The 144179-nt window shown below is 36.2% G+C and overlaps 2 protein-coding genes and 1 non-coding gene across 4 annotated transcripts; 2 read left to right on the top strand and 1 right to left on the bottom strand.

The window, feature by feature from the left end:
• Positions 1 to 47110: 47110 nt before the first annotated feature.
• LOC148948212 (uncharacterized) lies at positions 47111 to 65006 on the top strand. Of its 2 annotated transcripts, none has more exons than XM_089094207.1 (8): positions 47111 to 47267; positions 53031 to 53370; positions 56185 to 56506; positions 57694 to 57877; positions 59108 to 59316; positions 60353 to 60520; positions 61933 to 62185; positions 63314 to 65006. In XM_089094207.1, the coding sequence occupies exons 2-8, from the start codon at positions 53075 to 53077 to the stop codon at positions 63415 to 63417; spliced, it is 1536 nt and encodes a 511-aa protein (XP_088950333.1). In that variant the 5' UTR covers positions 47111 to 47267; positions 53031 to 53074; the 3' UTR covers positions 63418 to 65006. The 2 variants fall into 2 exon arrangements, with proteins under 2 accessions (XP_088950333.1, XP_088950334.1); XM_089094208.1 differs by lacking the exon at positions 47111 to 47267 and adding an exon at positions 47376 to 47492.
• Positions 65007 to 80160: 15154 nt separating this feature from the next.
• mRpL9 (mitochondrial ribosomal protein L9) lies at positions 80161 to 142490 on the bottom strand. The gene is made up of 5 exons (XM_089093825.1): positions 142355 to 142490; positions 116158 to 116314; positions 102818 to 102990; positions 83371 to 83571; positions 80161 to 80380 (listed from the first exon to the last, which is right to left on the bottom strand). Exons 1-5 carry the CDS (start codon positions 142424 to 142426, stop codon positions 80189 to 80191), a joined length of 795 nt encoding a protein of 264 aa, XP_088949951.1. The 5' UTR covers positions 142427 to 142490; the 3' UTR covers positions 80161 to 80188.
• Positions 111888 to 111960, top strand: TRNAR-ACG (transfer RNA arginine (anticodon ACG)). The gene has a single exon. It is a non-coding gene; the product is annotated as a tRNA-Arg (tRNA).
• Positions 142491 to 144179: the final 1689 nt, after the last annotated feature.

Genomic DNA, 144179 nt, shown 5'->3' with positions numbered 1-144179 from the left:
CGAAGATTTTTATGGCACCCATATCATCGGGTACCAGATTTTTATGTCACCCTCAATCAGCTAATTGAACCAGTTAAGATAGGAGAAACCTGATAGGACCGATCAATAAAGCTTCCTCAGTTGCCTGTTAGTGCTTCTTGAATTAGCTTAGCTAAAGTGCCAATGTTCCGTTGATTCGTCAGAAACCGTCATTGAAACGGTGGCTTCACATTGCTACATAAGTGCGTATGCTACGAAGCTGCTTTAACTGGTATATTATGGGTCGCCAAAAAAATCTGCATCGATCATAAATCTGTTCAGGTACGTCAGTGACATCAGCCCTGCAATCTGTCCTCTAATTAGGTATTCCCAACAGAGATTGCGTTTATTATCAGTTGCCAAAAAATCGTGCATCAATCAAAAATCTGTTCAAACACATCAGTAACGTCAGCTGTGCAACCCATCCTTTAGTTAGGGACTCCCAACAGAGGGTGCGAAACACCTCTCAAAAGGTTGGAAGTTCTTGGCTTATATGAAACGTAAAACACCAATAAGAACCAAAATGCCTATTCTACATGCTTTACTATAATAGTTTCAATTCTGTTTGAAACGTGTAGAGAGCGAGGGGGAGATAAAGAGAGAGAGAGAGAAGGAGAAAGATAGAATAGAGCTAATGGCCTAAAACTTGGTCATGTTTCTAAGCGGCGTGTTGGAGTGTGCCAAAAGGTATAATGTTGCGGAAATCTGGAATGCGGTGCGAAGCAGGTGGCTCTCCAAGATCAATACCAGATGGAGGGAAGTGATCGACTCTTCTTATAAACCTTGTGTGCCCCAGAGAGAGCTTCTGAACAGTATTTACTAAGTTGTTTGATGTGCATCACAAAAGTCTTGCCCAAAATAGGGTTAACATGTATACGCCTTCAAGCTACTTTAGTTAATATCGAAAACTTCAAGTTAATATCGAAAACTTTAGAGGTTAGTACCTCATTCATTGTGCAGTTACTAACAAGTTACGGCTAAATTGGTATATAACTTAACAGTAGGAACATTAGTAGGAACCCATTAGTGACTCTGGGGGGGACAGCTCTGCTGCCATCTATAAGCAGTCTAACTGTACAAGATCACGTGTCTCTTTCTAGGACAATCAGGGATTTAGAATACTGACGGGAAAATCCACATGCGCACTGAATACGAGCATGACAATGTTATTGATCCAGGGACTTAGAAATGACATCACTTGATTTCTAGGAATTGTGCAGGACTCTAAAGAGATAGAAATTATATTTTAAAAGGCTTCATTTTCTTTAGGCTTAGTGATAAATTCAGGAATTATTATTTCAAAACCTTAATAGTGTAACTAGGACACCTTAAATAATTTTAAGAAATTCAAACGAGATACAAGATGATTAATAGAGATTGAATATATTTAACGCGGGAGTTGTTTCCTGGGAATTTTAAATGTGACAATGCTGGGATGTCAAAACAAAGGAACATTCAGAAATTACTTTTAGGGGATTATTTGGGCGAAACAGATTGAGACATTTTAGGAGATTATTTGGGCTGGAAAAAAGTTAGAATTTCTAGGCTGTGGTCGTTATAATACATAAGTACCAATTTTAATATAGAGGCTCCATTAAGAGCTATAAATGTGAAAGAAAAAAGTTATCAGAACGTGGTTCTCGATGGTGTTTTGTATAATCCACAAGTAATATTTGAAGTATTGTAAGGTCCCCTACCCCAACCTCAAAGGTCCCCCAACCTTTGGGCCCCCTCCCCCCATTTTTTTATACTTTTTTCAACTTTTTTCAACATTAACATGCTATTTTTTCAACTTTTTTTTTACATCTCTTAGAATGATATGGAACATACTTAAAACATAAAAAATTCACATTTAATTCGAATAAGCAAACACCCGCCAAGCTACACAGGCAAAAACAGTGAGAGTGTCATAAACACTAATAAATACGTAGATTCAGACACACAAACCGAAGAAAGACATAAATTGGAATAAGCAAACACCCGCCCAGACACACAGGTAAAAAGAGTGAGAGAGACAAAAACGCATACAAATACATAGAATCAGACACATAAACATAGAACGACATGCAGTGGAATAAGCAAACACCCGCCCAGACACACAGACAAAAAGAGTGAGAGAGATAAAAACAAACACAAATACGTAGATTCTGACACACAAATCGAAAAAGACATGCATTGGAATCAGCAAACACCCGCCCAGACACACAGGTAAAAAGAGCGAGAGAGACAAAAACACATACAAATACGTAGATTCAGACACACAAATCGAGAAAGACATGCATTGGAATAAGCAAACATCCACCCAAACACATTGGAAAAGAGCGAGAGAGACAAAAACACAAACAAATACGTAGATTCAGACACAAAAACCGAGAAAGACATGCATTGGAATAAGCAAACACCCACCCATACACACATGCAAAAAGAGTGAAAGAGACAAAAACACATACAAATACGTCGACTCAGACACACAAAATGAGAAAAACATGCATTGGAATAAGGAAACACCCGCCCAGACACACAGACGAAAAGAGTGAAAGAGACAAAAACGCATACAAATACGTAGATTCAGACACACAAACCGAGAAAGGCATGCTTTGGAATAAGCAAACACCCACCCAGACACACATTAAAAAAGAGTGAGAGCGACAGAAACACATACAAATACATAGATGCAGACACACAAACCGAGAAAGACATGGATTGGAATAAGTAAACACCCGCCCAGACACACAGAAAAAAAGAGTGAGAGAGACAAAAACACATTCAAATACGTAGATTCAGACACACAAACCGAGAAAGACATGCATTGGAATAAGCAAACACCCACCCAGACACACAGGCAAAAAGAGTGAGAGAGACAAAAACACATACAAATAAGTAGATTCGATCACACAAACCGAGAAAGACAGGCATTGGAATATGCAAACACCCGTCCAGACACACAGGCAAAAAGATTGAGAGAGACAAAAACACATACAAATACGTAAATTCAGACACACAAACCGAGAAAGACATGCAATGGAATAAGCAAACACCCGCCCAGACACACAGGCAAAAAGAGTGAGAGAGACAAAAACAAATGCAAATACGTAGATTCAGACACACAAACTGAGAAAGACATGCATCGGAATGAGCAAACACCCTCCCAGACACACAGGCAAAAAGAGTGAGAGAGACATAAACACATACAAACACCTCGATTCAGACACACAAACCGAGAAAGACATGCATTGGAATAAGCAAACACCCGCCCAGATACACAGGCAAAAAGAGTGAGAGAGACAAAAACACATACAAATATGTAGATTCAGACAGACAAACAGAGAGACATGCATAGGAATAAGCAAACACCCGCCCAGAAACACAGGCAAAAAGAGTAAGAGAGACAAAAGCACATACAAATACGTAGATTCAGACACACAAACGGAGAAAGACATGTATTGGAATACGCAAACACCCGCCCAGACACAAAGGCAAAAAGAGTGAGAGAGATAAAAACTCATACAAATACGTAGATTTAGACACACAAACCGAGAAGACTTGCATTGGAATAAGCAAACACCCTTCCAGATACACAGACAAAAAGAGTGAGAGAGACCAAAACTCGTACAAATACGTAGATTCAGACACACAAACCGAGAAAGACATGCATTGGAATAAGCAAACACCTGCCTAGACACACAGGAAAAAAGATTGAGAGAGAAAAAAACACATAAAAATACGTAGATTCAGTCACATAAACCAAGAAAAACATACATTGGAATTAGCGAACAACCGCCAAGACACACAGGCTGAAAGAGTGAGAGAGATAAAAACACATATATATACGTAGATTCAGACACGCAAACCGAGAAAGACATACATTGGAATAAACCAACCCCCGCCAAGACACACAGGCAAAAGTGTGAGAGAGACAAAAATAAAGCTATTTGGAATTTGTATGTCTCTCTCACTATGTATGCGCCACCGCAGGGTGGACCGTTGTGACGGGCACGGCCGCAGTGGCGAGCAGCGGCACGGGTCATGGACTGTGTGTCTGGGATCGGTGTTTCCATGATCCAGTGCCTATCCTTGTATGTTTGTGTATCGGAATTTATGTATTTGTATGTGTTATCGTCTCTCTCACTCTCTTTGCCTATGTTTCTAGGCGGGTGTTCGAAGTCAAAGTGCCTGTCCTTGTTGTTCAAATGTCTAAATCTATATATTTGTGTATGTTTTTTGTCTCTCTCACTCTCTTTGTCTATCTGTTTGGGCGCGTGTTTGCTTATTCCAACGCATGTCTTTCTCGGTTTGCGTGTCTGAATCTATGTATTTGTTTGTCTCTCTCACTCTTTTTGCCTGTGTGTTTGGGCGGGTGTTTGCATATTCCAATGCATGTCTTTTTCGGTTTGTTTGTCTAAATCTACGTATTTTTATGTGTTTTTGTCTCTCTCTGTCTTTTTGCCTCTGTCTCTGGGCGGGTGTTTGCTTATTCAAATGCATGTCTTTCTCGGTTTGTTTGACTGAATCTACGTATTTGTATGTGTTTTTGTCTCTCTCTTTCATTTTACCTGTGTGTCTGGGCGGGTGATTGCTTATTCCAATGCAAGTCTTTCTCGGTTTGTGTGACTGAATTTACGTATTTTTATGTGTTTTTGTCCCTCTCACTCTTTTTGCCTGTGTGTCTGGGTGGGTCTTTGCTTATTCCAATGCATGTCTTTCTCAGTGTGTGTGTCCGAATCTACGTATTTGTATGTGTTCTTATCTCTCTCACTCATTTTGCCTGTGTGTCTGGGTGGGTGTTTGCTTATTCCAATGCATGTCTTTCTCGGTTTGTCTGTCTCAATCTACGTATTTGTGTGAGTTATAGTCTCTTTCACTCTTTTTTCCTCTGTGTCTGGGCGGGTGTTTGCTTATTCCAATGCATGTCCTTCTCGGTTTGTTTGTCTGAATCTACGTATTTGTATATATTTTTGTGTCTCTCACTCTTTTTGTCTGTGTGTCTGGGTGGGTGTTTGCTTATTCCAATCCATCTCTTTCTCGGTTTGTGTGTCTGAATCTACTTATTTGTATGTGTTTTTTCTTTCTCACTCTTTTTACCTGTTTGTCTGGGTGGGTGTTTGCTTATTCAATGCATGTCTTTCTCGGTTTGTGTGTCTAAATCTACGTATTAGTATGTGTTTTTGTCTCTCTCACTCTTTTTACCCGTGTGTTTGTGCGGGTGTTTGCTTATTCAAATGCATTTCTTTCTCGGTTTGTGCGTCTGCATCTACGTATTTGTATATGTTTTTGTCTCTCTCACTCTTTTTTGCCTGTGTGTCTGGGCGGGAGTTTACTTATTCCAATGCATATCTTTCTTGGTTTGTGTGTCTGAATCTACGTATTGGTATGTGTTTTTGTCTCTCTCACTCTTTTTGCCTGTTTGTCTGTTTGGGTGTTTGCTTATTCCGATACATGTCTTTATCGGTTTGTATGACTGAATCTACGTATTTGTATGTGCTTTTGTCTCTCTCACTCTTTTTGCTTGTGTGTCTGGGCGGGTGTTTGCTTATTGCAATGCATGTCTTTCTCGGTTTGTGTGTCTACGTATTTGTGTGTGTTTTTGTTTCTCTCACTCTTTTTGTCTGTGTGTCTGGGTGGGTGTTTGCTTATTCCTATGCATGTCTTTCTCGGTTTGTGTGTCTGAATCTACGTATTTGTATGAGTTTTTGTCTCTCTCTGTCTTTTTGCCTGTGTGTCTGGGCGGGTGTTTGCTTATTCCAATGCATGTCTTTATCTGTTTGTGTGTCTGAATCTACGTATTTGTATTTGTTTTAGTCTCTCTCACTCTTTTTGCCTGTGTGTCTGGGCGGTTGTTTGCTTATTCCAATGCAAGTGTTTCTCGGTTTGTGTGTTTGAATCTACGTATTTGTATTTGTTTTTGTCTCTCTTACTCTTTTTGCCTGTGTGTCTGGGCGGTGTTTGCCTATTCCAATGCATGTCTTTCTCGGTTTGTGTCTCTGAATCTACGTATTTGTATGTGTTTTTGTCTCTCTCACTCTTTTTGTCTGTGTGACTGGGTGGGTGTTGGTTTATTCCAATGCATGTCTTTCTCGGTTTTTGTGTCTGAATCTACGTATTTCTATGTGTTTTTCTCTCTCTCACTCTTTTTGTCTGTGTGACCCGGCGGGTGTTTGCTTATTCCAATGCATATCTTTCTCTGTTTGTTTGTCTGAATCTATATATGTGTATGTCTTTTTGTCTCTCTCACTGTTTTTGCCTGTTTGTCTGGTCGGGTGTTTGCTTATTCCAATGCATTTCTTTCTCGGTTTGTGTGTCTGAATCGACGTATTTGTATTTGTTTTTGTCTCTCTGACTCTTTTTGTCTGTGTGTCTGGGCGGGTGTTTGCTTATTCCAATGCATGTCTTTCTCGGTTTTTGTTCCTGAATCTACGTATTTGTATGTGTTTTTGTCTCTCTCACTCTTTTTGCCTATGTGTCTGGGCGAGTGTTTGCTTATTCCAATCCATCTCTTTCTCGGTTTGTGTGTCTGAATCTACTTATTTGTATGTGTTTTTGTCTTTCTCACTGTTTTTACCTGTTTGTCTGGGTGGGTGTTTGCTTATTCCAATTAAATGTGAATTTTTTATATTTTAAGTATGTTTCATGTCATTTTAAGAGATGTAAAAAAAGTTGAAAAAAATAGCATGTTAAAAAATAAAAAAAAGTAAAAAAAATGGGAGGAGGGGCCCAAAAGTTGAAGGGGCCTTCAGGGCTGGGGTAGGGGACCTTACAACACTTCAAATGCTACTTGTGTATCATACAGAACACCATCGAGAACCACGTTCTGATAACTTTTTTCTTACACATTTATAACTCTTAATGGAGCCTCTAATATGAAAATTGGAACTTGTGCATTATAACGACCACAACCTAGAAATTCTAACTTTTTTCCTGCCCAAATAATCCCCTAAAATGTCTCAATCTGTTCCGCTCAAATAATCCCCTAAAAGTAATTTCTGAATGTTACTATGTTTTGGCATCCCTGCATTGACCCATTAAAAATTCCCAGGAAACAACTCCCGCGTTAAATATATTCAATCTCTATTAATCACCTTGTATCTCGTTTCAATTTCTGAAAATTATCTAAGGTGTCCTAGTTACACTATTAAGGTTTCGAAATAATAATTCCTGAATTTATCACTAAGCCTAAAGTAGAGAAGCCTTTTAAGATAGCATTTCTATCTCTTTAGAGTCCTGCACAATTCCTAGAAATCAAGTGATGTCATTTCTAAGTCCCTGGGTCAATAACATTGTCATGCTCGTATTCAGTGCGCATGTGGATTTTCCCGTCAGTATTCTATATCCCTGATTGGCCTAGAAAGAGACACGTGATCTTGTACAGTTAGACTCGTTATAGATGGCAGCAGAGGTGCCCCCCGGAGTCAATAATGGGTTCCTACTATCATTGGCCTAGATGTTCTAAAACCCCCACCCCCAATATTTCATGAGATTTTTTATTTGTCCAATACTAATGGTCACCTACAGAGCCTACTGTTGTTGTTCTTATAACGAGGCACTCCCCAACCCTCCAAGTTAAATTTGCGAACTTATTTGTCTGCGATTTCTCTTATTCATCTTAAGAGAATTAGTATTGGCTCCTTTAGGTGAAAACCTAATTAAGAATATTGAGCAAGTACTCATTCAAAAACCCAACCAACAGTCCTATAAACTATTGCAACCAAAAAGCTGACGGTGACAAGGGGTGAGGCCGCTGTGGCAACAGATATTCATGATTCCGACATAATAGTAGCAAAATTGGTATTGTTAGTTGGAGCACCTTATATTTCCGTTCAAAGTCCCTCCTCCTATTGTCACTTTCTGGATCATCACTACGTAATAACAAATCCGAGTCTGAGGGCTTCAGACGCATCAATCCGTTTCTGTTTCCAGCTCTTTCTATTTTGCAAATAACTGGTGCTTGTCAAAGGGGCAGTGCCAAGTGGCATGATGCCTTTAGAACTCAAGATTCACTTTCAAACGTTCTTTACATATATATCTAAGGTGTCCCCTTTCCTCCTTTGATATGATGTCCCATGGTGGAAAAAACCGAGACATTCAGAAGTTCTGGTCTTGGTAAGAACACATTTTCCGAAATTGTTTTACTTTGGGGTCGGAAACTTGCACCAATAAGTGCTTCAATACGAAATATCCACAGGTAACTTATTTTGTTCATATCTTGCTCCCCTTTTTGGAGGTTATCCATCCACTTCTCAAAAATTTACAAAATTTATTTGAACTGAAAATTTTAAGAGCACAGCCTGCTGTTAGAGCTGTTTATTTTTTCAATCAGAGCCTTGTAGACGATATTCTTTTCCCAGATCTCAATAATTAAATTTCACTCCCTGTGGGCCACATGGCCACCACTGCAACCATAGTGCATAGAAATGTTTTCTATTTAGTATATTTTTATTAAGGTCATAAGAAATTAGTTTGCGGGTAGGGGGACTATAAAAATTGGAACTGTTAAGTGTTTGAGAAACATTTTTAGTCTAAGCCTTCTTATAACTTAACAATTCATAGTTTGTATAAGTTAATCACAATGGTCCTTTTGAATTAACAGTAATCTAATTTGATATTTCCCCGTCCAAAAACCAAACGCAACAATATAAATGAAAAAAAAATTTATCACTTATTCAGCGACATTTTAATTCTGTTGCAATTTTTTCTATTAATCAACAACAGAGTTAACCTATATGAAAAGAAAGATACAAGTTTCAAGCTTAACCGAAAACATCCACATAGAGGCCCTACGATCCCTAAATAAAATAGAGATCACACAATTAGACCCCGGCGCCGCGCCGGCAGATCGACCGAACGCCGCCCACGAGAGGCTCGGTCGAACGCCGCCAAAGTTTCGTAACGCTGCCGATGTGCCGCAGGCGCACCACCGCCGACAGAGACGGCGGCGTTCGGTCGAATTTAAATTAATTTTGCGGCAATTCTTTATTGCGTCAACCGCAAAGTCGGAGCTTTTCCTTCTCATGTGGATTAGTATTTCGATTTTCCTGATTAGAAATCAAGCAGGGCTTATGATCTCCTCAAGTTGTTGTGCATTTGCCAGTAAATGTACCTGTCCTCCCGAAAGGGAACTCAACTCTCCGAATACCCAAAATTCCCGCATTCATGTTGCCACCCCTAGCGATTTATTGCCAGTGACTTTTCCTGCCAAATATTACTTTGTATACCATAATTCTTCACTACTCTCTTTTTCATTAATTTTTGTCTCTTTTTTTACTTTGCATAAAAACCAAACAGATGCAATATGCAGCTGCAAATATTGCAATATACTCAATTCTTCATATGTTGACAAAAACAGTATCGTCTTTATGAAATGAGTTTAAATCATTTCGAATGTAGTTTCCCAATCGCTATTTGTAACATCGTTTGTAGTCAAGAATTTTATTTTCAAGTTGAATAGTATTGTAGAACGAATTCACTACTATACCATTCAGTATACTATCCGATCAGTTGGATTTTGAAATTGACAGCCGACAGATTGTTTTTACAGCTGAATTGCAAGTTTGCAGATTTTTTTTTGCTGTTTTTAGATAAGATTTTCTTAATGTTTAATGCTCAATTGTTAACCCCCCCCCCCAAAAAAAATCTTCTATTGAGACAAAATTTAGCTATAGACTAAGCTTTGTACAAGGTTGGGGAAATAAAGATTGAACCGGAATTTAACCCAAAAATATTATTAAAAAATAAATTTTAAATTATTGCCTAGAGGAGGGGGGATAGGGGGCTATCATTTTAAATTATAATACCTCATTTTTGTTTATTGAAAGCAGAGGTGCCAAAAAGATAATTATTTTTTTCATTTAAAGTGCAGACAGAAGAAAATGATATCAAATTCCCTGGGAAACCATTGAAATATTTTAATAGACCCAGAGCCCCTTATTAAGACTTGTTCATTGCCTTGGGTATTTTGCGATTTCTCATAGGCTACTGGCCTAATTTGGCTTTTGTGTGTGCTCCCTTTTAATTAGATTCTTTGGATCTTATTGAATGCCACGGCGAATCTATGACTTAGTTTTCCAATAATTTTAGTTATATCTGAATAATTTTAACAGTTTTTTGTTCTCTTTGTACCCCTTTACTCATACCCTCAATTTTTTTCCAGGAACACTAAGCTGTTTAACGTTATTTTGCGTGTTTGTTTGAACCATATAGCGACCTAGTTAATTATTAAGTAACTTATTTTTCTAGTGAAAGCTGAGACAGTATCCTATCAAGGTGGTATCCAGAGGGGGGGGGTAGGGGAGTATTACATTTAAATGATAATGTCTCGAAATTTTTTTATTGAAAGCAGGGATCCCAAAAAGTTACTTTTTTTTTAATTTAAAGCAGAGACGGCATTTTATCAAGGGGGTATACAGAGGGGGGGGGGGTCGTGAGCTATCATATTTAAATAATAATACCTCGATTTTTTTTTATGCAGGGGTGCCAATAAGTTAATTTTTTTTTATTTAAAGCAGAGACGGTATCAAGATAGTTTCCAGAGGGAGGGTGGCATGGAGATGTCGGCACGCCGCCGACATCTTACCGGTGGCGTGGCGTGGCTTGCTGTTTTTGGCCCCACCGCCGCCGGTCTTCCCTCATCGGCGCGGCGCCGGAGTCTACACACAATGCTCTCAGTGACCTTGAATACTGGAATATTTGCCGTTTTCTGTATCAGGCGTTGTTTCGTGGGTTTTTTTTTTAACCGTAAGCTTCCCAGACTCACGGTAAGCTAGAACTTTTTTGTAGCTAGACTTAAACGTACTGTCTCCACCTTTGTCTGTACGAAAATATACAAAAAAATATGCCTGCAGCTTCAAAGGAATCCGGAATATACCAACCTCGTACGTGAGTAATGGTTTATTTGGCAAGTAAGGGGCCAAAATTCAGATGTAGGAGTAGAGAGGACCCTAGTACTCCCACGAGTACACCATATACGGGCATAGAGTCCCTACGGAGAACACCTGTCCTGTCAGTCCCACGAGTACACCATATATGGGCATAGAGTCCCTAGGGAGAGCACCTGTGCTGTCAGTCCGACGGGGGGGCACCATATATGGGCATAGAGTCCCTAGGGAGATGGTTTTTCTCACTGAGAATGAAAAAACAGGATTTTCCTAACTTGAAAAAACATGATTTTTCTCACTTTTATGGATGTTTCTTGGACAATTATGAGTGTTAGTCAATTTATTTGTTGTTTTTCATGGACGTCAACAGCAATTTATGTCTGTTTTACGGTTTTGTCACTGAGAATGAAAAAACAGCATTTTTCTCACTTTGATGGATGTTTCTTGGACGGTTATGAGTGTTAGTCAATTTATTTGTTGTTTTCTTGCATGTCAACAAGAGTTCACATCAACAATTGCTGGATTATTGAGTCTAACGGGGACAGGGTCAATAACACCTCTTTCAGGATCAATTGATTTGTTGTTGCTGTTGTTCGTCCAGGTGCACGCTAGGGAGAATGTTATGATCCAGGAATAGGAAACCGGAAGTAAATGTATCCTTCTAAACCAATCAGAGGGCTGGTTACAGCTCCATCTAAGCCAATCAGAGGCTCGCTTACATATATTTTTCCCTTTGCATAACAATTCGCCCTTGGGATTTCGTATATAACGGACATGCACTTTGATTAAATTATCATATAGTTCTGTGAGGCAATGGATATAACAATGAATATTATTGATAAGGAAACTTCGTCTACAATGATTAACAATGTGAGTACATTTTCATTTTTTTATTTTCAAAATAAAATTATTTTCCTTGCTCATCCTCCAGTATATTCAGATAACCCCCCCCCCACACAATACAAACTCCACTATGCTATCTTTATACTCGATAGAAAATGTAAAATATGTTCTTTTTACCACATAACCCCCCCCCCCCTTGCAATAGAAATAATTGTCTTTTTTCGATAAAATTCTTGCTTTCTCATATTTCTATCTAGTGACAACTGACTTCTGTCAGCTATTAATATGCTGATTCCATTTAAGCTGTCACCCTATCCTTTATCAGTCCCGTAGAAGATTTAAATAGGGTTAATTACCGCATCCTGTCAACAGTCATCCGGTTTCTACGAAACCAGAGTATTAAGCTTTTTGTAGGTTTCACAGAAAGACACTTTTTGTTCCAGTCAAATTAGCGACATAACTTTCTACAGTAAATCTTATGAAATGCAAGAGGGATCAGGTGTTGCTTATGATAAATAGTTTCATATAGTATTTGTTTTTCATTTTGAGTACTCAGTGTTTATATGGGGGAGAGGGGGGAAGGGGATTTATTTTCTAAATGTTAAAAATAGAATTTCTATGCTTTTCGGGTTCGATTTCTCACAAGTTGTGTATTTAATTTTTTCTCAACATAGTAAAAATAGGAACATTTCTCGTAAATTTTACTTTTTGCTTTGCTTTTGGCTGTAGAGGTGGGGGCTTCTTTTTGATACAAGCTTTCTCGACACCCTTAGGGGCCGGGGGGCGGGGATACTAATTTTCCTTCTGTAAAAAAGGGGGAAATTATTTCGATACTAACTTTTTCTCTTTTTTTAAGGCAAATTGTGAAGCCCCTCCACCTAAGAGAGCAAGGGGTAATAATGCAACCCCTGCGAAGGCGACAGTTATACAATATGGTCGCCGGCCGAGGCCCCCCAAACAAGTGTTGCCTACCCAAGCCGCAGCCCAATCTGCGCAGGAATGTGACATCGCTTGCCCATCCACTCTCCAAGGACCATTAAAAGCTGCCCCACCTACACTAGGTCAGGAGGTTGCCCTCCAGCATGCTATGCCAGGACCATCCGGTACCCAAATACAGCCGAAATTTGCAAAAGTGAGCATTTTCACCTCTAGTTTCTACATATTTCTTCCATCTTTTTAGGCCTTTTAGTTTCGCTTTTTTTTCATCGCGCTGTAAAAGTGTGTGTGTGTGTGTGTCTCAGAGATATTAAAATATTAACCCCCCACCCCAGCCATTGTTTTAAATTTCTCTGCTCCCCCCTCCCTGAGAGATATCTAGATATAATGTATTTTTTTTGTTTTCGCTTTTTCAAAGAAAGCCACTCTTTTTTTCTAATCTTTGATATTTTCTCTGGCCCCACTGTAGGCATTTTCGCTATGTCTTCAATCTCATAATAATATTTTTCGTTAATTTATAGTCAATTACTGATAAAACTAGATTCTTTTAAGTCAAAGCAGAATGCTATTTTTCACCATTGAATATTATAGTTTATCGTATACAGGGTGTAGGCTATAGGCTGTAAAAATCTGCACGGAAAAACAGATTTGAAAGATTGCGAATTTAAAATTTGATAAGCCTGGCTCCTACCTAGGAACGATGCATTGTAGGAGGAAGGGTATAACCCCCTTTCATCACCTCCTTTCATCAGGGCTTGGACTGAGCCTAAGGGGTGGGGATACTAATTTTCCTTCTGTAAAAAAAGAGGAAAATTATTTTGATACTAACTTTTTCTCTTCTTTTAAGGACAATTATGAAGAATATATGGCCCCTCCACCTGTAAAGGGAGCAAGGGAGGGTGAGGCAGCCCCACAGCACGCCAGCCACTGGTTGGAGAACCCTGATGCAACATCGGTGCAAGAATGTAACGCCGTCGGCCCGTTCACTCTCCATCATGCGTTGCCTTCAAGAGCTGCCCCACCTGCACAAGGTCAGGAGGTCCAGCATGCTTCGCCTGGGCCTTCAGGCACACAAATACAGCCGGGATATAAAAATGTGAGCATTTTTTAGCTAACTTATAGAAATATCTAAACAAACCCATTTTTCATCGCTGTAAAAGTGTCTCAGAGATATTAAAATATTAACCCCCCGCCCCAACCATTGTTTTAAATTTCCCTGCTCCCCCCTCCCTGCGAGATATCTATATATAATGTATTTTTTTTTTGCTTTGTCAAATAAAACAACTCTTTTTTTCTAATCTATCCAATTTTCTCTGGCCCAAATGTGAGAATTTTTACCTCTAGTTTCTACCTATTTGTTCCGTCTGTTTGGGCATTTTCTTTTCACTTTTTTTTCAAAACTGTAAAATTTTGTCAGAGATATTAAAAGATATTTTTTTTCGCTAAAGATGTTTTCTCCCCACTCAATTTGAAGGACAGAGATTATCCCATTCATCTCTTACACGTAGGGATTCTAATTTGCATAATATTGTTGACAACTTTCAATTATAACTTGCCAAAATTTTGGAGGACATTCAATAAGAGTTAACGGTTCCCACTTAATTACATTTTCCAGAATATCATGTATTAACGAATGTAATGTCAAAGGAGACCGGTTTATACACATTTAAAATAAGCTATTTTCAGGAAAGTGATCTGAATGAGTTAGACTATCCATTTCATAACCTTCTATGTCATCCATTAGATTTTCGTTAAGTTGCAACTTTCAGAATATATTGAGGAGTGTATATGCTACTGCTATTAAGCGTGTTTTAAATAATAATCCAATTTTTTTAAAAATAGTAGGGATGATTTAGACACTTTGAAAATAAGCTATTTTTCATTTATAGGTCGTTCTGGTTCCATATTCGCCATCTCTCTCCTGCTCATCAGTTGGAGAAGGAGAGGACGTGACTATGGGACCCTCAAACAATTCAACTTGGAATGGTAATTCTCTAGAATTTATTCCAGACAGCATTGACGACTTTTTAGCTGATTTTTTTAATGTTGATAATGATTATTTAAATGTAGATAATAGCACAGTTGGGCAGGAGGACTTGAGTCCAAACACCTTGCAGCTTTTAGATGATTTTACCCAGGAATTAACAGGGAACCCTCCTCCTCTAGCCCCCGATAACCTACTTCCACTTCAATCGAATGAAGTGGTTTCCCATAGCCCTAATATTGAACAATGTGGGGGAGGGGGTGTTGATAATATACAAGCGGAGGCGGTGGGGGTGGAGGAGGGGGTGTTGATAATATACAAGCGGGGGCGGGGGTAATAACCAATTTATGACATTCCCTGAATTTCAGCTATCAAACACAATTTTAAATTCAATAGTTGTCTACCCTGCTACTTTTGGTGACCCTTTTAATTCGCTTTTGTGTGGTAATTTTGTGTTTGACCCCGTAGAAATTGTGCATGACTATGTAGATAGAATTTTTTCAATGCTAGAGAACCAAATTCAGTTATGGGGAGGGATTCAATTAAGGTTTCTATTGTTTTAAAGGTGTTTTATTTAAATTAGGGGAAAAGGGAAGTTTACCACCATTATGTACATACCGAGATGCGTGTGATTTATCCAAATTTAGAAAATTTTGAGGGTGCTTTTTCCGAGTGGATAGGTCATATTATTGCGCATCTTGAGAATTATAACGAAAACGGAAGTGGGTCAGTAGTTCTTTATGTTGAAAATTTAAGTGTTAATATCTGTAAATTTAAGAAAGATTTTATTATAAGAGGGGGGCAGGTGGGGAAAGGGCAGTAGTTTTAAAATATAATCCAGATTTATTTGGTTGTCGTGGTGTACAACGAATTTGTTTTGAAACAGCTCAAAAATGTTTCAAGTACGCTTTACTCATATCAGCATTTCAGCCTCTAGCAGATGACGCTACCAAGACGAATTTAGATCACTGGGCTGTACATGGGAAGGAGGGGTCCAATTTCCCCATTGTAGATTTTTCTTGTTTAGAGGGAAAATACCCAGTAACCCTTAGGTCTATTGATATTTTTGAAAGGGCCACTGCCCATTTAAATATCGGCGTTACTGTGGTTCAGTATGAAACTGAATTTGAAGATGGGGTTCGTTCTAAGAAGAAGGGGGCGGTGTTCCCAGTAAGGGGTCCGTCAATGGATTTGGTCAAACACTGGGTTTGGTTGTTGTACACATCACCATCTAGGGACCGAGAAAATTCAATCGTACATTATCATCCACTCACCGCCCTGATGAGTTGTCTGGAGGAGGGTCAGACAAAGTGGGAGCTTTTATGATGTCCAACATGCATTTGTAGATTGTGGACAGACTTACAGCTGAAAAATCATGTGAGGCATTGTAGGAGGCGTGGCTACAGGAAAGTAGAAGAAGTTTCACGAGATAGGTCCATTTTACTCTTCAAAAATTTTCAAAAAACCCTCCTCAAGTGCAACAAAATATCTTTGGATTGCGAAGCTAAGCTGGTGGAAGTGAACGATCCTCGATTTCCAAACCAAATCAAAGAACATCAAGCTATTGCAGTGTCTTATGCCCACGCCCAAAGAGACAGTTCTAACACCATGCAGTTGTTAGAAATAGTAGAAACATTGGATGAGGGAGAGTTCATGATCAAGGCACTGACTAAATTAATTGTCACAGCTAATGGCGCTATTTGTTGTTTGAGAAACACGCATTATCCAATGGTGTTGTCTGCAGAGGATCGTCTGGCGATTAAAAATCAAAAAATATGTTGCGTTTGTAAGGGGGAGTTTGAAGAGAAGGATAAGGGGAAAGGGACTAGAGGGAAAAGAGGGGGGAAGGGGAAAGTCATAGACCATAATCACCTGTGGCAGCCCAGATCCTTTGGGGATAGTCCTTTTAGAGGGGTAGCGCATAAATCGTGTAACATGACCATAAGTCAGCAGTATTTTTTTCCAGTTTTATCTACAATTCGAATTAGGGTTTAAAATTTGTTTTACAGGCACCGGTACATGCGCACCGGGAGGGAGGGGAGTAGACCGTCCATGGGTAATTAATTCTTCTTTCTTTATTATCATTCCCAAAGTGGCCGTGAAGTTGTTGCTTCTCGAGCTGAAATGGCAGGTAGTAAATAATGGGCATACGTGTTGGAATAAAATCAGGTTTTTAGATTCCTTTAGTTTTTTTTCCAAGGTATTGAGTCAATTCATTCAAGTGCAGAAAAGCGACAATTTTGATAGTTTTCCTTTGCTTAAACAGCACTTTCCAGACAGTGAAATGTATGAACTATTGACCTTTAAAGGTGTATACGCATACAACTATTACTGTTCTGGCGCTCGCTTAAGCGAGGTGAAACTACCTCCAATTGAAACTTTCTACAATTCACTCACCAACAGTGAATGCACAGCCGAGGACTATGAGTTTGCCAAGAAGGTGTGGTCTAAGGGGAATTGTAAAAATGGGTGGGATTATTGTAGACTGTACTTGGCCAGTGAAGTTTTAACTCTGTTAGACATAGTCTGCAAGAACACAAACCAAATCTATTCGGAGTTCGGGCTAGATATAGGCTATTATTTTTCCACGCCACATTTGGTGATGGATTTGATTTTAAAAATTAGTAGTGAAGAAATAGGCCTAATAACTGATGTAGATCAACATCTTTTTGTAGAGCGTTCAATGAGGGGAGGGTATGTTTTTCATGGGGATCGCGTCTTGACAACCGATCCGAGGGGACAAAACAGGAACACCGGTGCAAAGTCAAATGCAGTGTTCTTGGACATGAACTCATTGTACCCCTCGGCAATGTCTCACTACTCTTTGCCGTGTGGGAACTATCAATGGCTTGAGAATCCTTGTGAATTCCCCGACATTACCACCGTCGAGGACAATGGGCCACAAGGATGGTTCTTTGAAATTGACGGGCATATTCCGCTGGTGCTTCACGATTCAGTCAGAGATTTTGTTTTTCCCTGTATCAATCGACCAGTGAGCAGGGACTCACTGAGTCCCTACAATCGATCATTGGTCGAGGATATGGGGATGCACTGGACCCCCTCTAAGCAAAAACTGATTGCTCATTTGGACCCTAAGGAGAATATTGTTGTTCACCATGTGTGATTGCACTGAATGGTGAACAATGGTTTCAAGATCACCAAAATACATAGGGTCCTGCAATTCAATCAGAAACCCTATTTGAAAACGTTTATCGACACTTTTGTTGATAAACGCTCTAGGGCAAACTCCAAAGTAGAGAAGGAAATGTACAAACTCATTCTAAATTCAGCGTTTGGCAAAATGTGTGAAAGCGTTCGCAACGGATATCACTGCGATGTCGTGACTGATCCTCAAGAGTGTGCACGAATTATTGCCGACCCCAATTTTACATCGTTCACGAGCATAGAGGCTGGCATGGTTCTTCTACACAGGAAAAAGCGAAATGTGGTACTGAACAAGAATATAGCAGGAGATAGTTCAGTACTTGAAATTTCCAAAAAGCTCATGTTGTCGTTTTTTGACAATGTTTGCAAGGTGCAATGGCCACGGGAGGGGGAGGTTCAAGTTTACTATGGGGATACAGATTCTCTGCTGCTAAAGGTAAAAACCGAGGAAATATTGGGTGATTTAGAAAATGGGGAACACATCAGCTCGCGGATGGATTTCACCAACTGGAATCCGTCCCTCTACCCCGAGTTGTTGAAACTCCAAACCTCCAACCTACAACTAATGTTGAAATCAGAGGAGGAGCGTGATTTAATATCCAGGGGGATGTTCCTGGTCCTCAAGGTTTATTGCGTTGAAATTCATCATGGGGAAGAAAAGCAGGCGTGTAAAGGGGTGCCTATACACTTTGTAAGGAGTGGTTTCAACATGAGCGTGTACAGAGACAGTGTAGAAAGTAGCCTAGTGCTGAGAGCACAAGTGCTTGCAATTCGCTTTCTACAGTATAGAAATTATACTGTAAGAGTGGAAAAAATGCAATGTCGTGTATATCCGACAAAGTCTATGTGCTCGAGAATGGTGTGAGTGTCCTGCCTCATGGCCACTATCGTATTTCAGACCGAGTTGAATGCATAGACTATCGCAATCAACTTGGTCTGTATAAATTAGCCTAACCCAACCTAACCAACTAACCTAACCCAACCACCAACCTTTCATAACTTAACTAACCCAACCTAACCACCTTAACCAAACCCAACCTAACCTGCAGCAGTGATGACAACTATTGTACTGTTTCTCCCCCGAGGCCCCGGGGGGGGGGTCACGCCCACAGCCGGCCCCGCGGCTCCCGGGGGGGCCCATTTTAAATTCATAATGTTCAACTGTGCTGCTATTTTAATGTTCATATTCCCAGTTTTTTTTCTGTTGTTTTTACGTGCTATTGTACAAAAAGTGTGCTACTGTGCTAATGTACATAAAGTGTTCTTGCTGAACAAAAAGTTTTTTTTTTAAGACATAAGAGCTGTTGTTGTTGTTCATGTTCATGTAAAAAAGTGTTTTTCTTATGTTTTACATATAGTACAACATTTTTATGTTGTTGTTCATGTTGAACAAATAGACTTTTCATGTTGAATAAATGACCATGAAATATTGTTTTCGTCAGGTTCTTGTTGAACAAGTGTTATTCTTATGTTTCTGTTGTTCTTGTTAAACAAATAGAGTTTTCATGTTGAATAAATGACCCTGAAAAAATTTTTTTTTTGTTGCTCTTTTACTGTATAGGTCTAGGGGAAAATTATTACTACTTATTCACTGGACACGTATGATTTACAGTTAGTTGTAGTCCGACTGTTGTCAACAACAGCAGCAGCAGCATTTATCAATTTAAGACACCCTTCAGATCGTATCTGTGCGGTCCCTCAATGTCAGGAAAAGCAACACTTTTAACTAAAATAATTCAAAATTGTCAGAAAATGTTTTTTGAAAAACCAAAGAAAATTTATTATTGCTATAGTATTTGGCAGGAGTCCTACGATCAAATAAAAGCTATTGCGACAACCATACCAATACAATTCATACGAGGACTTGATATTATCAATAGTATTGAACCGAACTCGTGGCTGATTATTTATGACTTGGGTGAATCCATTGAACAGTTCTCACAGTAAATGTTAAAGTTGTTCACCTTTTAATCTCATCACGAATACGTTTCCATAACCCTAGTTCTACACAATCTGTTTCATCAGAGCAATTGTATGCGAACCCTTGCATTGAATGGTACTATATATATTTTCTATAGAGTTGTTCGTGATTCTAGCTCGCTATTAACTCAATACACAGATATACCCCGGCACTCGTAAATTTCTGCTGTCAGCGTAAACTCAGGCAACTAACAAATCCTATGATTACATTTTGCTGGATCTTAATCAGAGCTCACCCGAGGATCTACGTGTAGTCACCGAGATTTTCGACAATGAAATTACAGTATATCTTTCGGTGAACAGTAGAAAAGGCTATTAGTTGACATTATGACACTGAAGAAACTACACGAACAACGTCATTTATTTTCCGTTTTAAGCACTTCAAAACCTCCGCTTAGGAAGGCTATACTCAAACATGGTGTTGATAGTTATTTAATTAATATAATATTTTAAATTATTTCAAATTTGACCGAGGGCATTGTTGAACTGCCAGAAGTTGTTATACAACAGACAAATCAACATCGCTCCACTGTATACACCTTGGCTTTTCAAAATAATGGACAGATTTTTTAAAGAAAACGTCTCCTTCAAACGGGTGGTAGCTTTTTCACACTTTTACTGCCAACAATTGCAGGACTTGTAAACAGTTTTCTCTAGAGAATGGCTAAACCCTATAAATTGAAACCATTTGAACGTATCCTCTCGCCCGTCGAACATTTTGAAGACAATCTAAGCAAATTCATTAATGATGAGAATATTGCCGATGACAAAAAACTGCTTTTACTTCAAGATGCATTATGACGTGTGGACAAACATAAACCTTATCGTGAGAGACCCGCCGCCGCCGCTGTTATCATCACAGATCCATCTAAACAGGAAACAACTCCTCAAGATTCTGCAGCAGTGCAATCAAAGGAGAAGGAATTGAATTCAATTGTATTGAAAATTGGAAACCTATTGCCACTGACCTATCGAGAACAGATTAAAAGAGTCTTCTCTTAACTCATATTGGAAACTGTTGATGATCATCAAATTAATGTCGAGGGCACAAGGAAACAAATCTTAACTTAAGGAAAAGTTTACAATCTTGCTAATTTAATTTGTGATATGGTGACGAATCGTAAAGAACTTTTATCATTTGACAATAATCTATACACCTTTCTAAATGCATCAAACTTTCCCAAAAGTCTTATTGGCAATAAGCAAATTCTAAAGAAACTAAGAGAATATAGTCCTCCAACAACACCAACATCATTTAAAAAAGAAGAAGATTCAATATTTGAAAATACTAGCAGCAGCAGCAGCAACAATGCTTTTATAATACCAGTGGCTACCAGTCAAAAGTAGAGACGGATTGATTCACCCTTCAGTGTGTAAAAGGGGAGTGGACATTACACTACGTGTTTGCGTTCAAAATGGTTGAAGTTCTGAAAGGTGTCTATGAAAATATTAGTGAAGCGGGAAGTTTAAGTTCTCCCAAAACGCTTTCTAAAGTTGTCTTTGGCAGCACATTAAAAAAAGCAAAAGAGTATCTAGAGAATGAACCGAATTACACACTGCACCGGAATCACAGGCTTCATGGCAAACAATATCGACAAACTAAAGCCTTTTTCCCTCTGCATATAATGCAAACGGATCTATTAACTTTAGACGCAATTCAACGGCGTCACAATGCACCCTACAAATATATTCTGGTGGCAATCAGTGTCTTTAGTCGCTATGCCTATGCCAATCCATTACGGTCAAAGAGAGGTATTGAAGTTGCTCAGGCCATTGAAAGTATTGTTGACCAGGATTCGTATAGAAAAATCTAAATGGATTGTAGCGGTGAATTTTTTAATCCCCAATTATAAAATGTTCTATGGAAACGTAATAAATGACTATATCATAGTAACGGTCCAATAAGGTCTGCATTGGCTGAAGGCTTAATAAGTATGAAGTGTCAATTAATTTCAAGATATTGTACTTTGAAAAACACATCTGCTTTTATTCATGATTTAGATAAAATCATGCGAGTATACAACCATCGACCTCATCGATCTCTGTCCAACTCAAGACCTCGGGAAGTTCACTACAGTGAAAATACATTTGATGCTTTTCTAAAGCAATACTCCAATGGTGAAAAAGAAAAAAAAATGTGAAGAAGAAATTCAATGTTGGTGATACTGTTCGAATTAATAGAACCACCAATATTTTTGAAAAGGGGAATTATTTATGGAGCACTGAACTTTTTAAAGTGTCCAAAATCATGGAAACCTTCCCCACGACATATCGACTGCGGGACACCAAAGATGATGAGATTCTTGGCAGTTTTTATAATATGAACTACAAAAAGTTAGAAACACTAGTGAAATTTATCAAATTGAAAAGATATTAAAGAGTCGTACTCGTAGGGGCAAAAAGCAGTTGATTGTTTTTTGGAAATAATACACTTCATATTTTGATTCTTGGGTCTGTGCTGAGGATATTAACAATGCCCTATGGTTTTCATGTGAATTTCATGTCCAATGTTTCCGAACCTCTATAATGAAATTAGTGAAACAAATGATTTTTGTACGAAACTCTCCCCCACCATCAAATTCGACGAGGGAAAGTATGAAGTGGCTCTTGTCGACTGCATTCTCAAAAATACCTACGACATCCTGAGAAAAGATCGTAAATATGAAATAAAAATTAGACCCTATGATTGGCCGCCACCACCCTCAGGTCATCAAGAAGAAATTCAAAAAAAATCAATTGGATGGATTATCCATACATTGAATTACCCTACGAGGAACTCACCTGTATGAATGATTTTTGTCGTTCTATTAATAAAAGAATTTCCACTCGTAAAAAAGGAGCTTTTCATTTCAACTACTCAAAGGAGGAGGGCAAGATCTACATTAGCTCACCTATTGCCAGTGAAAAGGTTTGTCTCAATGATAACCTAAAGGATGTTCTTGGCTTTAAGCTCAATATAATCAATGGTAAAAGTGCCGGAAACTCTAATTTCATTTTTGCTGACTACCCGCCTGCCTTCTCCACGGACACCTGTATATCTCTCTACGCTTCATTTGTGGAAACATCTCGGGTTGGTAATTCAAATGCTCCCCTCCTACGAGTTCTTGAACGAAAAACCAATCGAGAACATATTCACCACTACAATATAAAGCATCTTCAGTGTATTCCCGTAAACACTCCCTATTTGGAACTCTGTCAGTTAACGCTATGAAACTGATTTGGGTGATCCCACAGCAATTTTAAAAGGTTTGGATGAGGTTACTTGCTATTTCCAGCCCATCGTTCAACAACAACAAAAAGATGTCTAATAGAAAAGTGGTATTCATTTGTCCTGATATTGACTGCTATGTTAATACTCTTGGCCCAAGAAAACAAGGCAATGGAATGGACTTTTACAAAGGTCGCTCATCAATGTCTGGCGGTCTTGGCAGAAGATATTTCGCCCTTCACTACCACTGGCTAGAAAATATTTTGTACCGGCTGCGACAGATTTTGCATCCTCTACACTATACGATTGGGGCTCTGGTAAGGATTTTAAAAAAAGTGCTACGGAAAATCTTAGGTCCAGTGCGCGAACCCTTGGCGAGAGAATAAAACAAAATGGTAAAGGTTTAAAAAGGTCGAGAAACAATGCATCACTCATCAGTCTCTACTCAGGTCGGAAACGAAAGACATCACCACTGTCAAAGAACAGAAGGAAAAAGTCGACACGTACTGTAAACAGAAGAAGAAGCCCCAGGAAGAGAATTGTTCGATCGAAACTAGATTTCTTTTCCTAAGATGTCCTACCTACCGCATAAGGATTCTCAACCTTCAATCACTGCCTCATTGAATCTATTCAATGCTGCTAATGTTGATGTGAGTGTCAAGCATGGATACTATGAACAATTTTATCCACAACAACCCCTCTCTGATAATATCCACTTTCAAATTTATTCCAATGAAGACTACTTTATGGACATGTCTTCAACATTTATAGATTTACAAATGAAAGTCCGGAAATCCGATAATACAATGCCAATTCGGGCCGATGGAATATCCTATGAAAATTGTATATTACATAATCTATTTCGTCAAATCAGTGTCTACATCAATGGTGTAGCGATAAAAGGTTTATTATTTGTGGCGATAGAAATTTCTCCGATAGCGCCGCTTATAGCGCTGGAGATTGTGTCAACTAGGCTAGCGCCGCTCTCAATTAATGAGAGAAAATTGAATATGTAGACATATAAATGTGGCTTCTTCTTTCTTGAGCTATATGGAGATCAGACTACTTTGTGAGCATTTACCTTGGAGACATACGAATTAATTACGTATTGTTGGACTAGACGCAGACATATAAATGAAATAAAAACATATAAGAATGACAATAGATCTATTTAACTTACTTGCTTAGTTGTACAGCAACGGGTCACTTCAATGACAATAATGGTGACCAAAATATAATAATTTCGTACTGATCGTTTCAGATCTGACTTATGATTAAAATTAAAAGGCACATTTACCCCACTCCCAAACGCAGTTCTTTTGTCCTGCGCTGTAAGGACTGCCCGCCATTGGCCCATTAGGACCAAGGATGTAAATCTTTCGTCCAATGAATTCTTTAAGATTTTTCAGATGATTCAGCCGTTCACACGATTTTTTTGCCATTTAAACTTCCTTAGAAATATCATACGTAGAATTTTTCTTGCTACTAATTATGTTAGTTAAATTCGCACGACTACGTCGTTGTTTGACTGAAGATAGAACGCAGTTTCTCTTTTTGGTGATTAAAAATTTAGACCCTTGGAAGGGGTATTTGAACTCAATTAGGGGACGTTTATTTTCTGCCCGAATCATCTTTAGAAGGAAAGAATCTTATATTTTAAATATATGGTATTCTATTGCTGGTGCACATCACCCTACCCATCACATAATGACGTCCCGTCATTAGTAACTGCTCATTAAGAGTGCTTAAAATTTTTCAATAACCTTTCTTATTTTATTTTAGATCCCTATCTAAAATTTGTCTCCCAGACTAAGATATATTTTGGTTCTATGTTAGATAATATATTAAATATTTTTTTTTTTCTATATCTAAAACTGATTACTTTTAAATTTCCAACAAGGTATGGGCTATTCTACTTTTAAATTAGTTTTTTTTGATTTTGCTGTCTATATTACGTACTACATACTATCTACACAACGTTAAATGAATAACATGATAATATTACACCTAATTATACTTGTGGTACAACATGAATGATTTATAACATACAATAATTGGTTCATCATATTCACTGATGACATTAAAACAATTTCACTATTGGGATTTTTGAATTGTCAAAGTTATTAGGAAGTAACACGTGTAACTTCACATCTATTCATCACCTTTCATGTCCTTAGTGTACTGCACCCTTCTGTTGTAAATTACTTTCCTTCACTCCTTTTGTCCTGGCAAAAATTTTGAAGCACTTACGTTATGGTTTCTTCATGGAACAGTTCGAGTCTAGTTGTCTTTACACGGTAAGTTTTCCCTAATAGTCAACTGGGAAATGACCGTTAAATTTCGTTCAAATAGTCAACTGGGAAATGATTCTTCCCACTATAGGTGTTGGTGTTTTTCTTCTCAGCATGTCGTTTTTAGGATTTTTGAGGCACATAGAGAATGTATTTTCGCGTAAAATTGCTTATTTGTGCCTTTTGAAATGGTTTTTCGTCATACTATAGTGACTCTCTTAATATATTGTCTTTAACTTCAGCTTCAAGCATCTTCAACTATCATTTAACTTTAAATATCGTTTAATATCGTGTGCTGATCGATGGGGTCCTCAGAATTATACTTCAAATTGTCTTTAACTTCGTCTTCAAATATCTTGAAATGTCTTTAAGTGTCATTTAACTTTTAATATTTTTAAATATCGTTTATCTTTAAATATAATCAATATACTGTTAAATTATTATGGGGTCCATAGTGAGTATCAACAGCGATATCTACGTATTTATATCTTGTACTGACCGATGGGTTTCTCAGTGTTTATGCGATTATACAGTTCGTTAAAGCATTTGATATTTAGGTTCAAATATAGTGTTACCTGATACATAATATGGTTCATAGTCGAAGAAACGACGATCAAAGGTAACTGTTGTTTTCGTAGACGAAGCTGGGATGATAGTTGCCTGGAGTTATGGTGAGTACTCTTCGTTGGTTGAGATATGATGAAAATAGATGCTATTGGGTCGTATCTGTACTGGGCACCTCATTGTAATGCTCAATAACCAATTTGCCATTTACTTCCTGTAATAAAAATAGCGAGGCAGAATCACACGTTCTTTAAAGTAAACACTCATAGTACAAATAAGTCACGTATTAATTGGGTATATTAATTTCTAAGCTATGAGACAAAATTAAATAAATACACTAATATTAGTACTCACAATGAAAATCTAAAACAGAGATGTCTTCAAATTTGTTTTGAGAAAGAAAATATCGATATTAAATAAACATAATTTACCCTAAATTATTAAGTTTGAGGTCTACTTTTAAGATATTTTTCATGCCTGCATTGTTCACGCAAGTCTGTGCTGTTTAAGAGACGCTTGTGCAACGTCATAACTACATGGTTTTACGCGAACAGTACTACAATGAGGGAACAGGACATAACAAGGACGAGTGGAGACCTCTATACCCACTCGTTTTCTGATGTCTTCCCTATTTCTTGGCTTAGCTGTTCTCATGGGGCTCCGGGTTTAACGGCTGAAATGCAGAGGTTCTTAGTCTCAGGATTTTTCCGTAATTGCAAGTCAACATTGGTGCCTCATATTCGCTTTTCGAATAAGGTCATTAGATGCAGGACTTCCAAGCTTGCCTCCGTAGATTCCCGTTAATGCTTGGCAAAGAATATAAGCATAATGAAGAACTGACATCATATCTTTTTAGAAGGCTATTGTTTGAGCATATCCTTCAGCACTAAATAAATAAATATTATATTAAAGTCTTATTAGAATCCGTTAAGCGAGAAACACCTTCACATTAATAGGGAATTCCTTGTGGGTTTTACTTAGTCGCCATTGAACATACACAGGGTTTCAATCCATATATCTTACCTGATTAAATGGTTTTAAAATTTTACATATTATTATTGAGATATAATTTCACATCCGCCGTGAAATTCTACATATAAATCTGCACTAAGATAAAATATTTCATATAATTAGACGCTTCTGTACTGGTAGTTTTTTTTGATTTTATAAAGCTGCCAGATGTAAGGGTATAGCCAACTGAATTGCATAGTTTAAAAACTAAACTTCTTTTCAAAATACCCGACGCTCCGAATTAGTCGTGTTTACTTCAGCTAATAAAAACAAATTCGCTCTATCAAAATATACTGAAAACTGGCTGAAATTTGTACGGGTATAATGGGGGTGAAGAAATATAGGTTTCAAGAGGAAATCTCTTTAGTATTCACTATATCAGAATTGGATAATTTAATGTTCATGTTGCTCAGGTAAATTTCGCATGAACTAAAAAAAGGGGGAAACAGGAGAAAAATTTACAAAAATAAACGTTTTTCACTAAATGAAGCACAGTCTTTTCAAGTTACGCATAAACCTTAGTCTAACCTAAATTATCAGGTTCTAAATAGTTTTTGAGTTAATTGAATTTTTATTAATAACTTATTGAGAAATTGTGTTTTAATAAATAATTAAAGTAAAAAATTGAGTACGAATTGATTATTAGAATAATTAAATAAGAATTTGACTGATATTTTAAGCAAGAAAAATGAACAAAACGGCAAGTATAAAGGATGACTAAACACTAAAAACCTAAAAATAGAACAAAACACGATTCAGATCAAGCTCTAGCTATGAATAGTGTCAGATAATCGAATTTTTAAGTCAATTTAGGCATTTTTGATTTACTTTTGATTAATTTTCTTCATAGTTTAATTTTTTTTTTCAAATCTTAACGTGGAAGGCAATTTCAGTAGGGATTATAAATCTTATAAAAATCTTTTGCCCATTGTAGAGAGGAGATACACAACAGAAATCATGATAACATTCATAAATATGTACAGGATCCAAGGGAACGGAATTCATGATCCTTACGATCCAGTACATATCCACGAACATGATCAGCTCATAATTAGACGCTTCTGTATTGGTAGTTTTTTTTTTTTTTTGGACCTGGGTCGATTTCTCATAGAAAATCCGAGGGGACCGCCGAAACCCAACAAATTAGGCTACATGGGCTTTGAGTTTCTCCCCAGGCTTCCCACAAAACGTGGTCCAACACCATTTGTCGTTCTCAGTCGACCACGAGCTTCCTACTTTGGGCCTTTCTCTCTGATCACCAATGTTTTGGCATCACTCGTATTTTTTTTTTTCATTAAAATTGACTGGGTTAATTTTACTTGCACACTGTTAAATTTATTATGGTGGATCACAAGTTGATTTTCATAAGGGATCTGAAATTTTTTTCTTTACATTAATTAGGGATATTTCCATCTGTCGGGTCTTTCAACAGTTCTTCCTGACTGTTTCGTTATATTTTCCTATGGTTCTTGGGGTTTTTTCTTTTTCGAGGTTCCTAGCAAAATAATGTCAAAATTTTTTTTTTATTTTCTCAAAATTTCGTTCCCTTTTTATTTCGTTTTTTTCCCGTGTGCGGTAGCTGACAGTGGCCTTGACTTTCCTATTTCTTTAGCTAATATAAGGTTTGATTTACTGTCAGACTCTGTGGCACTAGTTTCAGACGAATCTGGATCAGAAATTTTAGAGGTGGCACTTTTTGTGGTATCACCTGTCCTTCTTTCGTAAATTTCTATTCCTCTGGAAGTAGAAGGTTTATTCTCAAAGTGCACGTTTTGAGTCCTCAACTCGGGAGATTTGAAAGATTCTTGAGAGCTTTGGGAGAAATTAGTAGTTTTTGTGGAGTTCATCCATTGTTTGAAGGTCATATCCTTGCGGGGGTGGGACATTCTTTGCATAAAGGCTTCCTTCCACGAAGTACACTTTTTAGGTTTGACCTTGGACACGGTTATATCATGATGTTGACCTTGCTGGTCATCCTTGGGAGTTTTATTCTCGGGCAATGTACTTTGGCTCTTTTTTTCGGGGAAATTAATTAAATCCACAGCTTCTCCCAGGTTTGTTTTAATTAAGTCTTTGAGAGGAGTTTTCTTTAGAGTAATACCGGGGGTTTCTACAGCTCTGTTTAATTCTTCCTGTAAAGACAGGGGCCTTTCTATTGGTGTTGCAGGGGAAACCATATCGTCTGGAAATCTTTTGGGGGGACATGGGGTCAAAATTCTATCGGGGAAAAATTGGGTTTTTGGAGATATTGTATAATCTAAATCTCCTGCACTCGCCGATGAATAACTTTTTGGGCTTTTTGGCGTTCTTATTCTTACTGGTGTTAGGGATTTTTTTCTGGAATAACTAGATTTTCCATAGCTAAAAATTCTTCAAAGTTTTCCTGGTCACTGTCATTCTCAAAATAGTCTTGCTTGAAATTAAAGGGTTTTAGCTCTGCCAATCTTGATTTAGGGGGTTCATTTTCCGAGTCTGACGAATCAGTAGAAGAGGGATGGGATACCCATCTCTCTGGAAATTTGGCTGTTTTTATTCGGCTAACATGCGCCTTGTAAGTTTTTCCACTATCGGGGTTTTCCATTTTAAAGGTATATTCATTATCGTACTCTTTGACTATTCTGTACGGTCCAGAATATTTGTTGGAAAGTTTTTTTCCTTCCGTTTTCGCCTCGTTCTTTAGGTAAACGAAGTCTCCTACTTTGAAATCTATATTCCCCTTAACTTTGGGTTGGTTTCTTAGCTCTTGGTTTATTTTGAATTTTTCCAACTTGTGACTAAATATCTCATAAGTTTTTTTGCTCCTATTAATGTATTCGTTTGTATAATCTTTTCAGTAGTGATAAAATATAACAGACTAAAAAAATAAATCGAACGGAATTCTAACATCACAACCAAACATTAAAAAAAAATGATTATAGCTGGTTTCTAAGGAATAAGACGTTGTTTTTTAGGTGTTTAAGTAGGGTAAGACTTTATCCCAGTCGCTAATGTTTTCTTTTGCATAAAAACTTAGAATATTAGAGAGAGCTTTATTCCTGTATTCTATTTTGCCGTTGGTTTGCGGATTGTACGGCGTAGTCACCAATTTCTCAGTGTTGAGGAAAGTCATTAAATCTTTCTTTAATTTTGAAGCAAAATTGCTCCGTTTGTCACTCAAAATTTTATTATGAATGCCAAATTGTAAAAACAATTTTTTTAATGACTTACTTGTGGTCTAAGCACATTCATTTTGGAATGTCTTTGCGAAGTTGAATCCTGAAAAATTATCTGCAGCCGGAGTAAAGCCAGTAGTGCTTTTTCTATAAACAATTAGACCTCCATGTGCCCCGACTGGGTCAAATCAACCAATATCGAAGGGGTACTTTGCAACTGGAACCCTTCCCATTGGGGGATGTAGGTACGCTGGGGAGATTTTTCTCAAGTTACATGCTTCACATGTACTTACAAATTCTTTAACTTTTGTCAGTGCCGATTGTACGTAATAGTATTGTTTTAACTTATGGAACGTTTTCATAATTCTTAAATTTCCACTCGTGTCCGAATGAAAATATTCGAATGCCGGCCCTATCAAGTTTTGTGGGAACACAGGTATTATCAAGGTTTGGTTTCTATTTGTCTCCGAATTCACGATTCTACACAGTATTTCTTCATCAAGGTCATGGTAAAAATTATCTATCACTTTTCTAGGAGTTTTGAATTTATCAGGTAAGGCCTCATCATTCACAACATAATCAATTAGTGCTACACACATTTAGTCCTTTTTTTGCTTTCTTTTTATATTTTCCAAAGATAAGGGACATTAGTTCATCTTATTTTCTTTCCTTGCGTTCCCAGCTTTTAAGTTGTTACAACTATGTTTTCTTATGCCATTGGGAGCATTGAGTTAATGTTCTTCGGTGTCAAGTAGACCATTTTCTTGGCATAGGCTCAAAAATACGCGCAACACGGAGGGTATTACTTTTAAATATTCAATTGAATAGGATTTGTCTTGTATCTTCTGCATCCACCTAGATAGATTGCCTGTTGGATTTTTAAATGTGCGCAGGTACTGCAAGCTTTTATGGTTTGATCGTAATATAAATGTTATACCAATTAAATAATGTCTAAAGTTGTCCAAGTGTTAAATAATAGATAATAATCCTAAGTTCGTGGTAGAATAACTACTTTCGCGTTATGATAGAGCTTTACTTGAATAGCATAGGACTTTTTCTATTTGTTTGGGTGTTCCCTGTAATGGGTTAGGGTCTTATACCGGGATTATTTGCAAAAGAATTGCGCCTATGCCTTTTGAACTGGCATCAGTGGTAACCACAAATTTTCCATTTTCGAAGTCAGGGAGTGACAAAATTGGTTCAGAAGTGAGTGCCTTTTTGAGACGGTCTAGGGAAGTTTGAGCTTCCTGTGACCAGTTAACATTATGGGAGTTTCCTTTGGTTTATTCCATGAGGGGTTTCGCAATTTGGGCATAATTTGCGTACGAATTTTCTAAAGTAGCCAGTAAGTCCTAAAATTCACCTTAAGTCTTTCATAGTTTTTGGGGGCTTGAGGTTTTCAACACATTTCATTTTATCAGGGCCTAGAGATATTTCTCCCTGGGTTACTACTACTCCTAAAAATTTAATTTTGGATTGAAATAAATTTACTTTCTTGGGCCGGCGTTTTAAATTGCCTTGCCTGAACTTCTCGAACACCTTAGCTAAAGTTGCTAAGTGTTGCTCAGTGTTTTCCCCCACGCATATAATATCATCAACAAAATGATTTATATTCTTTAAATCTCTTAACAGGTGCAATAGGGGTCTACATAACGCGCTTGAACTTGTTTTAAGCCCAAATAGTACCCTTAAGTATTCATAAGATCCATATTCGGATGCTGAAAATGCAGTTTTATGGACATCCTTTTCGGCTATTTTCACTTGGTGGTAGCCTTGGGTAAGGTCCAAAGAGGTAAAAATTTTGTTTTTGCTTGAAATTAAGTCTTGGTAGAGGAAATTTATCGCTAACTACTTGTTTGTTGAGAGCCCTATAATCTACTACGATTCTAAGATCTCCATTCCTTTTTGTTACTAAGATCACTGGTGCACTATACGGACTTATACTTGGGCGTATAATTTCGTTTTTTTCTAATTCATGGATTTTATTTTTTAACCATTCTTTGTGCTTATATGGCACACGGTATGGCTGTTTTGCTACGGGATTACCGGTCGTTAAAATTGAATGTTAGTAAAATGGAATTAACTCGATGTAAACATCAGATGCAAAAAATAAATCCTTGAAATTACATAATAATTCGCAAAGTGTTTTCTTATTTTCCAAGTCCGTAATATGATCAATTTTAAATTTGTTTAAAAATTGTGATTTAGTCAAAGGATATTCGTTATTTGAAGTTTTAATGCCGTTAACTAGGTTTCTTTTAGAATTTTCCCATTTATATCATTTTCCGTTAAAACCTCGATTTGGACTAAACAAGTCCCCTTTTTAATTGTAATTGTATCGTTTTCATGGTTATTGGTTACCCAAATAAAACCTTCCCCTTTGTCGTAAGATATAATCTGTTCCTCGCATAACAGATTTTCAGGTATTTCAGACGGTGTCGCAAATATATTTCTGATTTGCTAACCATTGGCTCGATCATTTGTGATATTTGAATTTTTTGCATCGTCTTGGGAGGGATTTTTGTTTTCCTTATCGCAAATCCGTAATATTTATCTTCATTTTAATTGTTTATTAGATTCATAGTGGCGCTATGCTGCGCCATTGCGGCATCTTGCGGCGTCACGTTGGGTTTCATTAAGTTCTTCCATAATTACACTATTTTCTTAATTTCATTTGATCAGTACTGTCGCATATTTACTATATTTATTTTCGCATCTTCATTACTGTTAGTATTTAATATAGAATTCATTTCTGCAATATATCTTTGGGTAATTGAATAAATTTTTAATTATGCCCTGTCTTTGTGAGACATGAGGTTCAAAATACTTCGACATTCTACCATTAGAAATTTTGTTTACTGTTATGTTATCTTCGTAACTTCTGTTACGATTTCTTAGGGTAGAAAGTTCTTCCCCCACTTTAGCTGGATATACAAGCTTCTCGTTGGCCACGTCTAATAGTATTCTATTAGAAGTTAAAAAATTTGCCCCTGTAATAGTTTCATATGGGAAATTGTCAAATACAATAAAATTTGTCATGAAGGTTCTATTGTCCCTTTTTACGTTTAGGCAAATTGACCCTTTTGCATTTAATTTATGACCTGTAACGCTTGTTAAATTGGGATTATTAGGGTTCTTTTGTCGCCTAATGTTCAGAGGCAACATATTAATTACGCAAGAGTTTATGATATTTACAGTAGCTCCACTGTCAACTAAGGCCATAAAGTAAACGTTTTCTACACAAAAATCATGAAATATAGGTAACTTGTTAATAATATCACTACAAGAAGGCACTAGTATTGTTTTGGACCTATTAAATATCCCTGGCACCCTCTGAGTCCAACTTATGTTTCTGAGGGGCCTGAAGCGTTTCCCTGAGAATTTATTTCATTTGTCGGTGCCTCTAATAGATATTCAGACGTAATAGGTTCCGTAGGCATGTTTAAATGATTTACGTCTGCCTGTCTTCGCCATGTATTATTATGGTAACTTGGATGTCTCGCGTCAGTGCCGTTTTCTGGCGCTGTTTGCCAGTGCTGTTGGCTTGTAAAATTTTCATTTCTCATCGGCAAATTTTCATTATTTTTATGCTGCACTCTCACATTATATTGGCCTTGGTGAGTATTTGGGTTTACTAACCGATAATTAATATGCCTGTTGAGGAGAGGGTTATACCAATTTGTTTGGTACGCATTATAAGGTACTGATTGGCACAATCCCCCCTGGCTATAGCCTATTGCATGACCGGTGCTAAAACTTGTTCTTCCGAACAAATAATTGCCGTAATTTTGCGTATTACCGACAACATTTCTTGGTATGGGATTGGGGACATAGTGGCACCCTCGTGCTATGTGGCCAATACGATTGCAGTTATGGCACCTTATTGTTGTAGGGTTAATGTGCTGAAAACGTACTGTTTTCAGCCTAGCGGGTTCTGGCGTTTTGTTTCTTTGTGCTACTAGGGAGTTATCCCTTGAAAAGAAATTGGGGGATGCCTGATCGCCCTTGAAGATTAGGTTCGCGTTTGAGTCGTTTAGGCTATTTATTTTTGCATTAAAATTATTAGCAAACATTTTATCAACTTCGATTAGTCGCTCTACCTCTTGGACTGCAAGATCCAACGTCTGAATATTCTTGGATATTAATACTCTATATAGTTTTGGGGGTAGCCCTTGCAAAAAGGTATTTAGTATGACTTTTTCATACAGTTGTCCGGAACCACTTCCGTATTTTGCTTCTACAGAAATGCGTATATTATCCAGGTATTCCCTTATATTCTGTGAAAAATCAAAGTTCACTACTCCATGTTTTAATTTATTTATTGAACTGGTTTCTATAAATCTCTCTTTGAATGCTTTTAACAAGTCATCAACCGTATTTATTGGCAAGTTGGCGTTATTGCCTATGGTATGTTTGACCTGTTTGAGAAAGGTTAAGGCCTGGTCTCTTAATCGTAGAAGCAGCATGTCTTTTAACGCTCCAACGTCTGTTTTTGTTAATTGTACAAACTGGTTCAATTGGATATTAAATTCGTCAATATCTGACTGACCATTGTATTCCGGGATAGATTTTGCAATCTCTATGTTTTTTTCGACTAACTTTTGCACTATTAGTAACTCGTTTAGGTCGTCCATATTTTTTTTTTTTGCGTTTATATCAACTTAAAATTTTACGTAACCTATTTTGGGGTAGGCTATTATCTCCTATGAGATATAGGGGGTTTCCTATCGTAGCTTAGTGGTTATAGGCCTAATAATTATTTTTATATGTCTGTGTATTGCCTACAAATAAATTCAAATTACAAAATTTAAACAGCTTAACTAGTTCGCAGTTTTCCTCAAATGTCCGACACGCGCCATTTGTAGCAGTAAAAGATAATTTTTATTTGGCAATAGTACTTTCTCCGATAGCGCCACTTATAGCGCTAGAGATTTTGTCAACTAGGCTAGCGCCGCTCTCAATTAATGAGAGAAAATTGGATATGCAGATATATAAATGTGGTCTATTCTTTCTTGAGCTATCTGGAGATCAGATTCCTTTGGGAGCATTTACCTTGGAGACTTACGAACTAATTACCTATTGTTGGACTAGACGCAGACATATAAATGAAATAAACACAGATAAGAAAGACAATAGATCTATTGAACTTACTTGCTTAGTTGTACAGCAACGGGTCACTTCAATGACAATAATGGTGACCAAAATATAATAATTTCGCACTGATCGTTTCAGATCTGACTTAGGATTAAAATTAAAAGGCATATTTACCCCACTCCCACACTCAGTTCTTTCATCTTACACTGTAAATACTGTAGGCCATTGGCCCAATAGGACCAAGGATGTATATCTTTCTCCCATTGACTTCTTTAAGATTTGTCATATGAATCTGCGGTTCACACAATTTTTTTGCCGATTCAACTTCCTTAGAAATATCATGCGTAGAATTTTTCTTGATACTAATTACGTTAGCGAAATTCGAACGACAATGTCGTTGTTTGACTGAAGATAAAAACACAGTTTCTCTTTTTGGTGATTAAAAATTTAGACTTTTGGAAGTGGTATTTGAACTCAATTAGGGGAAGTTTAATTTCTGCTCGAATCATCTTTAGAAGGAAAGAATCTTGTATTTTAAATATATGGTAGTCTACTGCTGGTGCAATGGCACGCTGGTGAGCACAAGCAATAATCTCTCAAATTATACAAGCTATATGCAATTCATGCTGATGACATCCAAGTCATACAAGGAATTGAGAGGCGCCTACAATGGATATGAATATATTAATAATACTAATAGTACAGACATACATAAAAATGCTAAAACTAGTGAATTAAATCTAGTTTTAAAAACATGTAATGAAATATTTAATATACCCCAATGGTCGTCAGCCAATGTTTAGCTGGATATAAAATTAATACTTGAGCAATTCAATTTCATATTAAGCAATGAACTTGTTGCCAATCCTGATGTGACTCTCTCCCTCACCTCGGCAATACTTCATGTACGCAAACAACAAGTCATGAGTTCTGTTGCATTGGAAGTGGAAGAACTGAGAGCCAGTAGAAATAATATTAAACTACTTGTTCGATATAATATCACCACCCAACGTCTTATTGCCACGGGCTCAAGTACCTTCACTGACTCATCTTTTATCAATGGCGAAATCCCGTCAAAACTCGCTTTAGCATTTGTAAAAAGCGCTAGTGCAATAGGATCATGGACTGGATGCCCACATAAATTCGAGATGTTTGGACTTTCATCTCTTGTGTGCAAAGTAAACGGCATCCCACTCTACAATCTATTTTTTGATAAATCCTATAGAACATTGTATGAGTTGACCATGCAAACCCTAGATCATGATTCGTAACTATTTGAAAATGGTATAACCGAACATATGTTTGCTAAAACACATGGTATCATTGTACTGGATTTGTCTGGCACACAGGATATGAGTATAGTACGTACGGGGAGTGTGCGTTTAGAGTGTACATTTGCCGACCCATTGGCTGAGAGTATTACACTAATCTCACTAAATCAATATGAAACCTATTGGGAAATTACTCCCGAAGGCAGTGTTCTACTAGACTTGGCGCCATGAACACCAGTCAAATAATTAATGTATTTAATATGGATCCCTACATGTCACAGTACAAATCCTATTGTCTGCCCTCGGACTTTCTTGGAAAAATTCAAAGTGTCAACAATAGCTTAATTATTGTTAATAGCAGTCCATCGACTGTGCTGACGGGTCATTGGCTGTGCATCTTTCAAACAATGAAGACGATTGAATTTTTTGATCATCTTGGTCTACCCTATACATTTTACACTCACCACATCAGCAACTATATTGAGAGCAGTGGGAAAACTATTATTCAAAATCGGAAGAGGGTGCAGGATCTAACGACTAAAAGCTGTGGATTTCATGTACTACTATATTTTGTATTCCGATGTTCCGGCTATACTTACAAGCAGTTTATCCACATTCATGGTGATAATCTACGTCTGAACGACTTTCTAGGGGAAAATATCCTCTCAGACCTATACAGTATTGATTTCAGTGCCCTAAGAGTAAAGTGCTTAAAAAATGTTTGTGAATTTGTTGATTAATAAAATGCATATATATATCCAACATTGTCTTTAAATCTTCACTTTAGATTTCTTCATCGATGCAAAGGCAACTGTCATGAACCACTAATGCTGATAAATCATTTGGATTCATTGTATATTGATCTTGATTGACTGCAAATTCAGGGTCACATTTTCTACAGTACAATGTAACTTCACTCTTGTCATATCTCTTTGTATAGTCAATGATACTATTTGCATTCATATTATGAAATTCACGAGTTTCAATCTGTCTATTTGAAGCAATATCACATACAGTGTTTTCAAATGGTGAATCACATTCAGTAACTGCCAAATAAAAATAACTTGGTTTATAGTCATAATAGGCAGTGTCGTCACAACGATGACGTAGAAACCAAATTGTCTTGTTACCCCAACAGTTGAATCGTAGAACAGATTCCTCTTCCCAGAATAATTTAAATCCACGACGATACCAATCTCGTAGAAACAAACTAAAATCACTTATGGGATTCTTTCCAATCATAGCGGGGTAAGTATTCTCCCACTGTTCACATTTGTCAATGTGACAATTGGAACACAGGTGTTCTCTAGGGTGAGAGTCACAAATATCTTCAAGATATGAATTAAATCCTTTAATTTGTACTGCATAGCCTCTATTTAATTTATAAGGATTACCTAATTTACAATTTTCACTATAGTCATCAATAATTGTGCAATTCTCACATTGAGTCCAACTGCCAAGAGTGTACATGCACAATGGACATATATAGAACATTTTTGGTTTCCGATGTCAACTCTCTCACAGCTAAAACGAAACTGATCGTTCCTCCCGACGGATAAATTCAAGGTGGAGGAATGGGGGAGGAGTAGCTCTGTGACGTCACCTCTTTCGAATGGTGGTGGGGAGCCATCTACATTGAATCCATTGGGAATGTTTTCAAAAGTATATCCACGGTATTATTCTGCTTTGTTCCAATTAATATATCAATAAATTGACTATAAGCATTTGAGTCACATCTTAAAAGTTTCATACAATAGTCCAATAGGGGAGAATCAGTTTTCATTATATTTTCAAGTGTTCCCCGAGAGAATATTCTGCGTTGAAGAGATAACTCGAGAAAATCATCATCCAAAATCAAATGTTTTTTCCATAAACACTAGATTTGATCTAATTCTCTCTTTCTCAAATTTATTCATTTTTCAATCCTTTCACTCTGACTGATGACTCTAGACTGACCCTGAATCGTTAGCCCTAGCATTCTAACCTGACCAGAAAAGAAAGGGAACATTTTCGATTACGAAACAATTTTATTGAATAATTACAACAACAACCATAATACTAAGGATGTACAATTAGCAATACAGTTTATTGTCTTCAATATGTTTCACTAATGCACTTAAAGCACATTGAAGTCTATTCACGTGTGCTATATCAAATTTAGCAGCGAAACATAATTGATCCTCCATTTTAAATTTGCTCAATGATATCACATATCTTGCTTATACTTGGTCCCATTCCAGACAAAGCCGTAATTCTCTCTTGATTTCCACCACAATCTTTGGTGCTCTTGTATTATTACCATCAACTCTACTATCAACTTGTAATGGAGTAAACATTCCACTCATCATCAACACACAAATATACATCCAAATGAGTAAAGTCTAACTGTTCTTCTTCTCACTCCTTTGAATTCTATTAACGGACTAATAAAAACTATAGCAAAAATCCTTTCCTTATATTCCCTGCAATCCTCTCCCGCTAATATGTAACCAGCCCTCTGATTGGCCTAGAAGGAGACACGTGATCCTGTTTCCTATTCCTGGATCATAACATTCTCCCTAGCGTGCACCTGGACGAACAACAACAACAAATCAATTGATCCTGAAAGAGGTGTTATTGGCCCTAACCCCGTTAGACTCAATAATCCAGCAATTGTTGATGTGAACTCTTGTTGACATCCAAGAAAACATCAAATGAATTAACCAAAACTCATAATCGTCCAATAAACATCCATAAATGTGTGATCTGAACTAAAATAATGCTGTTTTTTTCAAGTGAGAAAAATCCTGTTTTTTCATTCTCACTGACAAAAACCATAAAACAGACTTAAATTACTGTTGAAGTCCAAAAAAAACAACAAATAAATTGACTAACACTCATAACCATCCAAGAAACATCCATAAAAGTGAGAAAAATCGTGTTTTTTCATTCTCAGTGAGAAAAACCATCTCCTTAGGGACTCTATGCCCATATATGGTGCCCCCCGTCGGACTGACCGCACAGGTGTTCTCCCTAGGGACTTTATGCCCATATATGGTGTACTCGTGGGAGTACTAGGGTCTTTTCTACTTGTAGGGGGTAAAGTTCGTAAACTAGAATTTTTAAAATGTATAAAAAAGTATACGAAATGTAGGAAAAGTTGAAAACCTCGAGACTATTATAGAAAACTCGGATACCCCCCCCCATCTATTGTATAGGTACATGATATCCATTTAAAACGAATGCTTATTGAATTTACAATAAGATCAGATTTTTCGGGAAGCTTACTAGAATTTATTAGTATTTACACACGTAAAATTAACAAAAACAGAAGCAGGCTGGAAAACGGGGCCCGATCGTTTTCACTTCAAATGCAGCTGTCATTTAAAAAATATATATCAAGAACCTCCAGTGGACAGGTTCTAAAGTTACGTCATTGAATGAGGCGTAGCTTAGGACTTTCTGGAAAGGGGACGAATGATCAGCTAGAGGGGAGCAAGTTGTTCTGAGGAGGGGCTGAAGCCCTTTGCCCTCTAGTGTCTACAATATAATATCAAACGTGTTTCTCTCTTTCAGTGTGTACACAACAGTTAAGCTATTAAGGCTAGAGAAGTGATAAATTGCTTACGCCTTTACAGTTCAACTGAAAAATTGAATTTGAAAGGCAAAGTTGGGATTAACTCAGCATCCTCTAAGCAAGGCAGTCTCATGTCTCGGTGAATTTTAGGACGTTAAGACAGGTGAGAAAAAATAATTTGAATGCAGATGTTTATAAAGTTGATAAAATAAAATAGAACATGTTATTACCCAAATAAAATTGGATAATAATGGAAAGACTAATTTTTATTCTATGTTATTGCTCTTTTCGGATGTCATTCCCAGAAACTGGACCGGCTTCTGTAATTTTGACACGCGAGACAGGCACGGCATGTTATAGTACAGTGTACGTGATTCACATCATGTTCATTCTTGTCTATAATTTTAAAAAAAAAAAAGTTTTTTTCAACTGAAAGTAAGGAGCGACATTAAAACTTAAAACGAACAGAAATTGTTCCGTATATGAAAGGGGCTGTCCCCTACTCAACGCCTCGCTCTTTACGCTAAAGTTTTTTATTGTTTTAAAAAATAAAGCTTTGTGACAGAGTCAAACTTTAGCGTAAAGAGCGAGGCGTTGAGGAGGGTACAGCCCCTTTTATATACAAAATAATTTCTGTTCGTTTTAAGTTTTAATGTAACTCCTTACTTTCAGTTAAAAAAAAGTTGTTTTTCTTTTATTTAATTTCTGAACGTTTTCGAATTAGTGGAGCTTTCATTTTGGATCACCGAACATGAATAATTAGAATGGATTTTGAATATTAATTTTATTTCCTTTGGCTTAATGGCTTTCTCGAAATTTCGTTCTAACGTAACTTACAAATTAACTCACGTAACGAACTTTTATATTTGTATGTTTTTATTACGTATATTAGGGAGTTTACCCCTAGTCAATACCTCGCACTTTATCCTAAAGTTCGAATTTTGTTCGGATCACAAACCCCTGAATCACAAAAGCCGGTTAATTAGAATAGATAGTTCTTTTGAAAGTACTAAAAAAAACTTTAGCGTAAAGGGCGAGGTATTGACTAGGGGGCGAACCCCTCATATACGTAATCATTTCTGTTTGTTTTAAGTTTCAATGTTGCTCCTTAGTTTCAGTTGAAAACACATGCTTTTTTAATTTAATTTCTGATCGTTTTTTAAATAATGCTGGGAAATCCGGCGCCCCCTTCATAGAAATGTCCCATCCCCCAAAGAAATATCCTACATGGAAAGATCCTCCCCCGTAACCCCCTCCTCCGACCCCCCCCCTCCAACAGACAAATAAAATTCTCCTGAAACGTCTGTATACTTCCCATTAACCAATACTAATTGTAAATAATGGGCAAAGTTCATAACTTGCAGCCCTTCCCTCGGGAACTTTGGGGGATTAAGTCATCCTCAAAGACATATTTATGAGGTTTTCGGCTATGCTGAACAACATGGCTATCTCAAAATTTTGATTAGGTGACTTCGGGGAAAAAATGAGCGTAGGAGGGGGCCAGGTTACCCTCCAATTTTTTTGGTCACTTAAAAAGAGCACTAGAACTTTTAATTTCCGTTCAGATGAGCCCCCTCATGATATTCTAGGACTACTGGATCGATACAATCACCCCTGAGGAAATAAAAAAAAAACACGCATCCGTGATCTTTCTAATGTCAAAAAATTGATATTCTAGGACTACTGGATCGATACAATCACCCCTGAGGAAATAAAAAAAAAAACACGCATCCGTAATCTTTCTAATGTCAAAAAATATAAAATTCCACAGAATTTATTAGGTTTAATGCATGGTTTAATTTTTTAGTTTAATTTTAGTTTAATTTAGTTTAATTTAATTTTTTAAAAGAATCTTTTAGGTTTAATGCATGCAACAGGAAAACAAATTATGCTACAGCAAGGTGTCATTTTTGCCACTATTTCGCAAGACCCACACTTTGTTAATGACAAGCAAAAACACAATCAGCGAAAATTCAGAGATACTCAACCAGTTTAAAGCCATCAAAGAATAAAATTTGTATAGAACCTTTCAGTTACTGGGGGCATAAGACTGTGAGGTGGTGCATTCCGTCCCTAAGCCCATGCAGTGTCCAACATTTTACAACGTGTGCAAAATGAAGTGTTAATACAGACCCAAATTACCGCCTTGCATGTAAAGCCTAAAGAGTGCATTTTAAGGCTAAAGTTTTTGACGTTTTGTGAAAGGTCATACCAAATCAATTCAGAGATGGGAGGGCAGGAAACATCATCCAAAGTGCAAAATTTTGCAACAAAAACGACATCAACTTGAAAAACTCGAAAACAATAGCTTGAATTTCCAAATCATTTATGAACCAACCTTAGAATTTTGTGGCGTTTTTTTTTTCAGGGGTGATAATATAACAGGCGGATCCAGGTGGGGGGGGGGGGCCTGGGCGTCAAATATTTTTTTCTTGCACCCTTTTTTCCTGTTTTTTTTTCTTTTTTCACTCTTTTTTAGAAAAAGTTTGTCAATCTGGTCAATTATTGGCGCCTTTGTCACATTGCCCTCCCCCCCCCCATATTTTCCTCATTGGCGCCCTTGTCACATTCTCGCCCTCAAGATTTTGTTCTAGATCCGCCCCTTGATAATATGGAAGCATCGGTTATAGAAAACAGATAAATGGTATACTCAAACAAATAGGTAATCCTAATGCTCTTTTTTTTTTAGTGGTGAAAAAACCGCTCAGCAAACTGGTTGTTTCTTGTCAAAGGAACAATTTTGGCAAAGCTAGTCAAAACTGGCCACGTCCAAAATTCTTTCGATAGCCAGTTAGTTTTGGGCATCGAAAGGTCTTATAAGGATAAGTCTGATTCCACGTGTATATTTTTAACTTTGCCCTTTATTCTCACGTGAAGAAAACTTGATCGTTTTTAATTTAATTATTTGAAAAAAACTACGCTTTCTAAAGAGTTAAAGAGGCTGAGTTACAAGGTCGAACCTTAAAACGTACAGGGATTAGGAGGCATAGTTGGGGGGCTACCACCCCCCAAACCCCCCGCTTTCGCAGCCTTTAAATATAAAAAAAAATTCTTTAAACTGAAAGTAAGGAGCGACAATAAAACTTAAAAAGAACAGACATTATTCCGTATATGAAAGAGGCTGTGCCCTCCTCAACGCCTCGCTCTTTACGATAAAGTTTGACTTTCTCACATCTCTTTTTTTAATCAATAAAAACTTTAGCGTAAAGAGCGAGGCGTTGAGGAGGGCACAGCCTCTTTCATATACGGACTAATGTCTGGTCTTTTTATGTTTTAATGTCGCTCCTTACTTTCAGTTTAAAGAAATTTTTTTTATATTTAAAGGCTGCGAAAGCGGGGGGTTTGGGGAGCGGTAGCCCCCCAACTATGCCTCCTAATCCCTGTACGTTTTAAGGTTCGACCTTGTAACTCAGCCTCTTTAACTCTTTAGAAAACGTAGTTTTTTTCAAATAATTTCTGCACGTTTTTGTACAGTTTATTACTTATTATTGCTTGACTAACTGTTAGCTGATCGTGTCAGGAGTTAAAGTTGGGGCTGCCGCCCCCAAACCCGCCGCTCTTGAACATTCTTGTGTTAAGGCTTTTAATTCCTGAATACTCAAATCACGTCGTACAGGGTGCCTCCTAATCCCTGTACGTTTTAAGGTTCGAACTTGTGACTCAGCCTCTTTAACAGCCCCCCAACTGTGCCTCTTAATCCCTGTACGTTTTAAGGGTCGACCTTGTAACTCAGCCTCTTTAACCCTTTAGAAAACGTAATTTTTTTCAAATAATTTAAAAAAGAAACTGAGTTTATTTTTAATGTTTAAATTCAGTATATAAAAAAGTTGCTCTAATGGTGAAACGAACCCGGGTTTTCCGCCTGATAGTCTGGACTATCAATCGCTGGACTATACAAACACAATAGTCATTGTTGTTTAGCAAATCGAAGCTATTTTTGACGCAAGCAAATTCCCAAAAATCTTGATATGTGGTTTTTGGAAAACAGGGAAGGAGTGATCAGATTGAGCTGAAATTTCTAGGATAAGGTCCCAGGCCCCAGGAAAGCTTATCCTCTAAATTTCAGCCCGATCAGACAACGTTAAAGGGGGGTTGTGGTGGGAAAAATTAACATGGGCTAATATAGGAAAACGAGGTTTTTCGTAAATGTAAATTCGGGGGATAATTTTTTCGGTCTGAAAATATCAAAAGACCCTAACAGGTCGAATTCTGCTTCGAATGAGTCCTCATTCAACCGGATCCGTTGCCAACCATGGCCTGTAGGCGTGGCTAAGAAAAAAAAAGAAATGATGAATTTTAAGTGGCTATATTTGGTTTTTTGAAAACAGGGAAGGAGTGATCGGATTGAGCTGAAATTTCGAGGATAAGCTCCCGGGCCCTAGGAAACCTTAACAACTAAATTTCAGCCAAATCGGAAAACTTTAAAGGGGGGCTGTGGTGGGAGGGTCGAAACTTCCGGCCCAGTTTACCCCATGAACATAAAGTCGGAGGAGGATGAAATTTTGCAAGTTTCTTAGTTTGAGCTTGGGCTACAAAATGCAATTACCTCCGTCTCTCTGCGACCTCTAGGACTTGAAATCACTTAACATTGTGGTGGGTCGCCTCTTTATAGAGGCACAAGTGTGCCTCCTTGATACTAATAAAAAAAAAAACTGGAGCAGAACAAGAATCATTGTATTAATTGGGTATGAGCCAATAAAGAGAACACAACCTACCATTTATTTTTAAAAACCATACAAAAATATGAAAAAGGGACATGCTCCAGTAAACAATAAATTAGTTTTCTGAGACGGTCGCCCAGAACTTGAAGGTCAAATATAGCTAGAAATTTGAAAATAAGAACCCAAAAACTGGAATTACTTTATCCTATTGAAACGAGTTCAGCTGAAATCGTTAGGAGGACCTGTTGATTGTCTGCTATTCAAAGAACTTGCTAAACAATTATGTAACTTAAAATATCGCGAAAATGACCATGTTTTTTATTGGTGAGGGTTGGGGGTTCGATGTACCAGACATGGATGTTTCTCTCAAACCAAAGCTCAAATGGGCTTGGTGTTTTCGCTGGAAGGATAGTGCGTCAAAGGTAGAATTTATTTTCGATAAGCGCTTGATCAATTTTAAACAAAGTTGTGGAAAAGACACTGTAAATATGTAGGACATTATGCGCGTCGGCCGTAGACAAATCTTCAAAAATGCAACTATTTTATCTGGAAATATTTACTGCTAAAACAAATTGGTTTCTTCCGTTTAGAGACTTTTCTTAGAGTATCTGATACAGTAGAGCCCTCGAATCTAGATCGTCTTTTGTTTTTTTACAAGGACAAGGAACTAGCTCATCACTGAGTGATCATCAAAAATTAGCAGCTAAACTTAATTGCCGTCAGAGGGAGTTTAATGCCGCAATATCTCATCCCAACTCAGCAAGGTCACTTTACGTGCATTGGAGGCATGGATATGGAATCGACAAGTGCCATTGTGTATATGGAAGCAGATCTGGGCTTAGAATCAGTGGAGAAAAGACGATGGACCTTCAGACCCATATAACTTTGTACAGCAGGGGCGTCAATTCATGAGAACGTATAGAGGGACAAAAATATACTTTCCAAAATCTAGACAGTTCAATTTTTTCAAAAAAAAATACCACAAAAAATAGGTAAAGGTATTTTTTCAATGAAATACCAAGTACCTACGTATTATCCCGACTCTACCCAAGAAGTGTAGTTAGGTTAATCCTAATGAAATATACCAAAATATGATGAATATATAATACATTGTTAACAAAATTATGGAAACTACAGAAGGAATTTATGGAAAGCAGGCCACCCAGAACGGATTACGTTAAATAACGAAACTAACCTAATCACCTCTATTTATTAAATGTTTAAATAAAATATACCAGATAGTTTTTCTCAATGAGACTAAGCTTATGACCTAATGCATTGGGTTATAATACACGTAATAATCTAATGCAGTGGGGATCGGGATAACACGTAAGTACCAAGTACCAAAAAAGTGTTGTTGTTTTTTCAAATATACGGCATTAATATTTCAATGAAAGACGGGAATTTTCATTTCTTTCGCTATCTGAGATCTAGCTACGTCTATCTACCCAACTACTTAATTACATTTTAGAAATTCGCTTTGCAAACTTCTTAGATTAAAAAATGTGTTGAAAATAGGCGAAAAAGGTTAATCTTCTGTTTTCTAAGCAAGTTTAGCTCGTGCTCTAAGAAAAAGTCTAAGTAATGATTAAATAGGATAAGTTCTTATTTTCCTTTTTTTATGAAGAGGCTACGACAAGCGAGATTATTTTGATTTCAGTTTTTTAAATTATTGATAACCGGTTGAATGTCAAATGGTTGCCGCCATCTTTCATCAGGCACTTTGTAGATTATAGCCTTCCCTTGGCGGATGCATTTAAATGATGTTTATTTTATAGCAGTTTGTAAATAAATTAAACTATTTTTTTTTTCTATTACAGTTCTGGCTTGGTAAGTCAATAGTTCTGAAAATTGTTGAAGCAACATATGTATCTTCTTCAGTCGCTACAAATTACAGCTTTATGCTAGTCGCAAAATTGTATGTTTCACAAGGAGAATATATCTTAATGTTAAATTTTAAAAATAGTAAATTACGCAACTAGGGAGGTAGTCGTACTCGTTGCCACCCAAGCTGAAGGTTGGCACATATTTTTTTATACCCCTAGTGAAAGCTCGTAACCCGGCTGGCAAAAAATTTAGGAGGGGTATCTGCCCTCTGTTCCTCTCCAATTGATGTGCCTGTTGCAGAGACTATCGACGGTGTTCATCTTTTTTTGTTCTTTATTATTGCCATGTGTCTGGCCAACTTACAATATCAAACTGATTTTTTATAAAAAAAAAATTAGTTTTAACGCTTTTCCTTACCCATTTTAATCAAACAGTTATATAATTCTTGATTTTAATTGAAAGTTTAAATCTACTTTCCGCATATACATACGGTAATCTAAACTGGTTATCGTCACGTATACCACATTGTGGTTCAACTTGTTGCATAACTATTTCTAATTATTTCTAGCAATTTCTAATCCAAGAAATTGCTAAATATTTTCAGAAACATCGCTCTTAGGGTAAATATAGGGTAGTTAGCCAATTAGCAGTAGGTAAAACTGGAACATTTAGGACCCGAAGTATAGAGAGTCGGCGGCAACTCGCTTGATTAGATAATCACTGCCAGGATATTTAAGTTGGACAGCACTGAGAGAATTCGAGGCAGATCTCAAGTCTCAGGCGTGTAGGCAATACGTTGGTCTGTGAATATTCTGTGCTATTAAAGCGGAAAGATAAGGTAGGAATTTGGCTTTTGTTCCGTGGCTGTTAAATAAGCGGCTGATATACAAACGGATCATTGACATTGTATATTTGTGATCAAGATAAATGGGGGATTTTTTTTTAATTGTTGGTATGTCTAGCATTGAGTATTCACGTCAGTTGACTTTGCCTTAATGCCTGGGATTAGTAGAAATGCATATGAAGATTGTACTGCAAGCGACACTACATATAAGATTATTTGGTACTTATGCATTATAAATAACCCATCGCTATACACGGAAGAAGTCAAGTTTGGTTAATGCTAATGAAATAAAATATAGTTTAGAAACAAATTTGGGCTATATGTTTGCACATTATTGGGTAAAGCATAACATATATTAAATACGTAACCTAACCTAATTTAGGTACCCCCCCTCCCCTAAACCCCCAAAAACAACTGTTTAAATATTGTTAACGCAATAAGAAATCACGCTTTGCGATCCATTTATCTAGGATATACCCGTTTGTCTGGTTTCCTTTTACAGTCTATAGCGGTGGGTTATTTATAATGCATTAGTACCGACTATTTTAATGTATGAGCTTGCTTCCCAATTCACTGTTTTTATTATTATTATTGGACTGACATCTCGTCAGTATTATTATACTGACGATTATTATACTATATATTTTTTTCTTCGCTGATGTGGATAAGATAAAACAGGAATTGAATATGAAACTTTTTTGCTAAGACAAAAAAACGATTAACCTGTTAATTATTGATTCGACAACACAGTTAAAAAGTCAAGTTGATTAAGCAAGCATGTTACATTTCTGAGATTTTAAAAGTCAAAACAGGCGATCACTTAACTTTGTTTGTTCATAAGAGAAACAGAAGTTGATAATTGTTGACCTGACGTGACCACTGAGCCGTTCAGAAGACAGATCAACTAAGTCAATAAATTGCATTTTTTAAGAATTTAACGTCAAACCATTTGATTGACAACTTCGCTTGTTCATAAGGGTAATCTTAAAGTTCATGCATAATGCCAAGAAATTACAAAAAATATCTGGCCATAGAATGCTAAACAATCTTCTAGAAGCCAATAGAATCATACCACTTGCCTACTAAGATATGCTTCAAAAATACTTTCTTTCAACGATTGAACTAATAAGCGAAAACCCGTCAATTCTTAGAACTTACCATGCCATAGAATAAAATAGAAAGGCGTGCAAATTTAAAACTAAGTAATAATGAGAAACTCGTTGGTTTAGAATTCTGTTTTGGTTAAATATTCGCCTTATTTAACTCAAGGGCCTTTACAGCTTTTAGTTTTTGTTCAGCAGCTGATAGATATATGATTGGTACAAAATAGTTATTTTGTTAAGCTAAACTGGCGCTGACTTTTAAATTTTCCAAAAGGACAGATTGTTTATAGTATTTGATATTCCAGTTAGTCAAATTGACCTAAATTCCTAGAAAGTAAAAAAAAAAAAAAAATTGTATGAGTCGTAAGATGAATTGTCTCATTATTTCAAAACTAAATTTTAATCCAACTTTTGTCTTTGTCCGTAACTGCCAAGAGCAAACCTGACCTAAGGGGGGGGGGGGTCATTTCACTGTCATAATTATAGTTAAGCAATAAGGGGGAGGGTATACGAAGATACGGCTGCTTTCAGCGAGTCAAAAGCCATGTCATTAGTCTAAAATGTGTAAAATAGCAAAACGGGAATAAACAATTAAATTACGAATCAATTAATTAGTAAATCAATGAACAATTAAATTATAAATTATTGGACCAGTCAGAGTAGGGGTCTGGTCCAAAAATTTCAATCATAACTGACCTTATAAGGATTTAAGCAGGATAAGCGTAATTTTACAATCCTAGAAATCATGGCCGTATCGAGAGAGGAGGTCACCGGGGTTGAACCCCCTTCCCCCGAAATTTTGTCCAACTCGTAAAATTAACAAAAATAAATAAACAAATTTGATGTGTTTTGTTAAGTTTTTTGGTAAATTTGCAGTGGGACATATAATTCAGCTAAGATGAAAGTGAAAACAGCATTTGATGCCTTTTTTTATGCTCTTCCATAATCCAAAAATTGCTTCTGGGGCTAGTTGCATCTTGAGCCCTTAGAGGGGCCCCAAAGGTATTTCATTTTCGTAACAACACAAAGAAGTTATCAACACTAGTTAAGCTATTGAAAAGTGGTTGAAAACATACCACTAGACTATAAGCAAGTTGTTCAAGAATAATATATTCAAAAATACCTATTGCTAACAATTCAAACCTCATTTATTAGGTAATTCGAATATAATCTGTTTTCCTACCATTTAATTTCGTGCAAATGCCGTCGACAAAAATAGCGGTTGGTTTTGCAATTCAAAACTGTGCCGTTGATAATTCATGTTATATTCTAATTCAGGGTATATATTTTCACATTAGGGGGGGGGGTAAATTTCATGGTAAATTTGCAGTTGGTCATATAATTCAGCCTAGGATGAAAGTGAAAACATCATTTGATGTTTGTTCTTTGTTCTATTGTTCTTCGTACTTTTGTTGTTTCTTTCATTATTCATATAAAATACCTCCGGGGCTCCTTTAAGGGCTCAAGATGCAATTAGCCCCAGAAGCCCACTGCAAAAGGTTACCAGTTGTTTTTAACCTCCACCCCCTAACAAGAATCCTGGATACGGTCTTGCTTGGAGTATATTCTCATCAATCGTAGGCTATCCTCGTAGATGCCAAGACGGAAAAACGCAATCAAGGAAAATATATCTTGGACCAAAAGTTTGATTTATTCCTACCATGGTAGCAGCGATAACTATGACGTAGCAAAGAACCCCTAGCACATAGCAGCCGAAAAGTTAAAAACACAAACAACGAACAACAAGGAAAGCAAAAGAAAAAAAAATCCATAAGCGAAAGAAAAAACAAGAAAAGAAACCTAACACCGCTGAATCTGTTTAGAAAAAAACTTCTTCGATTTTTTTTATCTCGTTATTAGTTTTTTTTTTAATTCATCCAAATTGGGTTTTTATTCCTTTTTGCTTTCCGTGTTCTATGTTTTGCCTTTTTATTTCTATCCGTGTTGTTTCGTTCGCAATTGGCTTAGAAAATTAAAAAAACGTTTTTTTTTTAAACTTCCTCTTATAGCACTATCGAAGGGAGTTGGTTGTCTCCCAAATATTCGTTTTGTTCGTTCAGTGTTTTCGTTGACCTTATACCCCTTTCTCGTTTCTCTTTTTCTGTTTTTTATTCTTTTTTATGACCTGCCAATGCGGCTTACAAAATTATCTTATATCTGGTACCATAAGTGGGGGGGGGGGGGCATTATAGAAAAGTGGCCATGGTATTTGGAAAAGCATAAAAGAAAGAATCTAATGGTACTACTCTTTGCCTGATAATGTTTCATTCAGAAAAGCCGCAAAACTGCAATTTTACCGTAACTTAAGTTTGTTCATTACTTGAAACTGCCAAGAGTTCGAAATCAGACGCGTTTTTTCTACGTTTGTATCATCATATTAAATCAATGCGTCTGGTCATTTTTAACCTGGCACTGCTGACGGAGCCGATATGTAAATGCGGCATTTAATAGCATCTTACTAGAATCTCAACTAGCCTGTACTAGAATGCGCATGTCCTGTTTGGGGCCCGAGTGTCTAGTTAAGCTCCGGGCTAAGCCAAGATATTGAGGCCATTAAAATATGTGGTTTTAAAATTATGATGGGAGCAAGTTATACTTCCTACGTAAAAGCCCTTGAATTTCTGAGACTTGGGTTACTCCACAACCGCCGCCAAAATATTATAATCAAATTTGGACAATTCATTCTAAGAATCTCAAAACACAAGTTTATCCTCCCCCGAATGCACCCCCGAAGACACTCACCAGAAAACAGAACAAGTTGGATCCAGTTTATTACCGCACAATGCGTTATCAGCATTCTTTTCTTCCCTTTTTCACTGGTCTTTTTAACAGCATAAAGTCATTTAGTTATGAGTGAGCTAGTTGTAATTGCACCATGCGCGCACTTAGGGTTCACGTACCCAAATTCAGAGAGATAACGCGTTTAGATTTGGGAACATAGTATATTACGATAGATTGAGACTTCCTGTACTAGTCAATTTTATATCCAACACCGGAATACTAAAAATTAAACAAAAAACGATTGATGTTACGTTTAATAAGTGGGCTCACAAAACTTACTCTAAGCTCAGGTCGCAAGGGCTAATTGCTTTTGCCCTCCCCACCTCTCTCTAAAATGAAGATTCACCCTATCAAATGTGGCAACCATGTTCTTGACAGGCCGCTAAACATTTACAGATGGGTCTCTGATGAGCCGCAAATTATCACTTATCATGCTATATATTGAACTAATTAAATTATATATACCGTAAATAATCTATGAAAAATATATTCGCAATTCTTGCATTGACTTTGGTTTACACTATCATCTAGATACGTAAGCAGCGAAGAAGAGGGGGCTCGAACCCTTACTCCTTCATTAAATCTCAATACTTTTATAATTTTATTGTAATATATATATATATATATATATGCATTCAATTTTTTCAAGCTGTTACCCTCCCCCTGAAATAGATCTTACGTAAACGCCTTATCTTCAGTATACACTTTCATTACTGAGCCGTTGCGAAATAAATTTTTCATGACCGAAACACTGTTCTGACGCTTTAGAAAACTATTCATGGTAGTGAACAGTAGGTAAAGAGCAGACCTTAGCCATGATAAGAAAAAACTTTAAAGAAAGGCAGGAAACTTAAAACTAACTTTAAAGACATTAAAGAAATGCACGTTTTATACTAATGGAACAAATTCTAAATACACAGCTCTAAAGTTTAACTTGGATGTTTATTTTCAAAGTTAAGATGGAAGCATATTTTTAAATTCATTAGAACTTGGCCAGTAAATTTTGATTTTGATTTCCAGAGACCGAGAGACGAAAAAAAGTAGCCAAAGTTCTTTTTGTGCAAAATCTGATCTATCTGCCACATTAATGCATCTGATTCAACCGATCCATCTGCTCAAATATTTTCAAAATTTTATTTATTGTTGATTCCAACCGCACAAAATACTTCAAAATGTGATAATATCGAGTGTTGAATTTCAGTTGTCTTATGTTACCAAGGGGTCTCAGGACTTACAAATACTCTCGTGTGGCACTAAATGTTTTTTAACCTCGAGAATGCATAAGTGTCGAGAATGCATAAATTAAAATTTGAATGAGACATCACCCAACTTTTCGTGATACCAATTCAGTGTGATTACTCCTGAGAACAGTACCTTTGTTTTATTAGAAACAAAATGAAAAGTCTAAATTAAAATTTGAATGAGCCATCACCCAGCTTTTTGTGATACCGATTCGGTGCGATTATTCTTGAAAAGGGCTTAAAAGTGATGTAACTACCCTTAAAAACTGTAGCTTTGAAGTAAAAATCCAAGATGTCATTTTCTGTGGATTCTACCTCAGTTATAAGTTCATTGAAACTGCCTTATATAATTTATTCCTGATAGATAACCCTAATTTGATAAGACCAACAATTTTTGATGCAGCAAAAAAGTGAAATTTCCTCACCGTATATTTTGCACAACTAACCAATGTCTTAAATCTCGGCTATTATCGAAAATCGTAACCACGATAATCTGTTGCTATTAATTTAATTTCAATATGAAACTGAATAATAATCAGCTAAATCGATTGGCCAAGAATAGCTTTCACAAAAGGATACTTAAAAAATCGTACAAGTCTATAGAATGTATACAATGTCTCATTTTTTTTTAGGAATCTTATATCGAATAAGCTGCTAACTAATCACTGCCAAAAAGATGTCTCTATTTCACATTCCCCTTCACTCCACCGTAATTGCTTCTATGAACCACCAGGATACATGCTTGGAAAGCGGCAGCTCAACACCAGAGGCGGAGCTTTGCGTTGAGTTTCCTATTATGGAACCGCTGTACCCACAGAAGAAGAAAACTTACAACAGACCCCCGGTCTACGCCGAAACCACGGATCAGTACGAAACGTCTTACAAACTTGTCCGCGTTAAAGATACCTGGAACTGTGTCCATGCTGATGATGTCTCCGTTAATGAACAGAATCGTGTGTCAGAGTCTTTAATGTTAGTATTATGTTCACAAATCGACATGACCTTATATTCTTATTTTAAATGGCAGCTTTCGTTTCTTCAGTTAGGGCAAATATAGAAACTCAGTTGGCCATAATCAAATCAAGTTTTGCACAGATTTTCAGGGTTTTGATTTGGATGTAGCCTATGTACTTTTCGAACCTAGTAGATCCGTTGAAAAACTGTTAAAAATGTCACTTTTTCCCCTGCACCGTAAGTTTTAAATCTTTCAATCGAACATGGCAACTTCTACTGTTCAAAAATTGTTTTTACCAAAAAATGACATTGCTGGAAACTGGAAAACTTTTATTTTGCACCACTGTTCTTAGCGATATTGGTAGGAAAACTATGCTTCCTTATGAAAAAGGGGTTTAAAAAGCCAAATTTGGGGTTCTCAGGTACGTTGATGTCACTTGTTGGGTTTTTATTGGCATTTGACACTTTCCGTAGAGGCAGTATCATTTTGTCTTTCAAGTAGGCTTATATATATATATATATATATATATATATATATATATATATATATATATATATATATATATATATATATATATATATATATATATATATATACATTCAAATATTACTTATTCGGCTTATTATTCCCAATTATTTAGGTACGCAAAAATATGCAGTAATTACACAGATTTTAAAAATAGATGTAAAAAGCTGAGCGAAAAACTGATCTCAAGAGGTTTTTCTGCCAAAAAAATTAGTCAGCAATTCAAAAAATTTAGTCTTATGTATCATAAACTCTTAAGTAAATATACACAAAATTGCAAATAAATAATGAATGATATTTTAATATAATTTCTCTTGCGCTTTCCTTTTTTGGAATTTTGAGTTTGTAGATGTTTTCAAACAAGCTTAAGGATCTTTAAATTGGTTCCAGATACCAATAAAAGACACATTTGGAATAGTCTTCATTTGTTCCAGAATGGTCTCTGCTCAGTGACCTTTGGGATTTTATTAAGGAAACATTGAAACACTTTGTATGTATTTTTTAATCGCTTGACTAGTACGCATGTATTTTACAAGTTTTACCTGACATAGGGTTACCATATAGATCTTATGGTAGAGGCTCCACCGTGCCGGGTAAAGAAAGTAAAGCCTTGAAACCCGTTAAGGCAGGTGGTATTTCTTCTGATGAGCCCTAAATGTAAGGTTCTACTTGGAAATATTTTGCTAGATTTAAGGTGCTTTTGCTTGTAAATTTACAACGACTTACATTTATTGATGACGACTTTGCATGGATTTGGACAATTCTATTTGGTTGATGGTTCGGTTATACTGTTTCGTCCTAGGTAGTCGGATAGATGGGTAAGGTAAAAGCCATGTTCAAGTGCACATTTGTCTCAATTGCTGGATTAGGACGACAGTTTTTTTTTTTTTTTTTTTTTTTTTTTTTTTTTTTTGCCAAGTAATTACCTCTTAAACATAATATATATATATATATATATGTATATATATATATATATATATATATATATATATATATATATATATATATATATATATATATATATATATATATATATATATATATATATAATATTTCATTGGTGGCCACTACTGCGAGCAGAATGAGGGATTTTCTTTTTTTTTTTTTTGCATTGAACCATTGGAAAAAGAAAAGTACGGCCAAGTTTTTCGGAGACATTTAAGCTGGCATAGGACTGTCTGGCAATATTCTGGATGCTGGATAAATTTTCACCGGCAAACATAAATTTTCGAACAGATAACAATGCCCAAATTCTTTTCTAATATTTATAGAATGTTACTAGGGAGATTAACGGCCTATTATCGCTCAACATCCTGTAGGCTTGGTTTGAGAAATCAAATAATGTGTTTGACTTGTAAAATCATTATTTGACTTGACAAATCAGCTATAAATTGATTGAGTGAGCCACTAAAGAAAGGTTAGAGATAACAAAATCACAAAAAAAATCGTAAATTTTCTATTTATAAAGTCAATAAAATTTTAACTAAAAAATTTCAGAGAAAACATGAGTAGCCTAGTAGCTGAGGTGAAGAAGTTCACAGGTTAACATTATTTGCTTGTCTGGTAGTATTAAATTTGAACAGTGCATTTTTTCATTTCTAGGAAAAACATTTATGGGTGGTGTTTTCTCCCTATTCCAATCACTTGTTCAATTATATAGTCATATGAATATGTTTCATGCCATGAAAATGAGACCAGTGTTTTCCCTAGTTTTTGATGGTTTAAAAAAATGAAGTTTAAATTATAAGAAAGTTTAGTTATGTTTACTACACAATAAATAAAAAAAAATTCTGTAATTAACGAACTGAAAAAAAATCTTTTCATCTCATTTTGACTCAGATTAACAGTTTCCAGAAGTCAATTTTATAGAAAATCTAATACAGTATATAACATTACCGACTGAAAACACTTCGAACTTTTTTCAAAACTTGTTTCATTATATTTGAAGAAAACCGTTAAACACTACTCAAATATTGAATATAAGTGTTTTCAAAAATTTTAGCCAGTAAAATACTAAATTTGAATACATACGAACCATCGGAGGAAATACTGACGACAGTTCAACACAGACTAAAAAGTCAAGTTAAAATTAATGAGCTATGGGCCTTTCACATTGCTATGTAAGGACGAACATGACAAATCATAAATATGTAAACTGTTTTTTGATTGGAGGATTATTACCTGGCCTATCATAAACAACACTACATAGTTAAGTTAGTTTTAATAAGTTTTAAGAAGCAAATCACCGTTAAAACCAAAATAAACTTTAAAGGAACAAAGAGTAATTTTCGTTAACATTTTTTTAGCTCCCAACGTTTGGCTCCAGACAACAATGGACTCAGCTGGAGTATTGAGGCTCCTATTCGGTTTAGCTACAACATCACAGAATGCACTAATCTCCTTGATCCGTCAAATGACGTGCTCATCTACGGCCACCTGAATACACCAGAGGAAGTAGCTGCATCAAAGGCAAACCCCAAGAAAAGGAGATTGGTTGTAATGGACGAAACAGTGTCAGACATTTATGGAGATAAAGTTGAACAGTATTTTAGGCTCAATGGTTTTGAATGTACAATCTTCCCTTTGATGACAACGGAAGAAACCAAAAATACTGAATCAATGCTTAAGGTACTTATAAACATTGTGTTTAAGATGTTGAAACAACTGAATGGCGAGGTCCAAAGAATTGCGAGGAAGACCTCTGTAAGAGGCTAAGGTGTATCATAAAACATAGAGTTTTGAGCAAGATTTAAATGTAAAGTTATAAATATGTGCTTTAATGTATGCTGGTTAAGATCTACGTAAAATTTTTAACTTCACGACTGAAAAAATTTATATATCAAAACATAATGATGCTAGAAGGAAGGGAGATGGCACTATCTATAAAGTTGAAAGGAATAGATCATTGCGTTTATTGAAATTGACATTAAATGGGATTTGACCTTTACTTAGATGGTGTAAAACCGTTCTCTTATGGGTGGACCGGGGCGTCAAGCCTTTTCTAGCCCCTTTCTAGTAGAACCAATGAACATTTGTAATGCCAAAGACATTCCATATCTCAGAAAGGCTGGGGTGTAGGATATTATTGGGTATCGGCACATAAATACTGGCTAGTCTAATCAGGCACGTGCACAGAAGAGAGAGAGAGAGAGAGAGAGAGAGAGAGAGAGAGAGAGAGAGAGAGAGAGAGAGAGAGAGAGAGAGAGAGAGAGAGAGAGAGAGAGAGAGAGAGAGAGAGAATGAGAGCAACAGTATTTGGGATTGTTTTTCACGTGTGTTTTTACAGGAGAGGAGGGGAATATGCGTTTTAGGTCTGTTTACTCTCATTAAAGTCTATTTATTTGGTTCTGGGAAATTTATTCTGGGCATCCAAGATACTCAAAGGAACTTTTGAAACCGAAATCTCCATCTCCAAACTATTTATTTCAGTGGGCAAAGAGGATATGTCATTGAAAAAATCCAAATTTTGAAAAACAAGAAAACAAATAAGATAAGAGAAAATGGATTGGACCTCTCTACTGATATTGCTTAGTTTGGCGAGGTGGAATTTAAAAATTCACAAAACTCGTGTATCTCATTTTAAAGCACCACAGCTGAAGCAGTCAAGGGTTTGACTCTTAGGGGTAAAGAGGGACGGGTAAAACATGAGGAAAGTGCATTTTGTGCCACTGTTTTTTAATTATTCTTTGAAGTGGGTTCTCTGGACTAATCTTAATCGTGAGGGCAATGCCCCAACTATTTGTGCACGCATACCAATGATCATTATCCTGAGATTCATTTTTTCAACTGATGTTTTATCTGTTTATTTTTTACAGATAGCCGAAGCCATCAACAAATTCCATCCGGAGCGTAGATCCGAGCCAATTATCGCAATTGGTGGTGGGGTATGTCTTGACATGGTTGGTTTGGCAGCAACTCTTTTCAGACGTCGAACACCGTACATCCGCGTGCCAACAACCTTATTAAGTCTCGTTGATGCCAGTGTAGGTGCCAAAACAGGTAAAATTATTTTACTAATTAGTTAAGCTATGCTTCTTCTTGGCTAGACAATTAATGGTAGAGATAATGAAATGTTTTGGTTCCATGTTTGGGCTATGCAAATAACATGAAATCTCAAAAACATGTTGCTTTTCAATGTCACTAAAACAGTAGTTGGATTCCGTCCATAAATTTACATTCCTTCAAATTTCAGAAAATTGTACTTTAAAAAGACCTGTGAATTGTTTCGAATTTAGATAAGGATGCGTTTGAAATTTTGGTGACCGCATGCGCTTTCTGACTTTGTGATTGAACGTGACCATCTCAGGCAAGCCAGGAAAATACTAATCTTAGAGAAAATTGAAAGGAGACACAAAAAGTAATTTAGCCTATGGGAATGCTTGTTTGACCCCTTTCCCCCCTTTCGGCTGCTATAAATCCTACACCTCTTTATCGACCTCCTTTTAAGTCTTCAAACAGTTCATGTCATATGGAGCTTGTTTTTGGGTTGTTGCTGAGGGTGGGACATATTGACCCACCCTGTGTGCCTCAAAGAATAAAAGGGATAACATCCGCTTTCAAAGCTTTTTTTTATGACATAATACTTGACGAGCTTTTGATTGGTAACAAAAACCATACAATTTTTCTGGCCAAAAAACGTTATGTACTTGTGTGTTAAACGGAACACATTCAAGAATTACGCTGTGTAAAATCTGACAGAAACCACTTTGCCTCTGGAATCGGCTATGAATTGCTTATTTTGAGTGAGAAAACTACAATGTATGTATATTTCTATTAAATATTTAATATATAGAGGTGGTTAGGGGTTAGGTTAAATATTTAATATGATGCGTTCTGCGCGGCCTGCTTTCCATAATTCTTTGTCTTAGTTTCCATAATTTTATTTCTACAGTATTATATTATCACCTGTTTTGGTACATTTCATTAGGATTAACCAAACTTCACATTTTGGGTGTCCTCCTTTTAACAGGCAAGTACCAAACGTTTTTAAGACCGTATATGCCTCCCCCACCCTCCAAAATGTTTCAGTCGCCCCTACCCTTGAATTTCTTTTGCAGGTGCTTCACCAGACACAGGCAAAAAAAGTCGCGTGCCTGATGCCTTGAAGGTTAAAACTGAAGAACAATAAAATACCCGCTTCTTTCATAAATTTTACTCCATCAAACGCGTTGCTAACTGACAGAAAACTGGCTATTTCTCGTTCAGTGACTAACCAAAGTTTGTTTTTAGGAGTCAATTTTTGTGACTGCAAGAACAAACTTGGAGCGTATGTACCCCCAGTTGCAGTTTATTTGGATAGATCTTTTTTAATCACAATCTCCAGACGACATTTAAGCAATGGAATGGGAGAAATACTTAAGATGGCACTAATGAAGCACCGCGAACTTTTTGAACTTCTCGAAACACATGGACAGTACCTTCTTGATACACAGTTTCAGGTAATATATCTTTTATGGACATACATCAAATCTTCATGCAGAGGGAGGAGGGTGGGAATGGTTAGCTGCGGTAATTTAAAAGGCGCTATGTTCCAAAAATTACATCTTACAGGAGAGTGAAAAACCGAAAAACAGGTTTCAAGTTTTTGACTGTTACAAGCCATTGTTTGAAAAGTGGATAATTTTTACTAGGCATTCAAGATCCGGTGAAAAAACGATATAAAGTGTCAATTTTTAGATATTTCTGTAAGCGAGAAAAAAGAACGTATCGAATTTATGGTGAAACGTTGCGTGTTTCGTCCTAACCCATGTTTGAAGAAGAGAAAAATCTACATTATCTTAGATGAAAACGGATTAAATCAGCTGATGGAGCTTGCTTTGTTTGAGGAGATGATATCTAATTCCAAGTTTTCATTAGGCCAAACTTGACTCACGGAATTTCTGCGAAAAACGCTGAAGTTTGCAAAATAAGACAGTTATAGATGCCCACTATAAAAAAAACTTAATATTTTTTTTAAATATAAAAAACAGTTTGAAAAAAACATAACAAAAATAACATTATCCATACTAAAGCAAACATTATCTATGCTAAAGCAAACACATAAGCAAACATTTTACCAGGAAATATTCCCAGGAAATATTTTCACCAGATTGTAGTGGTAATCGAATTAAACCAGCAGTTAGTCTTATTTTTTATCTCATCCTGTGTTCGTTTTATGGACTTAGCCTCTAAACGGATCAGTTGTGTTGTGTTTGTGTTATGTAAAGCTACTAACTAGAATGTTTAAGTGATCAGTCAAATGCAGAATTCGACTTGGGAAGGTCGTTTTGTGATCGAGTCCTGTTAACTGTTCTAAATAAGGCCTTTGTGTACTTATCTTATTCAGAGGTGTTATCATGGTTGAATGGATGATAGAATCGGCCTTTCTGAGTTGAACTAACTCGTAATTTTGAAACTAAAATATCACAGTTTTTCATTGCACAATCTGATTTTGAAACATCAAGGACAAGCACTCAAAATATTCTTTTGTTTTAGGACGATAGTCCGAGCCTAAGTAACGATGGCTCACACAATAACGTGCCAGTCAAAGTGGTTCGTTTAGCCATTCAGACTATGATTGAAGAGCTTGCTCCAAACCTTTGGGAGGATGATTTAGACAGACTTGTAGACTTTGGACATCTACTTAGTCCAGCTCTCGAAATGGTTAGATCCTTTTTTTTTTCAATAAGTATAAATTTGTCTTTGCGTTGCGTGAGTATATATTTGTTGTTAAAATCCTGTGGACGATCAAAATAACAATGACCCGTTTCTACATCGTATGCATTCAGGGTAAGAGTATTTGATCCAGAGGACGTATTCTAAACACTTTTTAAGGACCTAAAATACGAATATCTTGAATTTTTGGTTCAATTAAAAAAAAAAAATTGGCTTAAAAGCCATGTCTAACCGATAATTTTTGGACAATTCTAAAAAATTTTAAGAATTTCTAGTGTTCTTCTTATTGTATGTACCAGTCCTGTTAACGTTAAATAACAAAAGATGAAACACAATTCTATAAATGTAGTTCTGTAACGCTTTCAAGGGCTATAATGAGAGAAAAGTTGAGATGGCTAGGAAACGTTTTGCGGATGAAGGATGACAGATTACCAAAAGTCGTCCTTTTCGGTGATTTATCTTGGGCCAAATGGAAAGAAGATCGGGTCCGATGGGGTGGGAAGAGGTCATAAGAAAGGATTTAAAGGAAATTGGGGTCTCTTGGGAGGGAGTAAAGAGGGAAACTTTGGATTGATCGCAATGGAGGAGGAGCATGCGCTCCTCCATTCCATAACTCAGAGCTGAACAGAATTTTTCCAAGGACAAAGAATTCATTATTTTGTCTGTCTAGTAGAAAGCTACCGAGAATTTTATGAATGCTCAAATGCCTGCTTTCCATTACAATTTCAATGTTTCATTTTAAAAAGCCAACTATAGTGAAAATGAAGTATTTTGTAATTGGTTAATTGGAAACTTACGCAACCATATAAATCTTAAAAAATTTGGAAAATCGGGGGTTCAATTTTTAATGAAAAATACCATTCGTGTGTAGTTCCTGGTAGCAGTAGGTCCAAAAAAAAAAAAAAAAAAACACGAAAAACCAGATGAAAATAAGTTAAAAACATGTCATCAAACAACTTAAGAAGGCGTAGCTTTCCTTTAAGTGTCTTTGGGAACAAAAAGATTGTTAAGACGAGGATGTTGTACTGCCCTGAAACTTTCATAATTTTTAAACAATCAAAATACAAGTTTTATAAAAATCATTTCTCAGGTGTAAATAGACCTAAAATAGGTCCAGGGTAAAATGTTTTTATTTTTCATGTCCTTGGTACTTGAAAGGTTTAAAACCCACATTTTATTTGAGTTGTATGCAGTTGGAAAAGAAAGGAATCTGAAGATTTTCCATATTCAGCTTTTTAAGTAGGCTAGAATAGAGAGCCCCATCAATTTTTCTAAGAAACTTGTCCACAAAATTAGTACCCATAATTTATTTTTATTATAATTTGAATTTTAGTATACTATTGCGTATTTGTAACCCCATTCAAATATTGAATGATTTAAAGAGAATTGTTTTATTTCAGAAAGTATTACCTGCACTTTACCATGGAGAAGCTGTAAACATAGACATGGCCTACATGTGTGTCGTTGCCTATGAACTGGGTCGTCTCAGTTTGAGTCAACTCAAACGAATATTATCCTGCATGCAAGCTCTAGAACTACCAATCTATCATCCCTATTGCGATTCTGAGTTGGTCAAAACGGCATTACAAACCAGATTCAAACACAGCGGTGGAAAGATGAGGGCTCCCATTCCAGTTGGTCTTGGTGTAGCTGGTAAGTGGCAGTCGTAAATTTAATTTTATTATAATTTTATAAAATATAAAATTTGATTTTATACTGTATTCCACAAGAATATGCCAGAACCAATGTGTGCATCTACCTTCTAAGAAGGGATGGGGTATTTATTAGACGGGTAGGTAGATTGATCTAAAATAGATTAATATTTTTTTAAAGCTACATAGATTTAGCAATTTCAGAGATGAACTGGGCTGGAGGAGAGGGTCATAGAAAATCAGAAATGTAGATATGTCAGAAACAATACAGTGCCTAGAAACTACAATACCTAGAAAAGGGAAAACAATGTGGGAATCACAAATATATAAATATATAATTATAAATATATTTATAAGTATATAATTATAAATACATAAATATAGATACATTTATATTTTATAATTATAAATATATTATTATAAATATTTATTGTGTTCTGTAGATTTAGCTATTATCTACCTCCGAGCCATTTCCGATGGAATTTAGGTGTAATATCGCTCACCCTTTTGCAACTTTTTCTATTTTTTCTTTTGTAACATTTTCTGAAGCAGTGTCGTAGCTCAATTTCCTAGCACTCATCTGCTTCTTGAAGTATTGTGATTTTCTTTCCTTAACACCTACTATTCTCTTGAGTTTCTAACAGATTTTCATTGTACCTGAACAGTAAAAGGAAAATCCAAAACAGTCTTCGAAAATACATATTTCAAGAAATTTGGTGTGGAAGAAACTTTTTTTTCAGAAATTTCTTTCCAAAAATTTTCACACCAAAAATATTTGGATATAACAGGATCCTTACTGTGCCATTTATTCTTGGCCTTCTGCATTTTTGCCTGTTTATATTCTTTGCATTTAAGAAATTTTATTTTCATTCTTTTTAGAAATATTTTTTTGTGAATTTTTCCAACAAAAATACTTGATGTGGTCTTTTCTGGGTTGTTTATTTATATCATATCGTTGGCAATCCTTTTTTTCCATTTCTATTTTTCTTTCCATATATTTCCTCAAAATTTTTCACTCCAAAATTGCTTGGACATGTTAGCATCCATTCTGTGATTAGTAATTTGGCCTCATATTTTTCGATTTTTTATCGTTTCCATTCTTAGTATTAAAAGAATTTTTTTTTTCTAGAAATATTCAATGACATCCCAACTGAAGTTTTAGAGAGAGCAGAAATAACTTGGCGACAGATATCTGCATCCTATGTACACGAAAAGAGACAACTCAGTCGCTAATAAGACAACTCCAAAGATCACAAATATCTAAACAGGGTATGACACCATGGAAAATTTTGTCAAATTTATTTTTAACCTAGTTGGATGGCTTTAACTTTGTCAAGCCCCGTTATAATAGTAAGATGATATATATGGCCAAACCGGCGGGGATTTGATTGCGTCATTTCTAATAATAATTCATTTCATAAGACCCATAGAGATAGAATAAAGATAAAAGGAGAGATTCTCACTATTTATTCACTTATATTTTCATGACTAAGTTGTGACCGCTTGTGATATTTTCAGAATCTTGCTTCTATGTTTTTTTCTATTTCTATGATAAAAAGCTGCTATTGCCGATCGCCAAAAAGCTTATGGCTTCAGAAATGACGAAATCGAGCCCCAAAGCCCGCTGATAAGAAAAGCCAAGAACTGACCGTTTATATAAATCTAATATGTCTGTGGACATACTATTAATTAACATTGTATTGCTGTTTATTAATAACAGGTTTTTTTACGCGGTTTTAACTTTTCGGTTACAATGGGCTAGAATTCGTTCTTTACTAGGTAGCCCCTAAAGGAGAAACCATGGTAAAACGATCATTCTAACGAGAATATTCGGCTGTGCTAATTCAAACACGATATGTTACACAACATGGATTTTTCAGGAAAGTAGTACTTCTTTCCAAAGTTTCCGACCGTTATTAAGAATCGTTGATTGTTAACGGACTTTCAAAATACGATAAAAGCACTTTGATCTCGAAAGCTTCAATTTCGACTATTTCTGTGGGTGCGGTTAAAACAGATTTGAAAAAAGAGAAACTTCTGAATATATAAGGAATCAAATACGATAAGAGGAAGCGGATTAGACTAATCGATAGAAATGACTTCATTTTAAGATATGAAATGTAAATCGAGCCTACCTTTTGGATTACGACAGCTGAATTACTTGCTAGAGCTTATCAATATTTTGGTTACCATGGTCTCCCCGAGTGGCTACCAATGATTGTCTATATTGGATGTCAGGTCTTTGTTAGTTATAGCGTAATCTTTGGACGAGTCATTTCTCTGTGCCCCAGTTTCACAGTCATAGATATTTTTACCGTGGTTGCTTTGCGACCGATAAGCCTTGCAGACTGTGTCTGTTCATTTAACGCGTTATTTTAACGCTCGTTTTGTTTTTTACGGGGAACGAGAAGTAATGTGATTCCTTTGTTTATGTACCGTTGCTCTATAGCTGTGCTATTTTATTCAGGTATATTGTATACATGTTCTATTTTTTGTGACATTGTAAGATCTGCGATTCTGTAACTTAGACAGATTTGGCGTTCTTTTAAAGTTTTTTTTTTATATTTGTTTCCTGCTCTACATACAAAATCTAATTTTGAGATTTTTTAATCTAAAAAGATCATGTAATATCAGAAATTCATAGAAATAAATATTCTTACTTTCTTAGAGAAAAACAGCTGAAATTCATGACTGTCTCGAAGCACGAGTCAGTCATCAGTAATGAGCACAATCTCTCATTTTTATACTGTCCATTTACGTCTCTGTTTCATTTAGTACTTTTTGTTAATCTGGTATTTAATTCAATAAATGATCGAATTTAATTTGTTTTGTTTAGTTTTAAATCGTTGCTCTATTATTTTGTTGCCATACTGCACAAGGAGAAACGGCCTACAGTTTTTTTCAGGGAGTGGGGGGGGGGAATATTCGTCAAAGCAACCAGATAAAAGGGCAAATAGTAGGAAAACCATTTGTTCAGGGTACCTAGTTCTATTCCAGCCCGCTCTGGGAAAAATGCAGGATTTAAGAATATTATATACCCTGTCAGATGATAAATGACATCCCTCTGCCACTTAAATGCCACTTTAAATCACACAAGGACACCAAATATAAAGATAACATCAGTTCGACAAGATATAGTTGGATTAACATTTCTCTAGTATGGCGATATATATGACTTAATCCAGAAATTAGTAAATGTCTTGTCTTAGAAGAATGCTTAGATAAATGTATAAAGAGGTAGGGGGGAGTAGGAATTAATTAAAATGTTTCTCTATTCAGCTAAAATATGTTACTCCCATATCTACCAGCACAGAAGTGGACAAGGCAAGGCAGGCCATCATCAGCCCTGCCAGTAAATTTCTTTGGGGTGGCAAATACTGCTAGGAACTTAGTTTTCAGCAATTTTAAATGGTAATATTTTTCTATTTATATGAAGTACTTCAATGTATTTAAACAAATGTATGTAATGTATTTATTGGTAAGAAAATCCTATTGTAGAGGTCGCAATGGCTTCAGTTATGTAGAAGATGAAAAGCCTCACAGAATTTCCATTCATACAAGCAATAATTCTTCTGTCCATCCAAGCAAAATTCTTCTGTAGCAATTTTAGCAAGGACTTTTTACTAAAATTGGTATTCATTACCAATTTTTTAAGCTTATTCAAATTTCGTCCAAAATTTACATAGCAAATTTTAACATATGACAGTACTATTCAACGTGCAATTGTTGATTTACACATTCTAAAAGCAACTGACCAGGGATTTAAGGGACCGGTACCTCAAATTATATCTTGGTTAGGCCTGGGTATGATTTGGAAAAGAATCAGAAATTGAATAAAAAAGAGGTTTTCAACAGAAAGCAAGGAACAGACTTGAAACCTATTTGAACAGATAATTCTTTATATGAAGGGGGCTGTCTCCTTCTTAGATCCTTACTCTTTACTGTGAAGTTTTGCTTTTGTCTAGATTTTTAAAGAAAATTTGTAATTGCAAAAAAAATGATTTTTTAAAGCACTAGAAAACTTTTGTTGATGAACAAAAGTTTAAACAAAAATTTTAATTCAATGTTTTTAATTTAATTTTAAATTCTAAAAACCAATATATTTAACTCCTTTATACTTCATAACCGTAAAAATTAAATCTTTTTCAAAGTGACAACTGGATAAATATAATTAATTCTAGAAAAAAATGATAATAAAACACAAAGAACGTATCCGTTCAGAGGGGAAAATACACAAATTCCCAGCATTCCATTCAGGGGAAACGTTTCTGATTATAGTGGCTTATATATCAGCTTAGTGGTTCATATATCAGCTCATGGGTACTCTTGCAATGCAAGCAAAAATTAGCGGCATATTTTTTTTTTTACCTAACTTGCCCCTTATTAAGTTTTTCTCCTTGTGTTTTCTATAATTACACGAACTTTCTTGTGTACTAATAACTGCACTAATTACTAATCAACAAATACAAATTTGAGATCATCATAAAAAGTTGATTCTTTTATTGAACGTTATCAATAGTTAGGCTCTTATACTTTCGTTATTGACAAGGATCGTTATTTACTTACCATTCATTACTATGAAGAATTTAATTTTTTTTTCGCTCCAACCAAATCATATAGAAAAAACGTTCGTGGAAAACTAGAAAAGGGGTCACTCAGTCACAAATTAGAGCTTATATTTTTCCCTAATTAGGGTCAAAATCTACTGGCAGGTAGCCAACAATGGGGCAACACACATTTTTCCATGGTTTTCCCCTATTCTTCTGTCTTTCCTTTTTTTCCTTATAACTTTATAGTCCCAAATTTCCAGAGGGGCCATGCCCTCCTACTGAAATAATGGTCCTAGAAGATAGGGAGAGGGTGTATTCGAACGAAATTAAAAGTTGTAGTGACATTTTTAAGCAACCAAAAAGATTCGAGGGCAACTGGGCCCCCTCCCACGCCCATTTTTCCCCAGAGTTATCCGATCAAAATTTTGAGATAGCGATTTTGTTCAGTATAGTTGGAAGACCAAATAACTATGTCTTATGGTATAAAATGACCCCACCCCCCCACAGTCCGTTGGGAGAGGCCTGTAAGTTATGAAATTTGCCCATTGTTTACGCATAGTATTTGTAATTGGGAAATATACAGAAATTTTTCGGGAGGGGGAGAGGGGTTATGCTTGGGGTGGATTTCTATAGAGAGAATCTTCCTTGGGGAGGAAAATTTCTAGGGTTTGAATTTTCCAGGGGAAATGTTACACTGGGGGGATTTGACAGAATTAGTATACGAATTTTTTTTTTATTGTTTTACATTCTCTCTGCTAAATTTTATATGTTGAGATGTTCCGCGGGCTATTTTCCGCTTGTTTTGATTTCCGAGAAAGAATTTCCACGGAAGGGGGCTTTTCTGGAGCGATCAAGAAACAGATTAGAGATTAAAGTCTTATTAAGATAAAACAAATTTCCTCCTCTGTCTGGAGAGAATTTGACAGGGGAGGTGCAATTTACGTTGGATGAAATTTCCACCGAGGATTTTTCCGTGAAGAGGAGGGGGGGGTTAATTTTTTATGGAGGGTGAGCCAGATTTACCAGCATTATGTCAAAAACGATCAGAAATTAAACAAAAAAAAAACAAGTTTTTTAACTGAAAGTAAGGAGCAACATTAAAACTTAAACCGAACAGAAATTATTCAATATATGAAGGGTTGGCCCCTCTTCAATACCTTACTCTTTTCGCAAAAGTTTGACTGTTTGTCCCAATTTTTAATGAGCGGCTACTAAAACACGGGGTCGTTTAATCAGAATAGGAAGCTTTTTTAAAAGTGCTAACATGCTTTAGCGTAAAGAGAAAGGTATTCAGGAGGGGGCAGTGAAAACGATAAAGGTACTGGGAATGAAGTAAATTTTGAGCGAATCATGAATCGTCTTTTTTCTGGGTTTCCTCCCCTGAGATAATCAAATGAAGAATATGCGTTGATGTTAATTGAAGATGAAGCTTAGATACATCTCCCACTGAATACAATTTGCCGGAAATAATTGTCGTTTCCCATGGAGAATAAAAATTATGAATAGGGTTACTGGACAAAGGTTTGGGTGAAATGTGAAGTAACTGGGAGAGAGTATCCCCCAAGGACTCCAGATCAGAGAGGCAAGACCTCTGTATAGGGATCACAACTTGTCCGCCAGTTGTGTATTGAGGATAAGGGCTATCTTTCGGGACTTCCCGCAGGGGATCTTCCCAAAGGAATTCCTCCCCCTCATAAAGGATCGATATATGTTTTGAGTTGATAATACTAATCTCAGATTCCTTTCCAAGTTTTTCCAATCCGACTCGACATTAATATCCCTCAACTTTCCCCCAACCCACTGTGGGTCATTCATCTCTATTTTGTAACCATCTTGTTTTATTCCCCATGGGTCTTGGACCTCTTTTTCTCCCCTATTATTTATGTTATCAAGGCACAGCCCATCCAAAATTTTATTTTTCTTCCTATTATTTATGTTATCAAGGCACAGCCCATCCAACTTTTTTTATTTTTCGCCATTTCAGGCTGAATCTTCAAATTTTTTCTCTTTTTTGCATTTATTTGTTCTTTTTCACTTTTCTCAACTTTGTCCTTCGCGCTAAATAATAAATCATCGTTAAATCTGATTTGGACTCCAGTGTCCACCATCTTTGACTGCATTACTCCATTGTAGCTCCGTTTAATATCTCTTTTCTCTCTTTTACTTCTCTTTACTTTTACCGCAGAAACAAATATTTCGTTATCAAATGGGAACTGAATTCCGACATTTGGTTTTTCATTTTATACTAAAATTTCTCGAACTTTACGAGGAAAAGCGCGTACAATAAATTTCGTCTCATTTTTCTTTGGTACAATCTCTGGCCTGTACCTGTTAGCGTCTCATATTCATTAAAAGTGTTCTCAAGTTTTCAATTTTCTGCAAATTTTTCTGAAAAACCATTTTTGTGTGTCTCATTTTAAATATTATATTATCTTTCTACTTCTGCATCCCATTTTTGTCGATTATCAATATTTCTAACACGGTTATCAAATATTTTTCTTTTCCGACAGGGTGCACAGCCTCCACATTTGCTTTTTGGGACAGTTCCCCTCTCTGCCTGTTCAACGAAGCAGTATGATTTTCCGTCTAAGCATTTAATTATTAATAGATTTCTGATAGTCTCTCATTCATTGACACTCCCTTATGGGCTTTAATTTTTTCCATACGAGCCTGATGATATATTCCATTGGCTTGTCTATCTTTTTCAATTTTGTCCATACGGGCCTGATGAAGTATTTCATTGGCTCGACTTCAGCAATAAGTATGAAGTATTTTCAGAAATAAGAACATCCATGTTTAAAATACATCTGATATTTTTTTAATAAAGTTGGGTTTTAGTTTTCAGAAATATGAACATCCCAGTTTAAAATACATCTGATTTTATTAATAACACTTTCTTAGCTAGGTTTCTTAGCCTTTCATAGATGTGTGTTGCATTAAACTCATGATTTGGGATGTCTAGTTTGCTATTTTGGACTTTTCTGAGCTAGATTTCCTAACCTTTCGTAGGAAATGTCTGGTTATATTAATAATTTTGATTTTTGCATTTTTTTTAAATAAAGTTGAGTTTTATTCATTTTTAAGGTTAATTTAGACTAGGTTACGTGCGCGCACGTTACCTGGGCTAAATTAACCTTAAAAATGAATAAAACCCAATGAATAAAACCCAACTTTATTAAAAAAATATGCATATTTTATTTTTTCCATATTTATTCCGTATTACGGAATAAATCTGCCAAAATTAATATGTAAATTTCGTTTTATTTTTCATGTACGGTGAGCCACATTCGAACCTGCATTAGTTGGAGAACGTTTAGAAATTAAATTAAAAAAACAGGTTTTTTTTAACTGAAAGTAAGGAGCGAGGTTAAACCTTAAAAGGAACAGAAGCTATCCCATATATGAAAAGGGCTGTTCCCTCCTGAACGCCACGCTCTTTACGCTAAAGTTTGACTCTTTGTCACAACTCTACTTTTTAAAACAATAAAAAACTTTAGCGTAAAGAGGGAGGCGTTGAGGAAGGTACAGCTCTTCATATACGGAACAATTTCTATTCGTTTTAAATTATAATATCGCTCTTTACTTTCAGTAAAAAAAGCTTGTTCTTTCATTTAATTCAATAATAAAAAGATTCTTAAATACTTCCAGGTTATCTTTATTATAGAAAATATTGAGCATAATTAAATTTTAATAACCTGATAAATCTTTTATTATTGCTTTATTATCAATTAAAGCAAACACAAAACTCCGTGATGAAAATGTCCTTTTTTGGTATGTTTGATCAGTCAGTATTTAAACCATATAACAAATTTCTCTTAACAACATGCCTTTTGAATGTTTGCCAGAGATAAATAAAACGATAGTTGCCCATGCTCAAGAGTAGGAAATTCATCTCGGTGAAAGATAGTCCCCAGCCAAGATTTAAAAAAGAAAATATACGGAAAACAGAAAATTTTGGTGGAAAATGACAAGGCACGTTATTTTCTTTAGCCCTCTTCGCGAAATTTTTTTTTTGGCTGTTATCCCCTTACTGGAGATAAAACTAGAAAAAAATTTAAATATAAAAAAATATTCCGATTTTTTTTTATTTTCTTCTGTCCCTCCGCCCGCTCCCCGGAAAAGGCATCAGATCTTTTCCCCTTCCCTTGAAAAGTAGAGACAGTGTTTGACTAAAAAAATACTTATCCAGATCAATCTGAGAGCAGGCTATCTGAATAACTGCTTTTATTATAGGCAGGGCAATCGCGCTGCCTAAGTAAAGAACAATGTTGGCACAATGTATTATTTATTTTTGGGGTTAGACCAGGGCACTTCGTATCGAAGGAGTTTTCGTAGAAACTTCAAAAAGAGCTAATTCAATTGGAAATTGGAGTAGCTAGTGCCCATTTTAATTGTCGAAAGTGATGGGAAGGAAAAACACCCCTTCCACGCCCACCCTTTTCCCAAACACATCCAGTCAAAATTTTGAGATAACCATTTTGTTCAGCGTAGTTGATTTCTAGATAGAAATTATGTTTTTGAGGACACCCCCCCAAAGCCCTAAGGGCAAGGGCTGTAAGTTATACCCTGGGGGCATATAAGATTTTATAGAAAGCGTTGCCGTGGAAACTTCAAAAAAGGCTAATTCGATTGGAAATTCAAAGGGCTAGTGCCCTTTTTAATAGTCGAAAGGGATTGGAGGGCAACTTGCCCCCCTCTCACGCCCAAATATTCCCCAAACATATCCAATCAAAATTTTGAGATAGCCATTTTGTTCAACGTAGTTGAAAGTTCTGAAAATTAGGTATTTGAGGATGACCACCCCCCCCACATCCCTTAGGACAAGGGTTATAAGTTATGCCCTGGGGGCATATAAGGTTTTCATAGAAAGCGTTGTCGTAGAAATTTCAAAAGGGGCTCATTCTATTGGAAACTGAAATGGTTAGTGCCCTTTTTAATAGTCGAAAGTGATTGGAAGGCAACTAACAACCCTTCCACGCCTGACATTTCTCCAATCACATCCAATCAAAATTTTTAGATATCCATTTTATTCAACGTATTTGAAAACTTTAGAAATTAGGTCTTTGAGGATGACAACCCCTTCCCCTCAGAGCCCTCAGGGCAAGGGTTACATGTTATGCCCTAAGGGAATATAAGGTTTTTATTGAAAGCTTTGTCGTAGAAACTTGAAAAAGGGTGCATTCCATTGAAAATTGAAATGGCTAGTGGCCTCTTTAATAGTTGAAAGTAATTGGAGGGCAACTAACTCCCCTCTCACGCCCACCATTTTGAGATAGATCAAAAATCAAAACTTTGAGATAGACATTTTTTCAACGTAGTTGAAAGTTCTGGAAATAATGTCTTTGAGGATGAAAACCCCCCACAGCCCTCAATGCAAGGGTTGTAAGTTATGCCCTAGGGGCATATGAGGTTTTTATAGTGTTGTCGTAAAACTTCAAAAAGGGCTTATCCGATTGAAAATTGAAAGTGCTAGTGCCCTTTTTAATAGTTGAAAATAATTGGAGGGCAACTAACCCTCCTCTCACGCCCACCATTTCCTCACACTTCCATTGAAAGTTCATATATGTTCACCTAATCAAACGGAGTTAAAATATCTAGAGATTAGGTCTTTTAGAATCATAACCCCCACAGAGTCCCTAGGATAAGGGTTGTCATCCTAACCCTTGAGGTATATAAATTTTTGATAGAAAGTGATGTCGTCGAAACTTCAAAAAGGGCTCATTTGATTGGAAATTTAAAGGGCTAGTGCCCTTTTTAATAGTTGAAAGTAAATGGCGGGCAACTAACCCCCCTCTCACGCCCACCATTTCCCCAAACACATTCAATTTATATTTTGAGATCGCAATTTTTTTCTACGTAGTTGAGAGTTCAAGAAATTCTGATTTTAAGGATGACAAACCCCCCACACCCCTTAGGGCAAGGGTTGTAAGTTATGCCCTGGGGCATATAAGGTTTTTATAGAAAGTATTTTTGTAGATACTTCAAAAAGGGCTAATTCGATTGGAAACCGAAAGGGCTAGTGCCCTTTTTAATAGTCGAAAGTGATTGGGGGGCAACAAGCCCCCCTCTCAAGCTCACCATTTCCCCAAACACATCCAATCAAAATTTTGAAATAGCCATTTTGTTCAACGTAGATGAAGTTCTGGAAATTAGGTCTTTGAGGAGGACACTCCCCCAAGATTCCTCAGGGCTAAGGTTATAAGCTATACCCTAGGGGCATATAAGTTTTTTTTTATAGAAAATGTCGCAGAAACTTCAAAAAAGGCTCATTCAATTGGAAATTTAAAGGACTAGTGCCATTTTTAATAGGCTAGTCGAAACTGATTGGAGGGCAATTAACCTCCCTCTCACGCCCACCACTTCCCAAACATATCTAATCAAAATTTTGAGATAGCCATTTTTTCAACGTAGTTGAAAGTTCTGGATATTATGGCTTTGAGGATGATCAACCCCCCCCCCCTCCCCACACATCCCTCAGGGCAAGGGTTGTAAGTTATGCCCTGGGGGCATATAAGGTTTTTATAGACCGTTGTAATAGAAACTTTGAAGGGCTAGTGTCATTTTTAATAGTCAAAAGTCATTGGAGGAAAACTAGCAGCCATCCGTCGCCCACCATTCCCCCAAAAACATCCAATAAATATTTTGAGATAGCCATTTTGCTCAACGTAGTTGAAAAGTCAGGAAATTATGTCTTTAAAAATGACACTCTCCCCACAGCCCTCAACGTAAGGGTTGTAAGTTATGCCCCGGTGGCATATAAGGTTTTACAGAAAGCGTTATCGTAGAAACTTAAAAAAGGGTTCATTCAATTAGAAATTGAAAGCGCAAGTGCCCTATTCAATAGTCGAAAGTGATTGGAGAGCAACTAACGCCCATTTGAAGCCTACCATTTCCCCAAAAACATCCAATCCAAATTTGGAGATAGACATTTTGTTGAATATAGATAAAAGTTCTAGAAATTGGGTTTTTACCAGTTTTGTCGTAGAAACTTCAAAAAGGACTCATTCAATTGAGAATTGAGAGGGGTAGTGCTCTTATTAATAGTCAAAAGCGATAACAGGGCGAATGCCCCCTCATTTCCCCAAACACTTCCGATCGACATTTTGATATAGGAATTTTATTCAACGTAGTTGAAGAGTCCGGAAATTATGTTTTTGAGTATGACAACCCCCAACAGCCCTCAGGGCTAAGGTTATAAGTTATGACCTGGGGGCATATAATGTCATATAGAAAGTGTTCTCGTAAAAACTTCAAAAAGGGCTCTTTCGATTGGAAATTGAGAGGGCTATTGCCCTTTTTAATATTCAAAAAGGGCTCATTCGATTGGAAATTGAGAGGACTAGTGCCTTTTTTATTAGTCGAAAGTGATCAGTGGGCAAATTTCTCCCTCCACGCCTATCATTTCGCCAAACACTTTCAATCAAAATTTTGATATAGCCATTTTGTTAACCCTATCAGAAAGGTCTGGAAATTATGTCTTTGAGGATAACGAATCTCCCCAGCCCTCAGGGCAAGGGTTGTAATTTGTGCCCTGAGGACACATAGGGTTTTATAGAAAGTCGGGCTATATAAACTTCAAAGGGGGCTCATTGGACTGGTAATCAGACGCTCTAGTGCTCTTTTTAAGAGTCAAAGTGATCAGAGGGCAGCTACCCTCACCCCTACACACACGTTATATTGTCCAAAAATTCATCTAACAGAAATTTTGAAAGAGCCATTTTATTCAAAATAGTCTAAATATCATATAGAAAGGCTTTTGGGATTAAAAAAAACCCCAGATATTACGGGCAAGGGTTGTAAGTTATGCCCAGGGGATATTTAGGATTTTTATGGAAGGGATGGTTGTCTAACTTCAGAAGAGGCTCAGTCTTTTTCCCTGAAAAAAACTATGTCAATATAAAACGAACATAAATTAGTCAAAAAAAACTTTTTGCACAAAATAAGTTAAAAAAAGAAGTAAAGAACTCCATTTAACCAAAAATTACCAAAAATAGAATCAAATAATCTACCAAGCATACGACTACCACAAATCAGTATTAATAAATAAATGAGTCAAACTCAAAACGAGCAAAAATTAATATGAGTAGGGTTCTAAACCCCATGCTTTCTAAAAGCCAGAATATAATTTGTACTTTCCTGAAAAAAATTCTTTTAACTGTTTTCACTTATAAATTTGAGAAAACAAAAATTAATTAAGATTTTAGGAAATAAATATCAGCATATATGTATATTAAACTGACAATGCATATTTTTCAGTAAATTTATTTGATTTTTTTAAGTAAAGTACAAATTATATTCTGGCTTGTAGAAAGCATAGGGTCTAGAACCCTACTCAGATTAATTTCTGCTCGTTTTGAGTTTGACTCATTTTAATTTCTGTTTGTTTTGGGTTTCATTTATTTATTGATACTGATTTGTGGTAGTTGTATGCTTGGTAGATCATTTGATTCTACTTTTGTTCATTTTGGTTTAATGGAGTTCTTTACTTTTTTAACTATTTTGTGCAAAAAGTTTTTTGATTAATCACAATAAAGATAGCACACACAGCGTATATACCCGAACTATGGAATTGGAAAATAAGATAAAAGTTTGATTGGGCAGGGCTTTCAAACCATGATTATTCTTTTCTGACACCAAAGGATTTCCGTTTTTGACACTGATCTAGTCTTATGAGTCGAGTCTTATGAGTCGACAAGATCGAGTTCGAATGCCCGCTAATGAGGAAAACCAAAAAGTCCCTCTATTTAATTTCTGAAACCTTCAAGAGAACTACGCAAATAAAAGAGAAACATACAATTATGTAGGATAAAAGATTAGTGATAAGTCAACATAGTTGTGGAAGTGCCAAGATTAAGCCTTGTCCCTAACAAAGAAGTTAGCGCTTCACTATTTTCACTTATCTAACTATTGACAAGGATGAATAAAATACGTAATCTTGAGCATAAGGATTGATCAGGATTAACCCTGGAAGCTGGAGTAGGAGGAGGGGGATGGATAGGTTTTGAGTTTATCCAATATCTAATTATCTTAGGACTGGAAAATCCTGTAAACTCCTAATACTGCGAAGTCCTTAATCTGGTCAATCACCAAAATATTTTCAACTTATCAGCAAGTGATGAATTTTCGAAAATTTGGGAGTAGTGACCACCCTTCGCCCTGAAAGCTGTTCCAGGCTAATTCTGATGGAAATCCACTGATTCTACCATATGCGAAAGATTTTCAACTCATCAGGAAGTAATGAGTTTTTGAAATTTTGGGAGTCCGCCCTGGAAGCTCTTCCAGGCTATCCCACTGGAAATAACTGATGAATTGGATAAATGAAAAATTTGTCAAAAAACAAACAATTTGGAAAACAGGAAAAAAAAGACAAACTGCAAAATAATTAAAAGAAACATAGGGAAATCTAAAACATTATGACATTGTTTTAGGGGAGAGCCGTGGACCCATAAGTCTCCTCATGTACAAGATTTTCCTCTCCAAAAGCAGAGAGCAAATTTCCCACGACTTAACTCCTCCTCCCCCCATCTTTTGCTCCTTAGAGCCACCTAAGGTACCGAAAATAAATTGTTCCAAATATCCCAAGTGAATTCAAACAGTTTTTGACTTTTTAAGTAAAATTCATGAAATGTAACTACAATCAGGTGTTATACGAAAAGGGACAAAACTTGTTCCAAATATTTCAAGTATTTGTGAAACAATATTCGGTTCAGTCCGAATCGGGTTAATGTCGACATTCACCGGTGAATGTCCGAAACTTCTTTTTCTCTGCTTGGATTCAATTAGCTTTGCGAGTCAGCTCCTTCAGTGTTATTCAAGCTATGATGGTAAAATTTAAAGTTAGGTAAGACTATACTGGTTTAGGTTAGGTTCAATTTGGTTATAAATACCAGAAATCGATTAACAACCTAACCTGTTATCATCAAACATTGCATTAAATTGAAAAAGTTGACTGGCAACGCTGACTAAATCCAAGGAGAAAAAAAAAAGGTAAAAAAGGTTACTCCTTTTCTCTGCTTGGATTCAATTAGCTTTGCGAGTCAGCTCTTTCAGTCTTATGCAAGCTATGATGTTAAAATTTAAAGTTAGGTTAGACTATGCTAGTTTAGGTTAGGTTAAATTTGGTTATAAGTATCCGAAATGGATTAACAACCTAACCTAATCTGTCATCATCAAACCTTACATTAAATTGAAAAAGTTGACTGGCAACGCTGACTAAATCCAAGGGGAAAAAAAAAGGTATTTCGGAAATTCACCGGTGAATATTGACATTTACCTATTTCGGGCATTTATGGTAACACACACACACACACTAATAAAACTTCTTTTAAAATTTTCAGGTATTTCTCTAGTTTCAATTAAAAAATTATAATTTTCGATGAAACACCGTAAATATTTTTGCAGCTTACATATATCTTGGCAATCATTTGTTTCTTGTGTAAGATTGTCTGCATCATAGACACTTAAAACGATACAACCACTACTGAGGAAAATATGACGTATGTATACTTTTCGAATTTATCCATAATTATGTAGTCATTTACATTAAATTTTCCCCCCCAAAATTAAGGCTTTTAACGAATTTTCTCAAACTTCTGACGTATCTAGATCGTTTTTTTAGGCGAGAATATCCCTGGATACTAATTTTCACGAAAAAACATCGAGCCATTTTTGAGAAAAAATACACAATTATTGCTCGTTTATAAAGATAGTGTATATATATATATATATATATATATATATATATATATATATATATATATATATATATATATATATATATATCGTACTGCAACAAGGTGTCCACCGTACTTAATAATTTGATTTTTCCACAAAACTGTGTAAATACATTGGATAAAGGAATTGTAATGGCAATGCAGCTGTTTATTACAAGTAATTGGGACCCTTCAACGTTCTATGTGTCCCCTGGGGAGGGAGCCCTCTATTTCCCCGAGGAAAGAGTAGCAACATGCCGAGTGCGGCCCGGCTTCGAAATCGGCTACGTAGGTGTTTTTTCTTAACAGGCACAATTCTGGCCAGTAAACCAATCTAAAACGATCACAACTTTAAGGAAGAATTTGTATTTTTTCCAATGGTGGCTGTATCGAACCTATGGTGACACCACGACATTAACAAGAGGCTCACATTATTTACGGTTACAAGATAAGTGAAGATGCGAATCAATATATACAAGCCTGTCGCATAGCCATCCCGAGGCCTCAAAACTGGCTACATAGTTTTTTTTTCTTCTTAAAATTGACAAACTGATATAAATAGGCCACAAAAACGATCTAAATAGGTCACAACTTTAAGAAATTCGTATTTTTACCAGGGTGGCTGTATCGAACCTGTGGTGACTTCATGGCTTGAAGAAAAGGCTCAAATTGTCTGCGGTTAGAAGACAAGCGACATTAAGAATCCATATATAGAAGTGTACCGAGTGCCGGGACCCAGTCGCGAAGCCACCGGGCTCCTATACATATATATATATATATATATATATATATATATATATATATATATATATATATATATATATATATATATATATATATATATATATATATATATATACCAGGGGACCAAGCTTCACTTAGTGAACCAAATTTTAGACATAAGACGGTGTACAGCGTAGTTACCACGAAAAATTTCCAATCACCCGCGGAAATACGAACCCCCATACCATGATTCACACAAGGGGAAGCCTTTTTGTGTAATATTTCTTGATTTAGTTCTTTTTAGACAAATATACAAAGGGGAGTGTATTTTTGAAAACATTCGCTTACTCTCTTCTTTGCCTGGTTTGTTAATAAAAGAAGAATGACTTAGTAGTCGTTAATCAGAGACCGTTTTAAACTTAAATCATTATAGGACTTTATTTCTGCCCGTCTTAAGTTTTAAAACCAGGAGACCGAGTTTGCCTCGGTGAAGCGAATTTTAGACAAAAAAAAAACGTCTAGTGCATTCCCCTTACCATTGAATCCCCCTCCGCGGAAATGCAATCCCCCATATTCTCAGGCCAGAAAAATACAAATCACGTAAAGTAAATATTACTTAGTGAGTAGTGACCGGTAGTTCATATTGAGGCGTTAGCTTTTTTATAAAAAGAAACTAAGAAAAATACATATCTTAATCAAGGGTTACCCCTGGCTAATCAAGGGCTAAGCTTCATGTTAAAAAAACAAAGAAATTGTATATCCAATCAAAAAATTGTTTTGTGGGGTAAGGTTAGGTGTGAGTAAGGTAAAGTGATGGAAAAAATAAGGTCATGAGAGAAAGTAAAACGATGCGCTTTTAGGAATGATATAAGTAGGTATTTTAGAATTTTTAAAAGTAATTTTCAGAATTTTACAGTGTTTCCTTCTGGAACGGCAAACTACTGAAAATAGCTGAATGTAGCTGAATTACAGCTGAAAATACCTGAATATCGCTGAATATAGCGTATTACTAAAAATGAAAGCGTGTGCTAGTCACGACATAAAAACTCGTCCTTGAATAGTAACAGAATTTGTCCCGACCGCACCGTTACAGCGACGTTAGCTATTGCGCTCTTTCAAATCGGTATACCAAAATTATTACAGTGGGGAAGCAAATAAACGGCATAGCTTTGGGCTTAACAGCTTCATGTTTGATGACAACTTCATAGAAAAAAATAGCGAAAAAATTACAAGTGCTTCGCTACAAGCTAAAATTTATAAGCAGGGGTCTGATATGTCACATCCACCTTTTCCTCTTGAGTAGGAACCCCATAGATAATAAATATCACAAAGTATGCATTATTAAAATGTATGTTGACATATTTTCCATGAACTTGAATTATGCCTTACGGGAGGGGTGCCGCCAAGATAATCTAGCAGGGCAGACGTATAGCCTGACTAGAAATTCCCCAATCTCTTGTCAAAACAGCCATTCGCAATTGTGCCATCTCTTGTCAACGCAACCTTTTCCAAGAATATTCCTGTAATAGCTCGAAAAATAGAGGAGAGCAACGACATCTACATCAATCAAATGTCATCCTTGCCTTGAACCAGCTATCAAACATTTTTTTAGAATAATAGATGTACAAACAGCAGACGTCGTGGGGGAGGACCAGAATATTTTCCCAAAGGGTGGGGTAAGGGGAAGGGCAATGAGATGCAGGAAAAGGTGTTTAGTCCGAATTCGGGGAAAGCAGGACTTAAGTCGACCCTTAATCCCTAGGGCTTTAGTCACCCAAGTGCACGAGAAGTAATAAGTACCCGCAGTCTGAACCTCCCAGGAAAGGATCTGGACCTCTGAAGCCTACTAGATTGTATTTTCAGGCTCAAATATACCAACTTCTATATAGGGGATTTTTAGCACAGAATTTACAGGGTTGCACCCATTACCAACCCCCTAGTATACAGGTAATATCACATCCTAAAATAAATCCTTTTAGCTGAACTTGTAAATAAAAAGTATATTTAAATCCACACAGCCTAGACTAGAGAGGTTTCTTTAACTTTGAGAGGCAGAGGCTTCGGTAATGTGTCAAGAATTTCTTGATCTTCTGGAAAAACAGGGTCATTTGATTTCAGATAGAAACCAACTTCGTGTGGCAATCTATCCTTTGCATCAGTTGACCAATGGTGAATCCGACATCGCAACAAAATCTTGTCCGTCTTGTTGAGCTAAAACAGAGTGAGAAAGGATACCTTAAAAACTGGGAAAAAGAGAAATAAAGCAAATGGTAAAAATAGAAAAAAAGTGGCAAGGTAAACAACACTGTCAAAAAGAATAGAAACGGGTAACGATATGTACGCGGACTAAACAATGCGGTCCATAACGACAACTCAATTTACTATTTTTCATATTAACGTATCTTCTAGAAAAGAACAAATAAATTAGCACCAGAACGGTCTTTTTCTTGTTCAGAAACTGAATCAAACATTTAAAGAGCAGATATGTATGTGTAATGTCGTTTTAAAGGCACAATTTCTAAAAAGTGTCGAAAATAATTGAACTATATGGAAAATGTAGGAGGTTATAAGAAAAATCGTCAAACCTGGAGATTAGAAGGGGGTGGCGGAGACCCCATAATACGTACGTGAAAGTAAAACACTTTTTAATGAAGAAAAAGCGATGATAATTTCGAAAAAGAAACGAAAAATAGTATGCGAATATTTCGGTCGAGATCTTCGCTCAACCGTCAGTGCAAAGACCTCAGAGCAAAAAAGAAAGTAATGAGATGAAAGTAAACTTAAAGTCCACAGAATAAAACAAAAACAAGACAAACCTTAAAACCAAAGATTAAAATAAGAGACCCTTTCCAAGTAATGGCAAAGCGACAACTGAATTAGAAAATCAGATAATCAACTAGCTACTCAAGAATGAGAAATCCTGTCACAGAGGCAGGGAAATCGATTCACAGAGACAGCTAGCAGGAAAAAATGGGTATTGGCCGTGTATGTACCTTTAATACCTCAATGGCTGCATCTGATTTAAACTCTAAACACTGAAAACTCTAAGGAAATTCCGGGTTCCCCAGGATAAACTAAAATTAATTTCCGGCATGTTTATCTGCCCAATATTAGAATATGCATGTCCTGTTTGATATTTCACTCTGACAAAAGAAGAAAGTGATGAAATTGAACGGGTTCAGAAGAGATCACTGCAAATCACCGACTGAAGTTCACCGTTGCCTTATTCTTTTTATCTAAAAGTATTTGAACCCAACCCCTTTTTGTCCCTCGTGAGAAACTGTGCCTGAAATTTGGCTCCACCCAAAACCTCCATCCCATCTACAAGAAATTTCTCCCGCCCCCATTGTCTCTATTAGATCCCGACCTCCCAGAGAAGTGGCTTTGAAATCTCCGAAACTGAAATCGGTTTACTCGAGGTAACAGCGTTATTCGTGAAGTTTTGTGCCGAATTTTGTTTGTACTTTCAATAATTCGTAGCATGCGTCTTTTGATAACCTTTGTGCTCGTTGACGAACTTCTCTTGTGTTGACCATATCTTTACTTTATAGTATTTATGTTTGTTTGTTTTGACTGATTGATACCATGTTTGACCCATTGTTTGTGCTTTTAATAATTCGTAGCTTGTGCGTTTCGGTAACTTTTGTGCTTGTTGACAAATTTATCTTGTGTTGACCATATTTAATTATCATAGTATTTTTTTTTTTTTTTTTTTTACTAATTAATATCAGGTTCAACCCATTATTCGTGCTTTTAATAATTCGTTGGTTGTAGGTTTCGATAAATTTTCATCGCCAAATTTTTATTGGGTTAACCATATTTTAATTATTACGGTACTTTTGATTTTTGACAAAAAGATACCAAGTTTGGGCATGCCTATGAGAGTGTATCTTTTTTATAACAAATAACTTGATTTGACCTAAGACCTTTACAATCTCGCTTTCTAGGAATATAATGAGAGAAAGGTTGAGATGGCTAGGGCACGTTCTGCGGATTAAGAACGAAAGATTGCCAAAGATTGTCCTTTTCGGCCAACCGTCCTGGGTTAAAGGGAAAGCATGTGATCCTCAGTTGGAGTGGGAAGATGTCACAAGGAAAGATTTAAGGGAAATAGGAACTTCCTGGGAGGGTGTAAAGAGGGAGGCTTTGAATATACTGATATGGAGGAATAGCAAGTTTGGCTGTGTTGATTTCAGGCGGCTTGGTGCTGCGGTGAGTTGTTAGTAGTAGTGGTAAGACTTTTACTTACACGAAAATTTTTACCCTTTTATCACTAACGACCCAGAAATATTGGCCTTTAATCTAAGCCCTACACAAAGAAAAATTCAGTCCGTGACGGTTGATATCAACATGCTACCTTAATTATGTCCCTAAACACTATTTAAATCAGTTACAGTGCAAAAGCCAACCCCTTGCCACTCTTATCAATACTGCGCATGTCAAACTCATCAATGAATAATGACAATAAGTGCAGCTTTTCAATTTATTTTGACTCTATACTTTTTATTTTTATGCTTTAAGGATTAGGCTTTAAGCAAACAGACAATAAGAATAAAACGTTAAAATTAACCTTGGTGCAGACGGTTTATCCGCACCACCGTACAAAAACTAAGACACCATATTTTGTGTAGATTTAAAAAAGATTTACACATATACTCGATCTAGCATTTCACATCGTGTAAAACAACCAAGATAGCGATGCCATTATTTTACAGTTAAACTCACAAAAAAAAGTCAAGCCGTTAATGCTGTTTCTTTTGTAGGCTGTTAAGTGTTTCGACTTATTGTGCTCTTGAAATAGGAGTAGACATGGAAGGGACAACTTTTCAAATTCTTGGACACAGCAAAAGGAAGAATCGAAAAACACGTTGCTCTAATGCCAGACCTCAATTCTATGGTCCCCGAAGGCTGGAATGTTTGTTTATCATTATTTCAGTATATTTTCCCCAGGAGCTATTTTAAATCTTTTTACGAAACTAAAGGAATTTCAATAGAAGAATAAAATCAAGTTATAATCAATAAAAATAATTAGAGTTAGAACTAAAACAATTGAAGTACAGATACTAATTTCTTTTAAAATAGAATAATTAAATAATATTTAATAAATTAATTTTAAATTTTGACAGCCCCTGTTCGTGTGCCCCCCTAAGTTAATTTTTGCTCAACATCGAAAGACCAAGAAATTTGAAGAAAAAACTTACAGTTATAGTTGCAATAAATAATTTCCCCTCCAGTTCCATATCAGGTCCAGATATTTCCTTTTCAGGCATTTCTATGCACTCTTCGGGTACCCAAAATCCAAATTTTCTCAGACAGGCTTTCACATGATATTTCTCTATTGTCCAAGGATTATCTCTATTCATTGTCAAGGCTAAAATCTCCTGAGAAAGTTGCTTCCTTGTCTGTAATGAAGCAAAATACACTGTAAAAAAGAGATCAGTTCCCAAATGATCTAAGGTATGAACGCAAGCAAACTTCAAGTACCAAGGACAGTGAAAACGTAACCTAATTGTTCGAAATGATTAAAGGAACTTACGCAACCATTTATACCTTTAAAAATTAAGAAAAATCGGTAATACAATTTTAGCGAAAAATACCTCCATACGTAGTTTCGGTAGAAGATGACCTTCACTACTACTACTAACAGCTCACCGCAGCAGCAAGCCGCCTGATGCCAACAAAGCTACGCACGCTTCTCCTCCATTCCAATCTATTCAAAGCCTCCCTTTTTACATCCTCCCACGAAGTTACCATTTCCTTTAAATCTTTCTTTATGACGTCCTCCCACCCCAGACGAGGACGACCTGCTTTCCGTTTATCTCTAGACGGTTGGTTCAAAACAACAATCTTCGGCAATCTGTCATCCTTCATCCGCACAACGTGCCCTAGCCACCTTAACCTTTCTTTTAGGGCTTTCCATTATAGCCCTAGAGAGCGGTATTGAACCACATTACGTACAGCCTATTGTTTGAAATACGGTCAGTCCGCCGGGTACCCAGAACAATCCTTAAGCAATTTCTCTGGAAAACACCTAGCAAATCGTCATCCGCTTTTCGGAGTGCCCATGCTTCAGAGGCATATTTGACTACTGTCATCACAGTAGCTTCTAATATTCTAATCTTGGTTTGCAGACTTATCTTCCAAATTGACAAGTCAAAATCGGGGCTTATTTGTCATTTGAATACACCACAGCGATTTTACAAAAGACTGCAAACTTATGTCAACAAATCTAACAGTATCCATAAGGAAGCAAATTACCATATTTTTGTTTATTTATTTTAGGGGTTAAGCAGCCACCTGACAGATGTCAGGTCAGATATTGTCAGGTGGAATTTCCAGACAAACAATATGTCTATTTTGTATATGCATGACCCAAAGCTCGACAACAGCAACTGATAGCAAGTTCTTGGTACGACAACGGCTATGTTTCAATCTTACAAGGTAGCTTTGCTTAACTTCAAAGTAACTCTGCCTAACTCTCACGGAAGTGACCATTTTTACTACATGTTGTCTACGACGTTTAAGTCCTCATGTTCAAATTATTGGTGTTGGCGTCAGCAAAGAATAAATGGCAGCATTGAGAGTATTGACCAAATTAGATATAAAATACAATAAACTCGCTATTTGTAGGTTTTTTTTACAATTTTTTTCTAAGCATTATCAATCAATAGATTTAATAACGATAAAAAAAAACAAAAAAACAAAACGTAAAATAATTACTAAACCTAAGAAGCTTAGCTTGCAATGAGCCAACAAAACAAAAATAAAACATTTTTATGAAGCTCATACAATAAAAAAAAATTCACATACAATGAAAAATTACATTTCAGGAGTTTGTTTTCCATTGTTTGCCCTTATCATAGGCAGCCCGCTACCGCTGCCTAAGTAAAGAACGATGAGGACACAATGTGTTTTTTTTTTCTCCATACCCGGGCACTTCGTATCGAAGGAGTCGTCGTAGAAACTTCGAAAAGGGCTATTTCGTTTGGAAATTGGAGTCGCTAATACCCTTTCTAATAGTTAAAGGTGATTGAATGGCAAATAGCCCCCCCCCCCCCCACGCCCATAATTCCCCCAAACAAATCCAATACAAAATTTTGAGATAGCCATTTTGTTCAGCGTAGTTGATTTCCAGATAGAAAATATGTTTTTGAGGAGGACACTCCCTTTATTTTGCTATACATATAAAGAGTGAATTACGCAACAAAAGGTAAATTTCGTCCTAGAAGCAAGCTTGTGCAAAATAAACAAACAAAACGAGGTTTTTAAAAAAGTGGGAGAGAAAAGTAGGAATAGAGACAAAGGGAATGGACGAGATACGGAATTCCAACATCGGATACGTAGAGAGAGTAGTGATTAGACAAAAAGAATAAGTAAGCAGATTGGAATAAAAAGAATAGTAATAAACTAAAAAAAAGATGGAAGAAAAATAGCATAGTACGATTCAAATTAATATTAGGAGGGACAGAATTCAGGAGAAAAATAGAACACATTGTGCTCAGTTTTAAAGTCCAAGTAGTTGACCTGGTAGGAGCATGAAAATGGCGTGACTTAAAAAGGAAAATGATGCCTGTCATAATGGAATTAAAGAGTAAAATTGAAACGAGAGGAAGAATAGGCTTACCCATAAGAGTTGAAAATGCTAGTTTCAAACTAAACTTTTTAATTCTTTTTCTCAATGGTTTAGTTCAGACAATATAAGGTTTTAGTTAAGAAAAGGTCACATATAAATTCCCTGAGTATAAATTCAGGGAAAATCACATGACTGAAACAAAAATTTGACATTTTTAAAGCTCTTAAGAAGACATCAAGCTGAAAATTGACAGACGGGTGATTTTCCTGTCCAGTTTCCGTAGTTGCTGTCTAATTCCATGTTCTCCCCGTGTTGAATTTGTATGCTTCTCAAAGTCCCCAGTGAATCAACCGTTTGGCCTAGAAATCGTGCGCAGGAGTTGTTAGTTTATGCAAACCAAAGTATAAACACATACTGACCAAGTACTGACAAAACTCTCCAAAAGTGACCCCGCGTACCTCAGCGCCTCTAGAGGGTAAATGTTGTACTACTTCACCGCTCCGAGCCAATAAATTAAATTTAATACAGCTTTTACGGAACAAGTATAATCACCAACGGAACTTGTGATTTATTCGCCAGGTTCGCATAGGTATGGAATCGTCTCCGGAGACGCGGACAAAGGGTCACTTTTTTTGTGTGGAGAGGATAGGTTGTATCAGTACTTGTTCAGGATGTGTTTATACTATGATGCAAACGCACGTGGGATGTGAAACAAAAGCTTATTAATACTGCATGGAGCATAATTAGCAAAATTACAAAATAATAAGGATCGCCGTGTACCTTTTTAGAAGATGCATTTTCAGATACTTCCATTGAAATTTGCCGATTCTATGGCTTACAAAGTTGAATTTCTTATTCTTCCTTTGAAGTTATGGTTAATGTTGTCGCAAAAAAAAAAAAAAAAGTATTTTTAACTTGTCTCTAAAGATTAATTTATTTTGTAACTTAGCCGAGTAGAACTAACTGTTCTGTAATAGAATATTGTTCGTACATGTTCTGGACTGCTTAGGTTAACTTCCAAAAGATAACCTTGGAGTTATGATTTTCCCAATAGTACAGCACACACTTAGACTTATTCAGTCTTATAACTTAGTTCGTCCTACGCCTAGAGGCGTATAGGGGAGCAATAATGATTCGCCATAACGACCTGTCCTCAACTTGCAACAAGAGATCCCCTATTGGAGTCCTCACCATATTTGCCTCTGTCTCTCTCTAGAAGCCTATCGAGGGTTATTTGGGGTCTTCCTGACTTTCAACGACAATGAGGTATCCAACACAATGCGTCTTCAAGATTGCACATTAATGCCCCTAGTTCCGTGGCTATGCATAAGGACGGAAATGAGACAGGAAAACCCAGCAAAATTGATAAAAGTGCAAAAGGTCATATATGTACACATAGGTGCTTACATCTTCTCCCCTCCAGATAGGGCTTTGCCAATTTGAATAGTTGCCCAGAAAAAAAAATTAATTTAAAAAAGCTGATAAAGGTTAGCTTGTTAGTGTGAAGCATTGGCTCAACGCTTCGCTCTTTACGCTAAAGTGTTTTATTGTTTTAAAAAATAAAGTTGTGAGACAGAGTCAAACTTTAGCGTAAAGAGCGAGGCGTTGAGGAGGGGTCAGCCACTTTCATACACAGAATAATTTACGTTCGTTCTAAATTTTAATGTCACTTCTTGCTTTCAACTTTAATAACTTGTTTTTTTTTTCTCATCGTTTTACAGTTGATGCAGCTTTTATTTTTGCTCGACTTATTAAATAATTAAAAAGAAATTTTATGGAAATTTTACTCTTCTTTTGCTAAATGGCTGTCTCTAAATTTGGTTATGACGTAATTTACAAATCAACTTACGTAACGAACTTCTATATTCGTATATTTTTCTTCTAGCAAAAAATACAAAGTTGCAGATTTTTGCAGATATGCGCTTGAGACCTATGTAATAGGGTTTTCTGATACGCTGAATCTGACGGTGTGATTTTCATTAAAATTCTTTCACTTTTAGGGATGTTTCCCCCTCTTTAAAAAATCGGGTAAATTTTCTCAGGCTCGTAGCCTTTGATGAGTAATACTAAACTTAATAAAATTTATATATTTAGAATCAGCATTATAAACACATTCTTTTGATACATTTATTGACATCAAAATTTCATTTTTAAAAGTTTTGATTACTATTGAGCCGTATCGCTTGTTTTTTTTATTGTTTTTTTTTATTACGTATATGTTATTACGTATATGAGGGAATTCTCCCCTTAGTCAATACCACGCTCTTTACGTTAAAAGTTAAAAAAAATGTTATTCACAAACCCCTGAATCACAAAGGCCGTTTAATTAGAATAGATACCTCTTTTGAAAGCACTAAAAAAAACTGTAGCGTAGAGAGCGAGGTATTGACTTGGGGGAGAATCCCCTCAAATATGTAATAATCTCTGTTCGTTTTAAGTTCTAATATTGCTTCTTACTTTCAGTTGAAAAAACTTTTTTTTTTATATTTAATTTCTGATCATATTTTAAATATAATGGTTTGAAATTCAGAGTCCCCTTCATAAAAATGTCCTTTATCCCAAAGAAAACTCTGCGACGGAAAAATTTTCCAGAGTACCCCCCTCCTCTAGCCACCCCCCCTTCAGAAAAAAATTCTTCCTGAAAATGTCTGTATACTTCCCAATAACCAATAAATAATGCTGGCAAGTCCGGCGCCCCCTTCCTGGCAATGTCCCTTCCCCCATGAACACTTCCTTCATGGACAGATCCTCCAACATAACCGCCGACCCCCCCCACTACCAGACAAAAACCCTGCTGAAAACCTCTGTATACTTCCCAATAACCAATACTACGTGTTACCATTGGGTAAAGTTAAAAACTGTTAACCCTCCCCCTGAAGACTTCGGGGTATTAAGTCATCCCTAAAGACAAATTCACCATATTTTCGATCATGCTGAACAAAATGCCTATCTCAAAATTTTGATCGGGTGACTTTGGGAAAAAAATAAGCGTGGGGGGGGCCTAGTTGCCCTCCATTTTTTTTGGTCACTTAAAATGGGCACTAGAACTTTTAATTTCCGTTCCAATGAGCCCTCCTACGATATTTTAGGACCACTGGGTCGATACGATCACCCCTGGGAAAAAAAAACAAAAAAGAAAAACAAATAAACACGCATCCGTTATCTTTCTTCTGGCGAAAAATGGAAAATTTCACATTTTTGTAGATAGGAGCTTGAAACCTCTACATTTGGGTTCTATGATACACTGAATATGATGGTGTGATTGTCATTAAGGTTCTATAACTTTTAGGGAGTCTTTCCCACTTTTTTTGAAAATCAGTCAAATTCTCTCAGGCGCGTAACTTTTGATACATAGGACAAAACTTGATGAAAGTTGTACCTTAGAATTCAATATTAAAATATGGTTCTTTTGATGTATATATTGGTATCAAAAACTCAGTGCCTAGAGTTTAGGTTACCATTGAGCAGGGACGCTCCTTGCTTACATTTCGTTCCAACAAATTGTTTGAAAATCCTGGTTTGGATCGTTTCCTCCAGTAAGATCAAAATATATTAAAAGAAGTCATTTTTATTTACTTGATGAGAAATTTCACTTTTTATTTGCCCCTCCCTCCCGAAAAATGGCCATCATCGGAAAATACACGTGAGAACAACATTTGCAAAAAACATACGGAAATTTATGCCTGAAATGACAAAAGATATCTTTTGCCATGAGCAATACAAATAAAACAAGTAAAAATAAAGAAAAACGGGTATAATATTTCAAATAAGATAGTGGAAAAATAAAAAAATTAAACTTTTAATTATGATAAAGCTCCGAATATTTTGGCTCTACGTCCGGAAGCCTTTATCAACGGAAAAAAAACTGAACGAAATTGAACAGAACATACAAAGAAAAGCAAAAACAAAACAAAAAACACAAACAAAAAACAGAAAAAACTCACGTCTTAATTAACATAGCAGAAATTAGCATAAGTTGGGCGCAAAACACCTATACCTTCACAAGGCCAGAACAAAATTTGCACTTGACTGAAAAAATATAAATGTTTTTACTTTTATAACTTTAATAAATTAAATATTATTAACATTTTGATTACTAAATATCAGTATATGTACATTAAACTGACAATACACATTCATTGGTATTTTTTTCAGTAAAGTACGAATTTTGTTCTGGCCTTGGGAAGCCCTGGGGATTTTGTGCCCAACTTATGTTAATTTCTGCTCGTTTTGAGTTTGACTTGGGTATTTGTTGTAATTTATGCTAGTTTTGGGTTTAATGTATTTATAGATGCTGGTTTGCGGTATTTTCACGCTTGGTAGATTATTTGATTTTAGTTTTGCTCATTTTTTGTTTAATGGAGTTCTTTACTTTTCTTTGAAAAACTTATTTCGTGGAAAAAGTTTTTTTTAATTAATTTCTGTTCGTTTTATATTGACATAGTCTTTTCAGGGAAAAAGAAGATAATACTTTAAATCTTTTCGTTTTTTAAGACTTTATAGTTTGGCCTGCTATTTCTATGCTGGAGAAAAATTTTCAGCAATTTTTAACAACAAACACCCTTTTCAAAATCTGGACACAAATAGTGCTGTTTAATTTAGTTTCATGCCTCCTCTAGTTGACCTGAAATGGAAAACTTGATACCATTCGAAAAAATCTGTTTACTTTCTTTGATAGCTTAGATACACTAACGCTATTTTGATTTTGTTAAATTTTAAGAGCAGAAGTAGCCCCGAAAGTTTGAACATAGTACCCGCAGTCGTTCTTGGGATACTGCTGAGATGCCTTATTGATGTTCCCACAACAACTCCTTTGATACGAAGTGCCCTGGTCTAAACAACAACAACAAATAATACATTATACCTACATCGATCTTTACTATAAAAAATGTCAAGCCTTCCAATCACTTTCGACTATTAAAAAGGGCACTAGGCCTTTCGATTTCCAATCGAATGAGCCCTTTTGGAAACAACAACGCTTTATATAGACACCGCATATGCCCCCAGGGCATAAATTACAACCCTTACCCTAAGGTCTGTTAGGGTGGTTTTCATCCTCTAAGACCGAATTTCCAGAGGGCAATTTCCAGAGGGCAAAAGCTCATTCGACTGGCAATTCAAAGGGCTAGTGCCCTTTTTAATAGTCGAAATTGATTGGAAGGCAACTAGCCCCCCCCCACACCCATCCAATAAAAATTTCGAGATAGCCATTTTGTTCAGGGTAGTCAATTTCCAGATAGAAAATATGTTTTTGAGGAGGACACTCCCCCACAACCCTCAGGGCAAGGATTATAAGTTATGCCCTGGGGGCATATAAGCTTTTTTTATTGAAATCTTTGTCGTAGAAACTTGAAAAAGGGCTCATTCGATTTGAAATTCAAAGGACTAGTACCCTTTTTAATACTCGAAAGTGATTTGAGGGCAAATAATCCCCCTCTCACGCCCACCTTTTCCCCAAACACATCCAATCAAAATTATTAGATAGCGATTTTATTCAACTTAGTTGAAAGTTTTGGAAATTAGTTCTTTAAGGATGACAACCCCCTCCCCCAGCCCTCAGTACACGAGTTGTAAATTAAGCCTTGGGGGTATACGAGATATTCATAGAAAGCATTGGCGTAGAAACTTAAAAAGGGTCAATTCAATTGGAAATTGAAAGGGCTAGTGCCTTTTTTAATAGTTGAAAGTGATTGGATAGTGACTAACGCCCCTCTAACGGCCGACTAACTGTCCTTTTTAATAGTCGAAAGTGAGTGGAGAGTAATTGACCCCCCGTGGAGAGAGTGGAGAGAGTAATAAGGTTTTTATAGATAGAGTTGTCTTAAAACTTCAAAAGGGGCTCGTTCAATTGTAAATTGAGAGGGCTAGTGCCCTTTGTAATAGTCGGAAGTTATTGGAGGGTAACTAACCCCCTCTCACGCCCACCATTCCTCCAAACACATCCAATCAAAATTTTCAGATAGTTTTTTTGTTCAACGTAGTAGAAAGTTCTGGAAATTAGGTCTTTGAGAATGACAGCCCCCCCCTCCCAGCACTCAGTGCAAGAGTTGTAAGTTATGCCCTGGGGGCATATAAACTTTTATTGAAAGTTTTGTCGTAGAAACTTCAAAAGGGCTCATTTGATTGGAAATTGAAAGGGCTAGTGCCTTTTTTAATAGTTGAACGTGATTGGAGAGCAACTTCCACCCCTCTAACGCGCACCATTTCCCCAAACACATCCAATCAAAATTTTTAGATAGCCATTTTGTTTAACGTAGTTGAAAGTTCTGGAAATTCGGTCTTTGAGGATGAAAACCCCCCTAACAGACCTTAGGGTACGGGTTGTAATTTATGCCCTGGGGGCATATGCGGTGTTTATATAAAGTGTTGTTGTTTCCAAAAGGGCCCATTCGATTGGAAATCGAAAGGCCTAGTGCCCTTTTTAATAGTCGAAAGTGATTGGAAGGCTTGACATTTTTTATAGTAAAGATCGATGTGGGTATAATGTATTATATTTTGTTGTTGCTTAGACCAGGGCACTTCGTATCAAAGGAGTTGTTGTGGGAACATCAATAAGGCATCTCAGCAGTATCCCAAGAACGACTGCGGGTATTATGTTCAAACTTTCTGGGCTACTTCTGCTCTTAAAATTTAACCAAATCGAAATAGCGCAAGTGTATCTAAGCTACCAAAGAAAGTAAACAGATTTTTTCGAATGGTATCAAGTTTTCCATTTCAGGTCAACTAGAGGAGGCATGAAACTAAATTAAACAGCACTATGTGTTTCCAGATTTTTAAAAGGGTGTTTGTTATTAAAAATTGCAGAAAAGTTTTCTCCAGCATACAAATAGCAGGCTAAACTATAAAGTCTTAAATAACGAAAAGATTTAAAGTATTATCTTCTTTTTCCCTGAAAAGACAATGTAAATATATAACGAACAAAAATTTAATAAAAAAAACTTTTTCCAAAAAATAAGTTTTTCAAAGAAAAGTAAAGAACTCCATTAAACAAAAAATGAGCAAAAATAAAATCAAATAATCTACCAAGCGTGAAACTACCGCTAATCAGTATCTATAAATAAATGAAACCAAAAACCAGCTGAAATTACAACAAATAACCGAGTCAAACTAAAAACAACCAGAAATTAACATAAGTTGGGCACAAAATCCCTATGACTTCCCAAGGCCAGAACATAATTTGTACTTTACTGAAAGAAATACAAATGAATGTGGATTGTCAGTTTAATATACATATATTGTTACTTAATAATCAAAATGTTAAAATTGTTCGTTTTATTAAAGTTTCAAAAATAAAAATGTTTATATTTTTTCAGTAAAGTGTAAATTATGTTCTGGCCTTGGGAAGGCATAGGTGTTTTGCGCCCAACTTATGCTAATTTCTGCTATGTTAATTAAGACGTGAGTTTTTTCTGTTTTTCGTTTGTGTTTTTGCTTTTCTTTGTATGTTCTGTTCAATTTCGTTCAGTTTTTTTTTCCGTTGATAAAGGCTTCCGGACGTAGAGCCAAAATATTCGGAGCTTTATCATAATTAAAAGTCTTATTTTTTTTTTTTACACTATCTTATTTGAAATATTATACCCGTTTTTCTTTATTTTTACTTGTTTTATTTGTATCGCTCATGGCAAAAGATAAATTTCCGTATATTTTTTGTAAATGTTGTTCTCACGTGTATTTTCCGATGATGGCCATTTTTCGGGAGGGAGGGGCAAATAAAAAGTGAAATTTCTCATCAAGTAAATAAAAATGACTTCTTTTAATATATTTTGATCTTACTGGAGGAAACGATCCAAACCAGGATTTTCAAACAGTTCGTGTAACGAACTTTAACTAAGGAGCTACCCAGCTGAATGGTAACCAAAACTCTAAACCACGAGTTTTTGATACCAATATATATATAAATGGAATATATTATTCATACTAAATCAAAATATATAACTTTTATCAAGTTCAGTCCTACTCAGCAAAAATTATGTGCCTGAGAAAATTCGGCTGATTTTCGAAAAAAGGGGGAAAGACTCCCTAAAAACTATAAAACCTGAATGAAAATCACACCATTATATTCAGCGTATCAGAGAACCCTACTTTAGAGGTTTCAAGCTCCTATCTACAAAAATGTGGAATTGTGCATTTTTAGCCAGAAGAAAGATCACGGATACGTGTTTATTTGTTTTTTTGTTGTTTTTTTTCCCCAGGGGTGATCGTATCGACCCAGTGGTCCTAAAATATCGTAGGAGGGCTCATTGGAACGGAAATTAAAAGTTCTAGTGCCCTTTTTAAGTGACCAAAAAATGGATGCCAACTAGGCCCCCCCACGCTTATTTTTTTCCCAAAGTCACCCGATCAAAATTTTGAGATAGACATTTTGTTCAGCATGGTCGAAAATATGACAAATATGTCTTTTAGAATGACTTAATCCCCCGAAGTCCCCAGGGGGAGGGCTAAAAGTTATTAACTTTACCCAATGTTAACATATAGTATTGGTTATTGGGAAGTATACAGAAGTTTTCAGGAGGGTTTTTGTCTGGTAGTGGGGGGGGGGGTCGGTGGTTATGTTGGAGGCGCGGTTCATGAAGGACGTGGCCCGGGGGGAAGGGAAATGGCCAGGAAGGGGGCGCCGGACTTGCCAGCATTATTTATTGGTTATTGGGAAGTATACAGACATTTTCGGGAAGGATTTTTTTCTGGAGGGGGGGAGGCTAGAGGAAGGGGTTACTCTGGAGAATCTGTCCGGTGAGGATGTTTCCTTGGGGTAATGGATATTTCTATGAAGGGGGCGCCGAATTTTCCAGCATTATTTAAAAAACGATCAGAAATTAAATAAAAAGAAAAACAAGTTTTTTCAACTCAAAGCAAGGAGCAATATTAAAACTTAAAACGAACAGAAATTATAACGTATGTGAGTGGATTCTCCCCCAAGTCAATACCTCGCTCTTTACGCTACAGTTTTATTTCGTGCTTTCAAAAGAGCTATCTATTCTAATTAAACGGCCTTTGTGATTCAGGGGTTTGTGAATCAAATTTTTTTTTAACTTTTAACGTAAAGAGCGTGGCATTGACTAAGGGGAGAATTCCCTCATATACGTAATGACATATAAGTAATAAAAAAAAACAATAAAAAAAACAAGCGATACGGCTCTATAGTAATCGAAACTTTTAAAAACTGAATTTTGATGTCAATAAATGTATCAAAAGAATGTGTTTATAATGCTGATTCTAAATATATTAAATAAAAAAAACAAGTTTTTTTTAACTGAAAGTAAGGAACGACGTCAAAACTTAAAACGAACAGAAATTATTCCGTATATGAAGGGGGCTGTCCCCTCCTCAACGCCTCGCTCTTTACACTAAAGTTTTTTTATTGTTTAAAAAAATAGAGTTGTGAGAAAGTCAAACTTTAGCGTAAAGAGCGAGGCGTTGAGGAGGGACAGCCCCCTTCATATACGGAATAATTTCTGTTCGTTTTAAGTTTTAACGTCGTTCCTTACTTTCAGTTAAAAAACTTGTTTTTTTTTATTTAATTTTTGAACGTTTTTGTATTAATGCAGGTATTGATATTGGCTCACCGTACATGAATAATTAAAACAAAATTTGCATATTATATTTGGTGAAATGGCTTTCTCGAAACTTGATTAATTTTATTTACGAACGTTTTTATTAGTAATAAATATACGTAACTTAGAATTAACTTACGTAACGAACTTCTATATTCATAAATTTTTAACACGTATATTAGGGGGTTCGCCCCCTAGTCAATACCCTGCTCTTTAAACTATAGTTCGAATTTTTTTTTCCAGTTCTTTAAAAACGACCTCTTAATCACAATCAGTTGATCAGTTGAAAAACTTGTTTTTTTTATTTAATTCCTGATCTTTTTCTTTAATAATGCTGGGAAATCCGGCGCCCCCTTCATAGCAATGTCCCTTCCCCCATGAAAACGTCCTTCATGGTAAGATCCTGCCATATAGCCCCCGTACCTCACCTACCCCCACCGCCCCCCCCCCCACTCATCTGAAAAAGTAGGGCTAATTAACCAAAAACCAAACTAGAAGTTAAAATTTAGTAAAGTTCATAACTTTCAGCCCTCCCCCGGGGACTTTGGGGAATCAAGTCATCCTAAAAGACATTTTTATCATATTTTCGACCATGCTGTACAAAATGGCTATCTCAAAATTTTGATCGGGTGACTTTTGGAAAAAAATGAGCGTGGGAGGGGGCCTAGTTGCCCTCCATTTTTTTCGGTCACTTAAAAAGGGCACTAGAACTTTTAATTTCCATTCCAATGAGCCCTTCCACGATATTCTAGGACCACTGGGTCGATACGATCACCCCGGGAGAAAAAAAAACAAAAAACAAACAAACAAATAAACACGCATCCGTGATCTTTCTTCTGGCAAAAAATGGAAAATTCCACATTTTTGTAGATAGGAGCTTGAAACCTCTACAGTAGGGTTCTCTGATACGCTGCATATGATGGTGTTATTTTCATTAAGGTTCTATAACTTTTAGGGGGTCTTTCCCCCTTTTTTCGAAAATCAACCAAATTTTCTCAGGCACGTAACTTCTGATGGGTAAGATTAAACTTAATGAAACTTATATATTTGAAATCAGAATTAAAATCTGATTCTTTTGATGTATCTATTGGTATCGAAAACCCGTTTTCTAGAGTTTCGGTTACCATTGAGCCGGGTCGCTCCTTACTTACAGTTCGTTACCACGAACTGTTTGATAAATTTTATTAAGTTTAGTATTGCTCATCAAAGGCTACGAGCCTGAGGAAATTTACCTGATTTTTTAAAGAGGGGGGAAACATCCCCTAAAAGTGAAAGAATTTTAATGAAAATCACACCGTCAGATTCAGCGTATCAGAAAACCCTATTACATAGGTCTCAAGCTCATATCTGCAAAAATCTGCAACTTTGTATTTTTTGCCAGAAGAAAAATATACGAATATAGAAGTTCGTTACGTAAGTTAATTTGTAAATTACGTCATAACCAAATTTAGATACAGCCATTAAACAAAAGAGAAGTACAATTTTTATGCAATGTTTGTTTACTTATTCAATGACGGTGAGCCAAAATAAAAGGTTCGTTAGCTAAAAAATGATCAGAAATTAAATTAAAAAAAAAACTTTTTTTTTACTGAAATTAAAGAATGACATTAAAACTTAAAATGAATAGAAATTATTCCGTATATGAAAGGGGCTGTGCCTTCCTCAACGTCTCGCTCTTTACGCTAAAGTTTCACTCTTTCTCACAACTCTATTTTTGAAAACAATAAAAAACTTTAGCGTAAAGAGCGAAGCGTTGAGGAGGGGACATCCCCTTTCATATACGGAATAATTTCTGTTCGTTTTAATGTCGCTCCTTACTTTCAGTTTAAAAAACTTGTTTTTTTTATTTAATCCCACATGAAGGCACCGATAGGAGGGGGCACAGATGGGATATGGGTGGCCATAATAGCTTATGTTTAGTTGTATTTTCTGTATTTTATTCATAATTCCCTTTTTTAATCTGCATCATTGCGTATATTCCTTGCTTAAACATAAAAGAGTTAGCCTTTTCTTGGGGCCTTCAAAAGCCAATGCTTCACACTAACAAGCTAACCTTTATCGGCTTTTTTAAATTAATTTTTTTTCTGGGCAACTATTCAAATTGGCAAAGCCCTATCTGGAGGGGAGAAGATTTAAGCACCTATGTGTACATATATAACCTTTTGCACTTTTATCAATTTTGCTGGGTTTTCCTGTCTCCTTTCCGTCCTTATGCATAGCCACGGAACTAGGGGCATTAATGTGCAATCTTGAAGACGCATTGTGTTGGATACCTCATTGTCGTTGAAAGTCAGGAAGACCCCAAATAACCCTCGATAGGCTTCTAGAGAGAGACAGAGGCAAATATGGTGAGGACTCCTATAGGGGATCTCTTGTTGCAAGTTGAGGACAGGTCGTTATGGCGAATCATTATTGCTCCCCTATACGCCTCTAGGCGTAGGACGAACTAAGTTATAAGACTGAATAAGTCTAAGTGTGTGCTGTACTATTGGGAAAATCATAACTCCAAGGTTATCTTTTGGAAGTTAACCTAAGCAGTCCAGAACATGTAGGAACAATATTCTATTACAGAACAGTCAGTTCTACTCGGCTAAGTTACAAAATAAATTAATCTTTAGAGACAAGTTACAGATCCTTTTTTTTTTTTTAGTGACAACATTAACCATAACTTCAAAGGAAGAATAAGAAATTCAACTTTGTAAGCCATAGAATCGGCAAATTTCAATGGAAGTATCTGAAAATGCATCTTCTAAAAAGGTACACGGCGATCCTTATTATTTTGTAATTTTGCTAATTATGCTCCATGCAGTATTAATAAGCTTTTGTTTCACATCCCACGTGCGTTTGCATCAAAGTATAAACACATACTGAACAAGTACTGACAAAACCTATCCTCTCTACACAAAAAAAGTGACCCTTTGTCCGCGTCTCCGGAGACGATTCCATACCTATGCGAACCTGGCGAATAAATCACAAGTTCCGTAGGTGATTATACTTGTTCCGTAAAAGTTGTATTAAATTTAATTTAGTGGCTCGGAGCAATTAAGTAGTACAACATTTACCCTCTAGAGTCGCTGAGGTACGCGGGGTCACTTTTGTAGAGTTTTGTCAGTACTTGTTCAGTATGTGTTTATACTTTGGTTTGCATAAACTAACAACTCCTGCGCACGATTTCTAGGCCAAACGGTTGATTCACTGGGGACTTTGAGAATCATACAAATTCAACACGGGTAGAACATGGAATTAGACAGCAACTACGGAAACTGAGCAGGAAAATCACGCGTCTGTCAATTTTCAGCTTGATGTCTTCTTAAGAGCTTTAAAAATGTCAAATTTTTGTTTCAGTCATGTGATTTTCCCTGAATTTATACTCAGGGAATTTATATGTGACCTTTTCTTAACTAAAACCTTATATTGTCTGAACTAAACCATTGAGAAAAAGAATTAAAAAGTTCAGTTTGAAACTAGCATTTTCAACTCTTATGGGTAAGCCTATTCTTCCTCTCGTTTCAATTTTACTCTTTAATTCCATTATGACAGGCATCATTTTCCTTTTTAAGTCACGCCATTTTCATGCTCCTTCCAGGTCAACTACTTGGACTTTAAAACTGAGCACAATGTGTTCTATTTTTCTCCTGAGTTCTGTCCCTACTAATATTAATTTGAATCGTACTATGCTATTTTTCTTCCATCTTTTTTTTAGTTCATTACTATTCTTTTTATTCCAATCTGCTTACTTATTCTTTTTATTCCAATCTGCTTACTTATTCTTTTTGTCTAATCACTACTCTCTCTACGTATCCGATGTTGGAATTCCGTATCTCGTCCATTCCCTTTGTATCTATTCCTACTTTTCTCTCCCACTTTTTTTAAAACCTCGTTTTGTTTGTTTATTTTGCACAAGCTTGCTTCTAGGACGAAATTTACCTTTTGTTGCGTAATTCACTCTTTATATGTTTAGCAAAATAAAATGGTTGATAAATTGACTCACAGGGGTCGGAAGAGGACATGAGGGCAATATCCCCTCACCCCAGAAACAAGAAATGATGTCATTTCCTAAGGAATATCCTAAGAGGCTAATAAAGCCAAGGCTGTATCCAGGATTTTTGTTCAGGGGTGGAGGGAGCTTTAAAAAATGTATTAAGAATGTGTTTGTATGCATTTTTGTTAATTTTTTATGATTCAGATAAAATTTTTTTGCGGGGGGGGGGGGCGTCAAACCCAGTAACCCCTCTCCAGATATAGCCTTGATAAGGGCATTTCCTTCACTATTATTTTTAATAGTTTACCCATTTTATCTTTGATTGTCACACTTCGGGCACCCAATTTGGTCCACTGAACTTGACGACCGACGAAAATTTCATTTTTAAGTGATTTCACCTCCTTTGGTACCATTTTAAGAAGTTTTTAGGCTCAAGAAGTCAACTCCTATGAATATTATTTGGAAAGAACAAGAAAAGGTAACTTACTCGAAACACCGAAATTAAATGGACGAGATTTTTTTGGTATTCCTTAAGCCTAAACTATAATGGGCTAGTTTAACTTTCTATAAAAAAACTTTGTTCTTTTAGATTTCCTAGTCTGGGATGTCTCAATTCGGCGTTGATCAGTCTGTCCGTACAGGCAAGCATGCAATAGTTTAATAGAATTTGTTGACTGAATTTGAATATTACTCGATGCGTGAGCACCGCCAGGATATTTCCCAGGGGGGATGGTAACTGCTACGAAGAACTTGTTCTTAGTAAGATTTGAACGGGAACGTTCTATATGGGAAATTTAATCTTGTTTCCGCGGTCAGGGGACAATGTCCTCCTGCCCTCTTCCAGTGCATATGATTCAATCAATCAGTTATTCAATTGTACTAAAAATGTAAAGTGTGTGCCCTCTAGATATCATGCTTCCCCTTATTAGTGCCTTCAGTGATTTCCTTTCAACGACCTTATCTGTGGTTTTCAATGAGACTGTCAACTCTGGGCAATTTCCACAAATATGGAAGCAGGATTTCACAACCCCCTTAAAAAGGAAAGATGAAAAGCCTGGTTTTGAAGATATTCGTCCTATTTCTCGAAACTTTGCGAAGGATTCGTTACAGGCTGGGTTAAGGAACAAATCCAACCTCATACAAACCTGAGGCGATTCGGGAACCTCAAGTTCACTTCAACTTCTCATACCCTTCTTCATCTTGTGAACACTATTGGGAAAACACGTGAAAATCCTAATACTTGACTCAACCTAATTTTCATTGATCTCCAAAAAGCATTTGATCTTGTTCGGCACCTTAACTTCCTTTAGTGCATTCCATCACTATATTAGTTGAAAAAGTTGTCACTGAATTTAATATTAATTCTTCTCTGGTGAATTTGGTTGTCTCGTTTTTATCAAATAGACAGCAAGCAGTTAAATATCTGAATCATTATTCCAATCCTCTTAATCCAATCCTTTAATATTAATTCTTCCCCGGTGAAATTGGTCGCCTTCTTCTGGTTAAATAGATCACAAGTAGTTAAATTTCTGAATTATAATTCCAGTCCTCTCTCTCTGTCCACAACGGAGTACCCCAAGGTACTCTCCTTGGCCCCCTCCTTTTCTCAATCATGATTAACTGCTTAGCTAAGGAAATTTGATGGAAATTTGTTTTTGAAACTTGCTATAACAATTTAATGAGCGACCCTGCGAGCATCCTCAATGACATTCCGCAAGATACCTTGATTTTTGACATGAGAGTAAACTCCTCTATAATCCGTGACTAAGCTAATTTGTTTCCTTAAAACCCCGCCCTCTTTCCTTAACCATATCCTTATGAAAATTCCGTGTCCTACTTTAAATTACTTGGCGTCACAATTTCGTCTAATTGAAAGTGGGAGATCCATTTTAAAAATATTATCCATGAAGCTAATGCACCTATCTCCCTTCTTAAGCTTCTAAATGAATTTAGCCTCCCCCTCCCATTCTTTAAGGATTTATACTTCCTTTGTCTGTCCCCATCTCGAATATGCTTGTCCAGTCTGGCACCCCGGCGTCTCCAGGAAGAGTCAGATGAAATTAAATATATACAAAAAAAAACCTGTGAATAATGTACAAAAAAGTAAAGGCCCATACCCCGTCCTTCTAAACTTAGCTAGGTTAGAAAAACTTGCGTACACGAGAGGTATGGTGTACCCCCCCCCCCCATCCCCTCTATAAAAATGCAACGAAAAACCCTTGCTCGGAACAAATTTTTCTGAAGACACTCCCCACCCAGATTCCGTCCAACTCGGGTCGTTTCCCAGCCTATTCCTTCCTTGCATCCCATTCGATGCTGTACCTCCAGATATGAAAAAAAATGTCCTCTTCATTGCAGAAAAACAAACAAAACAGGGATAATATTTTTAAAATGGATCTCCCAATTTAAATTAGACGAAATTGTGACGCCAAGTAATTTAAAGTAGGACACGGAATTTTCAGAAGGATATGGTTAAGGAAAGAGGGCGGGGATTTAAGGAAATGACTTTGTCACGGCTTTAGAGGAGTTTCCCGCTATTTTCCCGCTTTATTTGGTGCTTGTGTGGCCCAAGTTTTGTATTTGTTTACTTGTTCTGTTTCTCCCCTTCTTTTTTCATTTTATTTAACGTCCCTCTAAAAAAAAAAACATTTTTTGAGTTTTACCAGTTTTTATCTTTTTAACTTGTTACGGCAATTCTTAGATAAATTATTGAACGAATGGTTTCTCATTCTGATATTTTTAATTTTAACATTCTTAACCAGTGTTTTAGTTTTCATTTAATTTTAGTTTCATTTTTTTTATTCTTTGATGTTTTTATTTATTGATTCCGAAATTAGAAATCGACCCTTCGGAGCTTGTGACATCAATTTTTTTTAAATAAATATGTTATCTATCTTAGACTCCAAAATTAATGACAGAACGAGGCCAGTCTCCGTAAATCCATACTACCTAGGCTAAATCACCATGAGTCGACGAAGCTTACGGCTAATCGGATTCCCACGAAATATCTGCATTTCAGACGCCAGGTGAAGCGGACAACGCTTGGTCTTGCTACAACTTGCAAATGGTTGGTTAACAATTAAGTTTCGTCTTGATTGACATCATGCACCCTGCCAAGAGCTGGGCCTGCTTTGCTGGACAGCCAATCATAGCCTTCGAAATTCTCAAAGGCTGTCCAATCATAGCCGGCTAATCAAAAATGATCCACCAACAAAAAAGCTGCTGATAGGGTGAATAAAGTCAATCAAGACGAGGCTTTACCGGCAAAATGCTTTCCATTCAGCAGTGTAGCAAAAGTTCGCAAGAGACACAAAATAAGCAACTGAAAAAACAAGAACCACAAAAAAAAACACAGGTCACAGATCGGGCGATGAGGCTGACAGCCAAAAATGGGGCTAAAATGGTACACATCTTTTTTCAAGGTTTGCTAAATAGGGATCGATCCAGGTCTTTCTGGGTTAGGAATGAAACCTTTGAGACTGAAATAGGTGGTTAGCGACCAAGTCGTAAAACTGTAAAAAATATGTACGAAAAAATCCTACCTTTGCAGAGGTTAGCTTTGACTGTTGTTCGTTTAAAGATTCAAGAACTTTCTCACTAATTCCAAATTTTTTTAGATTTTCTGGAGAAGCATATACAGCACTACCTTGAGGCAAAAGTCTATCCCTTGCTATGTGTGGACGCACCGTAATGAGATCCCCCTTTTTGCCCAAACCTGTAATGAAAATAAGACTTTTTATTATAAGAAGTGCAGAAATCACACAGAATACCCATTTTCTGAAGAAACAAATACGGTATTACCTTGAAGCAAAAGTTTGTCCCTTGAATGATGAGAACTCCTCTCATTGTTTAAACCTGGCATGACAAGAAACGTTTTGTATTTTGACAAGTTCCAAAATAACCCAGAAAACTGACCTTAAACTTAAGTTTTGGAGGTCATTCACATGCCGTATTATTAGAAAATGGAGTGCAACTACATTAGGCTACTTAAGGCGTGTACATGCTACTGTAAAAACTTGAATATTGGCGAAACAAAGGATTTACTTGTAAGTCCTGGGATTCATAAGGAAATGACTGCAAAAAAAAATTAAAAAAATGAAAGACAAAAAAAAAAACAAAATGATTCCACACTGCGCTTTGTCATATTATATAATTGAATGCTAACAACTGCCTACTCGTTCAGTTAAAATTCCAAAATGAACAACACATTTTTCGGCGGTAAAAGGCCAAAGAACGTTAGAAAATAGCTCCTTAATCAAATCGTTTCATTAGATGTTAACATCCGCCAACACGTCATTGCTGTAGAAGCTGCAGCCTAGTAAAGAACGAACCTCAGCCGAAAGATACCGAAATGCTAAAAACGTGTCTGAACAAACTTTTCAGCAAGAAAAAAATAAGTGTCAATTTTTAGAATCATAGGCAGCGCGCTAGCGCTGCCTAAGTAAAGAACGATGTGGGCACAATGTGTTGTTTTTTTTTGTTTTTTTCTCCATACCCGGGCACTTCGTATCGAAGAAGTTGCCGTAGAAACTTCGAAAAGGGCTCATTCGATTGGAAATTGGAGTGGCTAGTACCCTTTTTAACAGTCGAAAGTGAATGGAGGGCAATTAGCCCCCCCCATGCCCATCATTCTCCCGAATACAACCAATCAAAATTTTGAGATAGCCATTTTGTTCAGCGTAGTTGATTTCCAGATAAAAAATATGTTTTGGAGGAGGACACTCCCCCACAACCCTCAGGGCAAGGGTTTTAAGTTATGCCCTGGGGGCAGATAAGGTTTTTATAGGAGGTGTTGTCGTAGAAACTTCAAAACAGACACATTCAATTTGAAATTCGAAGGGCTGGGGTCCTGTTTAATAGTCGAAAGTGATTTGAGTGCACCTAGCCCCCCCCCCCCAACGCCCATCATTTCCCCTAAAACATCCACTAAAAATTTTGAGATTGCCATTCTGGTCAGCGTAGTTGATTTCCAGATAGAAAATATGTTTTTGAGGAGGACACTCCCCCACAGCCCTCAGGCCAAAGGTTTTAAGTTATGCCCTGGGGGCATATAAGGTTTCTAAAGAAGGCGTTGTCGTAGAAACTTCAAAAAAAGCTCATTCGATTGGAAATTGAAAGGGCTAGTGCCCTTTTTAATGGTCGAAAATGATTGGAGGGCAACTTGCCCCCCCCCCACACACCAATCCTTCCCCAAACACATCCAATCGAAATTTTGAGATAGCCATTTTGTTCAGCGTAGTTGATTTCCAAATAGAAAACATATTTTTGAGGAGGACACTCCCCCAACACCCTCAGGGCAAGGATTATAAGTTATGCCCTGGGGGCAAAAAGTGTTTATTGAAAGCGTTGTCGTAGATACTTCAAAAGGGCTCATTCAATTGGAAATTGAAAGGGCTAGTGCCTTTTTTAATAATTGAAAGTGATTGGATAGCGACTAACGCCACTCTCACGCCTACCTTTTTCCCAAACACATCGCATTAAAATTTTGAGATATCCATTTTGTTCAACGTAGTTGAAAGTTCTGGAAATTAGATCTTTTAGGATGATAACCCCCTCAGAGCCCTCAGTGCAAGGGTTGTAAGTTTGCCCTGGGAGGGTATAAGGTTTTTATTGAAAGCGTAGAAACTTCAAAAGGGCTCATTCAATTGGAAATTGAAAGGGCTAGTGCCTTTTTTAATAGTTGAAAGTGATTGGAGAGCGACTAACGCCCCTCTCACGCCCACCATTTCCCCAAAAACATCCAGTCAAAACTTTGAGATATCCATTTTGTTCAAAGTAGTTGAAAGTTCTTGAAATTGTGTCTTTTAAGATGATATTCCTCATAGCCCTCAGTGCAAGGGTTGTAAGTTATGCTCTGGGGGCATATAAAGTTTATATAGAAAGTTGTTATAGAAATTTCAAAAAGGGCTCATTTGATTGGAAAATGAAATTGCCCTTTTTAATATTCGAATATGAGTGGACAGTAATGAACCCCCCTCTGACGCCCACCATTTCCCCAAAAACATTCAATCAGAGTTTAGAGATAGCCATTTTGTTCAACGTAGTTGAAAGTTCTAGAAATTATGTATTTGAGGATGACAAACCCCCAGAGCCCCGAGGCCGAAGGTTGTAAGTTCTGCCCTGGGGGCATATAAGGTTTTTATAGATTGAGTTGTCGTAAAACTTGAAAAGGGGCTCATTCAATTCGAAATTGAGAGGGCTAGTGCCCTTTGTAAAAGCCGAAAGTGATTGGAGGGTAACTAACCCCCCTCTCACGCCCACCCTTCCTCCAAACACATCCAATTAAAATTTTCAGATAGCCATTTTTTCAACGTATTAGAAACTACTGAAAATTAGGTCTTTGAGAATGACACCCCCCCCCACCAGCACTCAGGGCAAGGGTTGTAAGTTATGGCCTGGGGGCATATAAAATTTTTATTGAAAGTTTTGTCGTAGAAACTTCAAAAGGGCTCATTTGATTGGAAATTGAAAGGGCTAGGGCCATTTTTAATAGTTGAAAGTGATTGGAGAGTGACTACCGCCCCTCTCACGCCCACCGTTTCCCCAAACACATCTGATCAAAATTTTGAGATAGCCATGTTGTTTAACGTAGTTGAAAGCTCTAGAAATTCAATCTTAGAGAATGACAACCACCCTAAAAGACCTTAGGGTAAGGGTTGTAATTTATGCCCTGGGGGCATATAAGGTGTTTATAGAAAGCGTTGTCGTTTCCAAAAGGGCTCATTTGATTGGAAATCGAAAGGCCTAGTGCCCTTTTTAATAGTCGAAAGTGATTGGAAGGCTTGACATTTACATAGTAAAGATCGAAGTGGGCATAATGTATTATTTTGTTGTTGTTGTTGTTTAGACCAGGGAACTTCGTATCGAAGGAGTTGTCGTGGGAACTTCAATAAGGGCTCATTCGACTGAAAATATAAAGGGCTGATGCCCTTTTTAATAGTCAAAATTGATTTTAGGGCAACTAATCCCCCTTCCACTCCCACCCTCCCACTACCACTCTGCTATTTATGCACTTAATATTCAACCAAGTCACAATTGCGTAGTTGTATCCAAGCTATCAAAAAAAGTAAACAGATGTGTTTGCGAATGGCATCGAGTTTTCTATTTCAGGTCAACTAGAGGAGGTATGAAACTAAATTAAACAGTACTATTTGTGTCCAGATTTTTAAAAGGGTGTGTGTTGTTAAAAATTGCTGAAAATTTTTCTCCAGCTTCCAAATAGCAGGCCAAACTATAAAGTCTTTAAAAACGAAAAGATTTTCTTATTTTCTTTTTCCCTGAAAAGACTATGTCAATATAAAACGAACAGAAATTAATTAAAAAAACTTTTTCCGCAAAATAATTTTTTCAAAGAAAGTAAAGAACTCCATTAAACAAAAAATGAGCAAAAATAAAATCAAATGATCTACCAGGCGTGAAAATACCACAAATCAGCATCGATATATAAATGAAACCCAAAACGAACAGAAATTACAGTAATTAACCGAGTCAAACTCAAAACCAGCAGTAATTAACGTAAGTTGGGCGCAAAACCCCTATGCCTTCCCAAGGCCAGAACAAAATTCGTACTTTGTTATAAAAGTAAAAACATTTATATTTTTTTCAGTAAAGTGCAAATTTTGTTCTGGCCTTGGGAAGACATAGGGGTTTTGCGCCCAGCTCTATTTTAATTACTGCTCGTTTTGAGTTTGACTCCGTTAATTACTGTAATTTCTGTTCGTTTTGGGTTTCATTTATTTATCGATGCTGATTTGTGGTATTTTCACGCCTGGTAGATTATTTGATTTGATTTTTGCTCCTTTTTCGTTTAATGGAGTTTTTACTTTTCTTTGAAAAACTTATTTTGTGGAAAAAGTGTTTTTAATTAATTCCAAAAAAGAGCCTAAAGCCCCTTGAAAATGGCATCAAATCGCAATAAATGAAAACTATTGGAATCGTAACGACCAAAACCCGAACCTGTAAACCCGAAAATTCCGGAATACCCAATCAATTGTTGAAAAGCTGTAAATCCGATCCACAGTTTTGGATGATTTTCTACCATGCAGTAGTTCTAGTTTAATGCTCGAACATTTTCGAACATTTAATGCCTCAAAACATCAATTTTGGCCCTATAAGAACCAAAATGTTGCCAAGTGAAAATTCCGAAATATCCAGCCAATTGCTAAAAAGCTGTAAATCCGATGCGCAGTTTTGGATGATTTTCTACTATGCAGTAGTTCTAGTTTAATGCTCGAACATTTTCGAACATTTAATGCCTCAAAACATCAATTTTGGCCCTATAAGAACCAAAATGTTGCCAAGTGAAAATTCCGAAATACCCAGCCAATTGTTAAAAAGCTGTAAATCCGATGTACAGTTTTGGATGATTTTCTACTATGCAGTGGTTCTAGTTTAATGCTCGAACATTTTCGAACATTTAATGCCTCAAAACACCAATTTTGGCCTGATAAGAACCAAAATGTTACCAAGTGAAAATTCCGGAACATCCAGCCAATTGCTAAAAAGCTGTGAATCCGATTTACAGTTTTGGATGATTTTCTACCACACAGTGGTTTTGGTTTAATGCTCCAGTAATCCTTTAAAAATTCCGATCTCTTTTTGTTTTGTTAGTTTCAGCTTTCTCCGTCCCCCTCTCAAATCCTGAACCCGCCACTGGGTAGCATCAAAAGATGCAGTATCGTAAAAATAGCATCTAAAGATGAAATATTGTCTATGTTGTAGCTTCACAGCAATTATAACTCTTTGCAACCCAGTCGGCTTACGCACTGGCCTACCAATCTTCCAATATTGCGAGAATGCGGCTTCGACACTCACAAGGGTCCCGTTTTTTTTTTAAGGTCTGCAATTCCAACATACCAAGGATAGTAAAAATTAAATATAATCGTTTGAATAAGTTAAGAAAAGGTTACACAATCATATATATCTAACAGAGTCAGGAAGAATTTTGAATTCAATTTTTAATGCAAAAGACCTCCATATACAGCCTCGCAGTTTTTGGTGGCAGCTGGCGCCGAATCAAAAAAAAGAAGAAAGGTGAGTGAAAAATCCGAAAAAAACTCAAAACATATGGCACTAAGCGACTCAAGAAGAAGCAGCTTTCTTGAAGGTATAGTGATCTTGGGAAACAACAGACAGTTCATGATTTAAACTTTACGGATGAAAACCGTTATTAAATTTAGCAAATTTGTTTTATTTATTTATTTTCACGGAAGGTGACTGCACTGGTTAAAATGTGGTACTGTCTTAAACACAGAGTTTTTAAACAACCAAAAGAAATATATTCAAAATCGTGTCAGGGATGAACGATACTAATATGTGCTCTGTATTTTTCTTATGTTCTTGGTCCTTTGAGGTTGCTCTTGTAATTTTTAAATGATTAGTAAACTAAATTAGTTAAAAGATTCTGTTTCAGTTCCGTCATTTCGATACAATTATAAAAAACATCTTCCTTGAATAATGGGCACTTTTATGTTAAAAGCACTCTTTTATATAGTGCAGGTTTGGTTAATGCTAATAAAATAAAATAAAATAGGATGAATAAATAATAGTTTGGAAACAAATTTGGGCTATATAATTGCACATTAGGGGGGGGGGTAAAGCATAGCATATATTAAATAGGTAACCTAATCTAACCTAGGTACCTTTTTCTCTCCCTAAACCCCAAAAAACAAAAGTTCAAATATCGTCAACGCATTGAAAACCAGGCTAAGCATTCATTTCTGTATAGCAGTGTCTTGAATTAACCTATACAAAACGGGTTTTATGTCGCGTCTCCAGTTTGACGTATATAAATGAGCGCGTTTAAGATAAAAGTACCGAATAATGTTTGGAAGGATTCTCTCTTTTTTGTGTATTGCACAGTGCTTTTTTTCAGTATTTTTTTTTCTGTTTCAAAGTTTAACACTTTGTTGTTTTGTCAATAATCAGTGATATATTAATATGAATACTCGAGTTCTCAGGGGGCTACATATGGGCTCTAGTGATCATTGATCAGTCCCTGGAGCTGTGTTTTATTTGTGTGCTTAAATTCAATAAAGTCAAGTTCAAAGTTAAATACAGTCCATTAGCTTGTAGCATATGCAGGGGCGTCATTTGCTAAGGGGCAGGGGGCATTGCCCCTACCGGACCTCGTTTAGCCCCCCAGACCCCAGTTTGCCCCCTCCCCCCATCCCCAGCTGAAATTTAGTTCTTCAACAATCTTGTCAATACTAAGATAAGCCTGCATAATTCAAGCATCCATAGAAACGGTCAGTTTTCTTTAGTTTGTCTTTACCTTTATGGTACTATGTGGCTCATTTTTCACTTTTCACTCTTATTTTCACTTGATTTGGGAAAGTTTGCTCCAACTCTCCCCCCCCCACAGGATTTGAAGAAATTACGCCACTGAGCACATGGCAGAAAATTAGTTTTATATACATTTTCATTGCCTAGCGTTCCCAATTGTATTTCCTAAAGTCAAAATAATAAAAGAAAAATATCTTGCTGGGATTGTCACCTTCTTCAAATATCGTAAAAATACGTAGCATCTAAAGACGTAATAGTGTCATGTTTGTAACTTCAAATTCACCATTTCTAACTCTTTGCAGCCCAGTCAGTTTACGCACTGGCCTGCCGATCTTTCAATATTGCGAGAATGCGGCTTCGACACTCACAAGGGTTCCGTTTTTTTTTCTGCTCCAACGTACCAAGGACAGTAAAAATTAAATCTGGTCATTTGAATAAATTAAGTAAACCGTTACAGGTGTAACTTTTGGTAAAGGTCAGAATGAATAATAAATTTTCATAATAGCGAAAATGGACAATTTACATGAAACTGCAGGAAACCATCACTAAAATCCTTGGACTACAGAAAAAAACTGTAATCAAACAGAATACCATCGCAGTGCCTGACAATAGCCATAGACCATATAAAATAACGCAACAGTTACGGAAAAAATCAGCACACTTTTGATATAACCTAGGGCTACATCCAGGCACTAGGGGAGAGGGGGGATCTGGGCAGTGCAACTATACTGGAAGTGACTCGAAAAATCCAATAAATAGTAATTTTCTGAATGTAGTAAAGTAAGACTGAGTTACAAATTTTCTGAAAGAAATATTATAAAACAAAAAGAGTAATACTATTAGGTTATTTATTTTGTGCTCTTTGCAAATACCATGATTCCTTTTCTGATAATATACGCCACCCCCCCCCCTCCCTTGATATTCCCAGATATAGCTCTAGGTCGAGGCACCACTAGCCTAAATGTTTGGTGAAGGGGGACAATTTATTTACCGACTGGCTGGTCATTTTTAGCGACTGATTCGGGTGATATTGCCTGTGTTGCTACTTATACCGCATTTTGCGGTATAACACCGCAATTTCAAAAGAAATGCCGCACTTTTTTCTGATCATACCGCATACCGCAACTATACCGCGAAATGACTTTGATCAGCGTATTTATACCGCGAAACGACTCTTATCACTGAATTTATACTAAGTAAAATGAATTTATATGTACGGGAAAAGTGACAAATGTTTGCTCTCTACTTTTAATGATATATGGCTGAATAGGCTACTGCGGAACTCGCGAAATTTTTCGTTTTCAAGGCCGGTATATCAGAGGATTCAAAAATAGAAAATGGGAAAAAAACGACAGTATACACAGTATTTCTGGAGAAAGTGCCGAAAATGAAACAAATATTGATAAATAAACTTTTAATCTAGTTTAAAACAGAAAAGAGTAGATTATCCTACTTCCAATTTTCTATAGAACGGGTGGTATGCACGAGCTGTTAGTGATGAAGAACGGGTGAGAGGGCCAGAAACTGGGAAAAAGATATGAATTTATCATTGGGGACTATTTTCCCCTCTTTATATATCGAGTGGGTATCTAGAGGATGTCTTTTTCATTTTTATTCAACCTTCTTGTTCAAAATTCATGGCAGAATATACCACTTAAGAAAATAATAAAGAATAGTATACGTTTGTTAGAAAAGAAGCAAGCAATCAATTGCTTTTTAAAAGTAAGTTTTTGTTGAAACTAGTGGCAATGTAATTGTATTACGGGTATCAGAATATACCTGAAATTATACCGTGTTTCGGCAGAAAAAATACCGCAAAAACACCGCTTTTTCATCGACCGGCACCGCTTTTTGGTATCAGTCGAGTGGCAACACTGGATATTGCTCTTAAAATTACTTAATTTTTTTGTTTTTACCGACTGAGACATCTTCTTTCATCGATTTTGCGCCATATATTTCCATCTGCCCGTTTACCCTAATGAAAAAATTTGATCTAGTAATCTGCTCATTTTTTTGGCTGAATAGCTGATACCTAGGGGAGGCTTCCCTCCTCCCCTCAATGCGACGCCTCTGGCCCTAGGATACATGTAAAACCAGAAGAATACACTACAACAATGAAATTCATAGCTTATAAAATGCAGCATGTTTCTATTATTCAGATTGTCCCTTTTGCTTCCATAGATACACACACAGGAATGAACTTAAGACTTTTGTTATTATATCAGTATGAATCAGAAAGGGAATCTTGCACAAAAGAGAAAAGTGAATTAACTTTGTTTGTCTTTTGAACAAATTTTATAAACCTGTCAAAATGGTTTGACTGAACAAGGGGCTGTGGCGCAATGGATAACGCGTCTGACTACGGATCAGAAGATTCCAGGTTCGACTCCTGGCAGCCTCGTTTTTACCAGAAGAACTGATCTACAACTAAATTTTTCGCATAACACCTAATGTATAATTACTCATACTTGGCTTTTTGGTAGATTGTTGAATTTAAAATTAAAATTTGTCATAAGCTTTTTTAGGTATTTTCGTTAGAAAATAAACCTTTTTTGATATTTTTATTGGAAACGCAACCTCCCTGACACCATCTCGGGGTGTCGTATATCATCTAAAAACTATCGCTTTTCGTCCAAAGATATGGAAACATACTTGGCTTTTTGGTAGATTGTTGAATTTAAAATTAAACGTTTGTCATAAGCTTTTTTAGGTATTTTCATTAGAAAATAAACCTTTTTTGATATTTTTATTGAAAACGCAACCTCCCTGACACCATCTCGGGGTGTCGTATATCATCTAAAAACTATCGCTTTTCGTCCAAAGATATGGAAACATACTTGGCTTGCTGGTAGATTGTTGAATTTAAAATTAAACGTTTGTCATAAGCTTTTTTAGGTATTTTCATTAGAAAATAAACCTTTTTTGATATTTTTATTGAAAACGCAACCTCCCTGACACCATCTCGGGGTGTCGTATATCATTTAAAATCTATCGCTTTTCGTCCAAAGATATGGAAACATACTTGGCTTTTTGATAGATTGTTGAATTTAAAATTAAACGTTTTTCTTAAGCTTTTTTAGGTATTTTCATTAGAAAATAAACCTTTTTTTATATTTTTATTGGAAACGCAAGCTTCCTGACACCATCTCGGGATGTCGTATATCATCTAAAAACTATCGCTTTTCGTCCAAAGATATGGAAACATACTTGGTTTTTTGATAGATTGTTGAATTTAAAATTAAACGTTTTTCTTAAGCTGTTTTAGGTATTTTCATTAGAAAATAAACCTATTTTTATATTTTTATTGGAAACGCAAGCTTCCTGACACCATCTCGGGGTGTCGTATATCATCTAAAAACTATCGCTTTTCGTCCAAAGATATGGAAACATACTTGGCTTTTTGGTAGATTGTTGAATTTAAAATTGAACGTTTGTCATAAGCTTTTTTAGGTATTTTCATTGGAAAATAAACCCCTTTTGATATTTTTATTAAATAAAAAAAAACAAGTTTTTTAAACTGAAAGTAAGGAGCTATATTAAAACTTAAAACGAACAGAAATTATTCTGTATATGAAAGAGACTGTCCCCTCCTCAACGCCTCGCTCTTTACGCTAAAGTTTTTTATTATTTTAAAAAATAAATTTTTTAGACAGAGTCAAACTTTAGCGTAAAGAGCGAGGCGTTGAGGAGGGGACAGCCTCTTTCATATACAGAATAATTTCTGTTCGTTTTAAGTTTTAATATTGCTCCTTACTTTCAGTTTAAAAAACTTGTTTTTTTTATTTAATTTTTGAACGTTTTTGAATAAATGCAGGTTTTGATCTTGGCTCACCGTACATGAATAATTAAAACAAAATTTTCATATTAATTTATTTTTATTTAGTTAAATGGCTTTCTCGAAACTTGTTTAATTTTATTTAAGAACGTTTTTATTAGTAATAAATATACGTAACTTACGAATTAACTTACGTAACGAGCTTCTATATTCATATATTTTTAATACGTTTATTAGGGGGTTCGCCCCTAGTCAATACCTTGCTCTTTAAGTGAAAGTTCAAATTTTGTTCCAATTCTTTAGAAATGACCGCTTAATCACAAAGGCCGTTAATTAGAATAAATAGCTCTTATGAAAGTACTAAAAATCTTTGGCTTAGAGAGCGAGGCATTGACTACGGGGTGAACCCAATTATATATGTAATATTTTCTGTTCGTTTAAAGTTTCGACGTTGCTGCTGTTGCAGTTGAAATACTTGTTTTTTTATATTAAATTTATGATCTTTTTTTAAATAATGCTGGGAAGTCCGGCGTCCCCTTCTTAGCAATGTCCCTCCCCCCATGAAAACTTCCTTCATGGAAAGATCCTCCCACATAATCCCTGACCCCTCCCCCACTACCAGGAAAAATCGCCCCGGAAAACGTCTGTATACTTCCAAATAACCAATACTATATGTTAACATTGAGTAAAGTTCATAACTTTCAGCCCTCCCCCCGAGAACTTAGGGGGATTAAGTCATCCTAAACGACATATTTATAATATTTTCGAACATGCTGAACAAAATGGCTATCTCAAAATTTTGATCGGATGACTTTGGGAAAAAAATGAGCGTGGGAGGGGGCCTAGTTGCCCTCTATTTTTTTTGGTCACTTAAAAAGGGCACTAGAACTTTCAATTTCTATTCCAATGAGCCCTCCCACGATATTCTAGGACAACTGGTTCAATACGATCTCCGCCGGAAAAAAAAAACAAAAAAAAAAACAAACAAAAAAACACGCACCCGTGATCTTTCTTCTGGCAAAAAATGCAAAATTCCACATTTTTGTAGATGGGAGCTTGAAACCTCTACAGTAGGGTTCTCTGATACGCTGAATATGATGGTGTGATTTTCATTAAGGTTCTATAACTTTTAGGGGGTCTTTCCCCCTTTTTTCGAAAATCAGCCAAATTTTCTCAGGCGCCTAACTTTTTATGGGTAAGATTAAACTTGATGAAACTTATATATTTGAAATCAGCATTAAAATGTGATTCTTTTGATGTATCTATTTGTATCAAAATGCCGTTTTCTAGAGTTTCGGTTACCATTGAGCCGGGTCGCTCCTTACTTACAGTTCGTTACCACGAACTGTTTGATTGGAAAATAAATGAGCCCAAAATTGCCCCTAGATTTTGAGGAATACATTTAGCCATTATCCTAACATTTTCGTGAATTCGCGCTAGTGCATGAGACCTTACCTGTCTTTTCAGAAATTAATTTTAAAATTAAACGTTTTACCTTTCGTGTTCTACAGCGTTTCACAGCTTTCTCTAACGTTTGTAAATTCACAAACGTTTTCTATAGCTTCAAAAGTGTTTAAATGGCAAAAAGAGCAAACAGAAAAAAACAACAGTTGTTTGGGCTATTTGGTAACATGAAGATGATGAAGAAGTTATCAAGAAGATGTGATAACTTGGTTGTGGAGATTCAAAATAGTGTGAGATCTTGTTTTACTTTGAAGTATCTTGGTTCTTCTGTATGGAATTTGCTTCCTGTGAGTGTTAGGGTGGCTGAGCACCTCCCACAGTTTACAAATAGATTAAAAGATCATTTTTTGGGGACTTAGTTCTCTTTTTTATGGGGGGGGGGAGTGAGTGGGTTATAGGGCTAGGGAGAGGAGTGGGTTGAAGGAATGGGGTTGGACAGAGTTGTATCTGGATGGTGGTTGTTACCCTGGGTTTTTTTTGGGAGAAGATGATTTTTTTAATTAATTCATTGGTTTAGGATGCTTCTAGGAATGTTTATGTAGATAATAGCTACAAAATCATTTTTCCCCCTAGCGTAGTGATTCATATCTGAAACGGTTTATATTTTAGTTTACTATGTTAAACAAAGTCTAAGTCACATATTTTATCCTTAGATTTTAATTATGTAGCACAGGTGAACAATTGTCTTTGTCACTGCATCACTATGAAGCCCAATTAATTAATAGAAACAAATAAACATTAAGTAAATGACTTAGGAATGATAAATAATATAATTTATATTGTAAATTTTTCATACTGATGATCAATCATAAGAACTAAGAAATATTTAAAAAAAAAGCTCAAACGTTTCTTCGTAAAAAGAAAGCAAGTCCTAGCTGAACTTGCTAAAATACCTTATATTTCTAGAATTGATGAAAATAATGAAAAAGAAAAGTGCACTTACAAAATAGAAATACAAAGTTGGGTGAGTTTTTCGTATCTCTTTGGACATAGTGAAATAACCTAGCTAATAGTAACTTAACAGCAAACAGTTCTTCAAAAACAAAAGAAAAAAAACTACCTTCAACAAGATCTGTTAGAATTAACTGGACATCTGGACGCCTAGTGCTTTCTGTTTTGACAATATAACTTAACAATGTAACTTAACAGCAAATGAAACTTAACAACGTAACTTAACAGCAAACAGTTCTTCAAAAACAGAAGAAAAAAAGACTACCTTCAACAAGATCTGTTAGAATTAACTGGACATCTGGACGCCTAGTGCTTTCTGTTTTGACAATATAACTTAACAATGTAACTTAGCAGCAAATGAAACTTAACAGCAAACAGTTCTTCAAAAACAGAATAAAAAAAGACTACCTTCAACAAGATCTGTTAGAATTAACTGGACATCTGGACGCCTAGTGCTTTCTGTTTTGACAATATCATCATATATGTAATTTCTTGGCCTTATGGTAGGCAATCTATCTTCTTTAGGTAATTGAACTTCTCTCTGTCGTTTAACAACCCATAGATTCTGAAAACAAAACAGATGTTGAACAGGCTTGAGATTTTTGTTTGCACTTCATGCAGTGTAAATTTCCCAGTAAAATTCCTTGTCTACGTTCTTTCTTGAGGTCCAAACGAAAAAGAAAATAAATTTTTTACTGAAGGACAACTTCATTGATTCTATTAATTTACTCATTTTTACAGCGTAAAAAAAAAAAAAAAAATGTTCTTTCTTGTCTACGTTCTTTCTTGACGTCAAAACGAAAAAGAAAATATCAGCCATAGGAAAGTAAATATTTACTCTTCAAGGACAACTTCATTGATTCTATTAATTTATTAATTTTTACAGCGTTAAAAAAAAAAAAAAAAAGTTATTTCTTGTCTACGTTCTTTCTTGAGAACAAAACGAAAAAAAAAAAAAATCAGCCAAAGGTAAGTAAATTTTTTACTCTTCAAGGACAACTTCATTGATTCTATTAATTTATTAATTTTTACAGCGTTTTTTTTTTAAGTGAATAGGAGAAAAAAATCTTCTTTCTAAGAAAAAACTTTTGCTATCTTAAATTGAATTGCCTAATAGTTACGTTTTTTGTTTTAGAGGTTCTGTTCATAGCGACCAAGGAGAGAAAAGCTAAATTTCAACTAGTCTAACTAACATTTCTACCATTTAAAAACAAACTTGTTGGGGATAAGACTAGTAGCCTACTTCTTTCCCTTTTCTTAGGTTTTCTTCTTTTTGGAAAGCTGCAAAAGGAAAAGAGGTTTAATCTCAAAAGCTGTAAACAGGTAAAAAAAAAATTCAAAAACTTAGAAACCAATTTTTTATGAGACTATAATTTTTTTTCTTCTATTTTCTTAAAGTTTTTTTTTTTTAATTCATGAGGTCCCTTGTCATACAAAAAAAGGTGGGAAAAATTCAATCTAAGGTAATAGAATTTTCTCTTATTTAACACAAATTTTGTTGAGCATATGAATAACTTTTTTCTCTGTCCTAAGCCTTTTCCAAACCAGCAAAGGAAAGAGTTCAATCTCATTCAATCAAATTCTACTATTCAAAAACAAGCTTGCTGAACTAGAACATAAATGAGGCATATCGATATAATTTTACTGTACGTGAAGCTTCTGCTTGCGGTGGACAGCCGACTAGCCACATCTCCACTCGGAATAGGGTCAAGTGTGCCCTTTGCTTTCAGGCTGATCACCCATGTTGTTGCAAAAATACCCTGTTACATAGAAGCACTTAGGAATCCCCCCCCCCCGAAAAGTCAAGCGATCTTAATGAAAATGACAACATCAGATTCCTAAAATATCAGATAAGCTTACAGTAAAAGTTTCAAGCTCCTACCTATAAAAATGTAGAATTTTGTATTTTTTTGCCAGAAGAAAAATCATAGATGTGTGTTTATTTGTTTTTTTTTCTTTCTTTTTCCAGGGGTGATCGTATCAAACCAGTGGTACAAGAATTTTGAGATAGGGCTTATTTGAGCAGATACCAGAGTTCTAGTGTTCTTTTTAAGTGACAAAAAAGATTGAAGGGCAACTAGCCCTCCTCCTTTGCCCTTTTTCCCGCCAAAGATATCTGATCAAAACGCTGAGACAGTCATTTAATTCAGCGCAGTTGAAAGGTCCAATAACTATGCTTTTTAGAATGACATGGCCCCCAATAGATGCTCAGGGAAGGGCTGTATGTTCCACAATTTGCCCTTTGTTCATGTACAGTATTTGTTATTGGGAGACATTCGGATTTTTTCTTTTTTTTTGGGGGAGGGGAGGGTTCTGCATCGTGGGGAATTTTCTACAGGGATAATTTTTTGTAGAGTAAGTTTCAAGGGGAAATTTTGCAGGGGATGGGGAAAAGGCATTCCCTGGCATGATTTCTAAAAACAAAATCAGAAATTAAATAAAAAAAAGCTTTTTTTCAACTGAAAGCAAGGAGCAGAAATTATTGCATATGTGAGGTGGGCTACCCCTTTCTGCACACCCTTTCCAAAAGCTCGTTATACTAAAGTTTGACTTTTTGTCAAAATTCTTTAACAAAGACTTTTCAAGCACAAGGGCCACTGAATTTGAATGAGAAGTATTTATAATAAACTTTAAGATTGAAGCATAAAAAACAAGGGTTGAGGAAGAAGCAGCCCTCCTCATATACAGAATAATTTCTGTTTGTTTTAAGTTTTAAAGTTGCTCCTTACTTTCAGTTGCAAAAACTTGTTTTTTTATTTAATAATAACAAGAATCTATTTAAAATATATGTACTATACAATTAGAATCCTTTTAATATCCTTTTCTTTTCTAAAAAGTCCACTCAAAATTTGATGATATACCATCTTCTCCCTCAAGTACAAAAGTAATGATGCTCCTTCATATATGAGAAGATTAATAGACTGGACAACCAATTATTTTCCAATGAAATCTTGGTTTTTGAGAGGAAATGAGTTTGAACTCATAGGCCAATAAGACTAATGACAAATTCAATACAGCATTGAAATTGCATAAATTCACCTGATAGTAAAAAATGCCTAAACACAAGGCTAAAATCAAATAAAGATATCAAGCTTTCTTTTGCAATTTTTATTGTACAGCCCAACATTACTAGGCTCCAGGTCAAGTGGGTGGCAGCGAGAGGGTTTAATAAACTTGCTCGGAGGACAGAAATGAATGAGAGGAGTTTAAACTACCCATGCCAATTTTGCCGATATTTTTTGGAGGGTGTTTAGTTTAGTACAGCAAACAGTGAATGAAGGATTAAGAACTACACAGAAAGTAACAGACCTTTTTGACCTTTTTCAAGAACAAAAACGCAGGGTGAAGGAGAAAAAAGCAATAAAAGGTCAATCAAGATTATTATGCATTTATTTCGATAGTCTAAAGGCTCTAAAAAGTCAAATTCAGAGCTTTCTGAACTTGGTTTTTTCCTAAACCTATTTTGATTACAGGGGCTTTTATATGGCACTTCTGGTCTTCGGGTGAAGTACCAGTCAAAAACGATTATTTAGAGCACCTACTGGTCAGCTAAGATAAAGCTTGCGCTATTGCAGGTCAAATAAAGTTTCTGGCTTTAATCAAATTTGACGGGACGTTGAGTCAAAATACTCGGATTTTCATTACTTAGTTTGTTATTTTTTTGTTTTTTTACTGTTTTATTTAAATTATACCCGTGTTTCTCTCTCTTAAACTTTGTAAATGGAAGAACAGTGGTCTAAGAAATTATTTATCTCAGTCAGGATTAAGCTTCAGCTCAAGTCAACTAAATTACTGCTATATTCCATCCAATTAGGCCAACACTGGATAATACTTAGAAGATTTAAACTTTGATCGGAAAATACCTTATTAATCAGGCTTAAATCAATGATGGATATAGCTTAAATCAATTATATTGCTGGTATTCTATCCAGTTGGGCAAAAATTGAATATCAATCGGAGGATTTTCATCGGAGGATTCCATAGGCTAGTTTTGAAATTTTATGTAGGAGAAAGATATTTTTTTGCCTTAATTTGTTATGTAAAGAGAAAAAAATATCTTTTCCCATTATATTGTTTCAGAGACCCTTTTAACACATAACTGGTCTGAGTCTAAAAATTTTTTGATTGTGGTCATTGTGCTCGTCCGAAGTCTGCTCCAATGCATTCATGGCATTCAATGCATTCATTTGAACAAAGTTGCTGTCAACATTGTTTCAACACTATTTTACCATTTTGCCTTTGCACTTTAATGAAAAAATATAAATGTTTTTACTTTTATAACTTTAATAAATCAAATAATTTTAACATTTTGATTACTAAATATCAGTATATGTATATTAAATTGACAATGAACACTCATTTGTATTTTTTCAGTAAAGTGCAAATTTTGTTCTGGCCTTGGGAAGGCACAGGGGTTTTGCGCCCAACTTATGTTAATTTCTGCTCGTTTTGAGTTTGACTCGGTTATTTATTGTAATTTCTGTTCGTTTTGGGTTTCATTTATTTATCGATGCTGATTTGTGGTAGTTTCGAGCTTGGTAGATTTTTGATTTTATTTTTGCTCATTTTTTGTTTAATGGAGTTCTTTACTTTTCTTTGAAAAACTTATTTTGTGGAAAAAGTTTTTTTAATTAATTTTTGTTTGTTTTATATTGACACAGTCTTTACAGGGAAAAAGAAAACAACACTTTAAATCTTTTCGTTTTTTGAGACTTTATAGCTTGGCCTGCTATTTGTATGCTGGAGAAAATTTTTCAGCAATTTTTAACAACATACACCATTTTAAAAATCTGGACACAAATGGTACTGTTTAACTTAGTTTCATACCTCCTTTAGTTGAACTGAAATGAAAAACTTGATACCATTCGCAAAAAAATCTCTTTACTTTCTTTGATAGCTTGGATACGCTTACACTATTTTGATTTAGTTAAATTTTAAGAGCAGAAGTAGCCCCGAAAGTTTGAATATAATACCCTCAGTCGTTCTTGGGATACTGCTAAGATGCCTTATTGGGAATTAGCATTATCACAGTGCATTTTGATTTAATCTTAAGGCAACATTTAGTTTTTAAACATAATGTGCCCATGGGAGGGTGGGAGTGGAAGGGGAATTAGTTGTCCTCCAATCACTTTCGACTATTAAAAAGGGCATCAACCCTTTCTATTTTCAATCGAATGAGCCCCTTTCATAGTTCCCATGACAACTGCTTCGATACGAAGTGCCCTGGTCTAAACAACAGCAAGAACAAAAACTATCACCAATCCCGTTCGACTGTTATAAAAGGTACTAGCCATTGAATTTCCAATCGAATGGGGCATTTTTTAAGCTTCTACGAGAATACCATCTATAAAAACCATCTATACACCAGGGTATAACTTAAAACCCTTGCCCTGAGGGTTGTGGGGGAGTGTCCTTCTCAAAAACATATTTTCTATCTGGAAATCAACGAGCCTACGCTAAACACAATAGTTATCGCAAAATTTTGTTGGGATGGGTTTGGGTGAATGATGGACGTGGGGGGGGGGGGGCTAGTTGCTCTCCAATCACTTTCGACTATCAAAAAGGGCACAAGCTCTTCGAAGTTTCAATCAAATGAGCCCCTCTTGAAGTTTCTATGATAACGCCTTCTATAAAAACCTTATATACCCCAAGACATAACTTAAAACCCTTGCCCTGAGGGTTGTTGGGGAGTGTCCTCCTCCAAAAAATATTTTCTATCAGGAAATCAACTATGCTGAACAAAATGGCTACATCAAAATTTTGATTGGATGTGCTTGGGGGAATGATGGGCGTGGGGAGGGGCTAGTTCCCCTCGAATCACTTTCGACTATTAAGAAGGGGACTAGCCCTTTGTATTTCCAATCGAATGAGCCTGCTTTGAAGTTTCTACGACAACGCCTTCTTATAAATCCTTATATGCCCCCACGGCATAACTTAAAACGCTTGCCCTAAGGGTTATGGAGGAGTGTCCTTTTGGGGAGTATCCTCCAAAAAACATATTTTGTATCTGGAAATCAACTAGCCTACGCTGAACAAAATGGCTATCTCAAAATTCTGATTGGATGTGTTTGGGAGAATGATGGGCGTGGGGGGCTAGTTGCCCTCCAATCACTTTCAATTTTTAAAAAGGGTCCCCGCCCTTTGAATTTCCAATCGAATGAGCCTGTTTTGAAGTTTCTACGACAACGCCTTTTATGAAAACCTTATATGCCCCCAGGGCATAACTTAAAACCCTTGCCTTGAGGGTTGTGGGGGAGTATCCTCCTCAAAAACATATTTTCTATCTGGAAATCAACTACGCTGAACTAAATGGCTATCTCAAAATTTTGATTGAATGTGTTTGGGGGAATAATGGGCGTGTAGGGGGGGGGGGCTAGTTGCCCCTCAATCCCTTTCGACTTTTAAAAAGGGCACTAGCCCTTTGAATTTCCAATCAAATGAGCCTGTTTTGAAGTTTCTACGACAACGCCTTCTATAAGAAACCTTATATGCCCCCAGGGCGTAGCTTAAAACCTTTGCCCTGAGGGTTGCAGGGGAGTGTCCTCCTGAAAAACATATTTTATATCTGGAAATCAACTACGCTGAACAAAATGGCTATCTCCCAATTTTGATGGGATGTGTCTGGGGGACGGATGGGCGTGGGGGGGCTAGTTGCCCTCCAATCACTTTCGACTATTAAAAAGGGCAAACGCCCTTTGAATTTCCAATAAAATGAGCCTGTTTTGAAGTTTCTACGACAAAGCCTTCTATAAAAACCTTATATGCCAGTAGAGAGCTATCTTATACTCCGGAACGAACCACGTGGTTTATGGTTTTCTCAGTGAGAATGAAAAAACAGGAATTTTCTCACTTGAAAAACCATGAATTTTGTCACATATATTGGCACGATGACCACGTGGTTTATGGTTTTCTCAGTGAGAATTTGAAAAAACAGGAATTTCCTCACTTGAAAAACCAAGAATTTTGTCAAATTTATTTCTGTTTTCATGGATGGTTATGGATGATTTATTGTTTTTGTCATTGAGAATTTGAAAAAACAGGAATTTTGTCACATTTATGTCTGTTTTTATGGTTTTTGTCAGTGAGAATTTGAAAAACAGGAACTTTCTCACATTTTTGTATGTTTTTATGGTTTTTGTCAGTGAGAATTTGAAAAACAGGAACTTTCTCACTTGGAAAACCATAAACCACGTGCTGCTGTCACGAGTCAGAACACCTGTGCTGTCGACCTCAATTCACCTATCGTAAATCAATAATTCCCCTTAGAAACAACAAATTAATTTCCCTTTCTTGACAGATCAATCAATCAATGACATCATATGTCAGACTTTAAAAATTTTCGCCTAGAAACATTTCTCCAGGAATAGATCCAAGTCATTAATGTCATTGCCTCGGGAACAGTTCTACTGGTCGAACTCCAAAGGATATTAATAACCAAAGGCCATGGAAACAATTAGGCAAGAAACATCTTAGCGGTGAATTGTTTTAGCGCGCGAAAAGGTTTCATATTAATTTGAAATGCGTTAGCGCAGAGATGCCAATAACAAAGGAACACGCTGAATTTACGTTTAAGGATTATTTGGGCAAAACCGTTTTAGACAGGTTATGGAACTATTTCGGCGCAACAGATAGAGACATTTTAAAAGAAGATTTTTGAAGAGATTTTAGAAGAGAATTTGAGTGTGGTCGTTATAATACACAAGTTTCATTTGAACAGTGTTGTGAGGTCCTCTAACCCAACCCCAAAGGGTTCCAATCCTCCTACCCCAACCCCGAAGGAAGCCCCCGGTCCTCAAAGCCCCCCAAACTCCCAAAGGCCCTCCACCGGTCTCCAAATGTCCCCCAGGCCCCCAACTGCCCCCCCGGACACTCAAAGGTCCCCCAAGCTCCCAAAGGGCCACCGGCACCCCAAAGGCCCACCCCAGACCCTCAACGGCCATCCCCGGGCCCCCAAAGGACCATCGAGTTCCCAAAGGCCCAACAGGGTCCCAAAGGCCCTCCACCGGTCCCCAAATGTCCCCCAGGCTCCCAACTGGCCCCCCAAAGGCCCTCCCCCGGCCCCCAAAGGTCCACCGGGCTCCTAAAGGACCAATCGGTCCTCAAGTGCCCCCCAGACCCCCAAAGGCCCACCCAGACCCCCAAATGCCATCCCCGGACCCCCAAAGCCCATCCCCCGGTCCCCAAAGGCCCATCGAGCTCCCAAAGGACCAACGGGGTCCCAAAGGCCATCCACCGGTCCCCAAATGTCCCCCAGACACCCAAAGGCCCTCCCTGTACCCCAAAGGCCCTCCCTGTGCCCCAAAGACCCTCCCCGGCCCCTCCTCCTCCTCCTCCTCCCACCTCCTCCTCCTCCTCCTCCCCTCCCCCTCCCATTCCATCCCCATTTTTTATACTTTTTTTGTGCATTGAGACATAGAACGACCCCCTCCCCCCGGCCCCTCCCCCTCCAAAGGTCTGATTTTTTCAAAGTTCATTTTGAATTTCTTTCATTGAAATGCAAGAGTTGGAATATTTCAGTAGTGTTTGGGTGTGGTTTACCTTGTCACAGTTACATTTTCTTGATTTTTCAAAGTTCATTGTGAATTTCTTTCATTGAAATGCAAGAGTTGGAATATTTCAGTAGTGTATGGTTATGGTATACCTTGTCACAGTTACATTTTCTTGATTTTTCAATGTTCATTTTGAATTTCTTTCATTGAAATGAAAGAGTTTTAATATTTCTAGTGTAGATGGTCGGGTTAGACACGTGAAAATTGACATTTTCCGGAAACTTCAATATTTCGTTATTATTACTGTTATTTAAATGCCATTGTTGGAAATATTTATGAAGTTTTTGGGTGTGTATGAAAGTTAAAATGTTAAATTTTCATGAGTTGTCAATTATCAATTTGATGTCCTTACGTTTAAAATTTCTAGTTTGATCAATTCAGTCAAATTTGTTATCGGTTTAACTTGTCGCAGTTACAGTTTCTTGATTTTACAAAGTTCATTGTGAATTTCTTACGTTGAAATGCAAGAGTTGGAATATTTCAGTAGTGTATGGTTATGGTAGACCGTGTCACAGTTATATTTTCACGATTTTCCAAAGTTCATTTTGAATTTCTTTCATTGAAATGCAAGAGTTGGACTATTTCAGTAGTGTTTGGTTGTGGTTTACCTTGTCATAGTTACATTTTCTTGATTTTTAAAAGTTCATTTTGAATTTCTTTCGTTGAAATGCAAGAGTTGGAATATTTCAGTAGAGTTTGGTTGTGGTTTACCTTGCCACAGTTACATTTTCTTGATTTTTCAAAGTTCATTTTGAATTTATTTCATTGAAATGCAAGAGTTGGAATATTTCAGTAGTGTTTTCTTGTGGTTTACCTTGTCACAGTTAAATCTTCATTATTTTTTCAAAGTTCATTTGAATTTATTTCCTTGTAATGCAAGATTTGGTATATTTCAGTAGTGTATGGTTATGGTTTACCTTGTCACAGTTACATTTGCTTGATTTTTTCAAAGTTCATTTTGAATTTCTTTCTTTGAAATGCAATTGTTGTATTATTTAAGAAGTATCTGGTTATTGTTTACCTTGTCACAGTTACATTATCTTGATTTTTCAAAGTTCATTTTGAATTTATTTCGTTGAAATGCAAGAGTTGGAATATTTCAGAAGTGTTTGGTCGTGATTTACCTTGTCACAGTTAAATTTTGTTGATTTTTCAAAGTTCATTTTGAATTTCTTTCGTTGAAAAGCAAGAGTTGAACTATTTCAGTAGTGTTTGGTCGTGGTTTACCTTGTCACAGTTACATTTTCTTGATTTTTCAAATCTCATTTTGAATTTCTTTCGTTGAAAAGCAAGAGTTGGAATATTTCAGTAGTTTTTGCTTATGGTTTACCTTGTCCCAGTTACATTTTCTTGATTTTTCAAAGCTCATTTGAATTTCTTTCGTTGAAAAGCAAGAGATGGAATATTTCAGTAGTGTTTAGTTATGGTTTACCTTGTCACAGTTACATTTTCTTGATTTTTCAAAGTTCATTTTGAATTTCTTTCGTTGAAGTGCAAGAGTTGGAATATTTCAGTAGTGTTTGGTTATGGTTTGCCTTGTCACAGTTACATTTTCTCGATTTTTCAAATTCATTTTGAATTTCTATCGTTGAAATGCAAGAGTTGGAATATTTCAGTAGTGTTTGGTTGTCGTTTACCATGTCACAGTTACATTTTCTTGATTTTTCAAACTTCATTTTGAATTCCTTTCGTTGAAATGCAAGAGTTGGAATATTTCAGTAGTGTTTGGTTGTGGTTTACCTTGTCACAGTTACATTTTCTTGATTTTTCAAAGTTCATTTTGAATTTCTTTCGTTGAAATGCAAGAGTTGGAATATTTCACTAGTGAATGGTTGTGGTTTACCTTGTCACATGTACACACATGTATACACATGTACACACATGTGCTTATCATGAGTGCTCATGATAAGTTAACCTAACCTTTTCCGGTGAGTATGGTTAGGTTAGACTAGATTAAGTTAGGTTAGATTAGACTAGGTTAGCCTACGTACGCTTCACTTAGGTTAGCTTAGGTTAGGTGAGAGACATGCGAAAAGTTAGGTGTATGATTAGGTTAGGTTAGATTAGGTTAGGCTAAGTTAGGTTAGGCTAGGTTAGCCTACGTACGCGCGTACGTAGGCTAACCTAGCCTAACCTAACTTAACCAAACCTAATCTAACCTAACCTAACCTAATCATACACCTAACTTTTCGCATATCTCTCACCTAACCTAAGCTAACCTAAGTGAAGCGTACGTAGGCTAACCTAACCTAGTCTAATCTAACCTAACTTAATCTAGTCTAACCTAACCATACTCACCGGAAGAGGTTAGGTTAACTTATCATGAGCACTCATGATAAGCACATGTGTGTACATGTGACAAGGTAAACCACAACCAAACACTAGTGAAATATTCCAACTCTTGCATTTCAACGAAAGAAATTCAAAATGAACTTTGAAAAATCAAGAAAATGTAACTGTGACAATGGAAACCACACCCAAACACTTCTGAAATATTCCAACTCTTGCATTTCAACGAAAGAAATTCAAAATGAACTTTGAAAAATCAAGAAAATGTAACTGTGACAACGTAAACCAAAACCAGACACTACTGAAATATTACAACTCTTACATTTCAATGAAAGAAATTCAAAAAGAAATTTGAAAAATCACGAAAATGTAACTGTGACAATGGAAACCACACCCAAACACTTCTGAAATATTCCAAGTCTATCAATACAATTAAATAAATTAAAAATGAACTTTGAAAAATCAAGAAAATGTAACTGTGACAAGGTAAACCATAACCACACACTACTGAAATATTCCAACTCTTGCATTTCAACGAAAGAAATTCAAATGAACTTTGAAAAATCAAGAAAATGTAACTGTGACAAGGTAAACCACAAGCAAACACTACTGAAATATTCCAGCTCTTGCTTTTCAACGAAAGAAATTCAAAATGAACTTTGAAAAATCAAGAAAATGTAACTGGGACAAGGTAAACCACAAGCAAACACTACTGGAATATTCCAACTCTTGCATTTCAAAGAAAGAAATTCAAAATGAACTTTGAAAAATCAAGAAAATCTAGCTTTGACAAGGTAAACCACAACCAAACGCTACTGAAATATTCCAACTCTTGCATTTCTACGAAAGAAATTCAAAATGAACTTTGAAAAATCAAGAAAATGTAACTATGATAAGGTAAACCACGAACAAACACTACTGAAATATTCCAACTCTTGCATTTCAACGAAAGAAAATCAATATGAAAATTGAAAAATCAGGAAAATTTAACAGTTACAAGTTAAACCAAAACCAAACACTACTGAAATATTCAAACTCGTGCATGACAACTATAGAAAATCAAATGAAATTTAGAAAATCATTAAATTGTAACTGTGTCCAGTAAAACCGCACCAACCCGCTCGTGGAATATTAAAAATCTAGATATAAAACTTAATTAATACAAAATTAACATTTTATAATACTTTAAAATACACTGAGAATTTGACATCCGTAAACAAACACTCCTTAAAAAGTCCAACTATGATATTTCAATGAAGTAAATTCAAAATGAGCTTTGAAAAATCAAGAAAAAGTAACTTTGACAAGGTAAACCACAGCAAAACACTACTGAAATATTTCAACTCTTGCATTTCAACGAAAAAAATTCAAAATGAACTTTGAAAAATCAAGAAAATGTAACTGTGACAAGGTAAACCACAACCAAACACTACTGAAATATTCCAACTCTTGCATTTCAATGAAAGAAATTCAAAATGAACTTTGAAAAATCAATAGAATGTAACTTTGGTAAGGTAAACCACAACAATACACTGCTGAAATATTCCAACTCTTGCATTTCAATGAATTAAATTAAAAATAAACTTTTAAAAATCATGAAAATTTAACTTTGACAAGGTAAACCACAACCAAACACTATTAAAATATTCCAACTCTTGCATTTCAATGAAAGAAATTCAAAATGAACTTTGAAAAATTAAGAAAATGTAACTGTGACAGGGTAAACTACAATAACACACTACTGAAATATTCCAACTCTTGCATTTCAACGAAAGAAATTCAAAATGAACTTTGAAAAATTAAGAAAATGTAACTGTGACAATGTAAACCACACCCAAACACTTCTGAAATATTCCAACTCTTGCATTTCAACGAAAGAAATTCAAATTTAACTTTGAAAAATCAAGAAAATGTAACTGTGACAAGGTAAACCATAACCAGATACTACTGAAATATTCCAACTCTTGCATTTCAACGAAATAAATTCAAATTAACTTTGAAAAATCAAGAAAATTTAACTGTGACAAGGTAAACCACAAGCAAACACTACTGAAATATTCCATCTATTTCTTTTCAACGAAAGAAATTCAAATTGAACTTTGAAAAATCAAGAAAATGTAACTGTGACAAGGTAAACAACAATCAAACACTACTGAAATATTCCAACTCTTGCATTTCAATGAATGAAATTCAAAATAAACTTTGAAAAATCAGGAAAATGTAACTGTGACAAGGTAAACCACAACCAAACACTATTAAAATATTCCAACTCTTGCATTTCAACGAAAGAAATTCAAAATGAACTTTGAAAAATTAAGGGAATGTAACTGTGACAAGGTAAACCACAACCAAACACTAGTGAAATATTCCAACTCTTGCATTTCAACGAAAGAAATTCAAAATGAACTTTGAAAAATTAAGGGAATGTAACTGTGAAAGGGTAAACTACAATAACACACTACTGAAATATTTCAACTCTTGCATTTCAACGAAAGAAATTCAAAATGAACTTTGAAAAATCAAGAAAATGTAACTGTGACAAGGTAAACCACAACCAAACAATACTGAAATATTCCAACTCTTGCATTTCAATGAAAGAAATTCAAAATGAACTTTGAAAAATCAAGAAGATGTAACTGTGACAAGGTAAACCGCAACCAAACACTAGTGAAATATTCCAACTCTTGCATTTCAACGAAAGAAATTCTAAATTAACTTTGAAAAATCAAGAAAATGTAACTGTGACATGGTAAACCTCAACCAAACACTACTGAAATAGTCCAACTCTTGCATTTCAACGACTGAAATTCAAAATGAACATTGAAAAATTAAGGGAATGTAACTGTGACAAGGTAAACTACAATAACACACTACTGAAATATTCCAACTATTGCATTTCAATGAATGAAATTCAAAATGAACTTTGAAAAATCATGAAAATGTAACTGTGACAAGGTAAACCACGACCAAACACTACTGAAATATTCCAACTCTTGCATTTCAATGAAAGAAATTCAAAACGAACTTTGAAAAATCAAGAAAATGTAACTGTGACAAGGTAAACCTCAACCAAACACTACTGAAATATTCCAACTCTTGCATTTTAACGAAAGAAATTCAAAATGAACTATCAAAAATTAAGTGAATGTAACTGTGACATGGTAAACCACAATCAAACACTAGTGAAATATTCCAACTCTTGCATTTCAACGAAAGAAATTCAAAATGAACTTTGAAAAATTAAGGGAATGTAACTGTGACAGGGTAAACTACAACATCACACTAGTGAAATATTCCAACTCTTGCATTTCAACGAAAGAAATTCAAAATGAACTTTGAAAAATCAAGAAAATGTAACTGTGACAAGGTAAACCACAACCAAACACTACTGAAATATTCCAACTCTTGCATTTCAATGAAAGAAATTCAAAATGAACTTTGAAAAAATCAGACCTTTGGAGGGGGAGGGGCCGGGGGGAGGGGGTCGTTCTGTGTCTCAATGCACAAAAAAAGTATAAAAAATGGGGAGGGAATGGGAGGGGGAGGGGAGGAGGAGGAGGAGGAGGAGTGAGGAGGTGGGAGGAGGAGGAGGAGGAGGTGAGGAGGAGGAGGAGGAGGAGGAGGAGGTGGGAGGAGGAGGAGGGAGGAGGAGGAGGAGGGGGCCGGGGGAGGGCCTTTGGGGCACAGGGAGGGCCTTTGGGGTACAGGGAGGGCCTTTGGGTGTCTGGGGGACATTTGGGGACCGGTGGATGGCCTTTGGGACCCTGTTGGTCCTTTGGGAGCTCGATGGGCCTTTGGGGACCGGGGGATGGGCTTTGGGGGTCCGGGGATGGCATTTGGGGGTCTGGGTGGGCCTTTGGGGGTCTGGGGGGCACTTGAGGACCGATTGGTCCTTTGGGAGCCCGGTGGACCGTTGGGGGCCGGGGGAGGGCCTTTGGGGGGCGGGGGGGCCCGGTGGGGGCCGGGGGGGCCTTTGGGGACCGGTGGAGGGCCTTTGGGACCCTGTTGGTCGTTTGGGAACTCGATGGTCCTTTGGGGGGCCCGGGGATAGCCGTTGAGGGTCTGGGGTGGGCCTTTGGGGCGCCGGTGGCCCTTTGGGAGCTTGGGGGACCTTTGAGTGTCCGGGGGGGGGCAGTTGGGGGCCTGGGGGACATTTGGAGACCGGTGGAGGGCCTTTGGGAGTTTGGGGGGCTTTGAGGACCGGGGGCTTCCTTCGGGGTTGGGGTAGGAGGATTGGAACCCTTTGGGGTTGGGTTAGAGGACCTCACAACACTGTTCAAATGAAACTTGTGTATTATAACGACCACACTCAAATTCTTGTCTAAAATCTCTTCAATAATCTTCTTTTAAAATGTCTCTATCTGTTTCGCCGAAATAGTTCCATAACCTGTCTAAAACGGTTTCGCCCAAATAATCCCTAAACGTAAATTCAGCGTGTTCCTTTGTTATTGGCATCTCTGCGCTAACGCATTTCAAATTAATATGAAACCTTTTCGCGCGCTAAAACAATTCATCGCTAAGATGTTTCTTGCCTAATTGTTTCCGTGGCCTTTGGTTATTAATATCCTTTGGAGTTCGACCAGTAGAACTGTTCCCGAGGCAAAGACATTAATGACTCGGATCTATTCCTGGAGAAATGTTTCTAGGCGAAAATTTTTAAAGTCTGACAGATGATGTCATCGATTGATTGATCTGTCAAGAAAGGGAAATTAATTTGTTGTTTCTAAGGGGAATTATTGATTCACGATAGGTGAATTGAGGTCGACAGCACAGGTGTTCTGACTCGTGACAGCAGCACGTGGTTTATGGTTTTCCAAGTGAGAAAGTTCCTGTTTTTCAAATTCTCACTGACAAAAACCATAAAAACATACAAAAATGTGAGAAAGTTCATTTTTTTCAAATTCTCACTGACAAAAACCATAAAAACAGACATAAATGTGACAAAGTTCCTGTTTTTTCAAATTGTCACTGAGAAAAAACATAAATCATCCATAACCATCCATGAAAACATACATAAATTTGAGAAAATTCATGTTTTTACAATTGATGAAATTCCTTTTTTTTCAAATTCTCACTTGGAAAACCATAAACCACGTGGTCATCGTGCCAATATATGTGACAAAATTCATGGTTTTTCAAGTGAGAAAATTCCTGTTTTTTCATTCTCACTGAGAAAACCATAAACCACGTGGTTCGTTCCGGAGTATAAGATAGCTCTCTACTTATGCCCCCAGGGTATAACTTACAACCCTTGCCCCGAGGGTTGTGGGGGAGTGTCCTCCTCAAAAGACATTATCTATCTGGAAATCAGCTACGCTGACAAAATGCCTATCTCAAACTTTTTATTGGATGTGTTTGGGGGACGGATGGGCGTGAGGGGGAAAGTTACCCTCCAATCCCTTTTGACTATTAAAAAGGGCAATAGCCTTTTAATTTCCAATCGAATCAGACTTTTTGGAAGCTTCTACGACAACGCTTTCTATAAAAGCCTTATATGCCCCCAAGGCAAAACTTAAAACCCTTGCCCTGAGGGTTGTGGGGGAGTGTCCTCCTCAAAAATATATTTTCTATCTGGAAATCAACTATGCTGAACAAAATGTATACATCAAAATTTTGATTGGATGTGTTTGGGGAAAGATGTGCGTGGGGGGAGCTATTTGCCCTCCAATCCCCTTGGACTATTAAAAAGGGCACTAGCCCTTTGAATTTCCAATCGAATGAGCCTTTTTTGAAGTTTCTACGACAATGCCTTCTATAAATACCTTATATGCCCTGGACATATGTTAAAACCCTCTCCCTGAGGGTTGTAGGGGAGTGTCCTCCTCAAAAACACATTTTCTATCTTGAAATCAACTATGCTGAACAAAATTGTGATCTCAAAGTTTTGACTGGATGTGTTTAGGGAAATGATGGGCGTCGGAGGGAGGGGGGGCTAGGTGCCCTCCATTCACTTTCGAATATAAAAAACCATACTAGCCCATTAGATTTCCAATCGAATGAGCCTGTTTAGAGGTTTTTATGACAACACCTTCTCTAAAAACCTTATATGCCCCCAGGGCATACCTTTAATCCCTTGCCCTGAGGGTTGTGGGGGAGTGTCCTCCTCAAAAACACATTTTCTATCTGGAAATCAACTACGCTGAACAAAATGCCTATCTCACAATTTTGATTGGCTGTGTTTGGGGGAATGACTGGTGTTTGGGGGAATCGACTATTAAAAATGGCACTAGAACTCTCGATTTCCAATCGAATGAGCCCCTTTTGAAGTCTCTACAACAACCCCTTCTATATGAAGTGCCCTGCTTTAAAGAAAAAAAAATATAATAAACTGTACATTGTCAACATCGTTCTTATATGCCCTCAGGGAGTAAGTGGAAACCCTTGCCCTGAGGGCTTTGGAGGAGTTTCCTCCTCAAACTGATAGTTTGTAACTGGAAATCCACTACGCTGAACAAAGTGGTCATCTAAAAATTGCGCTGGTAGGTGTTTGGGGGACTGACAGGCGTGGGGGGGGACTAGTTGCCCTCCAATCACTTTCGACTATTAAAAGGGGCACTAGCCACTCCAATTTCCAATCGAATGAGCCCTTTTCGAAGTTTCTACGACAACTCCTTCAATACAAAGTGCTGGGGTATGGAGAAAAAACAAAAACAAGTTTCATTTATTTATTGATGCTGATTTGCGGCAGTTTTGTGCTTGGTAGACTATTTGATTTTATTTTTGCTCAATTTTGGTTAATAGTTCTTTACCTTTCTTTGTAAAACTTATTCTGTGGAAATTTTTTTTAAATTAATATTAAAAAAGGTATCACTGAAGATTGACGGGTACATGCATGCAAAAGGCATAACAGATAAAGTTCTACGCAAGAAATTTTTTTTTTTTCAGTATTATTTTGGGCACTTTGGCCAAGTACTATTAATTAGAATTTTGGCTGAATGGTAAGCTTTGGTCTAAATAAAAATTGAAAGGAAGTAAATAGATGATGTTGAATTAATGCACAGTGCAGTAGCCAAAGAAGATGAATATATTTCTAGACACTAAGGAGTTTATGTGAGGGAAATTGTCCTTCAAACCTTGCAGCTGATTGTGAGTGTGCAGCTGTGGTCTGAATAAAAATTGAAAGGAAGTAAATAAATGCTGTTGAATTGATGGATATATTTCTAGACATTAAGGAGTTTATGTGAGAGAAATTGGCCTTCAAACCTTGTAGCTGATTGTGAGTGTGCAGCTGTGGTCTGAATAAAAATTGAAAGCAAGTAAATAAATGCTGTTGAATTAATGCATAGTGCAGTAGCCAAAGAAGATGAATATATTTCTAGACATTAAGGAGTTTATGTGAGAGAAATTAGCCTTCAAACCTTGCAGCTGATAGTGAGTGTGCAGCTGTGGTCTGAATAAAAATTGAAAGGAAGTAAATAAATGCTGTTGAATTAATGCATAATGCAGTAGCCAAAGAAGATGAATATATTTCTAGACATTAAGGAGTTTATGTGAGAGAAACTGGCCTTCAAACCTTGCAGCTGATTGTAATGATATTTTTATATGAGTTAAGATGTCTTACTATTTTCTTTTCTATTTTTTGGGGGAATGGAGTGTAATCTATAAATTTTACCTTATTCTCACTGGATGCTGACTTCTGCTGGATGGCCAGAAGGGGGAGGCAGGGGGGGAGCTTGTATGACCCATAGGATCTAACCTTTCTAAATTTTTTAAATGAGTGGCCTGTCTGGTTCCCGAGGGCGTCCTGATGCTCATTTTATTGGGTGGGGGGGGATCTTTGTAAATTTTACCAAATCACTACCTGAATGTTGCCGAATTTTCAGCAAAAAATCAAGAATTTTACTAAATTTCGGCCGATTTTGCAAAAAGTCGGACGAAATTTTCACCTTGGGCGAAAATTTTACCGAATAGCAAAAAAGTTGGGGGGCGGGGGGCACCCCTCCCCCGCCCCGGCTGGTGTCTGAGTGTATTTGTTTCAAAACTAATTATCAATTTGACTGTTTAAAACGAATACATAGAACAATTTTGCTTTAACTCTTGTCCAGGCAACTGTAGAAGTTCTACCACCAGAACTACAACAGATGAAATGGACACGTGTCCAGTAGTCACAAAAAACCTACTATTGAAGCAGCTAGAACAACTATTCAGATAGATTTTGCTAATACAGCACCCATCACAAGTCCAGCTTCTGCTTTAGTTGCTACAATGGAGGATCAAAAAGTTTTTTTACTGTGTGCATTTGTTTAGATCTCTAAAGTTCTCTGGTTGAAGGCCCTATCCAGCCAATGCTAAACAAGTACACCAAAATTTTGTTCCACTACTATAATGCTGGCTATTTCTTACATTTTCACTGGCTTGAACATTCTGCATCAGCAAGCAAGATATTTTATTTCAATTACTGCTACTTTGTTGAGGACAGGATCTGGCCTGGGGAATGTGCAGGTAAAGTCTATTTTGTGCACAATGGAATAAAAAATGCTAAAAATATATTTCAACAACATGGGACTAGCAGCTGTCACAAAAAAAAAATATGATAAAATGTCACAACTTTAATAAAGTAACATCTGGGTCTATTCTTCCAGTTCTTAGTCAATGCTTGAGCCAGGGAAAGGCAGAGGTTGCAGAAAATGGAAAACATATTTGATGATTAATACTTATAATTACTGCTGTGCAACCAAACACTTCTGTGTGTCAATCTGGTGGTGTCACCACCATTCTGAGGCAAAATGCCAAATTGGCAGGATGCATGAGAACTTTGTGCATGTCAAAATACAATATTACCTAGTTGCAATAGCTTACTTTCCAGTGGACTTCTAAAAACCTAGTTCAATCTGCTCTTTGAGATGTTTAATGTTTTGACACATGCTCAAAATCAGAATCTAAACCTGTGTCCCAATATAACACTCATTTGTGTTGGAAATGAGCTTTACCTTCATCCCCTTAATGTGCATGTATATACCCTGAATTGTATAGATGCAATGAATTTTCCATTATTTTGAAAAAAATGTTAAATCAATTTGAAGCAATGAGTGACTTATGGAGAATTCAGTCCATATATACAACTGATGGTATGTATTTCCACAATGGGGGGGGGGGATGGGTAAAGTTAATTTCCAATGAAAATGAATGTTATGTTTGGATTCAGTATGAAATTCAGATTCTAAAGTTAAGTCTATTTCTTAGCTGTCTCATTAGTTAGTTAATTAGGACATTTACCCTAGATCTTATGGTGTGACTTTCATTAATTATTTAGGGTATTTCCTCTTTTTTTGAAAATCAGGCAACTTCTATCAGGCTTGAAGTTTTTGATGAGTAATATTGAACTTACTGAATTTTATGTATTTGGAATCAGTATAAAAAGCCAATTCTTTTGATATATCTATTATTATCAAAATTCCTTTTTTTAGAGTTTTGGTTACTATTAGGCCAAGTTGCTCCTTACTTACGGTTAGCGCTGCCATGGGTAGCACTTTTAGCACTTTGTTCTTGAAAGTAGTATTATTGTAACAACTTTTTTTTCAAATTAGCATTTTATTTTTAAAAAGAAGGAAATTTTTTCCTACAAAAAAAATGGAAGGGAAAACTGTCAATATAAAGAAGTATCAATATCCATGTAAAGGTGCTTTCATATTGACACTTAAAATGCATGTTGACTGTACCTATGCTCTATTCCCAGGAGACATTAGAATGAAAAATTTACAGAGAGCAGTGGGAGTCCTTATGAACCTAATTCTATTCCATTGAATCAGGTTCTGATAATTAGATTTGACAATATAACTGTCTTATTGAAGTCATTTTTTGTCCATTGTTTCATGATTTTGCAATAATTTGCAGGCTTGTAGTTGATGAAAGAGCCAAGGAGGTTGCAATCCTTGAGTGGGGCCAAATCCAATGTTAATATTTCATAAGCTGAGGATTAGCTACAATTCAAAGAAGAAAAGCAACTTTTTCATTCAAATTTGTCATATTTCTTCTTTAAATTTATGTTACATTGTTGGATAAATTTAACTCAAATGCACTTCCTCATTTTAGTTATTTCAACCCCACTATTTTTTAGTGTGAAGGTGCTTTCACATAGATACTTAAAATATTGTTGACTGCTCCTATGCTCTAGTCCCTGGAGACATCAGAAAACAAAGAATTACAGGGTATTCCTGGGAATCTAATTCTATTCTGTCAAGTCATATTTTGATAAATAAATGAGTGGATATAGATGTTATTTTTGCCCACTGTCTCATGATATTGCAATACTTAATAGGCTTATGGACAATGAAGCAGCTAATCAGGTCATAATTCTTGAGTGGGTGTAAATACAATTTTCCTGTTGTATAAGTTGAGGACTGACTGCAATTCATAAAAGAAAAGAGCAAGAAAAGCTAACATATCCATTTGAATTTGTCACATTTCTTCTTTAAACCCTTGGCAATGTTAAATTTGTGTTACATTTGGATGCACTTCCTTATTCTAGTTGTTTCATGTCCACTAAGTTTTGATTGTACTTAAAATTTTGATGTACTTAAGTTTTGATATTGGTACTTAAAATTCTTTTTTAGTGCTCCTTTTCTCTAGTCCTTAGAAACATGAGAAAGAAAAATTTTCTTGGAGTTGTGGGAGTTCTTGTGAATCTAATTCTATTCCATAAAGTCAGGTTGTAATAATTAGATTAGTCAATATAGATGTTTTATTGAAGTCATTTCCTAACCCACTGTTTTGTGATGTTGCAATTGTTTGTGGGCTTGTAGATGATAAAGTAGTTTGCTATTTTTGACTGGGTCCAAATCCAATTTTTATGTAGTATAATTTGAGGATCAACTACAATTTAAAGAATAAAAGAGCAAGAAAAGCATAGTTTCCATTTGACTTTGTCTTATTTCTTTGTTAAACCCTTGGCAATATTATTATTTTTTTTGTTTGCATAAATCCAACTTGGATGCACTTTCTCATTTTAGCTACTTCCTGCTCACAACGTTTTGAGAGTAATAAGCTATAATTTTCCTTACGTTTTATTTCCTATCTACCTCAGCAGAAGGATATCCTACAGTTTTTGCCAAATGAATTATTGGAAAGAGGTGTCTGATATACTTTTAGTTTTATTTTTCATAGAGTCATCAATAGCTGTGGCTTATGTTCACAGCATTCTGTTCAGTATTTTCAAAGAAAAGAAAAGTTCCATGTACCTGAATGCATTGTAATAATCGAAATGGTCTGTTTTGCGGAAAACCTGGATGACACTGGAAACCACTCAATGGAGAAAAGCATTGCTATCCTTTTTTTCCATTTTCTCAAAAGAAAAAGAAAGTCAAGTTTGGATAGCTTTTTCTTTTTTTTGTCTCTTTCTTGTGCTATGAGTAGACTACTACAGATAAAAATTAGAAGAAAGTACCCTGTGGGACAAAACCACAAATTCCCATTTTATATAGTAAGGCACCATTTGAATTTTAGTGAGTTTAAAATTGGTGGGGTGATGAAAAGTTGACAAGAGTGGAAGTGCTGCACAAAGCAGAGAATCAGTACTACCTTAGTAAAATCAATAATATACTTTTACAGTTGATGGATAGTATTAGAGGAAATTTCTGTGTTGAAAAATTGAAAGACATGGGCAGCCATAGACTGAATTTCAGGGCAGGGGGCTTACCTGGTCTAATCAGCACTTCCAGTGCTGTATAATTGAAATCTCAAGACAAAATATCATAGGCAGTGCTATAGTGCTGCCTAAGTAAAGAGCAATTTGGGCGCAATATATTGTTCTTTTTAGACCAGAATTTTTCTTATAGAAAGAAATGTCATAGGAACTTCAAAAGAGCTCATGGAGGGCAACCAGCTCCCCTTCCCCCTGTCAATCACTTCCCCAAACATATCCAATCAAAATTTTGAGATAGCCATTTTGTTCAGTGTAGTTTTAAGGTCTGGAAATTATGACTTTGGAGAATGACAACCCCCCCCCCCATAACCCTCAGAGCAAGGGTTGTAAGATATGTCCTGTGGGGATATAAGGTTTTTTAAAGAAAGGGTGGTCATATAAACCTCACAGGGGGCTCATTTGATTGGTAATCAGAAGTTCTACTTGTCTTTTTGACAGTCGAAAGTAATTGGAGGTCATGCAGCCCCCCCCCATACACCAATCATTTCCCCAAACACATTCAATCACAATTTTTAAGATAGCCAATTTGTTCAGTTTAGTTGAAGAGTCCAGAAATTATGGATTTGAGGATAACTTTGAGGATAGGCCAGAAGGAACTATGAATATACTTTTAGTACTACAACTACAGTTACTGTAACTAATGATGCTTAGAGTATTAAGGTGAAACTTCTAGGAAGTGTTCCAATTAAACAAAAAAAAACTGTAAACATGCAGGTTTTCAAAAAAAGATATATAAGCAATATCATAGGGAGCACCACTCTATAATAGCTAGAAATATCATTGAAACATTAAAAGAAGCTAATGTGATTCAAAATTAAAAGTTCTAGGATCCTTTCTAAGAGTAAAAAGAGATTGCAGGGCAATCAGCCCATCTCTTAAACCAATTTATTTCCCAAACACATCTAGTCAAAATTTTGAGATAACTAATTTGTTCAGCATAGTAGAACAGTCCAGCAACTATGTCTTTAGGGATGTTGGGCATGTCAAACCCCCACAATTATGCTAAACTATGGATTGTCATAAAGAAGAACTGAAAAGATATAAAAAAAAATTTTCATGAAAATGACTTTGTCAATAAAAACAAACAGATATTCCTCTTATAAAACTTTTTCCACAAAACAGGCTTTTCAAAGAAAGAGGAGCCATTTTTGGCTCCATTAAGCCAAAAATGGACAGAAATGAAGTCAAGTAATCATCCAAGCAAAAAACTACCACAAATCTCCATCAATGAATAAATAAAACTCAAAATGAACAGAAATTAGAATAAATAGTGGAGTCAAACTCAAAATGAGCAAAAATTAACATTAGTAGGGCTGATAACCCCCGTCCCCCATGCCTTCTCAAGACCAGAACATAATTTGATCTTTAATGAAAACAAAATATATTTGAAATGTTTTCACGTTTTTTACTTAAATAAGTAAAAAACTTTTTTTCCTCACTTTTTTTACACTTTTTATGTTTTAAGTAATAAATATCCTTTTAGGTACATTACACTGACAGTCCATGGTCATTTTTTGTTTTTTTTCAGTAAAGCCAAAGTTATTTTCTGGTCTTGAGAAGACATGGGGGTTTTCAGCCCTAGTAATATAAAATTTTGCTTGTTTTGAGTTTGACTTGGCTATTTATCATAATTTCTGTTTGTTTTGAGTTTCATTTAAAGGGTTTTTTACTGCTGTCCAATTGTTAGCTAACAAAAATTTGTTTGGACAGCAGAAACAGAATTGTTAGCTAACAGAAATGGTTGGCTCACAATTTGCAGAAACACAATATTGGGCAGGAAATTTAAAGAAAAATTCTGACCAAGATAGTATTGCAGGAAGTTTATCTCAGCTTGATAATACCCAACTGACACCAAAGCTTTGAAATTCAATTAATAGAATATTTCAAAGTGCTTATATCTTAGAAATATAACTATAATAGAAAAAAAAAATATAACTATTAATGCCAGCAAGTGAAACAAAGGCACAAAGCATTTTATTAATTGGCAAAGTACATTGAATTTAGGCAAAAATTGAAACACCAGCACTAAAGCTTTCCTAAAGGGACTGTTTAGTGCCTTTACATAAATTATCCCATGTATGGAGGAAGTGGATCAACCCAGTAAAAAATATAATGTGATTGTATAAGTGAAATTGTTAGATTTTTGATCATATCAAATTGCTATGACTATGGGGCAATTTCATTGTTTTTCTGTTTTTTCAATGGAATAATTGATTTCTTTTTTCAATGAGATTACCAGAAAAGAAATTTCTAAAAACCTACAAGGGGAAAGGAGGAAAAAGAAGAAATAGTAGCAGTCCTTGATTCTCTATCAATATTATAAGCATAAAAAAACCATTCCGCTTATTTTGAATATGTTACATTAAATTCCCCAACAATTTCCTTCAATAAGTATTTTAATTGTTAGAGAAATCCTCTAACAATGTTACAGTGTTGCTACAATGTTGCTAACAATTTTTAGTTGAATGGCAGAAAAACAATGTTGGGAAAATTGTTTAGCTAACAGTTTTCTGTTGGATGGCAGAAAAACCTCTTAAGTGTTGATAGTGATTTGTGGTTGTCTTATGCTTGGAAGATTATTTGACTTTATTTCTGCCCATTTTTGGCTTAATAGAGCTCTACTTTTCTTTGAAAACTTATTCTGTGGAATTTTTTTTAAATTAATACAAATATATGACACCATCATTCAGCCAGGAGGGGGGGGGGGGAGCTGGCGCCCCCCTTATGGGCACCCATGTTGAAGGATATAGAAATCTATACACAGGTTATTCTATTCTTTCCTCTGCAGATTGGAAAGTATTTCCAGGTAAATATCTACCAAATCATATGATTGACTTATGCATAAAGTGAATATACCACTCAATGTCTCATTTTATGCTGATTATGAATATAATAATCATTTCTATCATAAATGAATTTCAGCCCCCCCCCCCTATATATGCCAATTCAGGGTATATATTTCTACATTAGGGGTGGGGGTAAAGTTTAAACTTACCTCCCATTTACATCAGAAACAAAATTTGGTAAAGTTCTACCAAATCATATGATTGAGTTAGGAATAAAGTGAATACACCATTCGATGCCTTTTCTTATGCTGATTACAAATATAACAAATGATTACAAATGATTATTATATTCATAATCAGCATAAAAAAAGGCATCAAATGGTGCCTTTTGCCTTTTTTTATGCTGATTACAAATATAGTAATCACTTCTATCAGAAATGAATTTCAGCCCCCCCTATATATGCCAATTCAGGTTAATTTGTTAAACCTAAGGGGGGGGGGGGGTAAAGTTTAAAAATACCACCCATTTAAAAAAAAAAATTTGCCCCCCCTAATGTAGAAATATATACCCTGAATTGGCATATATAGGGGGGGCTGAAATTCATTTCTGATAGAAGTGATTACTATATTTGTAATCAGCATAAAAAAAAGGCAAAAGGCACCATTTGATGCCTTTTTTTATGCTGATTATGAATATAATAATCATTTCTATTGGAAATGAATTTCATCCCCCCCCCCTATATATGCCAATTCAGGGTATATATTTCTACATTAGGGAGGGGTGGGGGTAAAGGTTAAACTTACCTCCCATTTACATCAGAAACAAGATTTGCCCCCACCCCCCCTAATGTAGAAATATATACCCTGAATTGGCATATATATAGGGGGGCTGAAATTCCAATAGAAATGATTATTATATTGGTAATCAGCATAAAAAAGGCATTGAGTGGTAGGCTATAGCCTATTCACTTTATGCATAAGTCAATAATATGATTTGGTAGATATTTACCTATTTCCAAACTGAAAATGTGTTGGTACCAGTGTGAGTGACGCAAAGCATTGTGAGCAACAAAGAAAGTAGCACAAGGCTATTTTGCCACCCAAAGTAGCACAAAAAAATGTCAAGTGGCAATGCTGCTTACAGTTCATTATCATAAGCAGTTTGACTAATATTTCAGACAACTGACTCGAAAGCTTTCCAAGATTATATAAATCCTAACCCCTATAACTTTACTTCTTTTAAACCTTAGGCCTAGCCTAGTTTGTGCCACAGTGCAATTTTGGCACAGGCTACCTTTGCGTAGAGGAATCCCACTTTGTATTTTGAACGTTTTACTTACTCTTTCTAAGTTCAAGATTGGATTTTTTGCACTCAGAAGATATCTACTCAAAATGATAGATTGTAAGCTCATTTCAAGATTTCTGTAAACTTTTGAACAAAATTGGATGGAATATCTTATTGAAACAATCTATGCGAATAAGACGCATCGAATCTGATTTACTTTTATAGATAGCATTTAAAATCATAGGATTCTTTTTATTTACAACAAACTTTAGAAAAGATTTTTAAAACTAATGATGGAATAAGACCATGGTCATATGCAGGATTTGTTTTTGTGTGCTTGATTTTTAGACAGGCAAAGTCTCCCACAAACACCAGAAACAGGTGAATTTTTTTGGTCGTTTAAGCGAATATCTTGGCTTAGTTTTTTCCCCTTTTTCCTTACGTTAAAGGAAACAGGACTTAAGTAAGTGATATAAGAAAAATAATTGGCTTGTGCAAGTAAAATGAGAAAGGGTGTGCTTTGATTAAATAATAATCTATTTGAGAGGGACAATTATAATGCTCATTTAATATTAAATAATTGTTGTTGACTCTAAGATGTGATATAGCTCTTTACCATCACTGGTAAAAAAAATAATAATAATAATAAAATCTGAAAATTTTCTGTTCATCTTGTCCAAAATCAATTCGGTCTTCTTCTTTCAGCTGGGCTATGTAATTTGGTGAGAAACGGCGCGGTTAATTAGAATACGTTTTGGTCAGTTTTGTTTTAATTCAATTTTGAAATTTGAAATTCGGTTTGACTTTAATTCAATGCTGGAAAATTTTGTTTGATGTCCTCCTCTAGCTCGTTTGAACCAAAAGTAAAATTGAAAGCCCTTCCGTGAGTTAAAAAGTACATTTTATTATGAAATGGGTTAGATTCATTAAGAGCTCAATAAAAAAACGATCTTCGAGCAGGGAATACGTCGAGTCAGGTACCCAAAGAATAAAAAAGTAAAGACGCGACAATTTTTTGAATTGGTTACGAAAAATAATTTCTTGTGGGCAAATTCAAAAATTTATGTGTTTTGAGACCAGAAAAAAGATGAAATTTAAAGTGTACGGTGGATGCTATAGAATTGCAATGAAGGGCGGGAGGGGCAGTATATTTTCAAGGATAGTACATCGTGAATTTAAGTAAGTGAATTATGCTGTTTAATCCAATAAGAAGATTTTCGCTACGTCCTCATAAAATTATGTGTGATTTTTCCCTATGGAATAACCCTTACGCCTACAACCCATACGCTTTAAGCGCAGAGAGGAACTGTTAGAATTAGAAAAAGTTTTGAGAGACCCCATTGCTGTACTAAAGAAGTAGCCGTGATGGTTATTACCCGGATACATGACAAGTCGATAAAAAAACAATCGAAGAGCTTTGTGAGCCGAGGAGGTCCCATTAGAGAGAAAGTAAAAGATAAGGATACGCAGAGATCTAGGTAAATCACCCAACAGACGCAAGGCAGAATCAAGGTGGTCCGCCTGAAAGATATAGGCCTTATGCTAGGCAAAAAAAAATCTTGAACAGACTCTAAAAATGAAATAAGAGCGATCAACGAAAATATGAATCAAAATAGCCCAAACACTTTTACTTACTTACTTTTTCGTATGCTGACCCTGCGCTGCGCAGATACCGATCCCTTGATTCGATGCCTTAGTTTGGGGGTGTAATGCGTGGTTGTGGCCAAATCGTCCAACGCTTCCCATATTTTAGCCCAGATTTCTCCAGGTCTTCTTTTTGATCTGGGTCGACTCTGGCTGAGCTTACAGAGTCAAACCATTGACCCCAGTTCCAAACAAAATAACCAGGACCCAAGCCCCTGATCTCAGGATTTCAAGTC

The sequence above is a fragment of the Artemia sp. Qi Xiang Cuo genome, chromosome 9 (genome assembly GCF_049724085.1).
Source record: "Artemia sp. Qi Xiang Cuo chromosome 9, ASM4972408v1, whole genome shotgun sequence".
Classification (NCBI taxonomy): Eukaryota; Metazoa; Arthropoda; class Branchiopoda; order Anostraca; family Artemiidae; genus Artemia; species Artemia sp. Qi Xiang Cuo.
The sequence above is the reverse complement of the archived record's forward strand: the minus strand, read 5'-3'. Positions and strand labels throughout refer to the sequence as shown.

Coding starts and splice junctions, on each gene's coding strand:
- LOC148948212 (XM_089094207.1), top strand. CDS start 53,075: ATGTCTCTATTTCACATTCCCCTTCACTCCACCGTAATTGCTTCTATG. Junction 57,878..59,107: donor CAGTGTAGGTGCCAAAACAG/GTAAAATTATTT, acceptor GTTTGTTTTTAG/GAGTCAATTTTTGTGACTGC. Junction 59,317..60,352: donor TTCTTGATACACAGTTTCAG/GTAATATATCTT, acceptor CTTTTGTTTTAG/GACGATAGTCCGAGCCTAAG.
- mRpL9 (XM_089093825.1), bottom strand. CDS start 142,426: ATGAGCTTACAATCTATCATTTTGAGTAGATATCTTCTGAGTGCAAAA. Junction 83,572..102,817: donor CAAAGCTAACCTCTGCAAAG/GTAGGATTTTTT, acceptor GCTTCATTACAG/ACAAGGAAGCAACTTTCTCA. Junction 80,381..83,370: donor TATTTATTGCAACTATAACT/GTAAGTTTTTTC, acceptor ACTCTGTTTTAG/CTCAACAAGACGGACAAGAT.